Here is a 138,995-nt window from a genome sequence, read left to right on the forward strand (position 1 = left end):
AAACTTGAAAGTTTAAGAAGTTTAAAAAGTATCTGTACCTTTGAAGAGTAAAAGGTAAAGGTAAAGTTTCCCCCGCACATGTGTGCTAGTCATTTCCAACTCTAGGGGCTGGTGCTCATCTCTGTTTCAAAGCCGAAGAGCCAGCGCTTGTCCGAGCATGTCTCCGTGGTCATGTGGCTGGCATGACTAGACGCCAAAGGCGCACGGAACGCTGTTACCTTCCCACCTTAGTGGTCCCTATTTTTCTACTTGCATTTTTACGTGCTTTCGAACTGCTAGGTTGGCAGAAGCTGGGACGAGTAACAGGCGCTCACTCTGTTACGCGGCACTCGGGATTTGACCTGCCAAACTGCCGACCTTCTGATCGACAAGCTCAGCATCCTAACCCACTGAGCCACCGCATCCCTTTTTGAAGAGTAGAGAATGTTAAATGGTAAATAATTGTTTCAAGTAACCTGTGATGAAGAATATCTCAGCTTGAGAATGACTTTTAGATGAAGAGATTTTTAGTTGGTTAGTAAGTGCTTTCAAGCCAGTGTTGACTTCTGGCAATTATTTTCTGACAGTTAGAACAATTAGTCAGTGGAACCACCTGCCTCCAGAAGTTGTGAATGCTCCAACACTGGAAGTTTTTAAGAAGAGACTGGACAAACATTTGTCTGAAGTGGTATAGGGTTTCCTGTCTGAACAGGGGGGTTGAACTAGAAGACCTCCAAGGTCCCTTCCAAATTATTATTATTGTTGTTGTTATCTAGACCACTCCCTGCATTTTTCTTGGCAAGATTTCAGAAGTGGTTTACCATGCCCTCTCCTCAGGACTGAGAAAGTGACTGGCCCCAGGTCATCTACATCAGGGCTTTTCAATGCGTACCACCTGTGGTACTTTGCCACGTGACAGGTGGTATGCGACTGCTAGCCAAATGTAGCAGGGGAGAGGAATGGGCTGAAGCGAGCCAAGCCTGAGGGAGAGGGAGAGGGAGAGGGAGAGGGAGAGGCAGCTGCAGGACTGTCTGGGCTCGGCAGAAGCCCCAGGAGCCAGCAGGGCTCCAGCTAATTGGTGCTTCCAGAAGCAACGTAGAGCTGGAGCTGAACTGAAGAAAAAAAGGGGGGGAGCAGAGAAGAGGCTATAAAAGGAGAAGGTTTGGGCAGGAAAGGGGGGGGAAAGACAACAGGGAAAGAGAAGGAGAGGTCAGCCAGCATGGAGGAAACAGGGACAGAGAAGAAGCAGCAGCTGTTGATAGAAAAAAAGGTCCCCTGGTTTGTTTTCTACAGCCAGGAGAATGCAATCAGCGCTGATGAAATGAAAAACCGGCATGTCAGAAAGGAGGTGGGTTTATTTAGTTCTGGATCAGCTGGCAGCTTGATTGGGTTACCATAAGGATTTTTGTACAGTTTTTACACCGTTTTGTAATTCAGAGGCTCCTTTGTGTGCTTTGGTTATTGGAATATTTTAGTCTGTATTTTAGGCTAACAATGAGTCCAAAGTGTTGACTTCCGTAGGTTTAATCCCTTTAAATAAATGTAATTAGTTTTACCCCCTTATCTTGAGTCTGTCTATGGCTTTTAGAAAGTTTTCTTTGAAGGTAAACAGGTTTAATTTTAAAGCTAAAGCTTTTTGCAATTGCCAGAGCCTTTCAGTCTTGCATTGCAACATTGTGACACGTGACACCCATGAGGCAGCTTAAAGAAAGAAAAAAAAGGAGTTTATGTGTTTATTTTGTGAGCCTTTCTTGCTTTGCACTTGATTCATGTGTCTTTAAGGGTGCAGGGAAGGGATTTGGGGGTGCATTCTTATTACACTGTGGAAGGAGAGCTAAGAAGGGCCAACCAGCTAGCTCAGGGGTCTACAAACTTAGCAACTTTAAGACCTGTGGACTTCAACTCCCAGAATTCCTCATCCAGCCATGATGGCTGAGGAATTCTGGGAGTTGAAGTCCACAAGTCTTAAAAGGGCCAAGTTTGAAGACCCCTGAACTAGCTGGTAGTGATGCATATTAATAATGGATAAATTCATCATACATTTGTCAGTGCAAATGGAAAGTGATTCAGCAAAGGAACAGCCACCAAAGAAATTAAAACTGGTACTTTTTTTACTTTTTTCCTACAGTTTGTAATATTTTATTAGATTATAGAATAAAATACAAAAATGCAAAAGCAAATAGTAGGACACAGTGGGGAGGAAAAAGGGGGAGAAAGTAAGGGGTAGAAGAGAAAAGGAACAGACTTCCTCTGTTGCAGTAGAAGGAAGCATTAACACTGAACCTCAACTTTTTACTTTTCCATAATATTATAAACTAGCCATTTCTATAACAACAAATGAATCTAATCAGTAAAACCCAAAATCCCCCCCCCCTTTTTTTTTAGTCATCAAGTTTTTGGCACCTTGCTAAGAACTGGTGGTACTCAAATATTGTCATGTCCTAAAAGTGGTACAATCTGTGATAAGGTTGAAAATAGCTTTGTGCCTGAGGAAAGACTAGAACTCATGGCCTCCCAGTTTCTACCTTGATGTCTTAACCACTACACCAAACCGATTCTCTATACATGTAGATAAAACTATTACATTAATTCAACTAATGCTATTTTTATTTATTTATTTATTTATTTATTTATTTATTTATTTATTTATTTATTTATTTATTTATTTATTTATTTATTTATTTATTGGTTCTACACTGCCCATCTCGACTAAATGACTCTGGGTGGTTTAGAACAGCAACATTTTGTCTTTGATATGACTAGTGAGGGTAATTATCAGAACCAGGGAAGCTGTAGCCTTCTGCTCTTGGATTACAAAATCATCTGGTGTGATTTTGTGAATGCCCAGCATTTCTCACTATTGGGTAAATGGGCTGAAAGTAATAAAAGCTGAGGTTCTGGAAAGCCACAGCTCCCTCACCCCACATGTCTACTCTCCAGTCCCATCACCGATGATTTTGATCTTCATTTCCTACATTCATCATTTCTCATCTCTCACATATATGAGCACCAGTCTGCCTTCCATTTGTGTTAGCTCTGTGCCTGTGGCATAGTTTCTGAATTCCCATTTCAGGTTTTTCTTAGCTAACTCTTCCCAACTTCTAATTATTTATTCTCTCCTGTTTCTCTGGCCATCACTTAGCAGTAAGGTCTGTTCCTTGTCTATCATCATATAATTGCTTCAATTCTGCAAGCAGCTAGCCGTAAGCAAGGCACAAGGCGCTGCAAGCTAAATAAACTCTAGTTAACATTTGTGTTTTATTATCGGCTACTGAGGTTGGGGTAATTTTTCGACATCTTTAACCTTATTTCCATTCAGTCAGACTGTGCCAGAACTTATTTCCATCACATTCTACTTGGGAAGTCGCTCCTGCAGATTAGCGCTCTCTCCTCTTGTTTGAAATAAGGAAAGCAACTCCCTTCCCTCATTTGAAAAGTTCCAATAGACTTCTGCTTTTCTGAATGACCTTCTGTTTAAAAAGGTGCTAAACTTTGTGCGGTGTTAATTGGCCAGCCTTTGGCAGAGCAATCTCTATCAGGCTCCTGTAATTGGATTTTTGTAAGTTGGTAAGATCACCCCATTATTCAAACACGGAAATCTAAATGCAAAGTAATAGTGCAACTAGTATTAAATAGGCTGGAGACCTGTTAAATATTATCTCACTTGAGCAAATAATTAGATTTTTACTGCCACTGTGGCCAAGATGAAAGCTTGCCTGGGTTTTGTAGTGTTCACATGCCACTGGGAAGGCAGCCTGTTTTCTCCCTGTCTGTGACCATGATAGAGAATTAACCTGCAAGCCTTTTCACATGATTGGGTGTCTGCAATAATAGCCAGCCTTAAACTGAAGGATCCCGGTTTTGCAAACAGTGAGCATCTGAGAGTTGCCCTTCCATAGTCGGAATGGGGACAATAAATATTTGCTTGGAATTCTCTTCTAAGCTCAGCTTCTATTAAATCATTGTAGCAGCATCTGATTAGCCAGCTGAGCACTGGCTCATGCCACACACAGGGCATAACCAGGGGTTGTCAGGGCTGTACCACTGGAAGCCATCATTGAAACTGGCAATGGAATATTAACCCTCTCATGCATGGCAGAATCCATCCATCATCAGCTGCCTTAGCCAGGGAGGGGCAGGAATGTTGAGGTTATAGAAAGATCCAGGATTCAGTGCCCAAGACCTAGCATGTCTGAACTCTTCTGACTTTGTGTTATTTAGCTGCAGGTGTATTGTTTCCCATTCTGGTGCCCTTTAAATAGTTATAGCTTCCGTCAGCAAGAAAAATGATCAGATTTGTAACTTAGTATATCTGGAGGGGCCAGATGGCAAAGGAAAATTCTGACTGGCTCCGTTCAAATCAGGGAGACTTTTTAGTCAAAAGGAAGAAATCACTTTTCAGTCTGTAGTTTTATGTTCCTGTAATCCTTAGATTCTTTAGTGTATACAAGATGGTGATTCTGTGACCATCTAAACCATACTCCACTGAATACAGACTTGGAGAAGATCAATGTTTGAGGCCTATAGGCAAATATATTTCTTTTTAAAATATACAGTGAATTATTCAAGGAGAGCTAGTGTGGCCTAGTGTTTAAGGCACTAGGCTAGAAGCCAGGAGAGTGTAAGTTCTAGTCCCATAGGGGCACGCATGCGCGCTGTCACCCCAGTCCTAGGCCTTCAGCTGGGTTTTATAAAACCTTTTCACTTTAGGCCTCTGCTGCTATGTGCAAAAAAAAAGTTCAATCAATCAATCAATTTCAACTTCTCACAGGGGAAAAAAACATCTCGCAAAGTTGGAATTGATTGAACTTTTTAGTCCCACCAGGTCTGCTGTTACCACCGCAGCCACGCCCACCCAATGGGTCACACCCACCCAATGGGTCACACCCACCCGACACCCGACGACGCAGAAGTGGGTTTTGGGTTGCAGTTTGGGCATTCGGCATCTAAAAGGTTCACCATCATTGTTCTAGTCCCTTCTTAGACATGAAAGCTGACTGGGTGTCTTTGAGCGACTCATTCTCTCTCTCTCTGCCCACAACACTCAGCAACAAGCTGGTCTGTCAATTCTTTTTTCAACCAATGGATCATCACCCTGTTGATTCAGGGGTGAGAGGGAGGGAACAGATCTTGCACTTGTGGGAAAACATTGGTATGTGTATGTGAATCATTTATACCTAGCATGTCAAACTGCCAGCCCGCGGGCCAGATGCATCATACTGAAACCGCGCCCACCCCATTGTTGGCAATGGGGAAAAAGTCGCAATACGTTGCACGACGTCATGTGACATCGCGAGTTTGACACGCCTGATTTATACCTATTCCTTTGCTTTTACACCATACATTGTAATAAGTACCTGACTTGTGTTTACATTCACAACATCTGACATATTTTTAAATATTTTTGCTAATCTTGCTGGTGGCAAGTGCCATCTATAAAACACTTTATATAGGTTTTCTTTGTAAGAGGTTGACATTGTCAATTTATAATTTCTTTCTCACAAGTTTTGCCATTTTCCTAAATCTATATTATATCCAATTTTTTGCCCATATAATAATAATATTAATAATAATAATAACAATAACAATAATAATAATAATTGGAAGGGAACCTGGAGGTCATCTAGTCCAATCCCTTGCTCAGGCAGGAAACCCTATTTCGCACAAATGGCTGTCCAGTCTCTTGTTAACAACTTCCAGTGTTGGAGCATTCTGGAGACAGATTGTTCCACTGGTTAATTATTCTAACTGTCAGGAAGTTTCTCCTTAGTTCTAGGTTGCTTCTCTCCTTGATTAGTTTCCATCCGTTGCTTTGGAGAATAGCTTGACTCCCTCTTCTTTGTGGCAATTCCTGAGATATTGGAACACTACTATCATGTCCCCCCCGCTCGTCCTTCTCTTCATTAAACTAGACATACCCAATTCCAGCAACCGTTCCTTTTATGTTTTAACCTCCAGTACCCTAATCATCTTTGTTGCTCTTCTCTGTGCTCTTTCTAGAGTCTCAACAACTTATCATTGTATCTTTTACTTGTTCATTTTCCATTTTCAAATTCAGTAAAAAGTTATACATTTTCTTAATTAATTTCTCATAGAGATTAATAATATCTGATTAAACAAGGTCTGCTCTTTGTAAAATCTGTACAATTTAACATCTTTATCATATCTCACTTGCATTTGTAAATATGCCCACCGTGATAAATCAATACCCTGATCTTCTATCTCTTGTTTAGATTTTAAATTTCCTTCAGAATTTAGAATATCTTTATATGTCCATATTTTTTCAAAACTACCTAAATTTGGATGTACAAATGCTTCCATTGTTGAAAGCCATCCTGGAATTTTCAAGTATATTTTACATTTTATTTTTTCCCATGTTAGTAATACTGTAGTGCATTTCTAATATAGTGGTTTTGAAAATATTTATGAATTTTATTTTTCCCATACCATAAGAAAGTGTGCCAACTAAGTTATAAGTCATGTCCCTCCAGATACAACAACCTTTTATTTTTAAGAGTTATCCATTCTTTTACCCATGGTAATACTGATGCTTGATAATATAAAACTCACTCTGACAGGCTAAAACCTCAATTTTCCTTAGCTTCTTGTAACATTTTCAATTTAATTCTAGCTTTCTTTGCTTGCCAAGTAAATTTCAAAATTAAGGAATTTAAGTCTTCCAAAAAAAATTCTCCAGTTTTATAGGTATCGTTTGGAATAAAAACAATATTTTTGGTAATATATTCATTTTCACCATAGCAATTCTTCTTAGCATCGACAGTTGCAAGTTTTTCCATTTTTCCAAGTCAGGTTTTATTTGATTCAGTAATTTTATATAATTATCTTATTTTATCGTTGAACATCTTGCTGTCAGGTATATTCCCAAGTATTTAACCTTTTTGACTATTTGTAATTCTGTTTTCTGTGATTTTTGTTTTGTTTATCTGTAAAATTTTTGACTATCATTTTAGTTTGTTTCTCTGTTTATCTTCAGTCCTGCTATCTCTCCAAACTGTTTTATCTTTTCCAGTAATTTAGGAATCATCTCTAAAGGTTCCTCTAGGATGAATACCAGGTCATCTGCAAATGCTTGCAATGTATAAGTTTCACCTTTTATTTCTAGTCCTTTAATTTCTGTGTCTTGTCTAATATTTCTATTTAAAACTTCCAAAGTTAAAATAAATAATGGAGATAGTGGACATCCTTGTCTTGTGCCTTTTCTAATGTCAAAGTTCTCTGTATAATCCCCATTTACAATCATTTTTGCTGTTTGTTTGTTGTTTCAATCATATTTATAAAATTTTGTCCAAAGTCCATTGCTTTCAGTTGTTGAGTCATAAATTGCCAGGAAAAATTATCAAATGCCTTTTGAGCATTTAGAAATACTAGTGCCAATTGTTTCCCTGGATGCATTTCATAATATTCCAATATGTCCATTATAACTTTTAAATTATTTTTTATTTGTTTCTTTGGTAGAAATCCATTTTGATCTGGATGTATAAATTCAGTTAGGAATCTTTTCAGTCTTTCCACTATTATTGAAGTAAAGATTTTATAGTTCGCATTTAGTAATGATATCGGTCTGTAATTTTTTTATCTGTGTCAGATCTGAGTCCCCTTTGGGTATCAAAGTAATATTTGCTTCTGTTTATGTGTTTGGGAGTTTAGCCACCAAAAAAAGTTCATTACACAAATCTTTCAACGGTACACTTAATGTATCTTGTAAACATTTGTACAACTCTGCCGGGAGCTCATCTGGTCCTGGTGTTTTTTCATTTTTTTGTCTTCTTATAACCTATAACAATTCCATCACTGTTATTTTTTCCTTTAACATAGTTTTACAATTTTCTGAGATTTTTGGTAAATTATTTTTTTCCATATATTGAATCGTTTTCTTCCATGAAATTTCTTCTATATCATACAGTTTCTCATAATATTTTTAATTATCTTTTTTATTTCTTCATTTTTGAATTGTAAACAGCCTTTTTCATCTAGTAAATTGTTCATCTTTTTTTTCTCCTCCTGTTTTTTAAGTTTATAAGCTAGCCATTTTCCTGGTTTATTTGTGTTTTCAAAAAAGTTCTCTTTTTCTCTTTTAATTTGCTGTGCCAGTTTTTAATTTAATTTAATTTATGTTTTATTATTTCCATTTGTCTTTTCAGTATTTTCTTTTGTGAATTTATTTGTAATTCTAGTTGTAGTTTTTTAAATTTTTCCCTTAACAGTATATGTTGTTCTCTTTTTTCTTTATTTTTTTCGCCATGTATGTTATAACTACACCTCTAAAGTATGCTTTGGCTATATCCCATACATTTTATAATGTTGTATCTTTTTAAATTTTCTTTTTTAAAAAGCTCCATTTCTTTCATTGCTAAATTCTATAAATTCTTTCTCTTTTAGTATGGATTGGTTCAAAGTCCATCTTAGTTTTTTTTTAAATTCCTTTTGACGTCATTTTTAAAGGATTATGGTCTGCCCAAGTGCCTAATTCTATCTCAACCTCCTGCATGTTAGTTCTTAATTCAGGCACCATCCAAATCATGTCAATTCTAGACCAGGATTTATGGCTATTTGAGTAGAATGTAATTTATACTTTTTCTGGGCTGGTTTCTCTCCAAGTATTTTGTACACCAATTTTCTCTATCATGTTAAAAAAAGTCTTAGATAATCTTTTTCTTCCTCGTTTTCCTGTTTTACTACTTTTGTACTCTAGTGTCCCATCTACTATTGCATTTAAATCCCCTACTAAGCAAATATTTTAGTATTCCATTTATACTATTTTTCTATGAAGATTTTGATAAAATTCTTCTTGTTTATTGTTTGGTGCATATATTACTACCAAAAGTATCTGTTTTTGAGCATTTGCTCATTTACCTTATCAAAGTTGATTTTTCTGTATTGGTTCTTGGATTGTCTCTTTTTGAAAGCTGTTTGTTTTTTCTCATTGTAACAACAGATTATTTCAACAGATCCCTGACTTGCTGGACTATATATTCCAGAAGAGGATGCAGAAGAGGGTGTTTTTTTTTGTAATTTTAGTAAGATTTGGTGCACTCATTTTTCAATTGAGCAGGTTTTGTAAATCCACAAAGAGAAAAGGAAAGAGGGAAAAAAAGCCAACTGCTGTCAGCTCCAAGATCCCAAGGCTTCCCTTCTTCTTCATCACCTCTCCAAGGCAACCTTCTGACCCCTTATGGTCTTCAGACAGAGCAGAATCAGGCTAGGAAACCAGAGCTCCGATTTCTTTCGCTCGTCTTGTCATGACACCAAACCGGAAGACCATTTATACCTATTCCTAATATGTTTCCAAATATCTATTTTTTTTTTTGAATGATTGAAAATTTAGTCTGTTAAGTCAGAAATGAAGGTAAAATCTCTTGATTTCTATGATTACTTTTGTCTCTTAATTGATTAAAAATCCAGGTTGTGCAATTCTGCAACTCAACTGCAGGTTGGAGACATTTAATGGCAATATTATAGATTGTTTCTAACCATTAGATGTCTATCTATAGTGAAGGACGTCTTCTGATTTCTCTCTTGATTGCCCCAATCCAGCAACTTGTCCACAAGAATCTGAATTACCAAATGGGAAATCCAAAATTCAAAGATTTTGTCAGTCACCACACCAGGAATGTTTTTGAAGAGGTAGCTTCAAAACCTGTTTTATATTGAGTAGATATTTGAGGATTCCAAAGTAAGTCCCACTGTGGTCAATAGACTTGCCCTTAAATTTGAAGTACCCAACTCTCTTCAAATAACAGAATCCCCACTTATAATTTAAAAATGCTGCACAGGCTGCATAAAACCAGAATCACTGTTCAGAGGTGGAACATTTCATAAATGAAAGAGATTTCCCAAATGCTTGATTCATTTTTAACAATGGCTCAGGAAATATAACGTCTTTTATTCAATTGATTTTTCTTGAATGCTTTTTTGTTGTAGTTTTGTTGCTGGCACCTAGCAAATGAGCGCTTAGCACTGTTGCAAAAGAGTAGTGAAATTCCATATTAGGAACAAGAGTGAAAGGAGGTGGTATGTTCATACTACAATTTGTCTGACAGTCCTTTTCCAAGAGATATCTGATGTCACTGAAGCCTGAGCTCAGAATAATACGTAAATTAGCCCCCTTCTACTGGAGTCAGCAGATGTGGTGATTAACCAAGATCAGTTCCTGTTTGGAGCAAGGGGAGAAGATAGGTGCAAGTAAATGAAACTGGTCTCCACTTGCCTTGAGGGAGTTGGCAATTCTTCCAGAAAAAGCTCCTGATTTTTAAAGTTGAAATTTAATTCTTATAACAAGCGAATATTGCTTCTTGAAAATTAAAAGGAAGAGAGCTCTTCATAGTGCCATATAGCTATGAAAGAACCTAGGTTGGTGTTGTAACTAATAAGATATAGATGTGATTCCAGCTTTTATTTATTTGTATATTGATTAGTCTTCTATATCACCTATCTCACCTAGATTTGCAAATACAATGGGTAATAAAAATCATTTGCTAACCAATGCATGCATTTATGACTAAATTTTGTATGCCTAACAAAAATGCACTTGAGAATAAGAATAATGCTATCATAGCTGTAATGAAACAGCAGTTACCAGTGATTTTCATACTCTCACTCTCTCTCTCTCTCTCTCTCTCTCTCTCTCTCTCTTCTCTCTCTCTCTCTCTCTCTCTCTCTCTCTCTCTCTCTCTCTCTCTCTCTCTCTCTCTCTCTCTGTGTGTGTGTGTGTGTGTGTGTGTGTGTGTGTGAGAGAGAGAGAGAGAGAGAGAGAGAACATAACATCTAAGAACAAATTGCAAGTTTTCAAATCTTTCAAGGCTTCTTCCCATCAAGACAAAGAATGTTTATGTCAACTCTACAACGAACCTGGCTGAAGCCATCTTGATCGTTCTAGGTTGCCACAAGAAAGGGAGGGGGTGCAGAGTATTTTCGCTAGAATTGTTTAAATTCTAGGTCCTGTGGAAACCAAGGTCATTCTATCAATTAGCTTGGAGGGCGGGGCATTTTGTTAGAAAGGCCGCCTAATCATATTGGGGAATATAGCCAATTGCATAGCACGGGAGTGGGAAGTTTGACTTTGTAATAGTGTTAACTCTTTGGAGGGAATTTCAGAGTTTCACTTTTGACCATGCTAATATTTTGTAACCAATAAACATGTTCTTTGAGGAAACCTCTACTTCGGAGTTCTGATTTTGTTTCATCTTAGCTTGGAACCATGATGGCTTAAGTACCAGGCAAATTACATCAATCTGCCTGATATCCATGTGAAACTTTGATCACCTCCATGTTATTGGCTAGAATAGAACTCAATTGGCTAAATGAGGAGAGGGTGTAACAGTTACAAGCGTATTTCCCCCCCCCCACCCCCAAGTCAAAAGTAACTTGAGGGAAACAGAAAGAGGTGATCTTTGCTAAGGACAAAAAGAAGTTCCAAAATACAGGACAGAAACATCTTGTTTTCTTAGTTATCTGATGCACACAAATGCAAGGAAGGTATTATAAGAACTAAAGGAAGATTCAGTTGCCAGTGTGGATAGGAGGGATCTTAGACAAATATAGACTAATATAATTTCCTTCCTGTTTACCTATTGAACCAGACAGTGGTCAATAAGCTAAACAGAAATTTAGGTAGAGTGCCCCAGCCATGCTGAGGAGTCCCTTGCTCATATTTCAATATGAAAAATGCCATAAAGGGGAAAAAAAGATAGAGTCCAGTTCTCAAACAAAAAAGGAAGGAAACAGTCATCTTTTAAAATGACCCCATAAAAAAGGAGTATATGTCCAAAAATGTTGGGCAAGCTCAATAAAATGATAACCACTTTGAAAATCATTTTCTTGCTTTTAAATTACTGTCTAAGGGTGCAAGAATACTTGCTCACTAAGTTGGTTGATATCCCATTTCTGTTTTGTAACTGATTTTTTTTCTATTCTTTTTCCATCTAATATTCCTCATTTGGGGCTTAAAGTATACATTCATTTACAATCGTGCATGTACATCAGGCTTATCAGGGATAAGAAACCCTGAATACAGGTAAGCCCCAGAAATTGTTTGTGTCTTTATTGTACTAAATGCAGAAGTATTTGTTTCCCTTCGTCATTCTGGATGGAGAAGATGGTTCACTGTAGAATGCACATATAAAAATGATGCCAAATGAATTGAATTCAGTCTACTTTTGAATATAAATTTTAGTGAGCAAAAAAGGAACAAAGTGAAAAAAAATACCGTGCTTCCTATATTCAATCAACACGGTACACATGCCATTCTAAATGCAATTTTCTCCCTCCCTATTTTAATTTGAAAATGAGCTTCCTGGAAAGTTAATTTTTACCCGCCCCCATCTTTTCTGATGACTTCAAATCTATTTTGAAGAGAAATCCAATTGCAGCACTATAAAATGAGAAGCTCCAGCTAAACCTGGTAGTGGCTGGCATCTTCCTTGCATGCTAGCTTGCCAAAAAGTAAATACAAGGTTAAAAAAGGAGTGGTGGAGAGGAATGAATAAACTGGGCAGCATGCAGGCACTCAAGACAAATTAAGGATGCTAAAGTTTCATCAGGATATTCCGTGCCTACCCTCCTCAGGTTAGTGCTCTTGAAATGTGCTGGCAGAGAGACAGTGTGATGTAGTGGTTAGATAAGGTTAGATGTTAGATAAGGATCAGAGAGATCCAGGTTCAAATCCAGCTTCAGATACAAGAAGCCCATTGGGAGACTTTAGATTATGGTTGTAGGAAGAAATTGAAGGATGGAATACTAAATACACCAAATTTAGCTGCTGCAGGAAAAGCAGCTTAACCTCCACCATCATCCACATCACCATGATGTAAGATGTTGACCAATACATCTGGAAAGCACAAAACTGTCTGATGTCATTCTAGATCTAGTGAGCAATACTTATTAATTATGTGCAACAAGAATTTATTTGAAGCCCCTTTATTATATTTTTCCTCCAATCATCCATGGTTTTCTCATCTCATCTCATATATCCTGCTACACCACCACAATCATACACCCATACTATAGGTTGGGCATTTTAAGATAGTAAAAGATAGCCTCAGATACTGATCTGTTTTCTCACAGCATATTAAATCACAAACTGGTCAACTATTTTAACCAAGAGTGCTGTTTGAAATCAGACCCTGTACTTAATATTTGACTTGATGTATGTTGTGTAAACTCAGGAAATTGATTACTTGAGCAAACGTTGGTTCAGCAAGCTGTGACTAATCACAGCATGTGAACACAGCCTTGGTGAGCATCACAGGAAGTGGTGGAGCTGAATTTGAGTTCTGTTGTAATTTATAATCTGATTGTGGCTGAGACAGCTAACCTGGTGTGTATAACCAAGACCTAGTGGAACCAGAAGAGGATTTTCCCCTCCGTGAGATATGCCCACTAAAGCAGGGGTCTTCAAACTTGGCTCTTTTATGACTTGTGGACTTCACCTCCCAGAATTCCTCAGCCAGTGTGCCTGGCTGAGGAATTCTGGGAGTTGAAGTCCACAAATCATAAAAGGGCCAGGTTTGATTTGTGGGATGAAGGGATATCTATTTGTAACCTTACATGGGATGAAGTTACTAAATTTATTTATATTTCTTGTGGTGAAGGTTGGAAATTACTTTTTATATATTTTTCTTTTTCTTTATTATATCCTTTCCTTTCACTTTTTTTCCTGAACTTTTTATTCTTTCTTTCCATTCTATTTTCTTTAAGGCTAGGGTTAAAATTCTTAGCATTTGTTAACCAAGGTCAGCCATTATCAATGTGCTGATGATCCTCAGTTGGATATCTTGATTCTTGGTCAACCAAGGGATGTTGTCAAAGTCTTCTCCCAGTGTTTGGAAGCTGTGAAGTTCCAGACGGAGAAAAAGTGGCTCTAGGTTCATGGACTTCCCACTCCAGGGGTTACTCCATTTTTAGGTCTACTGGGTTGCACTTTTCCAGACAGAACTGATGCACACCAACTCCATAAAGTCTCTGGGTGGTATGTGCCATTAGAAACAATACAAACTATAAAACAAAGATTGACATCCAAAAGGAAAAAAACAGACTAACATATAAAAATCCTTAGCCTAAGGCCTAGATTGAGGAGCTTGCACTGTATTCTACATAGTGATGCCCAGGGCTTTTTTTCTCATAGAACTCCCAGAACAGAGTTCCGGGACCTTTTTTGGATGGTACCTTGTAGGGTAGGCAAGGTGGGTTGTATGACATGTGTGAGTTCCGGCACCTTTTTCTTTTACAAAAAAAGCACTGGTGATGCCCCTGAAGACCACTTGGAAGGTTCAAGTGGCAAAAGCAGTATTGGGCATGTCATGATATGCCCCCAGAATACCTCTGCTTTGTGAGCTACACTGGTTACTAACATACTTCCACAGTACAATTCAAATGCTGGTGTTACCTAAAGCTTTTCATAACATGCAGCCTTGTTACATGGGGGACCATCTTTCTCCTATAGTGTCTACCCATCCTGTAATATCTGAGAGAGTTGGCATACTTCAAGTGCTGTCTATTAAAGCAATTCATCTGATGGGGCCCAGGAGGTGGGCCTGAAATCCAAAGAGCATTGACTCTGCTCTCTGTTAAATAACCATTAAGGCCTGGACCTTTCTTTAGCCATTGGGCTAAGGTATGGTATAGACTAGAGCCATTGTGGGTTGATTTTGCTGTTTGTGGTTGTTGCTGTTTGATCATATCTGTTGTCTTTTTTCTATGAGCATCTTTTCCTTTTTGTGGTTTTAGTTTCTGTATTGATTATTTATGATTTTAATATGACTGTTGCCCAGAGTCATTCTGAGTAGTCTACAGATGTGATAGATTGATTTTAATTAGTCTGCTTTAAATCTAGCCAATTATACTCATATTCGCAGGACTATTTCCATCCTGCACGGCATCTTTTTATATATATATTTTACCACCTTTTCTAAAAGCAGCAATATAAACTCCCCCCTTGTCCCCTTTGCTTCTCATTGTTCCTTTTCTTAATTCCCAGCTCCTGATGCAAAAACAATTTAATGTAGAACTGTAATTAATTCTTTAATGGGAACTGAAATTATTTTGCCACTGTAACCCAAAATAAGATTTGGTACACCTATAGCCTACAGCTCATGACCAGGAAGCATCTATTTCCAGTTTGGTTCACTGAACATTTCCATGTAGGTTTATTCTTCACCATCTTCTTATGTCCCTCTTTCTACTTCCTCTGCCTTAACATCAGGATTGTTATCTCCTCTGCGCTAATTTGAGGATCCTTGACATCTTTCAGATGTCACTTAATACTAGATCCCCCCCCCCCACACACACAAATAAATACCATTGACAATTAAATATTTTTAGAGTCCCCTTTATCTCCAAGTTTACATGGGTGGAGTTCTTTTCATTCTCTTTGATGAATAGGTGATGCAGCTAGAGATGTACCAGATAAGGGAAGAATTTCTACATGTGGTGAACCTTCAATATTTTCCACAGTTCCTCCCTCTTTCCCAGCCACAGAGAAAAATTATTACAGGAATATTACTAGGACTGCCAGATCTGGGCTACTAAAATCCAGATCTGAAGAGATGAAAGTTCCTTTGCTATCCTGTGGTAGCCATTCAAACTTTTTCAACCTGCAGCAGATAGCCCTAATATTGAAAACAAAAAAGAAAGAAAAAAACACACCATATGATTAACTCAAAGACAGAAGCAAAGATGTTCTTGTCAGCCTTCTATGTGTTACTTAAAAGGTAAAGGTTCCCCCGCACATGCGTGCTAGTCGTTTCCAACTCTAGGGGCCAGTGCTCATCTCTGTTTCAAAGCCAAAGAGCCAGCGCTTGTCCGAGGACGTCTCCGTGGTCATGTGGCCGGCATGACTAGATGCCAAAGGTGCACGGAACGCTGTTACCTTCCCACCGTAGTGGTCCCTATTTTTCTACTTGCATTTTTACGTGCTTTCGAACTGCTAGGTTGGCAGAAGCTGGGACGAGTAACAGGCGCACACCCTGTTACGCGGCACTCAGGATTCGACCTGCCAAACTGCCAACTTTCTGATCGACAAGCTCAGCATCCTAACCCATACATGCTTGCTATAACCTTATTTGTATTTTGCAGATAATACAAACCTAATGTTGTTAGAAGAGTTGCAGCCTGACTCTGTCTTCCTTTGAAGTAGGTGTCACAATATTTCTAAGGATGTTAAGTGGTAGTAGCTCACTCATAATAGCAAATTGTGAGTGAGCTACTACTACTTAATGTCCTTAGAAATATTGTGAGTGAGTTCAGTATCCAGGGTCCTGAAAAAGTGAGTGTTTTTAGAGGAGACAGCTTAAGAACTGCAGAACTTATCAAAGAGAAGTTGCTGTTTGAGGTTTCTAACAATCCAAGTCAGATTAAGCTGCTTATTCTACACTTTCCATGTTTTATGCTATGCTTAGCGCTGTTGCTTCATTTAATCAACATTATTAATAACGAATCATATCAACTGCACTTTGTTTTCAGTATGCTGATTCCCTGATCAAATCCTGGAACCTGAATTACTATTGCTAGTAGAACACACAATAAAACAGAACCAAATGAAGTACTTGCTGTCTTTGCAGGATGTACCATCCAAGAGTATGCTTATAATTGTTGAATTATACTTAGTGCTTTCTTTCCTGTCAGAATATTAGCACCTTAGAACATATTAGACTATGCAAGCATTGAATGTTATTTCAAAAAAAAAAAATTAGACCTTGCCCAATTGTGGACATTGCACCTTTCCTACTACAGTAGCCTGTCATTTTCCCAGCTTTTGTGTGAAGCAGAAAAAAAATGTTTGCTTTAATGAAACAAATAATTAAAACAATGCTTCTTCAACACAACCCTTAGAATCATCATCTTCACCATCATCCCTTTTTTGGGCTCATATGGAAACTGAAAAAAAAGATGTAGGCATTTGAATAAATAGAAGATAGAATAGTTATTGTTTTCTAACAAGTAATTAGCACTATAACACCTACAGGAGGTAAAAAATATATCTTCTAAAACAGGAGTAAGAACCTCTCAATTGAATCCTTACAGGAGCTCTGATGATGTTACCTAGTTGGGTAATAAAAACGTCTGCAAGAAAACAGCCAAGCTCAGAGAGCACCAAGGACCCCATAGTTCAACCCTTTTCTTCTATAAATCCTTACTAATTTAATTTACTGTATAAAATTCAGCTCCTTTGCCCATATGTATACATTAAAGAAAGGGGAACTCTCTTTAACCTGACAATGTGTGCAAAATAAACTGAATAAATAGCGCTAAAGCAGGGTTGGTCCATTGGGTTTCCTCCAGAGGACTAAGTCAACCATGCTGGCTGCGGATTCTGGTACCTGTGCTACTACCACAGCTGGAAGGGGGCCTACCTAAGAGGCCTGGGTAGGCTCTCTAGGACACGCCCATGCGACCAAACAGCCTCCTGGGTGATCGCACAGCCTTCCTCTACCGATTCGCCATCAACTGCTTTGGCATCCCTGATTGGATCCCGGAGTTCTAAATCAACACGTTGGACAGCTCCCTCCACTGTCGAACGCCCCTATTGAATCCAGGCGCGATCCTCTCGTAATCCCCCATCCCTTCGCCAGTCCTAGCGAGACGATCGACCCTCTCCCTCCCTGCCTCTTTCCTCCCGACCCAACCTGCCCACAGTGAAGATGGCGGAGGGCTTTGCTTCACCCGTCTACGCTAAACGGGCGGGCGCTACCACGGCAGGGCGACAAGAAGGGGGGTAGGAGGGCGGAACGGACCATCGGGGCAGCCGGGAGCCATGTTGAGGCTGCGGGAGGAGGCGATGCTGTTGCCTCCGCCGTCGCCACCGAGCAGCGAGAGCCACGGAGAGAGCAGCGCCGCCGCGTCTAGATAGATGGTGGCGGCAGCCGAACCTGGGAAGGCGGCAGAGCCCGAGGCGAGGCGGGGCCGGGGGAGCAGCGCCAGGCCAGGGCAGCCGGGCAGGGGGGCGGGGAAAGGGCCGAGGGACCATGGCTGAACCGCCGCCTCCGCCTCCGGGACCGAACCAGCGCCGTCCTCGCCAGGACCGCCGCCTGGAGCTGCTGCTGCTGCTGCTGCTTCTCCCTTTGTTTCGCTTCAGCTTGGGAAAGCCAGCGGGCAGAGGGGGCTTGGGCTGCGTCCGCCGGGCGAAGCCGGAGAAGCCGAGCGGTGGTTGGCCGGGCTGCGCTCTCTTCGGGGAACTGAAGGAAAGCTCGCCGTCCGCCAGTGTCCAGGAGGAGGACGATCGGTGCTGCGCGGGCTCCCACTCGCAACCCCTGGCGGGGCAAGGGAAGAAGGACAGCTTTTCTCCTGGTGGATCCCTGACCCCACCTTGGGAAAGGAGGACGATCCGCTGCCCGGTTGGCGCCCTGGGAGATCCAGGAAGCGCTTCCTCTTGCTCGTGGGTTACCAACGCTTCCGCACTTCTGCCGGATCCCCCGAGTCCGGCCAGGCTCAGAGAAAGCCGTGCGCGGACTACCTGGGCATGTCTCGTGAGGCTGGCTGTGGCTGGGGTGGATGCCGCGCAGATGGGCGTCTACTCGAGCCCTTCCAATCAACGCCCTAGGAGGGGGGCGAGCCAGCCGGACAATGGGCTGCCCAGTGGGAGGAAGGCTCCCTCCCCAAATCGCCGGGACCCAGCCCCTTTGAACAGGACTGCGGTCTGTATCCAGCGGGTCCACCTGTGTACGAAGCCATTTCGCCGCCTGCAGAACTGCACCGACCGCTCCTTACTGAGGAGCTGCGAGCGCTCCGCCGCCAGAGCTAGGAGAAAAGGCGGCAGTCCCGCCATGCCTTCCTGGTTCCCGATTATGCGACTGGCTTCCTTTTCCCGCCCGGGAGCCCGTCCGCCTTTCTGCAGGTGGTTCACCTTGTTGACCTGCCTTCAGCTCTGCCTGGGGCAACCGGCGCCCCGTGGAATTTCCCTCAGCTGCTGCGCCGGCGAGTGCTGTGGGAGCAGCCCAGAGCAATGCTGCCTTTGTACCTGGACCAGAAAAGGCTGGGCGAGAGCTGCTTCGGCCGTTTCAGCAGCCCGGACAGCTCCCTGTGCTTTTCTGGGAGCCAATCCCAACGTAGATTGGAGAAGGCGCGATCTCCTCTTTTCTTTCCATCCCTTTGACTCTACCAAAGGCTGTTTACAAACTCTTTGTTTTGAGGTGAATTTTAGGAGTCCGTCAATCCCGGAATTCTTTCCCTCCCTGCCGTTAAAACCCACTCATCCAGCTATGCAGAGTGAGATAACCGATTCCAGGTGTGCCAAGAAAAGGAGACGAAGACAAGGGGCGCCTCTGCCCTTGCTGAGGGTTCGGAGGGCAGCCAATCGTCACCCCCTCTTCCCTCAGTATAACTACCAAGTCCAGGTGCCTGAAAACCAGCCTTCGGGCACGCCAGTGATAACGGTGGCAGCCCAAGACTCTGATTCCGGGGAAGCTGGGCGGCTGGCCTATTCCATGGATGCTCTGATGAACAGCAGATCTCTGGAACTGTTCAGCATTGATTCCCAAAATGGCCTCATCAGTACCACTGAAGTTTTAGACAGGGAAAATATGGACCTACACTACTTCCGAGTGACTGCTATGGATCATGGGATTCCCCGTCTTTCTGCCACCACCATGGTTGCAATCACAGTTGCAGACAGAAATGATCATAATCCAGTATTTGAGCAGAGTGAGTACAGAGAGACAATCCGGGAAAACGTAGAAGAAGGCTATCCCATTTTGCAGCTGAGGGCCACCGATGTGGACTCTCCACCCAATGCCCATATCAGATATCGATTTGTAAATGAACAAGCTGCTCACTCTGTCTTTGAGATAGATTCAAGGTCAGGGCTGATCACTACAAGTGGGCAAGTAGATAGGGAGAAAATGGAGAAGTATTCTTTGGTGGTGGAGTCAAATGATCAAGGTAAGGAGCCTGGCCCTCTATCCTCCACAGTTAGAGTGTATATAACAGTTCTTGATGAAAATGACAATGTCCCACAATTTAGTGAAAAGCGGTATATAGTCCAGGTAAGAGAAGATATAAGGCCCCATTCAGAAATTTTAAGAGTTACTGCCACTGATTTAGACAAAGACAACAATGCTTTAGTTCATTATAACATCATCAGCGGCAATAGTAGGGGGCAATTTTCAATTGATAGTGTGACTGGGGAAATACAGGTGGTAGCTCCTTTGGATTTTGAAGTTGAGCGAGAATATGCCTTGAGGATCCGTGCCCAGGATGCAGGACGTCCTCCTTTGTCCAATAACACAGGCATGGTTAGCATCCAAGTAGTGGACATTAACGATCATGCTCCTATCTTTGTCAGCACCCCCTTTCAAATATCTGTACTGGAAAATGCCCCTTTGGGCCATTCAGTAATACACATCCAGGCGGTGGATGCAGATTATGGAGAGAACTCGCGCATTGAGTACAAGCTCGCTGGCGTCTCTTCTGATACGCCCTTTGTAGTGAACAGTGCCACGGGCTGGATTACTGTGAGTGGCCCTTTGGATCGAGAGACTGTGCAGCACTACTTTTTTGGGGTGGAAGCCCGGGACCACGGCTCTCCCTCTTTATCTGCATCTGCTAGTGTCACCATCACTGTCATGGATGTAAATGATAACCGACCCGAATTTACCCAGAAAGAATATTTTATCCGCCTCAATGAAGATGCTGCTGTGGGGACTAGTGTTCTTAGTGTAACAGCTATTGACCGGGATGTGAATAGTGCCATCAGCTATCAGATAACAGGTGGGAATACACGGAACCGTTTTGCTATCAGTACTCAAGGAGGAATGGGATTAATCACCCTTTCTTTGCCCCTGGATTACAAACAAGAGAGGCGGTTTGTGTTAACAGTGACAGCCTCTGATAGGACCCTGCATGACAACTGCCACGTTCATATCAACATTACAGACGCCAACACTCACAGGCCAGTGTTTCAGAGTGCCCATTATTCAGTCAGTGTTAATGAGGACCGTCCAATTGGTAGCACAGTGGTAGTCATCAGTGCCACAGATGATGATGTTGGGGAAAATGCCAGGATTACCTACTACTTGGAAGACAATATCCCCCAGTTTCGGATTGATACAAACACCGGTGCCATCACCCTGCAGGCAGAGCTGGATTATGAGGACCAAGTTACCTACACACTGGCCATTACAGCAAAAGATAATGGGATCCCCCAGAAAGCAGACACCACCTATGTGGAAATCATGGTGAATGATGTCAATGATAATGCCCCTCAGTTTGTGAGTGGTCACTACCAAGGTGTCATCTCAGAGGACAGCCCTCCCTTCACAAGTGTACTTCAGATCTCTGCCACTGACAGGGATGCCCACGCCAATGGACGGGTGCAGTACACGTTCCAGAATGGAGAGGACGGGGATGGGGATTTCATTATCGAGCCCACCTCTGGGATTATTCGAACCATCCGCAGGTTGGACCGAGAAAGCATTCCTGTTTACGAACTTACTGCCTATGCTGTGGACAGGGGAATGCCCCCCCAAAGAACCCCTGTCCATATTCAAGTGTCGGTGCAAGATATTAATGACAACGCTCCGGTCTTTCCAGCCGAGGAGTTTGAAGTCTTTGTGAAGGAAAACAGCATTGTGGGTTCTGTCGTGGCCCAGATCACAGCCCTGGATCCAGATGAAGGACCCAATGCCCAGATTATGTACCAAATTGTGGAAGGCAATATCCCTGAAATCTTCCAGATGGACATATTTTCGGGTGAGCTCACTGCCCTCATTGATTTGGATTATGAGATGAAGCCCGAGTTTGTCATTGTGGTTCATGCCACTTCTGCCCCTCTTGTCAGCAGAGCTACAGTCCACATCAAACTCATTGACCAGAATGATAACAGTCCCATTCTGAAAAATTTCCAGATCCTCTTCAACAATTATATCTCCAACAAATCCAACACCTTTCCTTCCGGTGTAATAGGGAAGATCCCTGCCTATGACCCAGATGTGTCTGATAGACTGTTTTACACCTTTGAACGAGGAAATGAGCTGCACTTGTTAATTGTCAATCAGACTAGTGGGGAACTCAGACTGAACCGTAAACTGGACAACAATCGTCCCTTAGTGGCCTCCATGTTGGTGACTGTCACAGGTAAAGATGATTTTCATTTTTTCAATATATTGTATCCAAGTTGGATTACCTTGAATTATAAAAATTAAACAGCTTGTTTGCTTTTGCTAAATCTATGGAAGCCAGAGATAGGAGAAAGCAAGTAAAGTGACTTTGATAATTATGTTAGCAGATCTTTTATTTATTTTTCCCTAGTTTCCTTTAGGGTGTAATAATTCAGTGGGCACCAAAAAAGCAAGATTTGATTGCTTCCTGTTATCTCATGGCAGACTCATTTCATAATATATTAGACAGAGCCAAGTTCCTGCCCTGAAGAGTTTTCAGTCTAAATTAGATTAAAGTGCACACAAAGGAAGGGAGAAAGGCTGTAAATTGATAAGTTAAACCTGCCTGCTGCGAAGAGAATGGAGATGCTTCCTGCTTCATTTCTCTGTTTCTTTTCATGCAATAGCAATATAGTCAAACCAAATATGGACACTTGGAAAGTTATAATGATCCTCTGTGGCTTTTGAGCTAGAGAGGAAGCATAAGTTAGCAACAAGTGATGAAACTGAGCGTTTGACTGCAGCTTTCTCTGCCTACAAGATAATTGGAACTCGGGAAAAGGCAAAAAGAAATTACTCTGAGGGGGGAAAAAGTATTAACAAGTATTTTTAAGCTAAAAGTGCCATTTTGGATTATGTGTCCCTATTTTGCTACTGGACTAGCCAATAACATGAAGGTGATCAGAGTTTCATATGGATATCAGGCAGATAGATATCATTAAATATTCTTTGGATGGGAAGAAGCCTTGATATAGATTTGAAACCTTGCAATTTGTTCTTAGATGTTATGTTCTCTCTCTCTCTCTCTCTCTCTCTCTCTCTCTCTCTCTCTCTCTCTCTCTCTCTCTCTCTCTCTCTCTCTCTCTCTCTCTCTCTCTCTCTCTCTCTCTCTCTCTCTCTCTCACACACACACACACACACACACACACTTGAAGTATTTGGGTGGCATGAAAGGATTTATCAATTTAAAACCATTTATAACCTGCTTTTTCTCTTCAAGGCAATTAATGCAATGTATTCCCATGATCATATACTACACATTTATTGCCACTTATTCAATGTGTTTGGGAGTTTGGCTGAACAGTTCTGAGCTTAATGCATTGCATTAAATTCCTTAAATAGAAAGGCTGAGCCCCAAAACATAAATTCATAATGAAGATAATGTCTGAACAGTTTCTTCTCCCTAAGGAGCAAAGATTTTTGGAACATGGAACATAACTTCTAGGCACATTTATAGCTCCAGTGCATTTCCTTTTAAGAATGAAGTGCTGGATATATCTGCCAAATGTATCTAAAGCTTCTGTATCAGGTGCATTTTTCAAAAGCCATTGTCTTTCATTTTATCTTATCTTCCAAAAAAGCAAGATAATTTGATTACACCCCCCTCCAGATGACTGAATGGATTCAGCCAGTGAGCCAAATGCTTGAATTATCACTCCTCTTTACTGCAAGAAAGAAACAGTTTCCACCATTAGGTTTCTTAGCAGATTTAGCCCAGGCCTCAACTATCTCATAAGCAATGTTTGGCTTCTTGCTTAGATTTCATTGAACTAACCCTTTTTCATTAAATAATGTGATGAGTCTGATTACCATGGCACGTCAATATTTATGTCTTGACTATAATTTATTCTTTGTCCTCTGCTCACTCTCACTATTCATCTGATTCTATTTCATGTTACATGGAAAATAATCATTTGTTGGTTTGCCTTGTCCATTTTTTCTAAAATCTATTTAGAAAATAGATTTACATACCACTTCTTGTAAATACCAACAAATTATCGTGAGGGGGGGAGGAGAGGGAATGCTGTTAGAACTTTAGATTATCTTTACAAGATATTAGCACTGCATTTATGTAAATACATATATCTCTATAAAATTGGCTTACTTTGGAAATAGCTGTTACAACCACTTCTTACATTACGTCAGAAGGGTTTACACCAATAGCCAAATGCAGTCAGGGAAAATGTATGCAAGACCAAGAATAGGATTCTAATAGCCTGAGGACTTCCAGTTCTTTCCTATAAGGGCACCACTCCATTGTGGTTCCAAGATGTAGAGCAGGGGTGTCAAATTGCCGGCCCACGGGCCGGTTGCATCATATGGAGGCCATGCCCGCCCCAGCTCCAGCAATTCACAATACCTCGCAACACATCACATGACGTGGCGAGTTTGACACCCGTGTTGTAGAGAACTCATATCCTGTTTCCCTTCCAGAAAGCTATTAAGTCCTAGCTATTTCTTTAAGTGGTGGTTCAGTGGGTTAGGACGCTGAGCTTGTCGATCAGAAGGTCGGCAGTTTGGCGGGTCAAATCCCGAGTGCCACGTAACAGAGTGAGCGCCTGTTACTCGTCCCAGCTTCTGCCAACCTAGCAGTTCAAAAGCACATAAAAATGCAAGTAGAAAAATAGGGACCACTCCGGTGGGAAGGTAACAGCGCTCCGTGCGCCTTTGGCGTCTAGTCATGCCGGCCACATGACCACGGAGACGTCCTCGGACAAGCGCTGGCTCTTCGGCTTTGAAACGGAGATGAGCACCGGCCCCTAGAGTTGGAAACGACTAGCACGCATGTGCGAGGGAACCTTTACCTTTACCTTTATTTCTTTAAGCTTTGGGCTAGGATGGAGGATGAGACCAGCATTTGCATTCTTCAGGTAGTGACCGTGTTGCCTAATAGCATGTAAGAGTTTAAATGTTGTTGCATTTTTAATTTGCAGGCTCGGTTGTTAGCTGCTTTGAGATGTTGTATAGAATGTGAGGGGAAATGTCACTTTAGAAAAAAAAATAAGTGGCATGTTTTAAAACTTATCCCTAATGATGCTTAAAAAAAATAAAATAAAAATCCTAGGGTGACTTAAAGAAAGCAGGTGCAAGGAGGTCCTCTAGAAGGAGAAAGAGGAGAGAAGGTTGCATCTATATCTCCCAGCCTTAGTTACCCAGCTGTCTCTAGGGAGTCTTGCATTATTCATGGCTGTCTCCACATCCTAGTTAACTGCCTCCTTTTTCTTCCTGCCATGAGATTAATAAGGGGAAATGGTTGGGAAAAGGCAAGCCCCGGTTCCTTCCGAAGATAGGGGTAGGCCAGGCTGACATGTGCAGGGTAGCCAACTCAGGCTCAATGCTCGATTAAGGTTCCTCAGGGGTTAATTGTAACTGCAGGGTAGTGCAATATTATATTCGTTCCTCCCCCCAGGGAGGGGGGAGGAGGGATAGGCATGGAGGCTGATGATTGGGGAGCCACACTGACCTTTCCAGGAGTCTGCCAGGGTGCACTCAAGTAAACTCAACCTCTGAATGCACTTAAAGCCTTGCACAAAGGCGGGAAGAAATCACGTTTTCAGGCTTTGCATTAAATTCACTCAGAACAACACAGCTCTCGGAATGAGGATGTTATCATTTTTCCAGTGTGAAAATGAGGAAAGAAAAGCTTAAGCTCGGGAAGGCAAAAGGCATGTAGGAGAATTAGGCAAAGAAAGCACCCCTCAGGCTATGAATAGGTGGGGGGGGGGCAGCCCTGTGCCTCTGTTTGGATTTGATAGTTACTCGGGATGCTTTGGCCCTTCCGTTAGAGAACAACCAATTTCTTTGCAGATTTAAATATCTTATTATTGCTATGTTTTAATTCAGTGGGGGTTTATGGAACAGCTTCTGTTCTAATTTGATACAGTGGAAAGCAGGACCAACCTGATGGTTGAAATCAATGAACAATTAGTCAGGTTTAGAGAGAAAGGAAAGGGGGGTTAGTTTGTGAAATGGATCCTAACGGATGGAAATCCTAGCCTTACTGCATTACTCAATTATGCATGACAGTCTTAGATTGTAACAGAAATACATACATTTGCTTGCAAAACAGGATGCGTCAAATTTTTGTTTTCCTTTAAAAGGCAATACTGATATGAGAATGTAGGTGTTTTTTTTAATCCCTTCATTAATTCTAGCCTCTGGGCGTGCTTTGGACATATGGCATCAATTTCACCCCAGTAACCCAACTAGAATTACCATGGTTAGCAGCTAATATGTATATCGATCTATTTCAAAAGAGTGATACCAATTAAGCTCCACTCTGCTTTTGGTGTCATCTATCTAGCTGGGTCACGTAAAGCTGGAAGGCTGGTTCCGATTCTTGGGCCAAATCCAATTCCTGTTTAACTAATGCAGCTACTGTGTAAGATGTGAAGTAGCTCTTGTTTCATTTGCATCCACCTGGCTTTGGCAGATATCTCTAGTGATTAAGAAAATTGCTTGAGGAGCCTATGCCCTAAGGCTCACGCTTGTAGTCCCAGATAAATCTTCTCAGCAGAGATTTTTGATGTCTTAAAAACTATTGGATATTCTGCAATGCAAAATTTATATTTACATAAACACACAAATAAACTTCTATGTAGAAGAAAGATTCATGTAAGTGTTAAAAGTGTGGGAAATAACTATAATGGAGAAAACATAAGCAGGAACAATTAAAATAAAAGTAAATATATGTTTTAAATTACGGCAATCATTCATCATTAATACATTTCCAGGTACTGACAGTTAATATATGTGAGGGGATTAAAAATATTTTTATTTGATGCAAACGATGTATTGCAACTTGTTAGTAAGTATAAATTCAAGCAGGTTTTTGCTAGATTCAAAATTCCTTTGAAAGGGATAGCTGCTTTAAGTTCATTGATTGACTACCCTGAACGTTGCCATTTCTGATGTCAGAATTACGTACAATTATTGTTTTGCATTGAGAATGCTGTTTATTTCTCCTGTGTAGAATGATAAAGGGCACAAATAGCAATTCTGTAGTATAATAGTTAAGGAGTTGAACTGGTACATCATTAATACATTTCCAGGTACTGACAGTTAATATATGTGAGGGGATTAAAAATATTTTTATTTGATGCAAACGATGTATTGCAACTTGTTAGTAAGTATAAATTCAAGCAGGTTTTTGCTAGATTCAAAATTCCTTTGAAAGGGATAGCTGCTTTAAGTTCATTGATTGACTACCCTGAACGTTGCCATTTCTGATGTCAGAATTACGTACAATTATTGTTTTGCATTGAGAATGCTGTTTATTTCTCCTGTGTAGAATGATAAAGGGCACAAATAGCAATTCTGTAGTATAATAGTTAAGGAGTTGAACTGGTACTAGAGAGAGACCCAGGTTCAAATTTACTTTCAGCCAAGGAAGTCCAGGAGACTTTGAGGCAGTTTCTCTCTCTCAACCCAACTTACTCCAAGGGAAGAAAATGAAAGAGGGAATGTTGTGTGCTACCTTGAGCTCCTGAATGATAGACAAGGCATATATTTAAGAAATAAATAAATTGATGACATATAACTTATTGAAAGGTGAATGCTTGATATTGTGGCTGAGCTTTTTCAATCCTTTAATGGTTTAGGCTGAGGAGAGGCTGGGATAGAGTTGATTTCTGGGCCTGTTACAAAGTCCATGTCCTCTTTTGATAACTTCAGTGTCATCCCTCATTCTCAATTCTGAGCAGCATCTTCAGATTGGGGAGCTGTCTGAAAAATAAAACAGGCAGCCCAACCAAAGCTTGTGACAGGGAAGTGTTTATTTATTTATTTATTTATTTATTTATTTATTTATTTATTTATTTATTTATTTATTTATTTATTATTGGGACTTATATGCCGCCCTATCTCCCGAAGGACTCAGGGCGGCTAACAACAATAACATACAATAAATACAGAAGTTAAGATAAAATTAAAATTAAAGGCCTCTGTACAATAAATTAAAATTAAAATTAAAATAAATTAAGTAAGTAACTCTTACTAAGATCATCAATGACATGTAGGAATGTATTCTTTTCCCTGGGGATTTTAGATGACAAGAAGTAGTGTTTGTCCCTTTTTCCTATAACCATTCTGTAAAAGATTACTCATAGGTATTGATACATCTTGTTGATCCATCCTTGGACATCCTTAGACATTGTAAGCCTTGGATGTGAAATCCTTCATTTTTAGGTCTCTGATGAGTCAGAAGAGATGGAGTTGTATCACAGGCTCTGACTAAGCAGATGGTGATTATTATGGTCTATTCTGAAAAGAAACCAGAAGCAAATAGTTGTAGGTTTCTGATTACAGGTGGTACTTATACTCGTTCCTGATCGCACAGCAGTTACAATGCTTATCAGCTAGATAGTTGGTCTAAAGTTGAAATAAATGTATCAATAACACCTATAATCCAAAAATAAAAATACCTACGGTAATGATAAAGATGTCATTACTGTGTGCCAAATAGAGGATAAGCTTTCTTTGGAAGTCAGTATATGTTAAATGTGAATAAATATTTTCCTTGTTTAGATATTGCATCTAGCCATTTAGCAGGCAAATCATTCGTATAATTCTTCATGCAAAGGCTAGAAACTAGATGTTCATCTCCTAAGTGACTGTGGGCACTGAACAGTCCAGTGGATCACTTGAATAATTGCAAGCAATTCCAGCATGCAATCAGCATTCCTTTGCAGATAGAATTCTCCATTATAATAGGAAAATATCTCAGAGAGGGGTGATAATTTGCCATTTGAATTTCCATTTATTACAAAGCAGCTGACATTCTCTAAACATCATTAGGTATGTAGATGCATCAGAATGTGCTTGCTTTCATGCCATCAAAAAAAGCCATATGAATTATTTCACTGGAATCAATCAAGATACCTTAGGCCTGAATTCACCTTCTTTTTATAAAGAGGTCCCATCTTTCAGATTTGCCCCCTTACAGGATGATTATGTTCAGGTACACCTACAAATTACATTTATTTAGGTTAACTATTTATTTATTTATTTAATATCCTGCCTTCAATATTTTTACAAATAAGGCAGCAAACATATCCAACACGCCTTCCTCCTCCTATTTTCCCCACAACAACAACCCCTGTGAGTTGAGTTGGTCTTTGGTAGTGTTCCCAGATTGAATGTTTTAATCTCTGCTTTTAAGGTTTCAAGGGAAGCAGCACTTTAATTAATTAAATTAATATAACACATCCTGAAAGCATCTATCCTGTAGAGTGCTTCCCTTCTAGAAGGTCCATATTAGGAGTCAATTAGTTGTTTATGCTTGGCTAGAAATTCGTGGTAATAGTACTCCTTTATCAAAAACAGAATCTTCTTTGGGGGGAAGTCCAGTGGTCCTGGGTGAACTATAATTTACCAGATTCAGTATATGGAAATTTCGGTGACTCAAAACTAGAATTTCCCCAAATGACTGTTGCAAGAGCCCTGGTGGTATAGTGGTTAGAATGCAGTACTGTAGGCTAACTGTGCTGACTGCCCACTGCCAGCAGTTCGAGTCTCATCGGCTCAAGGTTGACTCAGCTTTTCCATCCTTCCGAGATCAGTAAAACGAGGACCCAGATTTTTGGGGGACAATAGGCTGACTCTGTAAAAACACTTGGAGAGGGCTGTAAAGGACTGTGAAGCAGCATATAAGTCTAAGTGCTATTGCTATTGCATGTGAACTACAGAGAAAGGAACTCATGAGTACAAGTATTTATACAGGATTAAATTTAGTCAACTTTTCTCTGCAATTATTTCTGAACACCTTAGGAAGGCTTGGTGTGTGACTGAACTTGTGCTGCATAAATACAATACAGGTGTAGATGTAGCCAGGGTTCATCAGTTGTCAAGGACGTGTTATTGGAGAGAGAAGTTATGGGAGAACATCAGCCTCCTTGTAGTAAGGCAACAGGTCCTGATTGTAAGTGCCAGTGGACCTAGGTCTGGCTAAGCTAAAAGGCTGCTGTACCTAAAAAGCAGGTGTGGGGGTTGGAGAAGAAAGTGGGTAAAGATGACAAATACCAGAGCATAATGACAAAGACAAACCTGCAGAGGAAACATTGGAAATTCCCTTAACATACCCTGTATAAACAGATTCCCCACTTGGCTATACTAGCTGGTTGGGACCTAGTTCATTTATCACACACTACTGTACAATATTGTAAAATAGAGCTGCTCCTGTCCTGGGATTTTTTGTGTGGGGAAAAGCGGGGCCAGAGTTTCAACAAGGAGGCATTCACTGTTTTGCTGAGGCTGGGGTGTCTGTTAAACATAGAATTTATAGGGCTGGAAGGAACCTCAGAGGTCTTCTAGTCCAACCCAATGCTTAAGGCAGGAGACCTTATACCATCCTGATAAAATCCCTATCTATTTTTGAAAACGTCCAGGGATGGAGCACAAATAATTCCAGGAGGCAAGCTATTCCATCGATCAATTGTTCTGCCAGAATTGAACTGAATTGAGTCTACTGGTGTGAAGTAGGATATCAAGCCTCAAATTATGCTGACTGTTCTATTTTAGGTTGTGGTTTTTTTAAAAAAAAAATTCTTATGTATTCATGGTTTGGATTACTGGCATTCCAAAGAGAGTGTTTTGTTGTTAACCTCTGACCTGGAATCTTAAGGATCTGGGAAGAATAAACTTTAGCTGGTTTTCTACATCTTAAGTGTCAGGTGTGTTTGTGTTACTCATGAGTTAGCTCCTCCCCTCTCTGACTACAAGGGATTGTGCCACAGAGGGGTGAGATCTGGCAATGCCACTGTACAATATTGTCATCTACCCAGAAGCCTGCATTATATGAGGCCCTGTTCCCCTCCTGACAGGTAACTACCTTTCTTATTTTTTATGTGTGTATATTTTGAGACAGAAACTGGAAGAGCCTGGATGCGCCTTCCAGGTCAATCAATAGATATGCATATCCCAAGTGCCTCTTCCCAAACAGTTTTGGTCAGGATGCTGAACGGCGATACATTTCCAACTTGCTTTGCTAAAGCAAAATGAAAAAAAGGCACCCAAAAGTCCTCTATGCTACTCCCTGCATTTGCATTAAAGAAGTATGTGCCAGGTGGCTCACCCTAATCAATGACCAGAGGTTCATCTTGATGATTGGATTGGATTTTTTTAAAAAATAGCTGCCGCAGACACATCGTGAAAATAGCTAAAAATGGTAGTTGGGTATACATCTGATCCTACCCAGTTAATGGAACCCTTTTTCAACTCGTGACGCAAGAGTTGACTGGAGATATCAGAGTGGAGAATAAGCTGGTTGTGTGGATCCTACACTATATGAACTATGTGATTAAAAATGTTATTTCTCCAAGAAGAGATTCCTTCCTGGCAGAAACGCCGTCAAAGAGCCACAAAATAGACTTTTTTGCCCAGCACTCTAAACTGGATAGCCCACAAGCCTCAGAATGTTTTGTCACGCTAATGTATTCATAGTGGAAAAGGGATAAGCTAGTTGCAAGCTGACCGTTATGTGCCAAACCAACTGCTGCTATCACTCGAAAGCTACATGTGAGGAAATCTCCAGGCTACCAGAGAGCGTGAATATTCACCAGCTCTACCTCTTCATCAATTGCCAGGCACTGCACTTATTCAGAGTAGCTGATTAAAATTACTCCTGGCGGGGCGGGGGGGGGCAGGGTCGGGCGGGTTGATGCTTCCAGACAACGTGGGGCCTTTTGAATGTAGGTTGAAAGGTGGGGAGGGGGAAGGGCCATTCTCTGAACCATCTGTTTCCCTTTTACAGAACAGATTGCGAGTTACTTGAAAGCTATTGCTATTGCTTGGATTGCATTGCAAGTATTTTAGATGATATCATAGATACTAAAAAACATTTTCAAGGAAAGGGTCTCTCCCTCCCTCCCTCCCCCCCTCTCTCTCATAGGTCTGGTATACAAATCAGTTATCTAGGTAGAGAAGTATAATTCTCACGGCACATTAGTTTTCAGATTTAAGGAGGACTTTCCAGTCCCTGAATTCCAAAGAAATGTGTTGAGGTATAAATACGTGGCAAATTTATCCCCATTTCATAAGAGTGTTTACAGCCAAGGTGATGCAGGTTGTTCCATATTAACCTTTTCCTCCTTATTGGAGGTCATTTGCTCACTTCATGAATTTGTCTGATTAGGGAAGAAACAATAAGGAAATTTTTATTAAAAGGCAGTATTCTACAGTAGGTGGAGAAAAGGTAACTCCGAATATAATGGCTAATGCTAAATGACAGAGAGGTTTTGCTGAACAAAACACTCCTAGGTAAAGATTAGCTTTTGGGTTATGATATCTTCTTTTAAGGGGTACAAGTTCTTAAAAATACACTAATAAAGTTATGCTAATTCAACATAAAATGTAACTTCACTAGGCTTCTTCCAACAGTGAATGCTTGTTTTCCCTGTTGGTGTAGGAAGGAATAATCCATTGGTGGGACAGTCTGAGACTTCTCTTGCTCTAACGTAGCCTTTCCTTTACCATTTTAATTCTTCACTCAGCTGGTGGCAGAAGAATGATAGCCATTTTAACAGACACTAATATAGAAAGAACCATAGTTTGCAAATCCAGCACACAATGACTCTTGAACACAACTAGTGCATTTCACTGGGAAAGCTTTCTGGTGGATTGTGCCCTATGAAACAAATCCTCTCATTTTGCTACCCCTAGTTGCAGCCAAATGTCACCGTTAGTCACTTGATATTTTTAACAGGATAGTTTATTTGGTATGATATTACAAATCTCTAAGGGAAAAATATGCCTTTTGCATTGTAATCAGCTTAAGAAATTGCAGCAGTAGCAGTACTCTTTTCTGTGGTTCATTAGCCAATGTTCTTCAGTCAGCAGTAACATCAAGGTGTTTGCTTCAACAACAAAAAAACCCTATGTAGATCTCAGCAAGCCCAATGCTGACTAGGAGACTTCCAGGAGACTTCTTAAAAAACCCAAAATATTCAGAACTGATAGCACTTTTTAATTAATGTTTAAAAACATTACCTCCAAATATCTCATTTCATCTGCTCTAGGTAAAGTTTCTCCATCTATTCTATACTGTCAATTCGTTTAATTTAAGAAAGAAAAGAGTAGCGAATGCAATGCCTTGGGTGGCTTTGTGTGAGCCATTTGCCCTCATCAGGACTAGAAAAGTATGGGATCTTTTTAATATCCAAATCACCTGAAATTAAGGAGAAACTTCCTAATGGTGAGGACAGTTAACCAGTGGAACAGCTTGCCTCCAGAAATCGTTAATTTTTTAGGGTCTAAGTGCCACCTATAAAACATTTTATAAAAATTCTCTCTTAAATTTTGGGCCTGTGTAAATTTTACATTTCTAACCCAAATCTTTTCCCAAGTGTCCATTGTTATAACTTCTTGAAAATTCTGGGCCCACTTTATCATACAATTTTTAACAAGTTCCATTTCTGAATCAATTTCTATCAGTGCATTATATATCCTTTTAATATGTGCTTGACCTTGATCTCTAAATTGTTTTACCAAATTTTCATCAATCATCGAGAAACCAACTTTCTGGTCCTCTTTCCATCTTGCCTGTAATTGCCCATATTGAAACCAAGTTTGTACAATCTTTTCTTCTTTTAAAATATTATATGGCTTTAATTGCCATACATTCCTTTCTAAACTTAAGATTTCCTTATATGTAGTCTCATCATGTTTAAATCCCACATTTATATTTTCTATTGCATGTTTAGGTATTGCCCAAATTGGTATCTTATAATTTAACTTATGTCTATACTTTTTCCAAACTCGCAACAGAGCATACCTTAAAATAACGTTCAATACAAACAGCCATGCCTTGAAGTGCAAGTAAGATGTCTGCCCTTATTTCTGTGTTCTTCTCCTCAATAAGTTCAGTTAATTGTTGAGATTGCTTTTTCAAAGCCTCTTGCAGAACATCCTGCAGATCTTTTATTGTCAAGGCTGGTGCGGGTGCAGGTGCCAGGGGGGGCATTAAAGCCTGTAATGAAGATTGCTGAACTAGCGAAGCCCCCGCGCTTCTAGGAACTTTAGATGATTTGGCAGCCATTTTCACCCTCTTAATTCTATTGCGCACTTTCACTTTTAAAAGTCTCCACAAAATCTACTGAGTTAAAGTTCATATACTTGCTCTGACAACATTCTCCTGTACAGCTCTGCCTGCATCCAAGTAATCCAAAGTTCACTCTCGCTGGCAGGGATGGTTGCTGCATCCTGCTCTGCTCCAAAGCCTTGGAGCAGAGGCGTCCCGAAGTCCGGAGCAAACTCAGCCTTCGGGGGGGCTCAATCCTTCAACCACCAGAGTTTCAACTCTGGCGGTCTGGGAGAGCTCTACCCCTGCCTGGGTGCACACCCCCTCCTCTTCTCCCAAGGAGCGGGCTTCCGAGCCGCCAAACAGCTGATCGTCGCTGTTTTTGGCGGCTCTACAGAAACAACGGGGCTGACAGCCGAAATGGCCTTGCCACCCGGAAGTCTGATATGCTCCTTTAACTCTTGAACCTGTAAAGTATTCTGGGTTCCTTGAACCCCATGGAAGGTGATCACAAGAGTTTCAGTCTTGGTTGTTTTATGGTTTATGTTTCTAAGAATTCCAGGAGTTTTTGGGACGCGGTGGCTCAGTGGGTTAGGACACTGAGCTTGTTGATCTGAAGGTCGGCAGTTTGGCGGGTTGAATCCCGAGTGCTGCGTAACAGAGTGAGCGCCTGTTACTTGTCCCAGCTTCTGCCAACCTAGCAGTTCTAAAGCACGTAAAAATGCAAGTAGAAAAATAGGGACCACTACGGTGGGAAGGTAACAGCGTTCCGTGCGCCTTTGGCGTCTAGTCATGCCGGCCACATGACCACGGAGACGTCCTCGGACAAGCGCTGGCTCTTCGGCTTTGAAACGGAGATGAGCACCGGCCCCTAGAGTCGGAAACGACTAGCACGCATGTGCGGGGGAACCTTTACCTTTACCTTTAATTAAAATAGCTCCTTGATCATCAGGCCCTAAATAAAAAAACAGTGACTATGGTGCTTCTCGGTATAATTGCAATTAGTATTTCAAATCAAATTCAATGCCTAATTTTTCATGGGCATATTTATATCTGCTTTTATATAAATTTTTTATAATCACAAATGCTTAATATTTTATCAGCAACATATTGTCTGGGTTTCCAACATTTAATTTACATGTTAAATTCCTTTCTCTCTACTTCGTTTTTCTAGCCATTGATAAAAGGTATCCCATGTTCTAAAATATACTGAATCATCTTTCTCTTTCATTTTCAATGTCAATCTATCCATTTCTGCACAATCTAAAAATTTTTTAATTAACTCTTCCTCCATTGGTAAACCTTCATTTTTTCAATATTGAGCGAATACAATTCTCACTGCAGTTAATACATGTAAAATTAGATATATACACGCTTTCTCATAGTTTCCTACAATTATGCCTAGCAAAAATAATTCTGGCTTAAAATCTATATGGTTTTTAGTAATTTTCTCTAACCATATGTGTATTCTTGACCAGAACCTTTTGGCTTTGGGGCATGTCCACCAAAGATGGTAATAAGTGCCTGGTTTTTGTCTACATTTCCAACAGTTGCTAGATATGTTTTAAACATTTTTGCTAACCTCACTGCTTTTTGATAATACTGAAGAGATTTGCAGCTGCTGTCTTTTATGGTGTTTTTTTTAAAACTGACTATCTAGCCTACAGCTCTGATATTTCCTGGCTGACACCTATCAAACTAAGACCAAACTCTGCTTAGCTTCACAGTCTGAGGCCAGTCAGATGCTACCTTTTGCTGAAAATGGTTAATTACTATTTTGCAGTGCTTAGTATGGGCAGAGAGTTTCCCAAATGTGCTATTTCATCTTCTCCATTTAAAGTTAACAAGAGCTTTTGTCTGTCAACCTGCTACCTAGTTAAGAATTTTGTTTAATAGCCACATTCTAATGACAGGTCAAAGAAAATGGCAAACCTTTTATTGTGCATTTACACAGTTCACTCAATGTGGAGAACAGGACAATTGGTATCTTTGATAGCTCGGTTCTTAACCATTTCTTTGAATAAAGTTATGAAACAAGAAAGCCAAGTTTAGAATTCAGACTGACCAAGTAATCATATAGTACAAAAAAGGAGTGTTGACAGCAGACTAAACTAAACTCTAAGCACATATTCCTTTCTTATCCAAAGAAAGCAGTAATAATTCAGGAATATATAACCCAGCTAGCATAACTAATCAAAAATAGATGAAACAACCAGAAATCAGGGGGAGAAGAACTGGGACTGTAACAGTAAAAACCAGGTGGCTTCAAACTTGGCCCTTTTATGACTTGTGGACTTCAACTCCCAGAATTCCTCAGCCAGCATAAAAGGGCCAAGTTTGAAGACCCCTGGTAAAAACTATAGCCTGCTTCCTTAGAGGGAGGAGAGCTAACAGTCATATCAGTTAGCCTTTCATTTTTTCACTGTTGCCACCATGTCTCGTTCTCTAGTCTCCCGCTCTCACACGCACACACCCTGGCCTCAGCCCCTTCAACATATAAACACTTCTAGAATACCAAAACTTTCAGCAAACTCTGCACTGAGTATGGAATGTAACGTTTAGGATTTATTGTTTCTTCTCTACCGTTTCTGTTTAATACAACATTCAGGCTGGCTCATACAATAATAAAAATGCAAATTGCAAACTAGAACAAATTTAATACAGGTTAAAATAAAACCAGAATTAAAGTATTGTTAAAATAATCATAAAAAAATAAACGTTTGGTGAAAGATATGTATTGTTACCATATCGGGAAACGTATTTCTTAGGGAGTGCATTTTAAAGCCTGGGAGTCACACGGCAGAAAACCATGTTCTGTAAAAAAGAGAGTTGAGCTTCTGGCAATAGAAGCATTGCTTCTATTGACAGGTGGGTAGCTAACAAGTTTACAGTAGAAAACATGATCATAGAGATAATCAAGCCAAAGCCATCTGAGGCTTTAAAGGTCAACAATACCTCAAATTGAGGCCAGAAGGCAACTGGTAGTCAATATAAATATCTGTGACACCATAATTTCCACAGTCAGCAGCCTGGCCACCATACTTAGTGACTACTTCTATTTCCAGGCATATTTCAAGCCCCATGCAATGTATTTTATAGTAGTCTGGAAGTCTTGTAACCAAAACATGGATAACCATTGCAATTCCTGCAGTAACTATAATTATGTAGCTTGTCATATCAGCCACATGCAAACCTAGTGACAGCTCAGGACCAAGAAACACTCCAGATCTGGACAACTGTTCTTTCTGAGAAAGTACAACTCATACACTATGAGCTTTACCACACTTCCAAAATTCCAGCTTTTCCTTTACCTCCATCTTGCCTGAATTTAATTTCATCGTGCTCATGTGCTCATCTAGCACATTATTAAGTTAGGCAATTTTTAAGAGTACTGATTGCTTCCTTAGTAAGTAAGTTAGTAAGTAGAGAGTAATAGAACCAGCTGTCATCAGCATACTGATAGTGCACCATTCACAAACTCCAAATAACTATACCCAGCAGGTTCATTTAGATCAGGGGTGTCAAACTGCCAGCCCACGGGCCGGAGGTGTCATCGGGAAGCCATGCCCACCCCATTGCCGGCAATGGCAAAAAAAGCTCCGATACATTGCACGACATCATGTGACGTCACGAGTTTGACATGTCTGATTTAGATGTTAAGCAACATAGAAGATGACAAGACAGTGTCCTGAGGGATACCATAGGTCACGGGTGTTCAAACGTGGCCCTTTTATGACTTGTGGACTTCAACTCCCAGAATTCCTCAGCCAGCATGCTGAGGAATTGAAGACCCCCGCCCTAGGTCAACCACCTAAATGTAAAACAGTGGATGCCTTGGACACCTTTTGAGCATGTCCCAACAGAAAGTAGCAGATTTATTTATTAATTTACTTATATGACTGCCCATCTCAATGTATTTTGGGTCAGGAGAAGGCCTTTTCAGTAGGTATCTTTTAGCTGCTAACTTTAGGTATGCAGGGCCACATCCTGCATTCAAGAAGATATCAATCACCTTCCTTAATAATGTACCAGAAATTAGCTCAGGTGGGTAAAGCCTGAGCAGGCAAATGATAGCCCTTCATTCTCTCCATGTACCCCATCTCCATCCATAAGATCTACAAGCTGAAAAGAATTAAGATGAACCTGACAAGCAGCTGCCAAGGTTATTTTCCTGTGACCTGACCCAACGCTGGAGTCTAGATTAAGCTGAATCTGATTGATTGATATAAATTGTTCACAGTGAGCTTCCAACTGTTCCGGCTCCCTCCTCCAGCATCTTGATGGAAGAGATACTGCACATAATAAAAAAAGTATTGGCAGCCTATTCTGTGCTGACACAGTGAAGGCAGAGAAGTATCCCTTTTCTCTACACCTACCACGACAGTGTAGGATGCTAAGAGGGGCCCATTCCACGTTCAATCCATCATAAGAGTTCCTCCCTTTCTATGCTAGCCTTTTACTTAATGTGCTTCATCTCTTGTAGCTCCTTGATACACCATTGTGCAACTGAGCTCTTTAAAGAGGAAAGGAGGCACTGAGGACCAATAATGTCAACTGCCCAGGCCTCCTCGGCAGATTGCCAAGGCTTTAGCAGTGTACTGTCAGCTGATAAGATAGAAAATTCCCCAAGTGCATTTAGAAAACTGGATTCATTACACACCATTGGATCATTGGGATGGATCATTTTAACCACTTCTTTACCCCTGCTGAGGTTTATAGCAGCTGTCAGATTACAACAGACTAGGGACAGCAGAGTTACAGAATTTCCTCCACTTTCAGCTCATGGGCAGCAGCTGAACAGGAAATTGTAATGCTTTGCTGCCAACAATGATCTACCAGATTTTTGCAGCTCAATTATAGTAGATCTAATATCAATTGAAACAACTCTCACTCTTTCAGTTCATTCTCTCATAGTGAGTAATTTCAATATCAGGGCCCAAAGTTCAAATCTGGATGGATCAAAATTTCTTCTGAATCTTGAGCTGCTTTTTTTCTTCTTTGACTTGGTGCTTTCCAAGTTTCATTTATTTACAGTATATCTACCAATTGTCTTACTTTTTAGCCAATTATAAGTATAAATTATGTTACTTTTTATACCTTAAATGCCAGGATCTCACAGCTTCTTTTCTCTAAAATGTTAGAAACCCTGGTTTGATTTTTTTTTGGAGCCTCCTAGTTTGAACAGACTCTAAAACCAAAAAAAAGCAATTCAGGTACAGCATTTACACTTAATAATATTTTTGGGAATTTTTTTTATCAACAAACAGCAATCAAATAGACTAGCAATAAAGAAACAGATTAATCAAAAGCACAGATGAAATAAGACAGTGAATTGTTGGCTTGTTGAAATGTCCTGACAGTGAAAATGTGTTTCCAACAACTCTTGCTATTGACTTGCTCTGAGGGATTGGACTTTGCACTTTTAAAGGATAGGAACTAGTCATGGATGGTTCAGAAAGAATCAGCAAGCAAGAGACATTGGCCCTGAATTCCCTACCACATCAGATGTTCTCTTTTAAAAGGCTTTGTTCGCCACAGATGGAGGGCAGCACTTATAACCCTGTCCCCATGCTTGTGGTGACCTAAGTCAAGTCATTTGGTTGCCTAAGAATGACAAGGCAATTCCCTTCCCTTTTAAGATACAGAAACCAAGCATTCTAGCAATTGAATCACTTCAATTCTGGTGAAGCATAATGGTATTGTGTTGAATTTATAGTTTGAAATTTTGAATTTAACCTAAAAGCTAACTAGACTTTAGGAGAGTTTCCATAAGGTTGATCCTAAATAAGAGCTGTCATGTTCTGAGTCATCTGAAAATTTTAGCAATAGTAATATCACTTAGACATATATACCCCTTCACAGTGCTTTACAACCCTCTCCAAGCAGTTTACAGAGTCAGGCTATTGCCCCCAACAATATGGGTCCTCATTTTACTGATCTCGGAAGGATGGAAGGCTGAGTCAACCTTGAGCTGGTGAGAATCAAACTTCTGGCAGTGGGCAGAATTATCCTGCAATATTGCATTCTAACCACAGCTCCTTCCATTTTGAAATATTGTTAAGGTCAAAGTCCCAAAAGTGCCTTCAGTGAAGCACATGTTATAAAATTCAAGTTGAGAAGTTCTCTTAGAGAACTTATTATAGAGCCCTTATTATGGTGGTGGTGAATCTTCTGGTACTGAACACTATCTTTTATCATGTACAAAAAAATATGTGGCCCTCCCTATACAATCAAAACCCATGTCCTAGCCTTTTTCTCTATTAGTTATGTTGGTGGAGGCTGTGAAATGTTATAATTCAGTAGCATTTAAAGGTCCAATGTCCTGCAATTCACACAAAAAAAATAATGCAACTGGCATGCCAAACACCTACCAAAGCATTTGCTTCAGACCTGGGAAACTCCCCACATTTCAAGCAATGTATAGGACTTTACTCCATAGCTGCAAAAAAGAAGAGGTAATAACGTAATAAACAGCAGTGATCTAAAATTTACAAAATGCTGATTTTTAATTAGAAAATCCTTCTCCCTCCGTGTATTTAAAGAGTATGCTCAAAAATTCTTCAATCTGTTTTTCAAATGTTCTACCATGGGACCAGTGGTGGGATTCAAATACGTGAACAACCGGTTCTCTGTGTGGATGCCACTTCCAGAAGTCCGTTCTGGGCCTGGGCAACAAAAAATTAGCTACCGGTTCTGGCGAACTGGTGCGAACTGGCTGAATCCCACCACTTCACGGGGCCTCTGGTTGAAAATTGGCGGTTTTGGAATCAAATTCAGGCAAATCCAGGCACAAATCAGGAGCGAATAATAGCTGATTCCATTTCTGGGTCCAAACATATGGACATTCCAGCTTTGTCCCTGAGCCAGAAAGATCACTCAATCCTTGGCATGAAACCAAGAGGAATATGGAAAAGAGCAAAGCACACCAGCCTATAGAAGAGAATATCTGTAGCTCAGGGTTGAAATGTGGAGTCCTTGATGCTCTGCGTTTCCGCACATTAGCCCAGCCTGCTACTAAAGGGATTAGCTCTTGTTTCATTACACTGGTCCTTACTTCTGTTTTCTCTCTGCTTCTCCTCCCTCCCCAGTCTTATCTCCTGAGTTCCAGCGTCCCTGGTGTCACCACCGGAGGATCCTTTTGGATATTTGCAGGGTTGAAATATTCGTCTTTAAAGGACAAACAAAAATCAAACAGAAACAACTGTAGCAACAGAGGGGGTGGGGGGGGAAACAGCAGCAATCATTAAATCCTTCTGTTCTGTAAACTACTGGAGAAATTCAAAGAGCTGGTGGTGTCTGGCCCAGCAGTTGCAAAGAGAAAAAGAGACAATCAGATCTAAGTCAGAAGCTGGCCTGGCCTGATGGGATGGGGTTGGGTTTTATTAATGTGTTTTAACTTATTTTAATGTGTTTTAACTTATTGTAAGAATTGTGGGCATTTTGTTTAATCTCTTTTAATTTTTGTATTTTGTCTTTTAACATATACTGCCCTGTTCACCACCCTGAGTCCTTCGGGAGAAGGGCGGTATACAAATAAAATTAATAAAATTAATAATAATAATAATAATAATAATAATAATAATAATAATAATAATAATAATAATAATAATAATAATAATAATAATATAAGGATGTTCCGCAGCAAGACTTGGTTGCTATGGGGTCAGTGTTTCTTTTCTTTCCTCTCCCTCTCTCTTTTAGAAGGAGCTTTTTCTAAAGAGACCATTTCCTGTCAGAACTTGAAAGGGGGGCAACCTTGCTTATTAGGCTTGCCTTGCCCCAAAGTAATCATTATATGCTGTTTCTGTCTGCACTAGATCCTTCAATATACTGTAGTAGAGAGCGGCTTACATCATGTCTTGGGCCAAATTTGTTACAGTAGTTCTCACAACTTCCATTGATTTGAAGGCCACCACAGACTACAACAGAATCACAGAATCTTAATCAGAAACCATCTTCTTTCACCTGACGTTCTTTGAAGAGTCTCTATTGCCAGCCGTAATCTTCAGATGGCTGACTGTCATGTTGTGAGAACCAATGTTAGCGCATCTCCAGTTTGGAGAGGGTGCTTTAAAAAGATTGTTCTGAAACCATGGGGACAGTGTGTGAGAGTTCTTTGGGCCCTTGCACACATTGCTGTGGGAAAAAGTATTTTGAATTTGTCCAGAGGAACCTCTCTTACAACTCCAGTCAGATCCAAAGGGAGCTGTCCAAGGTGACCAACAAAGCATTCATCCCAATGGACACAATTGCGTGTTTTGCCTCAAAGTTTAGGTTCTGTCAGCACATCAAGAGAAATTCTTTATCGTTCCTTGTCATTCTGCAGCTCCCGTATTTTAAGTAAAGACTCCTCCACATTTGGTCTTTTTCTTCTGGAGATTTTATGAATATGTCTGTGCGATTTTCTTAGAACCAGGGCAGAAGTATTTGCTTTAGTTTCCCCCTAGCTGTAGTGTTCCTTAGAGGTCATTTATCCATGTACTAACTAGGCTTAACCATGATTACAACCTGAGCTCAGACAAGGTCAGCCTGAGGACTAAAGGGATTGACCTGCTGTGCTGCCCTGAATATATTCCTTCTTCTGCTCTCATAACCCTAGGGTTTTTCCAGTCACAAATCTTTTGAGAAAACAAAGATAGGTGACAGAACCCAGGATGTCATCTTAAGCTATATTTCATTGCTAAGTTTTTAAGGTATATTTCATTGCTAGGTTTCATCTCTAAAACACAAGGAGAGCATAGCTAATACACATACACTGTTATGATTTCCTAAATTGTAGAGATGGGGGTCAAGGTTAAGGGGCCATGTGCAGCAAACTGCCATGCCTCAGTATCTTGTTTACCTCATGTCTATGAGCTCACTCCAGGTAGCACTACCAAGGACTGCCAGGAACCATCAAGATATGTGAGACTCTACCCTAGCTGGGATGTTCTTAAAGATTGACAAGGGAATATACCAATAACAATGCTGTTGCTGTGTGCTCTTTGCTGCTTGTTAAAACTGTATAAAAGTAATAAACTCTGCATAGGCAGACAGACATTTTGGACACCCTGTGATGACTGGTTTCTGAATCCCACACTAAATAAATATTACTTTCCAGTGTTTAGTTTGAACCTTTTCCAGACTTTCCTGTCCAACCTTCAGCGTGAAGCCAGCTGGGTGACTCTCTCTCTCAGCTTTAGGAAGAAAATATTCCGAAATGGTTGACAAAGAAAAGTGCATGGACTTGTCCATGAACTTGCCAAAAATGCCTTGAAGTCCCACTGGCCATCCTAGTATGTTAGAATCAAATGTACACAGAAGCATTGTTTTGTAAAAAAAAAAGAAAGAAAGAAAGTGTGGGCAATATCTACCATCCATTCTTTCCATTCCCATTTGATTATTAATCACAATCATTTATTTATTTGCTTGTTGGATTCATACCTTACTTTTTTCCCAGGAGTTCCAGATGGCATATCTAACATTCCCTCCTCCAATGTTTTCTTACCACAACTAGCCTGAAAGATAGGTTAGGCTGAGAGAGAGTGACTAGCCCAAAGTCGCCAATGAGCTTCTGTGTCTGAAGGGTTTTGAACCTGAATGCCCGGGCCCTAGACCAACATCTAAAGACTAGATCATACTGGCTCTGGTTAATGTTCTACACATTGAGCATGTTGATGTTGCATGTTGAAGCAAGGCATTAACATATTCATTTCATTCATGGTTGCTCATTTAGCCCTTAATGTATAACGTAGAATAAGATTGTAAATTCTTGCCTAAGATCTTATAAACTAAAATTTAGGACAGGAAGGTGACAGAAGAGAGGAGGCCGATAGAGGCAGAAGTAGATTGAAAACAATGTGCTTTAGAAGGTTTTAGGTGTAAAAAAACCCACCCCATTTTGATTACTCATTCTTAGATACACTAATTTCAACATAAATGTTTATTAAACTTGAAAAATTTCTTTGGGCCTTTTCCAGCTGTGCAGTGCAGAGAATGTTTTGCTTGATATTCAGAGACTGTTAGAATCAAGGCAAGAATACTGCACACCCAAACCCTTAGATTCTGGTCTTCCTATCCATTCATTCTCTCACATGATTTTCTCAGATGGCCATAAATTCTTCACCAAAATGGAGGAAATCCATTACTAAACAATGAAACAAATTTCCATGTGGATATGGATGCAAAGCAGAAAATAATTACAATACTACATGTTACATAATAAAATGTAGCATGCGACGAGCTAAAATAACAGCAAATCTCATCATAGGATGAAAGGTAGCTACTCAAATATCCACTATACTATACTCAAATATCCACTATACTCAAATATCAAATATGCCTGTCTATTTATATAGGCATGTCCATTCTGCCCCAGGCCTACAAAACTCTGCCTGCAAAGGATGCATTGTTAGTTATGCCTTGCTCAGAGTAAGAACTAGGCTAGTTGACTTGAGCTATTGCCGTTTTTTAGGAATTAATCAGAGAAATGCTTTAAAATTTCACACTGCTTTTTTGCAGTTTATCAATCACGGTTTAAGGAGATGCAAGTTTGTTTGTATGTTATTCTGATTCTTCATTTGTTACAATTATTGAGAACCTCATTTGCTTCAGAGTGTGTGCATAAAAATCACATTTGTCTTGTTGGTCATTTTCCCCTGCTGCCTGCCTTGAATTTATTTTCATTGTTGCCTTAATTCTTTACTTTTATGAAATTCTAATTATGTGCTTTATTTTCAGTCTACCCCTTACTGCAAGAGATTAGGATTTACAATTGTACAGGTTCGGTAAAATACTTGGCTTTATATCTTTCCTGAAATATATCACCATATGTTGAATTAAACGGGTTAAGTGTGTAGATGCAATTTCAGTAGAAATAACGTGATGATTGAAATTTTTGTTAAGCCTCTGGGGTAAGATGAATGTTATTAAAATGAATATTACAGCAAGATTAATATATATTTTAAGAGGGATTCCACTGTTAATCCCCGTTAGATATTTTACACAGATAGATATGTTAATGAGAATTTTTTTATGGCAGACTAACAGCCCTTAAATATCATTAGCCAAACTGAGATTACCTTACGCTGAAGGTGGCTTTAACCTACCCAGTTTACAACTACAGGTAGTGCTTGAGTTATGACTAGTCACTTAGCAACCATTCAAAGTTACAACAAATAAAAAAGGTACTTACAACCCAATTTTGAACTTTCAGTGGCTGCCCCTCATGGTCACATGATCCCAGTTCAGATGCTCCACAACCAGATTGCATTTATGGCTGTTTTCCAGGACCCTGTGGTCATGTGACATCAATTTGTACCATTTTTTTGTCAGAAACCAGCATTTACTTCCAGTTTCTGGCAAAAAATGCCCATTGTGAACAATGGGTTCAATTTAACAGCAATGATGTTCACTTAACAACCACCACATTTGCTTAACACACAACATGTTTGCTTAGCAACTGTTGCAGAAAAGATCATAAAATCGGGCACATTCATGTCATGACCCACTTAATGACCAACATGATTTATGATTGCAATTCCAGGCTCAGTTATAATCAGTCGAGGATACCTATACAGGTAGTCCTTGACTTATGGTCACAATTGAGCCCAATACTTCTGTTAGTAAGCAAGACAGTTGCTATGTGAGTTTTGCCCCATTTTATGACCTTTCTTGCCACAGTTGTTAAGTGAATCATGGCAGTTGTTAAGTTAGTGACACTTTTGTAAAGTGAATCCAATTTGCTTGTCAGAAGATCGCAGAGGATAATCAGGTGACCCTGGGCCACTGCAACAGTCATAAGTAGGAGCAAGTTGCCCAGGGTCTGAGTTTGGATCATGTGACCTTGGGGAGACTACAACAGTCGTAAGTGTGAAAAAATGGTTATAAGTCACTTTTTTCAGTGCTGTTGTAACTTCAAATGGTCACTAAATGAAAGGTTGTAAGTTGAGGGCTACCCATACATGTTGGACTTTAACATCTACCATGCATTATTTTGGAGCAAGGCTTTCTAATGAATATTCTCCTCTTTGGGTCTATTTAGCAGATTCTGTCCTCTCTCTTCAATCCCCCCCCCTTTCCCCCCTTTTCATTGTTAATCAAGATCTGATAGATCAGGTCTTCAGTGAATTTCTCTCCTCTCTGCTTTTCACACTTTCCTTCCTTCCTTCCTTCCTTCCTTCCTTCCTTCCTTCCTTCCTTCCTTCCTTCCTTCTCTGAATCCTATAGATGTCTCCCTCTTGTACACCATCATTTTAGCTACATAAAAACCACAACTTAAGAAATGTAAGTTTGCTGTTGGTATGTAGGATTGCAGAGCCCTGATAATGCAGCGTTTGTGCCAGTTGGGTATTCCAAAGTGCTGAAAGCAGTTTGATAATAAATACCTACAAGTCCATCTTTCCATTTCTCAGCTGGAGGAAAAAATAAAGGAATATATCTAAATAACAGTATAAAGAAGGTAAATATATATATGGTCTGAAGACTGGACATCTTCTCTTCCAAGACCTCTTCCCCAGAGAGGGACTGTTCCATCACAAACATGTCAATCCTGGAGCTGGATTTCCACCCCCATCCTATTTCCCACACACACACAGTGACTGATGTCAGGTATTGTTATGGCCATAGAGAGAAAATTTTGAGAGGGACCCAGCAAAGAAAGAGTCACAATGCATCTGTGCACATAGCCACTCAAAAGGAAGAACATCAGAAGTTGTTTCAGACCAAGTAAAACCAATGTTCCAGTTATACTACCAGCCTTCTCTCTGGTCCAAGGTTGCTCCAGGAACTAGCCTTATCTTTATACTTGCCCTATTTCAGCAGCAGATGCAGGTAGAGAGAAGCAAGGTATGGGTGACGCCAGCTGACAGTTCCATCTGACACAATTTGCACCGCCTACGTAGCCTATCATTTTTCAGAGGCAGTGAAAGCTGTGCTCCCATCACTAGCATTGAAAAAGTGACTCCATTGCCAAAAGCTAAGGGAGATGTCCAGCTTGTTTCTCCACCTCAAGCAATGACATGTTTGGGGCCAGCACTAAACTCTGCATAAGTTTTAGAAAAAGAGTTTTTTTCCAGCTCTACCCAGTGGTACCCCAGAGATAGTCCAAGGCTCATACCTTAGGAGGATTCCTAAATAATTGTGTTGATGAGCCCGGCTATATAAACTGTTGCATAGGCTAGTAGGCAGAGCCCACAACTCCATGGTCTTTCTTGAAGAAGGCAAGCTAGTAAAGGTCCCAAAAGAAATGGCATAGAAGCAATCTCCAATGCACACATTCACTGTGCAGCTGCAGTTTACTATTCTTATTCCCGTTCATTTGTTTACCTGCTAAGCAAACCCAATGTCGCCATGTGGAGCTTATGGGCAACAATATATTAATTTCAATATACCGGTAGATATCAATATGGATATGTGTGTGTACGTGCACCTGCACACACACACACACACACACCTGCATACATATACAAACAGGTGTGCTTTTATGGAAAAACTGCAAATGTTTTGAACACCTCTATTAAATATTTCTACCCAAAGTTAATCTGGCAGAAAACATGTTTAAATAAAACAATCTTTAATTAAATGTTTAAGCTCTTGCTGTTTTGTTTATTTTTTTTATCAAAGCAATTTTCCACATCTTTAAGCACTTTTGATTCAAAGAAAAATATACTTTAGTTTTTCCATTTTTTATTTTGACAACAGACCTGGTGGTTAACAACAGGAATCAGTTTACATCAATGTACATTCAGAAAAATAATAAAACTAGAGAAGGATTGCGAAAAATGGTTGGGTGAGGTTCCTGAATATTTCAAATCATACATCTCAAAGGAATAACTAATTGGGCATGGGTAATTATCTACCATGACTAATTACCAGAGATAACGTTATCTACCAGTTATTGAAAATGCATTCCTTTGATCCTAATCTAATACATTAGCTAGCTTTACTACTACTGTATATCACATAGTCTCTTAATTTGGAGATTGCCGAACTAAACCATCTAGCTGATTATTTGCATTTTACATTAGTTTGAAATGTAATCAATATATAACTTTTGAATTAATGTATCCAAAGTTCATATTAATTTATAAATCTAGGAATGCCTGTGTTGAAGTAAATAGTGTGACTTCTTATGCTCTTCCTCTCCTGGCACACTCTATGTCCCCTCCCCAAATATAATTTCCAACCAGCAATCCTTAGGCAGGAAAATACGATTAGGAGAAGAACCATTCTCTATATAAGACAAAATGACAAACTGCATACAAGTTACTATGTCTGAAGATGGAGCACTCAGTTCAGTGGTGAATGGCAAATTCCTGCAGGGTTGCTGTAAAACATTTATATAGTGCTGTAAATTTCCCCAGCCCTTTGCTGAGAATCAATAAAATATATCCCAGCCACGAAAAACGGTACAGATGAAAAATGTCTTAGGATTTAAATTACTCGAAGGATCACAAACTTTTGTAACTGAATTTTTGTAGAATTTGCCCTTAGCCGCTGACCAGCAAGCCAGGGTCAGTTTATTTTGGGTTGACAGTTTGGTCACTGTAAAATTAATTGCTAATAATTTACACTCTTTTCTCCTGTCCATCCTTCATTCCAATGCTCTTTGCTTATATAGGTGACAACAACCTTTAGTCTATGTCTGGGAATTCACTGTTTCTGTTCTATTCTCTTATATACTAGATTGTCATTGAGTTGTATTTTGGAAGGAAAGTAGACTCTTGGAACCAACAGTCCTGCCCGTGGGTGGGCAGAAAAAAAATCATTGAAAATAGCTTACCTTACATAAAGCGAACAATTTACTGATCTGGTAATTGTAGATTTTGATGGGGGGGGCATGTCCTAAGAAACAGCTCCCCATTTGATGATAGGGTTGTAATTTTAGCACCATAAAAGGGTTTTAACACCAACAATTTATAGTGGACATAATACTGGACTCAGAAATTTAGGAAAATCAATCCACACAAAATGTTATGTAGAAGAATGCATTCTGTTTCATGATTATTATTATTTTCCTTTGAGAGGATGAAGCATTTTCTGTGATATGTTTCCTCTCTGCGATCCTTCTAATCAGAAAAAGTGGTATTTTACACACACCAGAATTCTGAACTTTCCCTTTTTATGTATATTTTTATTTTTATTATTTGTTTTCTTCAACCAGTGTCTCTTTGACTAGTTTTTCTATACACAGGCAATTTCTCCATTAGACACAATCACATTTTTTTAGCACCACTCAACCATTATATTGAGGTGATATAAAACCTATCTTCATTATTGCTATATTAGCACAGTGGCTAATGACTTTAGAAGGTCATCAGTGAGGATCCCATTTTAAAGAAATTTCATATCACAGTTCCCGCTCAGTTTGATGTGGCCAATTCACCCTGAATATATATCTCTCCATAGTAAGCCAGTCTTCAAAACAGTCTTTTGTTCAAAGACCTTGAAATAGTGTAGTGTGATAACCTTAACCTTAGGTCAGATTGAAGTTATCCTAGGGCAGCAACTTTGCAACACTATAAAGCCTGACCATTTTGTCCATAAAGTCCATATCATTGCATGCGTTGGCTGAACTTGTCTATGCAAGCATATGCCAGAATTCTCCAACCTGGTAGCTGCCCTGATCAGTCATTTACAGTTCCAATAATCACCAATCAGAAAAGTACCAAAAATTTGAAATGGTTGAGTTTGAGTAATGTTCTACACCAGGGGTCTTCAAACTTGGCCCTTTTATGACTTGTGGACTTCAATTCCCAGAATTCCTCAGCCAGCAAAGCTGGCTGAGGAATTCTGGGAGTTGAAGTCCACAAGTCATAAAAGGGCCAAGTTTGAAGACCCCTGTTCTACACTCTGGAAGAGGCTAGCTTGGAGTTAGCGTAATATTTTTTCCCCCACCATATGATTGGTTTCAGCACATGAAAACTAACACAAAAGTTTCAGTTGGTTGCATGACAAATGATAGTTTCATGTTCTTGTATACTAAAATGTATTACAGGTACTCCTCAACCTACAACCACAACTGAGCCCCAAATTTGTTGCTGAGCGAGAAATTTGTTAAGTGAGTTTTGCCCCATTTTACAACTTTTCTTGCCACATTTGTTAAATGGATCACTGCAGTTGTTACATTAGCAATGTGGTTGTTGAGTGAATCTGGTTTCCCCATTGATTTGGCTTGTCAGAAGGTTGCAAAAGGTGATCACATGACCCCGGGACACTGCAACCGTCATAAATGTGAGTCAGTTGGCAAGCATTTGAATGTAAATCACATGAACGTGGGGATGCTGCAATGGTCCTAAATGTGAAAAATGGTCATATGTAACTTTTTAAAATGCCGTTGTAACTTCAAATGGTCACTAAGTGAACTGTTGTAAATTGAGGACTACCTGTATAGGAATATAAAAATATAACATTTTTGAGAACACTATTTTTATGATCCCTCCTCTCCATTTTGCAGATGGGATCCACAGCGTGACAGCCCAATGTGTCCTGCGGGTCATTATCATCACCGAAGACATGTTGGCCAACAGTATCACGGTGCGCCTAGAGAACATGTGGGAGGAGCGTTTCTTGTCACCTCTTCTCGCCAACTTTCTAGAGGGCGTGGCTACTGTGCTGGCCACGCCCAAGGAGGATGTCTTCATCTTCAACATCCAGAATGACACAGATGTTGGAGGACAAGTGCTGAATGTCAGTTTCTCGGCAATGTCGCCCCGGAGCGGCCACTTTTTTAGTTCAGAAGAGCTTCAGGAACAGCTGTACATGAAACGCATGACCCTGACCTCAGTCTCCATGCTGGAAGTATTGCCCTTTGATGACAATGTTTGCCTTCGGGAGCCCTGCCAAAACTATATGAAGTGCATCTCAGTGCTCAGGTTCGACAGCTCGTTTCCTTTCATCGCCTCCCTGTCCACCCTCTTCCGACCTATCCACCCTATCACAGGCTTGCGCTGCCGCTGCCCTCAAGGCTTCACTGGCGATTACTGTGAAATGGAGATTAACCTCTGCTATTCCAACCCCTGCCTCAATGGCGGAATCTGCACGCGCAAGGAAGGAGGTTACACCTGCATCTGTCGCCAGCACTTCACAGGTCAGGGCTTAATTCTGCTGTGATTGGAGGCGGGCTATGGGCTCCGTGTTTTCAAATGCTCCCATATGTCATGGCTCTATTTGGGTGTGAGAGACTTCACCCACTGTTAAGGGGAGGCTCCACTCGCTTTGAGTAGTGACCCCGACAATGCTAATTCTACAACCACTAATTTGGCAATTAGCTAATTCTGCCCCTCTTTGGTGGAAAGAGAGGGTCAGAAATGCATTAGCAAGGGAAGGATTTTGCTGTGCATCAGATACCTATAAGCAGAAGCTAATTAAATCATGTAGTAATGAAGATGAATGTGGAGTCATGGTAAGAAGCATAGTTGTCTACCACTTTCTTCATGTCAAGAAATTTTTCAGCACTCATGATAGATTTGTAACTTAACTAACCATTTGTTACACAATTTTTCAGGTCCTGGTTGTTGTAGGGAGGACTGTTTTCCTTTTGCTTTTCCATAATGGTTTGTTTTTGTGTATAGAAAGTCTTATTGGGTGTTTCTGCAATTGTCCATAGCTGCTTTTTACATCTTACTAGAAAAGCGCCACATTCACTAAATACTTTTTTTTTTAACTAGGGCAAACTTTTCGGATTGCTTTCTAGACTAGTTTTCTCTTCTTGTCCAATAGTTCAAGAATGTCCCCTCGGGAAATTTAAAGGCACCTGGGATGAACTCAGCGCAGCCATGTCAGAAGCAGTTAGATGGCTGGCTTCTTTAAATATTGAATTATAACATCTATGCCATTGCAATTGTATGGCTCCATAGTGTGGTGTTTTTATTATGATTTTATCTTAATTTAATATATTATCTCCTATGTTGTATTATCTCTATATCTCTATCTCTGTCTATATCTATCTATCTACCTATCTATCAATCATCTATCTATCTATCTATCTATCTATCTATCTATCTATCTATCTATCTATCTATCTATCTGCTAACGCTATATTTAAACTAAATTTATATATCAGTGATTGCATGACCTCTGTAGATGCTATCTGTTAAAATAAAATAAAAATTCCTGTCCAAGATAGCATGGCAAGAGAAATTGGGGTAAAGGATGAGATCAATGCCACGCTGGGTGAAAGCTGCATCCATTTCATGCGGCTTCTAACTGTCTGGCTATAGGGGAACACAGTTATATCAAATCTTGACAGATAACATTGTTCTCATTTTAAAATCAGCAGATATGATGATCATTTGAGATTTTTGCTATTTTTTATTTGAAAACATTCAAATAAATGGGGCTGTTATAATTGATTCAAACAATAAGATCTGCCTCAATAAGTTAATTTCATCTCGTATCATTATAGTGGGTAGAACAGGGCTGGCTGGTAGTTAAATTACACAAGGACTTAACAGTGATCTGGAAAAGTAACTAGCCTTACACAGTGCTTTTTTTGTAAAAGAAAAAGGTGCCGGAACTCACACAGGTTATACAACCCGCCTTGCCTACCCTACAAGGTTCCATCCAAAAAAGGTGCCGGAACTCCGTTCTGAGCGTTCTATGAGAAAAAAAGCCCTGGCCTTACACTTGAAAAGAAAAGACAAAGTTGTCCTTACTCAAAATCTTAGCAACTGTGTTTTTCTTGAGTACTTCATTATTATAAGGGTGAAAATAAAGTACCAGAGGAATAGAAACACTCAGGTTATCGTTAGCAGGATAAGATTCATACTTCTAAGTCTCCCTTGAAAGCATGTTCAGCAGTTTGCAACCTGTCTCATCTTTCACAGTAAAAATACCTGCCAGTTGCCAATATAAATTCCAACTGCTACTCATAATTAGTTTCTGTTTGCTGAGTTAATCCTTTACATGGTTTTGCCTGGGGGGAGAAAAATATTCAGTTGAGTGATATTTTCTCAGGAATACAACTAGAAATAAGGAAGGAAAATAATGAGTAGTGGCCGTATAGAGCAAAGCTGAAGCGAGGCAGTACTATCAATGGGTAGTTGATATAAGGTCATTCAACAGACCTTATATACCAGCTGCTGGGAAGAAATATAGCCTCCTTCCTCTCTATGCCTGGAACTTCCCAGATGGACCAGGCTACCCACTACAGCCATGGTGGCAAACCTATGGCACGGGTGCCACAGGTGGCACGCAGAGCCCTCTCTGTGGGCACGCGCGCCATCACCACAGTCCTACGCCTTCAGCTGGGTTTATAAAACCTTTTTGCTTTAGCCCTCCGCCACCGTGTGCAAAAAAAAAATTCAATCAATTTCAACTTCTCACAGGAAAAAAAAATCTCACAAAGTTGGAATTGATTGATTGAACTTTTCAGTCCCACCTAGTCTGCCGTTACCACCGCAGCCACGCCCACTCAATGGACCATGCCCACCCAATAGGCCACAACCACCCAATGGACCACACCAACACAATGGGCCATGCCCACCTGGCACCCGACGATACATAAGTAGGTTTTGGGTTGCAGTTTGGGCACTCGGTCTCTAAAAGGTTCGCCATCACTGCACTACAGTATGAGGTCAATGAACATTGGATTACAGATAGTCCTTGACTTACAACCATTCATTTAATGAATATTCCAATTTATGATGGTGCTAAAAAAGTGACTTATGGCCAGTTCTAATACTTATGACCATTGCACCATTCCTGCAGGGACATGAATGCCATTTGCAGCCTCCTCAGTGGGCTTCCAACAAGCACAGTCAGTGCGGGAAGCCAGAGTCACTTAATAATAATCAGGGCAATTCATTTCATGACTATGGCAAAAAAAAAGTTGTAAAATTGGACTGCAATTTACTTAGTGACTGCATTGCTTAGCAACAGAAGTTCTCACCCCTGTTATGGTCGTACATCGAGGACTATCTTTAGTTGAATCTTTTGGCCAAAACAGCCTAGCTCTTAGTATAGTCTTTTGTTGTTGTTGTTAGTTGCGAAGTCGTGTCCGACCATGGACAACGTTCCTCCAGGCCTTTGCCTTTTGGTACTGTTCATGGGGTTTTCGTGGCAAATTACTGGAGTGGGTTGCCATTTCCTTCTCCAGTGGATCACCTTTCATCAGAACTCTCTGCTATGACCTGTCTGTCTTGGGTGGCCCTGCATGGCGTAGCTCATAGCTTCATTGAGTTACGCAAGCCTCTTCGCTGCAACAAGGCAGTAATCCATAAAAGGGTATAGACTTTAGCTATACAGTTTTTTAAGTTCTGGCATAAACTTGTTTTTTTTTTACCAACTTGTTCACTGTATGCTTATTCCTAATGAAACGGGAAAAATGCCATTATTGGCATTCATAATGAACTTACACTGAATTTGACTTTTGAATAGTAGCCTATTCTAACTAATATTATCCCTGCACAGAGGGAGGAGAGAAATCTTGGCCATCTTTCCATTTTACGTATCGTCCCATCTTCTTCTACCAGTGCAAGAGGAACAAAAACAGGGCCAAACATGCTGTTTGACAAAAAAGGGAGGAAAGGGAGTCTGCTTAAAATGTGACAACCTTCCTGTAGACTTGCCCACTTGTTGAATTGCCACTGCTGGTAGAAGAGCAAAAGGGCAGCAGGGCCCAAATTTTAAGAAAGCGAAAAGGTAAGCTGTGATGGGAAGGAAGTAGGACCTATAAACAATAATGGCCTGCCTAATCACCCTGAGGAGGTTACTGTGCTTCAGGTTTTTCAAAGGGTAGATGCCTCTTTCTTGACCTTTGTTTGTAGGGGACGCAACAACTCATGCAGCAGCAGAGGAAGCACAAGATTTATTTATTTATTTATTTAATTCCATTTATATCCTGCCCTTCTCCGAAGACTCAGGGTGGCTTACAAGCTTAGCAGTAGCCTTCATTCTATGTATTTGCCTGCTTATTAGGGCTTTCACACACACCCCAAGCGGCATTATTACAAAGTCAGCTTAATTGCCCCCAACAATCTGGGTCCTCATTTTACCTACCTCGGAAGGATGGAAGGCTGAGTCAACCTTGAAGATATATTTTTAATCTACCTGTTTGCCTATCAAAACAAACATCTGATGGTTCTGAAGAGCAGTCTCCAAGTGCCATTTTCTCTCCCTAGTTGTTGTCTGCAATTAATTAGTAAACACCTTATATATAGCAAAATTTACCTCTCATCCTGTGGGGTTATTTTTCTGAGGGCGGGTGGGTGAGGGAATTACTATTCGTGACATTTGGCACAGAAACTGGGCATTGTCCAGTGGTGGGATTCAAATATGTGAACAACCAGTTCTCTGTGTGGATTCTGCTTCCGGAAGTCCATTCTGGGCCTGGGCAACAAAAATTTAGCTACCGGTTCTGCCACCACTGGTAGTGTCTGACCTATGTATTTTCCTATGGCAATGTATTCTGCAATTCAAAGAGGCCCAAACAGAACTGGACAACCTGCTTTGTTTGTAGAATACGGTACAGCTGTTCTGGGTTCAGTAAACTGGCTCCCATAACCATCTGCAAACTAACCTCTTTGCAGTTGATTTAAAATAAATCTAATTTCCAGCTGGAGGGAGAGGCTCTAGGCTGGGGGCAATTTTTCTCTCAACCTTTGCAAACCTAATAAGAAAAAAACCCCAAGGCTCTAATTATGAACTTCAATCTTTGCATTCATTTATTTAAAATATTTATATAGCTGCCTGTTGTAAGCCAAGGAGAAAACAAACAACATACAGGTATATAATAGGTTGCATAGCCCAGGCAAATAAAGAACTAAACAACATTAAGCTATTATTGAATTCATTGACAGTCTTACCAAACTGAGAAACCAACAGCCTTTTCCCTCCCCCACACGTGTCCACCCCCACCCCCCAGTAGACTGAGCAGTCTCTTTAAAGGGGCAGTCATCTGGCTGCTACATCTGTCATTTCATTGATTGACAGACTTGATTCAGCTGAGCAGGCTGGCTAGGCCAATGTCCCTTTCCCCCCCCCATTGCTCCATAAACTGTGCACTTAATGGAAGAGGATGACCATCCTAGGCATGAGAAGAGCAATATTAGTCCACGGTGTCAATCCCATGTGAGTAAGTCTGGTAATACCTTGTCCAACGTTTTATGAGAAGGCATTGGCTGTCACGAGCTGCATTTCATGCCATCATCTGCCTGGAGTGGCTGCACCGAGGAGATATGGGAAAAATGGAGGCGGGACTAGGAAGCAGAAATAAGTTGGCCATGCGGATTACATGTGAGGCAGACCGCTAGTATCTTATCAATTAACAATTGATAAAGTCCTCCGTATTTGAGACCTTCTCAGATTGCCTGAAAACCTTTTAATGTATGTCAGTTCAGCAATTTCTCTCTCCGTGGTGCTTTCGAAAGTCCTATTTTTCCAAAACGGCCACTTTGAAGTCTGCCACAGAGTGTCATGGGAGGGGGTTGAAATGCTCTTCAGTAACAAAATAAGACAATGGCTGTGCTCCCTTGTTAGAACCTTCAAGGCTCAAAAGGCAGAATACAGATATAAACCAATTAATTCTCCTGCCCAGCCCATCAGTAGTGTAAACATATCTTGCAGCAGTGTTTTAAGGGATCTTTCCTTCTGGATTCAGACTCCTTTACTCTGGTCCGTCTCATCCAGTCAAGCATCAGTCTTCCCCCAATCAATTTACTGGGCAATTTCCTCACAGGTGAAAACCTGCTAGCCCCTGTTTCTCACTCCATTGGCTAAGCAATATACCTGAGTTCTTTTGTAGCCCCCCAGTTTTCCTGCAGCAGCATTTACCCGTGTAGAAGGTGGGGAGGAGCTGGCAAGAAGATGGATGAAGCATCATGATACAAGCCCAAACCTTGGGTGATTTATATCACAACACACTGTTCCTCAAGCGGTTCATTCTGACACTCCCAACCTCTACAGACATAGTTGAAGCCTTGGTTGGGCAGAAGGCTCCAGGCAGGGAGAGCCTTTTATAACTTCTGCATACTCGTAAGTAGACTTTTTTCCCCCTCCCATTTTTATGAGAGAGAAAAGGCTATCTCAACTTCGACTCTTTTACTTGGTCTTTATAGACTGTCCTTTCTAAGGAAACCTTTTTCTCTTTTTCCCAATCGTGGCCACAGGCTAAATATCTTTTGTTCCATTCTGCCCCTTCCCCTCACCCAGGCATGTGTCTCTTGCATTCAACTCCACATCTTATTTTTATGTCTTTATTAATTCCTGGAATTTGTTTTTGCCTCCCTGCTCCTTAGGAGAAACCTCATTTGAACAGAGGTCTATGATTTTAATTTCCCTACAAGCTCTAAACTGCCCTACAGCTATCGCTAACTCTTAATTTCTTTGCAAATTCTTTCCTTAATGGAACTGCATCTACATGGAGAGAAGTATGCAGTGGGATACCCTAAGACTCAGGCCTAGTACTCTTCAATATCTTCATCAATGATTTAGATGAGGGGATACATGGGGAACTTATCAAATTTGCAGACAACACCAAGCTGGCAGGAATAGCCAATATTCCAGAAGATAGGGCCAAGATACAGAGGTATCTTGACCAGGGGTGTCAAATTGCTGGCCTGTAGGCCAGTTGCATTATGCAAAGGCCGTGCCCACCCCAGCTCCGGCAATGCAAAAAAATTGTGATACGTCACAACACATCACATGAAACAGCGAGTTTGGCACCCGTGATCTTGACAGACTTGAACACTGGGCCTTACCACTGAATTTTATTTTGTTAGATGAGAAAAGTAAAGTTCTACATTTAGATAAGAGAAACCAAATGCATAGATATAAAATAGGGGATACTGGAGTCAATAGTAGTAACTGTGAGAGGGATCTTGAAGTCCTAGTGGATAACCACTTCAGTATGTATCAGCAGTGCTGCAGCTGCCAAAAAAGCCAACACAGTGCTAGGCTGCATTAACAGAGGGATAGAATCAAGATCATGTGAAGTGTTAATACCATTTTATAATGCCTTGGTAAGGCCACACTTGGAATATTGCATCCAGTTTTGGTTGTCATTATATAAAAAAGACGTTGAGTTTCTAGAAAGTATGCAGAGAAGAGCAACAATTTGATTAGAGCATCTTTATGTTGGCATTTTATGTTATAATTTGTATAGAAGCAAAATATGTCTTTCTTTGAGCTCCTCAAATCAATTGACTTATATACTGCTAATATGGCTACTTGTTTTTTCAGCAAGAAAGGAAAATTTATTTGGTTTGCATGTTAAAACACACATACAATTTTTACTTTTTGAACTAGTATATATTATACAATACAGTTATTCATCCATTTTCACCCTTCTGTAAATTGTATTTTATAATGCAGTTCCCCATCAAATATATATTTATATACATACACAAGAGAAAATTGCATAGTAAAAGACATATATTAGGGAAAATTATTTGCAAACAGGCATGTATCAGGGGAAAATTACAAATTTTACAAAATTTGTAATTTGCAAAATTACAAATTTTCAAGTATATGATAAGAAAATACATACAGTTTTTTTTATGAAGGCATTCTTTTAAAAAAGACAATGCAAGAACAAATCCAAGAAAAACTTTACAAAAATGCATATTCTAATAAAAAAATCTAAAATCAAATACTGTAGTATATGTAAATGTATTTTAAAAAGACAATTCAGTTTTCACATAAATGTGAAAGACTGTGAAATATTATATATATATAAATAAATTTTAAGGAAGTAACCTAATATAAAAAAATGATATAGTAAGGAAAAAAGAACAAAAAATCCTGTACTAACGAATCTGTGGAAATTAAATATTTTTCAAAAGAAAGATAGAACTTGTTTTCAAAAAATCTTTAAAAACCAAAGTAGATTAGAATAGAATAGAATAGAATAGAATAGAATAGAATAGAATAGAATAGAATAATAACTTTATTATCACTTTGAATGTACATTAATCAGCATACATTAAAATGAAATTTCATTGCATTTAAATAAAAAATGCAAAAAACCCACTTACCGTACATTCTAAATTATATTCTATTTAATTCTAAATGTATATTTTTAAAATGCTTAAGGTATACAATAATAACATAATAGGGTATTAAAAAGATAGAATTTCTTCCATTTTAGCATTCTGAAAAAATGCTAGATTTGTTGAAAATTAGAGAAAGTGAAGCAAGCACATTTCAATGATGTAAGTTGCAGAGAAACCTACTGAGATATCACTGAACAGACTAAGCATCATTTGGGAGTTTATTTCCCATATTTACTGTGCAAACAAGGAAAAATTATACACTTTGTAGAAAGGAACAGCAAACAAGAGACCACTTTCTGAAACTGTACCTCCCCTTGTCAAGAAGACTTTTGAGATTGCCACTGACAGGAGGAAAAGGCTTGCCTCTGTACTGGTCTTTTGAAACGATAACCAAACCAGCAATAATGAACCCTTAAGAGGTTTTCAGGGCATAGAGGAGGGCTCATATATTTCCTTCCTGTCACTTCCTGACAGTCCCCTGTGGACCTGACTTAAGACATCAAGAACAAAATGGAGGAAACTGAGTTCCTAAGCCTCAATTCAGACTGAAAGAAATCTGCTTTTTTCCATGATCATCTCTTCACTTATTTCCTTTCCCGGAATTCCTTGATAAACCCAGTTTGCACCTCAGGATCAGTCACCCAAGAGAGAAGCAATCACATCCAATGCCCTAGTCATCTTCTTATTCCAGATGCAGAGTGGGACTGTTTACCAGGCTGCTGAGAAAATCTCCAAGCACTTTCAAAAAAAGCCATCTGGATTTATCAAGCAGCTGGGGCTGACTGTTCAAATAGGGTCATCATCCTTGCAGAGATCAGAATTTGCAGTAATGTGCATCATAATCAGCAAATGATCTGAATGCAGATAGGAACTAGTGATGATGCCTCCCATTTTAGATCTTGTGCCATCTGCTCTAAAGTAAACATTAGTTCTAACAAGTGGCTGCAGTAGACACAGCTGAGATAATCTGAGACAAATTCAGGATTGCCACAGCCATGCAATCCTGAGCTCTTCCGAACACCATCCCAAGATCGTCAAGCTATTCTCCAAAGCACTTGAAGGCAGGAGAAAAAGCAACGGATGGAAATTAATCAAGGAGAGAAGCAACCTAGAAATAAGGAGAAATTTTCTGACACTTAGAACAATTAATCAGTGGAATGACTTATCTCCAGAGGTTGTGAATGCTCCAACACTGGAAGTTTTTAAGAGACTGAACAGCCATTTGTCTGAAATGATACAGGGTTTCCTGCCTGTGCAAGAAGTTGGACTAGAACAGGGCATCAAACTGCCGGCCCGGAAGCCGCGCCCACCCCATTGCCGGCAATATCAAAACCGTCCTGATACATTGCACGATGTCACGTGACGTTGCGGATTCGACATGTCTGGACTAGAAGATCTCCGAGGTCCCTTCCAACTCTGTTATTTTGATTCTGTACCATAATAGCTGAAACCCTGCAGCTCTGTAAGCCTGGGAGAATCCGCCAGTAGCCCGGCAATAAGATCTAGCAGTTCAGGAAGGATTGCTGTAGGGCAGCAGTTGCCAGGATGCAAACTGGAAACGTTACTACATCTTTAATGTGCTAAGCGGTAGGAGACAATAAAATCATGGCATATAAATTCCTATTCCTTTCTGGATCATATCACCTGCTCCTTTTCTATTATCCTCAGTGGGATCATGCTGAGTAAGGCAAGCTACTGTAGATGAGAAAAGCACAAAACAGGAATGAAAGCTATTACGCTCATTGTTCCACCTTTCTTAAAGAGCTGTGTTTTATGACCCAGCAGCCCCAGGAGCCTGTGTATCTGGGTTGCTTTATATGGTGCTAGAGTTGGGCAGGTTGCTTAGAAATGATCTAACGTAAGGGCATGAGAAAGATAGTCGGCATTATTTGATCAAAGGCCCATCTAGTCCATCACAGTTTCTCAGCTAAGTGCTTCTGAAAAGCTAATCAACAAGACATTAACTGGTCCCATTACCATTGCTGCTTTTCTTTGCAAATTGATACCAACCTAATTACTCTTAGGCACAGCCTTGCCAAAGTTGATTCTGCCTGTTCTATCTGAATATCTCAAGGAGAATTTTCTGAGAATATCCTATCAGTTGGAAATACATGAGCCTTTTCTGTTGTGGCCTCTGTGCTCTGGAAGACTCTTTAAAATCTCACGTCATCGTGAGTAGTCACTTCCATATTCTAATATTCCATTAAGTCAAGCTTAATTTTACTACTCAGTGGACATGTCTATGTGGTTTCCTTCTCAGGAATATGAAAGTGATTTGCAGCTGCCTTCTTACAATTCCTATCTCTGCCATCTTAAGTATTTGCCAGAACTGATTTGCTTAGGATATTTTTAAGGTCTAGTAAATACATTAACCAACCAAGAGATTGTGGTTAGGCTTACAGGTAGCCTTCGACTTGCAACAGTTCATTTAGTGATCGTTTGAAGTTACAAAGATACTGGAAAAATTGACTTATGATTGTTTTTCACTCTTCCAACTGTTGCAGCATCCCCTTGGTCACGTGGTCAAAATTCAGCTGCTTGGCAACTGACTCATATTTACCATGGTTGCTATGTCCTGGGGTCATGTGATCCCCTTTTCAATTTTCTGACAAGCAGCGTCAATGGGGAAGCCAGATTCACTAAACAACTGTATTGCTAACTTAACCCTGGTCAGTATCTCTTTACTCTCCTACCATCGGGTAGGAGATATAGGAGTATAGCCAGCCATACCAACAGGCTGAAGAACAGCTTTTATCCATGGGCTGTTAGGCTCTTGAATGGGAAATAATTTTATAATTTTATGTATGACTGACTTGCGAGACCGGTGTGTTGTGCAATTAGCTCACATGGTGTAACAAGATGGTGGGTTTGTTGTCACTGTGAGTGGGGGGGGCATGAAGGGAGGCTCAGCCAATCTCAATGTATACATGGTTGTGCTTTGACAGTAAAGGTTCATTCATATCTAACAACTGCAGTGATTCACGTAACAACTGTGGCAAGAAAGGTTGTAAAATGGGGCAAAATCCATCTGCTTCAGGGAAGGTGAAGAGGAAGAGTTTTTGCATTTACTCTCTGATTATCTTCCTAGGATAAAATCTGGCAGGCAGGCATTCTTCCCTCTCCCTGTTGGATTTAGATCTGTGTTGAATTTCCATATAGGTTCTGAGACAAGGAATCTGAGGTGTTTGCTATCTTGTGTAGATTATTTTTAATCATGAGTTTGAGTCAGTTAAATGTAAGTTTAATTAAAGAAAACTAAACTCTCAGTTTTAGCAATTCAAACAGTTTTCTGACCTCACCTATACTATGCTGAATGAAGCTTCCTGGCACATGGTTTGAAAGAATGAAATCTCAGTTGTGTAAAAGAGACTTAGTCTCTTGTGTTCCTCCTCCTCCTCCTCCTCCTCCTCCTCCTACTCCTTTTCCCTTTCCTTCTCCTTCTCCTTCTCCTTCTGTCTAGATCAAACTTTAGACTGCCAAAATGAAGCCACCTTCTTGACTTTGTCTGTTGGCCAAAAAATAAGTCATTGTCAGTACACTGTAATTAATTCATCACTTGCAAAGAGAAAATTCCTTTCTATCACTCTGGTTCCTATTGAAAGGAAACATAGCAAGGTAACCTGACATCTTATACTGGTGAAGATAGTAAAGAGTTTGGCTTGTCAGAAGGACCATGCATGTGAATGCTGAAGGTTTGGTTGCAAATTCCACATATACTGAATGGTAAATAGTGCCATCACATGGCTGTTTAGGCAAATGACAATATAGCCAGGGCTAAATGATCCAAAAGGGACGCGGTGGCTCAGTGGGTTAGGACGCTGAGCTTGTCGATCGGAAGGTCGGCAGTTTGGCGGGTCGAATCCCGAGTGCCGCGTAGCAGAGTGAGCGCCTGTTACTCATCCCAGCTTCTGCCAACCTAGCAGTTCGAAAGCATGTAAAAATGCAAGTAGAAAAATAGGGACCACTGCGGTGGGAAGGTAACAGCGTTCCGTGCGCCTTTGGCGTCTAGTCATGCCGGCCACATGACCACGGAGACGTCCTCGGACAAGCGCTGGCTCTTCGGCTTTGAAACGGAGATGAGCACCGGCCCCTAGAGTCGGAAACGACTAGCACGCATGTGCGGGGGAACCTTTACCTTTACCTTAAATGATCCAAGCACAGTCTTCCCCAATTTGACATCCTCCAGATATATTGGAGTTTCCTTTAGCCACCATGACTAGGAATTTTGGAGTTCTAGCTCCACCACATACAGCTCCACTTCATACGGTAAAGTTGCCCTAGAAGCTATATATTTAGAGTAAGTCTGTAGATTGCAGTTACAGTTGAGCTTTTAATGAGTGTATCACTGTTAATGGCCAATGCCAGAAACAAATCATACCATTTATACAGTCGGCAAGTATGATTGTCATTGAAAAGGATACCTTATAGGGCTACCCAACAACTCAAAACTCCCTCGTTGTTTTATCCATCTTTTTTTTTCACAAATACATTTATAGAAGATGGTAGTGGTGATGACAAAATCATAGGTAGATTTTAGTATCATTAGCATGCTACACCTTTCAATATCACATCACCCAGCTTCCTCAGCCATTTCATGTGACTATTGAAAAACACTGAAGGATCCTATAAAATAGCTTCTGTTTTAAGGGAAACCTGTTTTAAGTCACACCATTTGGAATCTACCACAGAGAGATAAATGGTACCAAAGCAAAGTCGTATCTTCAATTCCTGATCTCTGAGAGGATTTAGAAGGATGCCACAGTATCAAAAAGCACTAATTCAAGAAAGACTGAAAGAGATACATTTTCTCCATTAGTACAAGCCTGAAACTGGTGAAATAGGAATTGATGATTCTCTAAACAGAAAAGATGTTTTTGTAAACGAGGGACTGATGACCCAAATGTGTTAGAACAGTCACAAGTAGGCATATAGTTTTTGAGTTGAAATAGCAGAAGGAAGAGGCCCAGGATTTAAATCTCAAGATTAACTTATACAGAAATAATGATTACATTTTCCGGTGCTGTTAACTGGAGAATTTTTTCACATATATGAGTATCTAATTTTTTACACTAAATATATTACTGTAAATATTACTTTTTTACAGTATATGTACTTTAAAATGCAAAGCTGGGAGAAATATTTGATTGCCATATCTGGTGTCAAGCTCTGGCATCAAACAAAAATATTCATGACATCAACGGATGGAAACTAATCAAGGAGAGAAGCAACCTGGAATTAAGGAGAAACTTCCTAACAGTTAGGACAATTAACCAGTGGGAAAACTGTCATCAGAAGTAGTGGATGCTCCATCACTGGAGGCTTTTAAGAAGAGTCTGGATAGTCACTTGTCTGAAATGGTATAGGATCTCCTGCTTGAGCAGGTGGCTGGACTAGAAGACCTCTAAGGTCCTTTCCAGCTTGATTCTGATTGATTGATGAGAGTAGCCAACTCTAAAAACTTGGCCCTTCAATCAGGTGAAATCCACTCAAATTGCAATGTTTCCTCCATGATTACTATCACTTTTTCAATCATTTTACCCAACTGTGGATGTTTGAATATTGACCTCTAATTACTTTTTTTTTAAAAAAAAGATCCACTGCAGGCTTTTTCAAAGTACAAACTCCCTTGATCCCAGCATCCCTGCTAGTAATCCCATGGGTACATGCCTGTAACATCCATGTTGCCACATGGGCAATAATATGGACATAATTTGTCACTGATTTTTTTTCCCTATATTTTTTCCTGTACTGTCTAGACTGCCATTCTGGAACGTCTCTGTGGTTCTCTATCCAGTCCTAACCGTGGCTGACCCTATTTAGCTTTCATCACAAGCCAAAGTCAACTTGGTGCTGCAAGTTGTTGTGGCACAGGGTTTTTTAGAAGTCTAATCTGATTTTTTTTCTTTTAATAAAGAGACATCATGCTTTTGCTCAGAGTGGTCTTTTTGATGTTCACAAAGGTATTTTCTAACAACTTGTGTTGAGAAGTTACAAGCTACATCGTGCAATGATGTTAGAACATACCCTCCAAACAACTTGACCGTGTACTTGGGTGTCAAAAACTCAAATTGATCCAGCGTAACTAAGTAAAAGAAGTTACCAGACAGTCCCATAATTCACTTTTCTTCTCTAGCAGCAACCAAGATGATCTGACTAGAACAGATTTCACGCCAGCAAACACACTTACACAAAAATAAATCACAACTAACCTATTAGAGTTTTAGGATCAAATTCTGGAAGGAAGTGGTTAGTAATGCGAATCAGCTCTCTCCCAACTTGAAAAAATTCAACAGGCTGCAAACAGACGGACAGAAAAATAGTTCTTTTTTGCTGCAGATCTTGGCAAAATTTATTATTTCAAATTGGCTTCACACTGCCTTATCAAATTTGAATCACATTGTCATCCACTTACACTCTGTCTTATCACTTCAATTTCCTCAAGTCCTCTAAAGCAGACTGGAGAGGACCCTGGGAGTGATTGTGTCAATTACTTCAGCAAATACCTTATTCCATGGATCAACTAGGGCATTGACAACTAGGAATCCTTGGTAGGATTACTCATAAAACTTCCTAGGCCATCTGGAATCCTTGTAGATCTAATAGCCTTTTCAGAAAACTAACTTAGAAGGCCCAGTGGCTTTACAGAGATTAGATGTAGCCATTTAACCAAATGATGGGTCATTTATGACAGTGGGGAGAGCCTTGAGATCCCACCAGAAATACAAATATAGCCTAACACAACACAGCAGAACAGAATGTAGTATCTGCCTGATGTTCATGTGTTCTTATATGAAAGGAATCCCAGTTCTTTCTTTTACTGTAGTTTTTGCCTTATTCTGTCTCAGAGGCCATTTGATCATTTCATTTCTTCTGCTCTTCTTTCCCAACAGGTGATAACTGTGAAGTGGATAGTCGGGCAGGGCGTTGTGTTCCTGGAGTGTGTAGGAACGGAGGTACTTGCACCAACTCGGCAGATGGTGGCTTCCAATGTCAGTGTCCACCTGGGGGCTTTGAAAAACCATTCTGTGAAGTATCTGTACGCTCTTTTCCTCCCAAATCTTTTGTCATGTTTCGAGGTTTGCGCCAGAGGTTCCACCTGAGCCTTTCTCTTTCGTAAGTTCGGCTAAAAAAGCAGTTTTGTAAGAACTGCCTTTATCTGCCATTGATGGTGTTGAATTTTGTCTTGCTGAATTCCATTATACATTTGCCCCGGCTTTCAAGTTAGATTCCTCTTTCATATTGGAGGGGGCGGGGGGAATTCCTAAGATATTCAATCAAAGTATCTCCATATGTGTGAGGGTTTTTTAAAAATTTTACTAGGGGAATGATTATAATTGTTGCCAACTCCCACTTTCCTTGAACAAATACTCAAATGTAAATCAAGCAGAAATTCAACAAGTGCAGGTTTCCTGAAAATGTGGTAGAATGATTAGTTGGGCTCTAGCTTGTCAATCCTGGGGGGGGGGAATGACAAATCTACTCTTTATTGATGATTTGATAGGAATATAATTCTTTCTGCAGTCCTAATACCAAATGGCAATTGCACCAGGTGACTTGAGTACAGTACCAGGAAAAATTGTATGAAAAATTCAGGAGTTGTAGACTCCTAACTTTGTGGAAATTTATCTAGTTTGCTTAAGTACGTGTGAAAATTCTAACTCTTTATATTACATCGCTAGATTTGCTACTGTAGAGCGTGGTGGTCTCTTAATGTACAATGGACGTCTGAATGAGAAGCATGACTTTCTGGCTGTAGAGATTGTTGACGGGCAGGTCCAGCTGAAGTACTCTACAGGTGGGTGGGGCCCATGGGTCCATGCTGTCCTCACTGCTGTCCTCAAGAAGTTGCCATTGTATTATCGAAAGAATGGTACTTGCTATAAAAAAACTTTTTACGTTGAGAATCTTATAGAAGCTGTACTTTTTCAAAATTAGTAACTCCTGACGAATTCTCTGAAAACTCTTCTAGTGCAACAAATGAAGACACATGAAACCCTTTAAAGTCCCTTGCCAAACAGAATAGTCCTTTATTACAAAGTGGTAGTCATATTTCCAGTCATAGGAAAATTTAAATACTCGTAGCCAGGCAAACATGAAAAGTGAAATACTGTATTTTGTATTAGACACTCTTTCAACATTCCTGCTTCCTTAAGATAGCAGTCGGTGTTCTAATTTTGAAGCTTCAGAGGTTGGTGAACCTTCAGGTATTTCATTTAAAAAAAAAAGCACTTCAGCCTGCAACTTCTAATGTGGCCCATAATTCAACTTCAGAACACTTCTATATGCAAATTTGTAGTTGGCAGATGTAGCTATAAATGTTTGCTTTAATCAATTGCAAGGGTCACAGAGAATTAGTCTGTAGGCTAATATACCAGATTCTGTATTCGCACCCATTACATTTGCATGGCTGATCTGTACAAAAATGTCAGTTTGTACTTTAGTTGGGTCATGTGACTGATTCTGGGATGATAGCCCAGAAAAATTGTGGACTATATTTATATCAACGTAAAGATATATGTCTGAATGACATGATAAGGGGGGAACATGGAAGGTGGCAAGATAGTATATCTATACATGCAGCTCTTTATTCACCTGCTTATATACATAAGGTAAGTATCCACATATCATATCAAGTCTACAGGTTACAAAGATTCAAGTGCTGTCAGAATGAATGCTAATGCTGGAAGCCATGTTCTGTTTTAAGCTGCAGTTTAAAAGCTTTACTTTCATGCAACATAGCAATATTCCAAATCACATCCTTTATTCACAAGGTTCCGTCTGATTAAGCATAAAAATATTATGGGCTATTCAACTTCACAGACAAGGTTCAAAACGGAAACATCCTAAATATAGTTACTGTATTACAGAAAATGGCTTTCATTCCAGGGAGTTTAAAATGTCAATAAGGCAAACTCCAGTCTTATTATTAAAGTATTCTTCCTTGCTTAGGTGCAAAAAATAAATATCAGATTTGTTGTGTTTTCACCTGGTCTAACAAGAAAAAGAATAGGTAAAAAAGTGGACATCTACAGTTATCCTTATGAATGTTTAGCTAGTGAAAAAATATAAATCCTTCCATTCCCCACCATCCGGTCAAAGGTGAAGAAGCTTCTTGTATGAAAAGTGAAACATCTTCAAAGAAAAACAAGAAAGTCCAGTTGCTTTGTAACAAAGCACCTCTGGGAATTTGGTGGACAGGGATAATATAACCAACACTGATAAGGAAGGCATTTTTGCTACTTTCCCTAATGAATCCAGATGGAGTAATGCTCATAAATATTGATACTAGTGTAAAATCAATATACTTTCTTTCACAACATTCTAGGGTTTTTTTAATGCAAAAAACATTAAAGGAGTATTATGTATCCAAGCAACCTATTTTTTCCCTTGTGTATTTGTGTGTGTGTACAGAGTATTCCTATAATGTTGGCTTAACGCTAATATTGGTGATGAACATTTGTATAACTCACCTTTGATGGATGATGTTCCTGCCAAACATTAATGTAGCTCACTTAGATTAATCAAAAAGCCAAATGAATAGGATTTATACAAAACCCATTTCATGGTTTTAGGGCCTTATTTTTTTTAAAAAAATCCTACTTTAAAAAATTCCTTTGGATCGCCTTCAGGGCCAGGATTATAGGAAAGAGTGTTACTTTTTTAACTCCTTAGTGGGCTGCAGTTCTGATCCTGGCTGTTTCCCCATGGGGTGGAGAATGAAGAACTCACAAATGTCATCCCAATCTACTTGCTGTGGGTCTAACATCCCTCTGCCTTGCAGGGGAATCAAGCACTGTTGTTTCTCCATCTGTACCAGGAGGGGTTAGTGACGGTCAGTGGCATACCGTGCAACTTCATTATTATAACAAGGTAGGCACAAACATTTTTGTGTTGTGGTGGTTTTCCTCTTCACTCTGGTTGCATTTATAGCACAAGTTGTCTTCCATGTGCTCAGTCCTCTTTGTCCCCAGGAAACCTCCCAAATTCTTTTATCACACAGAAAATGACTAGCCTTCAATGTTGTACTAACCTATGTTTTGTTAGACAAACCACTGACACACAATGAGAACTCCTCATTTGACTACATTTTCATTTGGGTACAAATGAAAATGGCTGGGTCCACACAACACACAAAAGCAAAATGATGACTTAGCAGATGTGTGAACCCAAGCCAGGTCTACCTTCTCAAGCAGAGCCTGAAGTATTCTGTGTAAAAACATTGATAAAAATAAGTCAGATTGGTTTGGGCCAATGCTAGCATGGAAAATTACTTGTATGTCTTTTTGGCACTATGAATTCCACAGGAGACAGTGAGATGTAAACGAGATAAGTAAATATAGTAAATAGTTGGTAAATGTACAAATTACAAATGGGCACAATGCTACAAAGAAAACCATAGCACTCTGTCAAATTCTTCCCCACTGGCACTTTCTGCATTTATTCCAGGCCAATGATGGTGAATCTTTTGGGCTTAATGTGTCTAAAAATCAGAAAATGCCTAACTTAATTCTGCAAGCTTGTCTCTCATGTATATGCACATACACAGACACACACATCCCCGAACAAAGGGACGAAAGGTGATCAAAATTTAATGATTTATTTTTTATTATTATTTATGACTTATTAAGAGCCATGGTGACCAAGTGGTTAGAAAGCAGTATTGCAGGCTAATTCACTGCTCACAGCCAAGAGTTCGATCCTGACCGGCTTAAGGTTGACTCAGCCCTCTATCCTTCCAAGGTTGGTAAAATGAGGACCCCGATTGTTGAAGTCAATATGCTTGCTCTGTAAACCATTTAAAGAGGGTTGTAAAACACTAACAAGTGGTATATAAGTCTATTGCGATTTTAAAAGACGCTGAATTACTTCCTGAATGTTTTTATTGTTTCTGTTTTCTTTTTCTTTTTTTGTATTTTTTTTCTTTTTTGTGTATTAAAGCAAGAAAGAGAGAATAGAGATTTTTCATTCCCATGAGAATGGAAACCATTCTACTTTTTTTTTGAAACTTGACACCACACTGAATGATTAAACAAATATGACAACATCTCTTTCTATGGAATATGAAGAAACACCAAGTGTAGGGTTATTAATTAATTTTTTTAAAGTAGAAATGTATAATCTAGCTCAGGGGTCTTCAAAGTTGGCCCTTTTATGACTTGTGGACTTCAACTCCCAGAATTCCTCAGCCAGGCATGCTGGCTGAGGAATTCTGGGAGTTGAAGTCCACAAGTCATAAAAGGGCCAACTTTGAAGACCCCTGATCTAGCTGAATTCTCAGTTAGAATAGTATTATGGAGTGCACCTTAATCCAGATGAAATGTAATGTTGGTATTAAGGCAATACCTATTCAGCCTTGCTTTATCATTTCAGCCCAAAATAAACTCTCTGGGTTCGGTGCAAGGGCCTTCCACAGACAAAGTGGCCATTCTAACAGTGGACAAATGTGATACATCTCTGGCACTACAGTTTGGCAATGAGATTGGGAACTATTCCTGCGCAGCAGAGGGAGTACAGTCCAGTTCCAAAAAGTGAGTCTTTTGTATTTTCAGCTAAAGTAAAAAGGTGCTGAGTCCATTTCCCTGTCCTGTGCTGTCCTCTTTTTTCCTTTACATCTTTTTTTTCACAGCTTCACTGTAGTTCATGCTCAAGTGGGCCCTGGAAAAGGGAAAAGAGGAAGCTCCATATAATGGTTTATAATATGCTGTAATTTCTGCAGGATGAGACATGTTTTCACCGTTTCTCATATGATGCCTGTTCTCTGCAAGCAGTTATTCTGCCCTTGCTTAACTAAAGAAGCTTGCAAAGCAGCTGCAACTAAGTTTTGGTAACCTTGTCTTGTACTGCTTTTCCACACCTGCCAAGGGGAAAAAAACATTGCTATTCTGCCAGGCAGATGATCTTGAAACTTCCTGTTTGATGACGCAATGGACTTGCTTGGCCTTGAACACTTAAGCTGGTTGAGAAAAAGGGCTAAGGGATGTCCAGTGAGGGTTTTTGACAGAAAACGTCAGTTCTTCACACACTGCTTAACTAACTTATGGAATTTATCACAAGACATTATGGTAGCCACTAATGTGGATGATTTGACAATGGGAATCAGATAAAAGAAGTGGTCTGTCAAGGGTTATCTATCCTGAGGATTTCAGCATCATCACAGTGACAAAATTTGCATGCCGCAAATGGAAGCTGGAAATTGGAATTTATTTATCAAATTTTTAGGCCACCCAATTGTTAACAATTGTTAGTGGCAGGAGAGGAATATATCTCCATCTCCATCTTATAAGCACTCCAGAAGCAGCTGGCTGGTTGCTGTATACTCAATAAAGATGGGCAGTAGCCTCTTCATATAGTTTAGTTTTTTGCTATGTGGATTCCATCTTTCAGTAAGCATTAGCAGACAAAACAAAACTGCTGATTGACCACATTTTTCCATTTTGGTCTTAAATGTAACATTGCAGAAACAGATTTACTGTATGATGTCTTTGTAGCATTATAGTGTGTGTGTGTGTGTGTGTGTGTGTGTGTGTGTGTGTGTGTGTAACAACTGTTACAAATACTACTCTCAGAGTTGTTGTTTTTTCCTCCAGATCTCTGGACCTTACAGGACCTTTGCTGCTTGGTGGGGTCCCCAATCTGCCTGAAAATTTCCCAGTGGAGCACAGAGAGTTTGTGGGCTGTATGAGAGACTTGTACATTGATAGTAAACACATTGACCTGGCTTCCTATATCGCAAACAATGGGACCTCCATAGGTAAGGTCAACTGTTTAAACATCCTTGATACATGATCTTTCCTCTTCCACATCTTCTCTTTTTTTCCATTCTAGTATCACAAATATTTGGATTAAAAATTTTTGGAATAAAGAAACAACGTGATTTGCCAAGTCATCATCTTAGACCACAGCAGTGTTAGCTGACTTCTCTCACTGAGAATTCTGGCACAAGAAAAGTTGATCAAATGGCAAAAAACACTGAATCTTATCCGGACATCTAGTGTGAATTGCACCTTTTCCATTATGAATGTCTTGGAAATCACATACTTCAGGAATGTATTGCCAGCTCAGTCCTTAGGTTTCTACCTTAGAGGTCTCTGCTGCTTGATTGCAGTATGTCTACCCTAAATACAATTAAGTCTAGATCCTTCCCACTGGAAAAAGATACTATTTCACACCAGGGATTTTTGATAACAGGAGTTATTTCTGCCTATGTATCATCAAGCTGAAAATTTCCAAAGCATGTTTTCATAGTCTAGAAAAGTTGGGAATGAAGGCTGAAAGAGAAATTATTCCATGTTAATTGTTTAGTCCTTTGTATCCACCTGTGCTGTTCCTCTCTCATATCTGCAGGTTGTCATGCTAAGCACTCCTTCTGTGATTCAAATCCTTGCAAGAACAGTGGCACCTGTATTGTGGGTTGGTCTTCTTTTATCTGTGAGTGTCCCATAGGCTTTGGAGGCAAGGACTGCAGGCATGGTGAGTATAATGCAGAGAAGCTGAATGGACAACTGAGCATAGGAGAAGATATTTTGAGCTTTAATGGGAATATAAACCAGTAGATAGGGCCCCAAGAAAGGAAGGAGATGACAGGGTGACCAACCGCTGAGTTTTCAGAGAAAGATAGCTAATAGTGTTCTTGAAATCAGCCAAAACATAATTGGAAATGGCTTTGTTGAATATTTTCAACAAAGTTGAAAGTTGAAGTTCCAAGGGAATGTTTCATGATCACAGTTAGTCTTCTATAAATTGCTACATGTTTCATCAATAGAGTCTATACAGAAAACCTTATCTATTGAATTCCCAGTTAGTTTTGTGAAAGTTGGAATTCCTACTCTATCTGGACTCATTCTTTGAACTCCTAGTGAGAACTTTGGATAGAAAAGACTTCTACCTTCCCATCACCTCAGTTCATCAATGAAAGCTTACAAGTGGCCATTGGCAGCCTTCTATAGCATTAGACCAGGGGTGTCAAACTCAGTTTCATTGAGGGCAGCATCAGCATTATGGTTGCCCTCAAAGGGCCAGGTGGGCATGGCTGGGTGGGCATGGCCAGTTTGACATGGCCAGCTCGTCGCTCACATGGATGTGCACCTGTGAGGGGGGGGGCAGGCAAGGCTGGGAGGGGAGATCCGGAAGTCTCCAGTGGAGGAAGGTGAGACCAAGGTGAGCACCAAAGCCTCGTCCACCAGAGGAGCCTCACCATCCCCCAGATGTGAGGCTGAAAGGGGGGGCCCTGGCCTGCCGGGCAGCAGACAGGACCTGGCCCATGGGACGAAAGGTGGGCAGATGGGAGTGCAGGGTGGCACAAGCTGAGCATTGGTGGGGACCGGCTCCAGGTCACCCTCTCTGCCATATGGCATGGCTGGAGAGGGGGAAAATGGGACTCCCAGTGAACAGGGAGACAGCGAGACAGGAGCATGGGGAGGCATGAGCTGAGTGTCAGCAGGGGCAATCTCCCAGCCACGCTTACCTCTTCCTCGAGGCTGCTGCTGCTGCCAGTGCCATTCATGGGATGAGGCAAGGCAAGACCAGAAGAGGAGAGGCCGGGCAAGGAGAGGCCAAGGGTGGCAAGTTGAGGTGAGGCAAGGCTGGACAAGGAGAAGAGAGGTTGGATGTGACAAAGAGAGGCCGGCCAAGCAGAGGAGAGGCCAGGCATGATATGGCCAGGCTGGGCAAAGCAGGGCTGGGTGAGGAGAGGCCAGGAGTGACAAGGTGAGGTGAGATGAGGCAAGGCTGGGTGTGATGAGGAGAAACCGGGTGTGGCGAGCTGAGGCTGGGTGTGACGAGGCAAAGTGAGGCCATGTAAAGGAAAGGAGAGGCAGGATGTGACAAGGTGAAGCCGGGTGAGGTGAGAAGAGGCTGGGTGTGACGTGAGGCTGGGCGAGGAGAGGAAAGACCAGAAGTGACGAGGAGAGGCCAGGTGTGACGATGCGAGGCCAGGAGGGGTAGGGCAAGGCCAGGTGGGGTTGGGTGAGATGAGCTGGGCAAGGCAAACGAACTGCAGCTGCTTCCGTGCACTGCCTCCTATGAGCGCCCATGGGGAGCGCCCAGCAAGACTGGGGTGGGCCAGGGCTGAGGCAGCAGAAGCCGGCCCCTTGCCATTTCCAGGACAGCCCTGTGAGCCAGGTCTAACCACGTCGCAGGCCAGATCTGGCCTGTGGGCTTGAGTTTGACATGTGTTCTGTACCAGCCTGCTACCGGCCCTGCAACAAAAGCAGGGACGACCCCTTTACAAACGGCAAGAGGCTGGAATAACGTCTGCCACATTTATTACTACAAAAACAAACAAGACACGAACCAAGATACAGGAGCTTTGAAACACTATCCAAGCGGTTGCTTTCAGCAAACCAGCCCTCCCCACACATTCCCTTTATAAAGAGTTCAGGGCGTGGCTTCTCTCTCCCTCCTTCCGAGAAGCCCCAATGCCTTCCTCTGTTTACTCCTACTTGACTGCCTCCTGCGTCGGGCGTCCTTGAACAGGGCCAGCTGTGGGTCATCTTCATCCACACTGTCAGGCTCACACAGCTGGGTCTCCATAGTGACCAAGTGGGAGGGGCCTGCCTGAGGGCAATCATCAGCAAGATCTTCAACCCCCTCAGCAAGGTCTTCAACACCCCCGTCCTCCTCTGAGTCGTCCGACCCAACTGCCGAACCCACAGGCTGACCCTGAATCACAACAACATGTTTGCATTAGACACTCATAAAGGATTTCATTTTGAAACTGGAAGAAAGCACAATTCAACCTATGTGCTCTTTCCTATAGGCCAAATAGGCACGTGGTAGTTTACTTAGGTATTCATAAGCATGCTCAAAATATAAAATAAAAAGAATCTCAGTCATTTGAAACTGTGCAATCTAAAGTTCTAAAAGCATTTTTGTAGGTTTTCAAATACATTCCCCATGACTTTGCCTTTCTACAAATAGCGGACAGATCAGTTTATTTCTTACTTGTTTCATACATCTATTTTTTATTTATTTAAACATTCCTATCCTGCCTATCATATATATATATATATATATATATATAATTCTAAGCAATTATATAATTCTATCATTTTTACAGTAATTTGCCATTTGAATAAATTTAAACACATATGTTTTTTAAAAAAAGTATTTTCTCCCAAAACACATAGTCTGAATGTATTTTCTCTCAAGATTTCTGAACATATTTCATCTTAAAATATGCATTTTATATGCAATTTGGTATGTATTTTGAGCTAAGAACTACATTTCAAAACGCAAAGGTGTGAAATCTGAGAGGTTAACAGTGTTCCAATCTGTTTGCATGTTAATTGGAAATGTGCCAATCTGTTGGTTGTTTTAAAATGCAAATTGAACAAAACCTTGGGCATCTGCATTTCATACTCCTCAGTTCCTGCTACAGGCGCTTGGGCATTTTACGTAAGATTATATTTCCAGCCTCATGTAGATAATTATGATATAAATGTCTCTGAAATGAAGGTAAAGAAATTGTAACAGTAAAAGTAGGGACTTCAAGCTTCCCCCCATCTTCAGCTTCTTTCTGCTTCACTGAATTTCAGCATCTTCTATCATCTTTTTCTCTAGCTATGCATCATCCTCACCATTTCCATGGCAACAGCATCCTTTTCTGGGACTTCAGGAATGAAGTTAAGATTTCTACACCTTGGTATATGGGCCTAGCATTCCGGACACGCCAGGCAAATGGAGTGTTACTTCAGGCAAATGCTGGGCAGTACACCACCATACTCTGTCAGGTATCTACAATCTAGCTGCTCTGGATCTGTGTTGCTATAAAACCTTGCATCAGATGTTCTGCAAGGCAATCATACCTGGTTTTTTAAAAAAAATAAAACTGAGTTCTTTTGATGTATCAGATTTGGAACAAGTATAGCAGCAATAGTTCTCTTATGTAATAGAACACTGGGACCCCACAGATTTGTAATATCCTGTTTGATGGCACTGTTCTATTTAGTGTCAGAGTAGAAAGACTTATTCTTAACTAGAAGAACTCACCATCAGCTTGTAGAGCATTTTGTGAAGAATTATGTGGAGTGCCTGAACTGTCGTAGCCTTACTCAACAGAATTTGCTCTGTGCTGACTATACCATATCTTTAGCTGGATTCCGGCCTGCTCTCCTTCATGGTGAACAGGGGACCTGGACGCACTGCCAAGATCCTTCTGGATCAAATGCAATTGAATGATGGAGTATGGCACGACCTCCAATTTCATCTACAAGATGCTCGAAGTAGCCATGAGGCACGTTACATTATCACTCTCAGTCTGGATTTTGGATTCTACCAGGTAAGCTTTGAGGCTGAAGGGCAAAGTATCCATGCTGGGAGAAAAACTATCTAGATCAGGACTGGCATTCTTCCCTGTAGTTCTATATTTTCACTCCTCCAACAGTGTTTTTGACAAATTCAGGACCCTCGGTTTGACAATTAATTCTCTTTCTGTCTAACTATTTTGGATTGAAGCTGATATCCTTGTTTTAGTCCACACTTTTCTTGGTGGCATTGGAGGAAATTTTGTTACCATAGTTTCACAGGGTATAGATGATAAGGAACTAAAAGATTAACTCATAGATGCAAATAAACAGTGGTGATCATGTAACGTTCCTATTCTTGTATTTCTTTTCTAAAGGATACTGTGGCCATTGGCAATGAGCTTCAAGGCCTGAAGGTGAAACATCTCCATGTTGGGGGAATCCTAGTGTCTGGTAAAGTGCATCATGGTTTCAAAGGCTGCATCCAGGTGAGTTCCAGCACATTTCCAAATGTCAAGTTTTCTCCATTTTTTAATCTTTTAATTCAGAGATGAGCAGCATTCACTTAAAGAAACTAAAACCCCTTCAACAGCCAAAGATAACAATTACCGTAAGTCATAGATTCTTCTTTCTTTCTTTCTTTCTTTCTTTCTTTCTTTCTTTCTTTCTTTCTTTCTTTCTTTCTTTCTTTCTTTCTTTCCTTCCTTCCTTCCTTTCTTTCTTTCTTTTCTTTCTTTCTTTCTTTTAAAATGGCCATGAGTCTCAGTAGACTTTTCTGCTTCACAATAATTAAGATCTCTGCATAATCAGAAGACCCTGAGAACATTTTGTAAAAATTACTCGGTAGTTTTTCCACCCACTTGCCCCCACTTGGAAATGTTGACTAAATCATCCATTACAATGGAGAGCAAAAAGTCAGAAGAAAGTGTTCTTGGTAGGCTATGCTAGCCTAAATAATCCAAAAAAAATCTGAAGTTCTTTCCATTAAAATCCAAACCTTTTGGTGCAAACCTGAGCTTTATTTTCCTTTTTTCATTTCGGTTTCAGGGAATTCACCTAGGTGACACAGCCATGGGAAATGCACTGCCCAAGCCCAGTAGCACTGTGAACGTAGAGGCAGGATGTTCTGTGCCCAATTCTTGTGAATCCAACCCTTGTCCTGTGAACAGTATATGCCAGGATCAGTGGCAAAGCTACTCTTGTGAATGCAAACCAGGTAGGAAAGGGATAAGCAGCCTAGACTGCAAATCTTGTTTTAGTCTTTTATTTCCCCTTTTTCCCCTTGTTCCATTCTGTTTGGTTTTATGGTCCTTTTCTGTACTGTATATTCTGTATTGTGTATTTTTGTATCCTCCTCTTTCCTTTCATTGCTGTTCCCTAAAATTCTCCTTGTGCCCAGATGAAAGCCACCCATCTCTACCCAAAAGAGTAGGCAAAAAGAGCTTATTCCACAGTGGAATTTTCTTCTAAATGTGGACATACAATAGTTTCAGAATGTTGGCTTTTGACAAAAATTTACCAGTAATTACAGAGAATCAAGGACGAGGATTGGGGTAGGTAGCATTAAGGAAATATCTGCTTAGTTTTGAATGTGTGATCATGCCCCTCCTTTTGGTCATCTCCCAATAATTTCATTTCCCCATGATTTTTACATGACACCTAGCCATCCTGAAATTAGAATGAATATTCAGTTCAGTGATCAAATCAGCCAAAATATGCAAATTAAACAAGTTTAGATAATATTCCTATTGTGCCTTTGGCTTTTCTTGTGTGTAATTAAAGGCTGGGAAAAGAATGGGAAAAGAGAATTGAGGTTGCAACACCCTGTTGTGACCCACTTTAATAAAATTCAGGCTTTGTTCATGTTGTCCTCTTTAAAAACCTTTTATTGTGGGGCTGTGAGGCATTAACGTTGTGACGTGGGTGTCGGTATTTTATTCTAGGATATTATGGTGGGAGTTGTCTGGATGCCTGTCAGCTGAACCCCTGCAAGAACAAGTCAGTGTGTAAGCGAAAGCCAGGTGCTCCCCATGGTTATATCTGTGAGTGTGGAGAAAATCACTTTGGGCAGTATTGTGAGCACAGGTGAGATCAAGGACAGTTTGTGGGTTTTAGCCTCTTATGGATCTAAGAAATGTTATTCTCATGTTTAGATAGAATTTTCCTGCTCTGGGGACTCTGTGTCACTAGCAGTTAAGAGCAGAATGATGGGGAAATTAGCCTCTGATCATAACATTTTCTGTCTGGGTGTCTTTTTGCTTCTCATCTAACACCTGACTCAGATAACATTTAACACAATCAATTTGCACATTGAAAGCTTTGTTGCAGCTGTGTCCTGAAATTTGCAAAATCAGAAGAGTCTCAAGCTATTCATAGTTAGGGGTCTGTGCTCAGCTTAATGGGTCCTGCGGTAAACACTGGATATTATGACATGATGTAGAAGTTAAATACAAGTGAGGTGGACTGCTATAAAAATCAAACAAATAGATAAATGAAGGAAGACGATAATAGTTTTCGTGTAAAATAGAAATCCTTAAACTTCTATAAACCTTTGGTTAAAAAAAAAGGTTTCCTGCATTTGATAGTGTACCACCTAGCCAGTATTTTCAGTGTGGTTAATTAGTAAAAAAAAAAAAAAGACACGATGACAGGCTGTAAGGAAGGCAAACCTGTCTGCATTTTATCATCCTTCATTGCCTTCTTGCCCAGTTGTCACAAGCAAAATTAAGTGATTGTTTTGAGAATAGTTGTCTTTCTTGGGTGATTTTTTAGTTTAATGGAAGGATGGGGAGAAAGTTGGGAATACTAATGAAAAATAATAAAAACCGATGACATATGTCTTTATTCATGCTGAATATACTCAGTTATCTGAAAAAGAAATTTTGCGTTCTGGGAGCCATCCCTTGGGGTTGCCTTTCATGCCATTTCCAGTCACTGAATAGACCATATCCCCAATTTCCATTGACCCAGAGACAGAGCAAGGAGTACATGGTTGCTGTTATTTGCTGCTTTGTCAAATGTCTGCATTTTGTGTTGGGAACAAAAACAATGCTTTGAGCGAGACTGAAGCATTTTCCCTAAGAATGCTTGCTTAGTGCTATTATTTGTCCAGTGTTCTGTTGCTTCTGCACCATTCTAATAATAATAATAATAATAATAATAATAATAATAATAATAATAATAATAATAATAATAATAATAATAATAATAAAAATTAATAATAATAAATTAATAATAATAATAATAATAAATTAATAATAAAATAATAATAATAATAATAATAATAATAATAATAATAATAATAATAATAATAATAATAATAATATCAAGAACAGTTGCATTATATTGTGGGTTCCACAGTGATCCTATCAGTAGTGAGACACATGCAACTAATGGGAATTAATGTCATTATGACATTATGACATCACAAAGATAATTCTGGATTGGACAGATATTTTTGTTCTGTTAACATACACTCATAAAAATGCCTAAGGCAGGGGTTCTCAATTTAGGTTGCAACGCATAAAGGTCATGAGTAAATGTGAGAAGAAGTTGCAGATATTTTTGTGCTTGCACATGCAGTGCTGCATCATTTTCAGAAGTCGCTCCCAATTTTCCTAGAGAAGCCCACAGTAAAATCACGATTTTTTTTACAGTTGCTTCTATAAAAAGCAAATATCAGTCCAAAATAAATATGGATGGGTACAGGAGTGTCTCAAAAATCCAGATTTTAGGAACTATGAGAAGCTAAGCAAGCTCTCTCTTCAAATATGTTTTGAATTTTAATTGCTTTTAAAAATTTTAATGAAAAATATTTTATAAAAGTGTAAAGTTCTGTCCTTGGTTCATCTGAGACATCAGATTCAGTTATTAGAAAAGTATAGAGGTAATCCTTGTTTAGCTGGGATTTGTTTAGTGACCTTTCACAGGTTTACAATGCTGTTGAAAAATTAAAAGTATGTGACCAATCCTCACATTTATAACCTTCACAGGTCTGTAAAAGCAAATAAAAGCTGAAGTAAGACCATAAACACAGTTGCAGTTTCACTTTGCAACTCCTTCGTTTAACAACCAAGTTGCTGGTCCCAACTATAGTTGCTAAATGAGGACTACCTGCATTCTTTTCTTGTCCAATCCTAGTTCACCCCCATCACTAGGTTTATTCACGTGATCAGAAGTGTCACACAAAGACACTTATTTTACACGATCATAGAACCACATTGTTTGAGGACTCCTGGCCTAAACAGAGCATTTTTGTGATTGCTTCCCTCCCCCTCAAACAAATGCATAAAGGGAGGGTTTTTCCACAAACCCTGGCATTCCAGAAGCTTGCCAAAGTACAATGCCCATAGCAATTAAAAATTTAAATTTATAAAATATGCCATCGCAAACATATCATGATATGGTATATTTCCACTTGCTGCAAGACCAACAATGAACTAGTGCCCTGGATGCAAATATCCATCCACCTGACTTTTTTCCCTGCAGGATGGATCAACAGTGTCCCAAGGGCTGGTGGGGGAATCCAACATGTGGGCCCTGCAACTGCGATGCGGCCAAGGGATTTGACCCGGACTGTAATAAAACCAACGGGCAATGTCATTGTAAGGTGAGGGGAGAGATATGCCTGTTCTGGGACTCTCTGCCATCGATAGATTCTGATGCAATATATGATTCACTCGCCTGTCCCCTGCAGTATTGCCTTTCATCTCCATTCTTGGCTCTTCATTCTCCTTTCCTTCATACCTGGCTTTGGGGTCTACATCTTTCCCTGATGTCTACTTTCCGTTTCTTCTCTGCTCTCCTTTCAGAACCCATCTGGGCTCTGCTCACTGGGTTCTTGTCCATCTTCCTTTCTTCCTTCTTCTCCCAGCCTGTCTTTCTGCCACGTCAGCACACTACTCCTTGTCCTCAGTCCAAAGTTGCAGGACTCAGAAAAGAGGTCTAAACGGGTTGAGTTCCTGTGGGAATTAATCCTTAGGGAAATGGATTTTCATTCTGATGCCTCAAAATAGGGATGGAGGGGGAAGAGCCATAGCAGAAGATAAAAGCACTGTAGGAGCTCCAAAGGGACCGACTTTTTTTTTTTTTGGTAATGTAAGAAGAATCTGTCTGTGCTGCTTTTTATCTTCCTAATCTTACTGGTTGGATTAGCTCTCATGACCTTTCTAATAATGGCCCTCTTTTTATCCCACCAGGCCTCCCCATTTCTCCTGCTGTTTCACTAGGCTCCTTGTTTTGGCCCTTTCCCCCCTGCCTGCAGTCTTGTCAGTCCTTCTCCCCTACTGCTCCTCCTCCTATGACCCAGCTCTCTAACCACCTACCCTGCCCCTCTCCCTTCTTCCAATAGGAATTCCATTACCACCCTAAAGGGACTGACACCTGCCTGCCTTGTGACTGCTATCCCGTTGGCTCTTCCTCACGGTCCTGTGATCAGGAAATGGGCCAGTGTCACTGTCGGCCAGGTGTGATTGGCCGACAATGCAACAGTTGTGATAATCCTTTTGCAGAGGTGACTCCCAGTGGCTGCCGGGGTGAGTGTGCGCTGAAGATGGATAGATAGATAGATAGATAGATAGATAGATAGATAGATAGATAGATAGATAGATAGATAGATAGATAGATAGATAGATAGATAGATAGATAGATGATAGAACAGACAGACAGACAGACAGACAGACAGACAGACAGAATATTGCAGTGAGGTCATGGGTAGAAGCCTTCTTTCTGCCTATCAAACAGGACAATTTACCAAATCAGTAGTTTGCCTCTGCATTGCTATACTTTTTATGGAACAAGAAATTGAACATCTAACATTATGACCTAAAGGACAGAAATCCACATCAGTGGAAAGAGGACTGAGACCTAGTAGTTGGTAGAGGTCTCTAGAAGGAACAATGTGTAGTTCCTTTCTTCTTATGCGCCAATGGCTCTGGCACATATAAATAGTAGATTCACACAAACTATCTTAGAACAGTTCTTCACAAGGACAGCTTTAGTCATTCTGCTTAAAATTAAATCCTAGAATGAAAGGGTTAGAAGCAATCTTAGAGATCAGCTATTCCCTTTTAGGTCTAAAATATCTGATGTATTGTCTTTAGTTTTTCTGGAAACCAGACCTCATAATTAATATATGTGAAGACAATTTTCACATTGTCAGAAAAAAAAGAAACACATTACAAAAAAGAAGAATTGTCATTCGCCCAGAATTGCTGCAGAGTCAGGTGGCCTCAAATTTGGAAAAAAAACACAAATAAAAATACATTTATGGACATACATATAACCTAACTGATACAACTGACATTAAAATACAAGGTATTTTATTTTAATGGGAAAAAATGTAATAAGATGTGTGAGTACTGGGTGTGTATTAATGAAGGGCTTTGAGACCCCTTCCTACTCTCCATTCTTTGGGAATCTTTAAAATACAGAATAACAGAATTGAAAGGGACCTTGGAGTTCTTCTATCTAATCCCTTGCTCAAGCAGTAAACCTTATACCATTTCAGACAAATCACTGTCCAATCTCTTTTTTAAAAAAAAAACCTCCAAGGATGGAGCACCCACAACTTCTGGAGGCAAGCCATTCCACTAATTATTTGTTCTCACTCCCAGGACATTTCTCTTTAATTTTAGGTTGGATGTCTCTTTGCTAAGCTTCCATACATTACTTCTTGTCTTGCCCTCAGATGCTTTGGAGAATAGGTTGACTCCTCTCTGAGGACAGCTCCTCAAATATTGGAAGATTGCTAACATGTCACACACACACACACACACACACACACACAGAGTCTTTCTCTTCATTAGACTAGTAAATAGACTAATAATGTGCACTGGCCAGCTCTTCAGCTGGGGCAAAGGTTAGAAACGGATCACTCTCTACATGTAGCTCAATTATAACTTCAAATAGTCTCAGCATAGTCAAGATAATGGATGCTGGAGATGGAGTTCGGCCCTATTTAGAGGCTACAAGTTCCATGCTTCTAAAATGGGAATGATTTCAAATAGAAGACTGGTTTTTCTAAAACATAGACAGGTATTCTAGCTATGTATTTTCAATAAAGATAACACAGAACACTGTAGCGAATCAGTAGATTTGTTGTCTGAGGCCAAATTACAGAAAAATCAGCTTTTGTTATATGTCTCTCTTTAAAAATAACTATTTTTAACCATTTCCCCAACCATTTCCTCAAATTTGTTTGTATTAGAGGTTGTTTTCATCCTTCAGTTCACTTACTATATATGTTCTAGCTGCAAGAAATACATACATACAAAATTTATGTTTCTATACATTGTGCCAAAGTAGAACACATTAGCTTTTTTTGCATCCTTATCCATATTCAATTTATTCTAAAACTTTCCCAACAAATTTGGATTTAATCATAAGTTCTCCATACAGGCCTAAAACCTGGGTTCTTAATATTTTTACTGTCTAAGTTCCAATACTTGCTTTACCATTATGCATTGCTAAAAACACCTGAAATGTTGCACATTCCTCTTTTTTCTCTCTCAATATAACATAAGTTGGTTTTGAAGAGGCTTTCCTGTTGTCTGCCTGTCCCTGCCTTGTGAGAGACCTTTCATGGAATACTATTCTATGGATCACAACTTATTTGCTTTCCATGTTTCATTCCACAGTAATGTATGATGCTTGTCCTAAGTCTCTGAAAGCTGGAGTATGGTGGCCTCAAACCAAGTTCGGCCTGGCGGCTATACTGCCTTGCCCAAAAGGTTCACTAGGTAAGTGTTCTCCTGTTGTAATAAAGTTTATGGACAGAAGAGCTCTATCCCATTGGATTTCAGCTTTGTCAAGGAACTACACATTCCTTTTTCACTAAGGCATTCCATGTCTTTCTTCTTTCCACTCTTCTTTCAGCAGTGGCCGGATTGTCAGCAATTAATATTCTTAATATAGGTTTGAAGACCTTGGAGTTTGTGAAGTAAAGCCGAAGGTGTTTTCCTGGCAATCCACAGCAGGAAACCAAGAACTCTATTATTCAGGCAGCAAATAGCTTAGAGTTAGTCCATCTAGAATACTAACTTCTCCTTTATTTATTTATTTGATTGATTGTTATAATCAATGGTACCATACTGTTGATTATGAACCCATCCTAAATCTCTCAGGGATTCAAGTTAACTAATAGTTTAATAATCTCTCAATAGTAGAGGTTCTTCTACTGGAACTACCTTTCTTCTCTTACCTTACTGGTGATGGTGATAGCAGTACAAAGGGAGCCAACTAGGGCTACTGCAACCTTCAAGCTCTAGTCTAGTACACGGTAGGCAAGGAAGCTTCTAAAAAACTTTGTTCTGAGAAGCAGAGAGTGAGATGGCAATAGCCATCCAAGCCCTTATTAAAGCCACTGCACCAGTCAAGGTTGCCATTAGCAAGGAAGAATGGTGGTAAAAGGATTTATTCGTGGGAGGCCTCTAGGTTTTTTTTATGTCCCTGCTCTTACTATTGGCAACCTGATGCCATCTTGACCTCTGAATGAGTCCAAATTTTTACACGAGTTAATTTGGGGCTTGGGCCTGTGCTTGGAAGTGATCCTTTACCAATTGTCTTCCTTTTGTTCTTAGCCATAATGTGCGGGAATAGGAATAGCACTTAAAACTTATGTACTGCTTCGTAGTGCTTTACAGCACTCTCTAACAGGTTTACAGAGTCAGCATATTGTCCTAAACAATCTGGGTCCTCAGATTATTGACCTCAGAAGGATGGAAGGCTGAGTCAACCTTCAGCCCATCACAATCGAACTACTGGCAGTGAGCTGAGTTAGCCTACAATACTGCATTCTAACCACTTCACCATCACAGCTCCTGGGCTGCAATTAATTGGGAAATTGGACAACACACTGTATGCATTCTCACATCTGGGTGTGCTGGTACTGCCTTAGGATAGCTTGGTCTGTTAATCCCAAGGACATGATATTCTGCCTCCTACTCCCGAAACACACATTCTTCAGAATGTATACCAAGAGAACAGGTAGTATATAATCACCTCGTTTAACCCCTTACTTGCTTGAATCAAAAAAAATATTTGGGAGCTGGAACCCCATGCTGGTTCACGCTACGCAATGTCACACAGAAGTCAGAATTTCCTACAGTATAGAAACCCATTCCAGGGCAGGTCATTCTTCATCAAATATATTGCTTAAAAACTTTTAATGTTGTCCCTTTTCTCCACATTTTTCTTTTGTGCAGGTTTGCGAGGTACAGGTAAGGCCTGTGACTCTCCCCTTTCCCCCCCCCCTTGCTTTGTCAGCACCGCTCTGTGTGGCTTTTCCATTCCCCGCTCCTGCCTAAGGCACCATCATATCCACATTTCCCTCAGATGCTCCACGGGCTGCTGGCTCTGTTTTGATTGCCTTCCCTGGCTCTGGTTTCCTTGTAATCCTGCCTGACCTTCAGCTTCTTTACCTTGTCACATAACACTAATCTGCAGAAAATCCCTTGTAGTCATCCGCAACCTGCTCACGCTTATTTGTAGTGCCTTGACGCTTTTTATGGACTTAGAGAAATTTTAATTGGCTGGGGAAGTCTGGAGTTCTAACTGATGGGTGTCATATTTTGGTGGTGGATGCATTTGCCCCCCCCTGCTTGCGTATGGGCTCTGGTTAAAAGAAGAGTGACATTTGGCGCTCGTTCGTTTTTTAAAAAAACGTGACGAAGAAACTAAGTAAGGCTTTCATGAGGAAGTGAACAGCTCCTATAGTATTCGCTGTCTTGATTTCAACTGGTGATCTCCTCAAGTATCTGGAATCCAGTACTTTCTTCCAGTAGCATGGTGGCTGAGGATGATCAGCTTTTTAGACTTCCACATCAATTTAGAAACCAGACTAGAGAAATCTGGTTCTTAATACTGACTTATTTCATTCAGTGCTACATGTTAGGATTTTCAGCTCTTAAGGGAGAAAGATATGTTCTATTTCTTTGAAAAGAGGGCTTTCTGAGTTTACCTGAGATCCTTTAATGACTGAACCTAAGATCCTGACCATGCAAAATAAGCTTGCTGCCACATGAAAACTTTAAGGACTCCTGAAGATAAATCAATGCAATAGTGGCGATAAATTAATGTGCCTGATTTGTTTTGTAAATAGTCTACTGAATAGTCCACTGAACAGAGTTTAAATGTGAGAGCAGAAATTCATCACTTTAAGAATATGTTTGGATCCATCATGTTTGACCCTAGCAGAACATACACATTTCAGTTTGTAAAGCAGCAAAGTGACCTGCCACATTTGGAATTAAAAAGGATTCAACTGTTCTGGTATAAATATCTTTCCCATCCACATCATTGCTGAACACACTTCTAGCACCCCTGATGGGATGGCAGATGGTGCAGATCATGCACAAAATGTTGCTGTTTCTGATACTGATTTTAGCATTAAGAATGCCAAAATGCTCCAATTAGGCACCTACGCTACTTTTGTGTAGTTATAGATAGATATAGAAGGGGTGCATGTTCTATCTTTGTGATCCTGGTGGTGTTTAAATATTCTAGAAAGCTGCATGGCCTATACCACAGATATGGAGACTTGCACCCTGCCAACAAAGAAAAAGAAGAATTCAGGCACTCTTTTGGCTAAATTCTTCATAAATATCCCACACTATTTTCATAGTTGTAATGTTGTTGTGTAAAAAGCAACTTCTAGAGATAATGATGTGGCAAGAGTAACTGGAAAAAATCATGGTAAACCTTTCTGTGCTTAACATCTTATCCTTCATATTGTCCAGTTCTATTAAGTCATTTATACTTATGGATGGAAATGTGAGGCTGCACTCACAGTATTGATATTAACATGTCATGTGCACCTGTCCTACCTGTTCAAACATTGGACTTGCTACATTCGATGGCAAAGTCTAGAATCTGGGATCGTTTTCTCCAGAACTCTGGTGATGTTGGTACTTGCAGCAGGCATTCTATTCCTGTTAAAGTGAATACAACCATTTTCAGATCTTGCCACCTGGTACAACGTGCCATGGCAGCAATAGTGGGGGAGGGGGATACAAGCACATGTAGGAAGAGATGTTGTGAGTTTGTCTAGAATGCACAAAAACACTTCCTTCTTTAAAAATCTAGACAGATTTCTAGAATTCTCTTGTTTATTTCCTGCTGAATATACTACATAATTTCTACCCTGATTTACTCATTCTTACGTTTCAGTCAAGAGAGTGTTGACCATATCTATCCCATACAATGAGCTACATCAGCAATGAAATATTGCTAACACTATTTTAACAAAACATTCCAGTCAAAGATTTGACAAATGTTCACATTTGCTATCAGTGAATGGTGTGTTTTTGAATTTCAGTAGCACTTGACATAGATCTAAATGTAAGAAAAACAGGTTTTCCTTTGGCAAGTCCAATTTCAGGAGCATACAGTTCATTCTCAAGGATACACAAATTAGAAAAAGAAAAGTAGCATTCAAAGACTGATGAAAAAAATAGCAAATAAATAATAAATGTTTATTCAGTAAACCTTCCAGAGTTTTGAAAGAAATTTTTGGAAATAGCAGGTTCACGTAACTTGATACTTTATTATTTTATTTTATTTTATTTTATTTTATTTATTTTATTTATTTTATTTATTTTATTTATTTTATTATTTTATTTTATTTTATTTTATTTTATTTTATTTTATTATTTTATTTTATTTTATTTTATTTTATTTTATTATTTTATTTTATTTATTATTTTATTTTATTTTATTTATTTTATTTTATTTTATTTTATTTATTTTATTATTTTATTATTTTATTTATTATTTTATTTTATTTTATATTTTATTTTATTTTATTATTTTATTGCCACCAAATACTTAGAAGGCATTGTGCCATATCATCTTAGACATATTATTGGTAACATGATGAATAAGTTCATTTCTCAGTACTGTAATTCTCCCAGCTTGATAATAATTAAACTCAGCATTTGGGAGAACCTCATAAAGCCTAAATTAGTGGAAATGAAATCAAAACTGCCATCATAGCGAACAACATACAGCTGGTGATGAAGTGTGTGATCTGTCAATCCTTCTCTGGATCTGTTCCCTCATTGGTTGTTCTTTAGAATTAGTGAAGTTGCCAAAATGCTATTGCCAAAACCATGCTGTTGGTCTACTGCTGTTACTTGAGCCCTGACAATCTTTTCCTGGGCAGCAACCACAGGAAAAGAGTCTTTCCAGTTACCACTTTTAAGTTGACGTTTTGTCTTGATTTAGGTGCAGCAGTTCGGTATTGTGACCAAGAGAGAGGCTGGCTGGAACCGGATCTGTTCAATTGCACTTCACCTGCTTTCAAGGAACTTTCAACATTGGTATATCTCTATCTCTTCTCCCACACACACACTTTTCTCCCCTCTCTTTCCTTATCTCCATTCACCTGTTTTCCCACACACCATGCTTTTCCAGAAATGTGGTAGTTATGTGAGATGGGCTTCTGAAAATTCAATATAAAAACAAATTAATTTAAGTAGGAAACATGAAAATCTTCCTGTAGAATCAGGGCAAAACTGGGCAAATTGGTTCTATTAGCTGTACAAGCAGTGGTTGTTAGTACAAAGAGAGCATTCAAAGTACAAAGCTTGCTTTTGAGGTTAAAAGGAATGAGGCTATAAACTGTGCCTTCTTGGGAAAACAAATTCACCGCTCAATGGAGTCCCAAAAGGCAGTTAATCTGAAATTAGGGAAGGGAAAACTGTCTCCTTGCAGAGAGGCTCTTCTATTTTTTTTTAAATAGCCAGATACTGTATTTATGTTAGATGAGGATGTTTGAGTAATAAGGGAGAATTTAGCTCCCACAATAAAATGATTGTCTATGGATACCCTTGAAAGTCTAGTATTTATATTAAGAACATACGTATCACTTGTCAGCTTAATAATACTTACTGTATTAGTGAAAGGAAAGGAAAGGGAAGCAAGAATTAATGTATTTAATAGCAATAGAGGTAGTCCTCAACTTATGACCACAATTGAGTCCAAAATTTCTGTTGTTATGTGAGACATTTGTTAAGTGAGTTTTGCCCCATTTTATGACCTTTCTTCCCACAGTTGTTAAGTGAATCACTGCTGTTTCTAGGTTAGTAACACAGTTGTTAAGTGAACCTGACTTCCTCATTGACTTTGCTTGTTAGATGGTCGCAAAAGGTGACCACATGATCCCGGGACATTGCGACTGTCATAAATAAGAGTCAGTTGCCAAGCATCTGCAACTCCTCCTAAATCCCTTTCTGAAGAATTATTTTTTATGGTTTTCAAAAAAAGGTAGTAGGAAGGCGTGGCCCATCTATCTAAAATTAGATGGTTCCAACAGGGCTATTACCAAGAAGATTCAACCACAGAGTCCTTGTTGGTTGGATTCCTTGACAGTGGAACCATCATCAAACCATCTCTCCCAAATCTTACTGGACAGAAAAGTTCAACTCTGATAATGTGGTCTCAAAGACATTCAGGCCCTGAATGATAGAAGGCTTGAAAAGTGATGACCAGCATCTCAGAAGCCAACTGATAATAAGCGCCAATGATGTATATCAGAGTCCAGATTTCAAATGCTATTCTCCTAGCTATTCCATCCATACTCTCTTCTTATTTTCTGTTCTGATAGCTGGAAAGCCTAGAGAAGAACGAAACAGAACTGAACACCATAGAAGCAAAAAAGCTGGCCCATCAACTACGAGCAGTGACAGAACAGATGGAGTCCTACTTTGGGAATGATGTTCATATTACCTACCGGCTGCTTTCCCACTTGATGGCCTTTGAGAGCAGACAGCATGGCTTTGGGCTGACTGCTACTCAGGATGCTCACTTCAATGAGGTAGGAACCCCTTTTCAGTTGTGATATTGTAAAAGTGGCACAGAATCCTATTAAGTAGGCTTTTTCCTTGAAGACCAATGTAGATATTTATGTAGAACTTTAGGAAATTGACTCCAAGAAATGCTACTGATATAGGACCTCTAGGAATGCAGAATAATGTGTCCTATCAGTTGTGCTATGTGGTTATTTCTAATGCTTTAAGAATCTTTGAGAAAGAATAGTACTTTTTTGCTTTGTATTGAAATGCGTGTGATAACATACATACATAAATAAATACTGTACATACATAAATAAATACTGTACATACATATACATATACATATACATACATATATATACACATATACATATACATATACATATACATATACATATACATATATATATATATATACACACACACACACATATATATATATATACATATATATATACATACATACATACATACATACATACTGTGTGTATATATATGCCTCCTTTGGAATGAAACCCAAAAACAATATTGATTTAGACTAGGCACCCTGACCCCAAGTTTAAATCCTTTTAAGAATAGTTTGATTTTTCATTACTTATTTGCTTTCATCTAGCAGTGGCTAGCTGGCTTTTTGCAGACTAGATCTGGTAGCTTTAGGTTTCCATCATTTCTAAAGCCTCAAGACAAATATCTATAGATGTGGATAAGGATGGCTAGGCAATTAGAAACAATTATTTAAAAACACTGTAACCTGATAGCTTGGGTTGTTGGCTTGCTTATCTGTGGGGTCTTTTTTTTAAAAGCAATTAGCCTCTTCTATCCAGTTTAAGATTATTTCAACCAATAGATATGCTATTTTTCTTTTTCCTACAAAATGATTATGTGCTAAGACCAAAAGGGATCCATTTTTCTTTTGCTTGGACAAAATGTTTTGTGCCATAAAACATTTTAAGGCTGTTTTTTTTGGTTTTTTTAACTTAACAAAATATCCAGAGGTTTATAGTGAAATGCATAGGAATGCATAGAAAGCAATGCTAGCCCCCCCTGATAAAAAAGCTGTGCTATCCTGAAAAGAACAAGCATGCCTGATCTAGATTCCTATAGAACAGGGGTAGGCAACCTTGGTTCTTTTATGACTCGTGGACTTCAGCTCCCAGAAAGATGAAGTCCACGAGTCATAAAAGAACCAAGGTTGCCTACCCCTGCTACAGAAACTCAAAGCAGTATGATTAAAGCTTCATTTTAAAAAGCTCACCAGTTGTTATTCTTCCAAGAAAGTAACTTCTAGGGACCCCATTTTACAAATTAACTGAAGAGAGAAATGGGAAATGCATACATGCAAACTTATGATATTCAACCAGATGTAAGTTCCAGAAGCCGAACTGAATTTATTTCAGTTACGTGCTCCTGGAGAGCAATGGAATGTTTTGTGTTATTGGCCTATGTGCCATTAATGTTTGAAATTTAGAAGCTTCTCAGACTTCCGGTGGCTGCGCGGCGCCGGAGACAGCCTTCCCGGGCTGCCCGCGGCTCAGCTGAGTAATTTTCACCCGAAACAGCGTCGATCAGCTGTTCGGGTGAATTTGAAGCCCCCTCCTCGGGAGAAGAGGAGGGGGTGAGGCCCCAGGTAGGGGTTGAGTTCTCCGGGGCCGCCTGAGCTTGTAGCTTGGGCGGCTGAAGGATCGAACTCCCCCGTAGCCTGGGTTGCTCCCAGCTGGTCAGCGTCTCTGCTCCGGATTTCTTGGAGCAGAGCCAGGCGTTTGCGACCACCCCTGCCTGAAGGAAGGACTATGGAATAAAAGGAGCAGGCAGAGCGGTACAAGAGGAAAAGATGAAGAGGATTATTATATTTTACTCTCGAGCTTGATGGACTTTTTTAAACTTAAAGTGAAAGTGCGTCACAAGTGAAACTAAAAGATGGCGGCTAAACCTCCCTCAAAAACTCTTCGGAGTGCTGGAACTTCTCCGACGCAACAATCATCATTGCAGGCGTTGCATCCTCCTGATGTATTGACACCGAAGGATCTACAAGATGCTCTTGAAAAACATGCCCAGGTAATTCTGGAATCAATGGGAGATAAATTTCCACGGATGGAGGAGAAATTGGAGAAATTGGAGGAGAGAATGGAAGAGAGGATGGAACAGAAGTTTAGTGTGATGAAGGTAGACATTTTGTCTTCAGTGTATAAAGTGGCTGAATGTGTGGAAGATCTGGAGGAAAAAGTGGAAGATTTGACTCAAAAGAATGCCATATTAGAAGCAAAAGTATTGGAGAATGAAGATTTAAGAGATAAAATGGACCGAGAATTGAGTCTTGCTCAATATTATCAGATGCAGTTTGCTGTTAGAATCAGAGGCTTAAAAGAGAATATTAAGGAAGATCTAAAGCAGCTGATTTCGGAGGCTCTGGAAGTGGTATTGAATCAGCCAGCATCTGAAATAAAGGGAGGCATGGATAAAGTGTTTCGTGTGAATTCATGGATTGCTAGACAGAGAAAGCTGCCTAGAGATGTGGTGGTTTATTTTGTAAAGAGGGAAATTAGAGATGAAGTTATACAAGCTGCCTATGATTCTAAAGTTGTGATTGCTGATCAAGAAGTTTTGGTTCTAAAAGAAATTCCTCCAAAGATTTTAAGGAGAAGGAAGGATTTTACATTTCTTGTGCAAGAGTTCAAACAACGAGATATAAGATTCAGATGGGAGATCCCAGTTGGGTTGATGGTGATGCATGAAGGTAAAAGGTACCATCTGGCTACTGTGATGCAGGCGCGTGATTTTTACAATAACGTTTTAAAAGCAACCCCATTATTACTTTTGGAAGCTGCAAAGAGATTTGGAGAAGGAGAACACCAAGAGGCTGAAGATGGACAGACAGAGGAGAACGGTGCTGGAGGAGATCAAGCTACAACTTCTTTGGATGATCCTAGAGAGAAGAGGGTGACGCGTGCTGCTTTAAAACGATTAAAAAAAAATAAAAGAAAAAGATCAGCAGAAGTCTATGGAATTTCCACAACGTACTTATAGCCAAGCAGTGGGAGGAGCATGGCCTAAAAAAGATAGTCCTATCAAAGCAGCGCTTCAAGAGCTTTGGGATGATATGCATGACAACTAAATTTTCAACTTGGAACGTTAATGGACTAAATTCACCACAGAAGAGGAAGAAAGTTTTTCAATATTTAAAATAATTCAAGATAGATGTTATATGTTTGCAAGAAAGGTATATTAGGGTTGTGGATCAAAAGTATTTACTGAACTCAAGGTTGGGTACGCGATTTGTTGCTTCTGTAATGAATAAGGAAAATGGAGTGGTTGTTTATGTTAAAAGTGCTTTAACAGCAGACTTAATTGAAGCAGATAAGCATGGAAGATACGTTATGATAGAGCTGCTGCTAGAAGGCAAAAAGACGCTTTTAGTTGGATTATATGCTCATAATCAACAACAAGCTGACTTTTTTAGTTTACTTTATACAAAGCTTACCCAGTTGGATTATAAATCTGTTATTTTTATGGGGGATTGGAATGGTGTTTTGGATGTACAGATGGACAAGGCTGGAGCTTCTAAGCGCGTCCCAAGTCATGCTAGACTGCCTAAATCCTTTTTTTTGAAATGAAGATTTTATATTAATAGTGTTTGTAGTTATTCTATATGAGCTAGAGAGTGATAGATTTTAGAGTTTACGGTTGTTAGCATGTGGTTGTTTATGATTCTTTTTTTGTTTTTTATACCTTGTACTTAGCTCTGGGAAGTCGGGGGGGGGAGGGGGGGAGGGGTAAGGAGGGAGGGATAGGGGAGGGGTAGGGGGGTTTGTTAAAGATAAAATGTATGATAAAACTTTTTAATAAAAAAAAAAAGAAAGAAATTTAGAAGCTTCTCATAGCAGAGTCTGGTTGTGGGACTAGGTCAAAAGACATATTGAATCTGGTCAGGGCCTGTGAAACCTTCCTGTGAATATTCACTGAACACTCGCATAAAAGAAAGACATCATAATTTTTTTAAAAAAAAGAAAAAAGAAAAAGGTGATCTGCCTATATCAGTGTTTTAAGATGTGTGGACTTCTTAAAACTGGTTGGGGAATTCTGGGAGTTGAGGTTCACACATCTTAATGTTGCCAAGATTGAGAAACTCTGGTATTGTATTGTCTCTGTGTTTTTATGTGTGATGAAAGGTGATGGAGAGGATGGTTATATTGATTTAAATCTACCTAAACATTAATCTTCTCTTTAGAACCTCCTCCAAGCTGGCAGCTCAGTGCTGGCATTGGAAAACCAGGAGCACTGGGACACGTTGATGCAAAATGATCAGGGAACTCCAGCTCTGATGGAACAACTGAAAGACTATTCAGGCACTTTGGCCAGCAACATGAAGCTCACCTACCTCAATCCTGTTGGTGTGGTGACCCCCAACATTGGTAAGTAGAAGCCAGGTCAGGGGAGGAAATCTTCACCTTGTAACTTTGAAAGAATAACTCATGGCTCACTCTTGAAGTCAGTATGAACCGACCTTGTTCCTCTAGCAATCCATGACTCTGGAACTCTTGGCTGCCAGGCAGCTATGGATTTGCTGGACAGTTCGATGCTAGGATACGGCAGGAAGGTTTTTTTTAGCATTATTAAGAATTCTCCGCTGTCTTATCGCATTTTTATCAAAAGTGAGCAGACAGAGTTATTATTTGGAGGGAACTGGAAACAAGAAGCATCTCAACCTGTTTCTAGCACATGGGATGAAGAGGCAGATATTCAGGAGAAAGGAGGGCTTGGAAGGAAAGGAAAATTGACAGCCACTCTTTCTATACAATAACAAGCAATGTGATGATGGTTCCAGCTAGCTGGCACGGATCAGAGATACTCGCTTACAATTTGCATCTATGCTGATCCACATGAGACTTCCAGCCTGATTATTTCCAACATGATGTAGTATAAATAGCTTCCATAGGGCATTGCTTGCCCTTTACTTTAGGGAATTGCTCCCCACGCTTGCACAAGAGTGCTTGATTTCCGAAGCTCATTTAGAACAGATGGATGATGCATTCCTCGATTCATGGCAAGATCCTAAAGAATCAGCTGTGGAGGAGGGAAGGAAGGCAAATGGCAAATGCAGCACTGTACCATTGTAATGCAAACCCCACTCCTTTTGCATGTGCACTGCGGTATTGCACACATGTAGGAAAGGGCAGAGATTGCACTACAGTGATGCAACATTTTGATGAATGCTTCCAATCCTATAGATGCTTCTGTCTTTGCATATAAAGTTCAGTCAATGGAAATCAGACTTACACATGTCTTTTAGGCTTCACAAGAACATATTTCTTATTAGTGTTGTGGACAAGCTTCTGCAAAATGAGTCACTTCCAGAGTTATTTTTAAATATAGATGTGTACATATTCTTGCCCCACAGGGGTAACTTTACTAGTCATATGTAGAGTATTCCTAAGCAAACTGCAGTCTCACACATTTCTCACATCTTATGCAAAAATGTTATCCCCTGTCCCTGACTCTACCCAACCTCATGCAAATGTGCAATCCGAATACCTCCACTGTACTCTGCAGTCTGAGCAGTAAAGCTTTCTTCAGGGTCAGGCAATCAAATACTGTTATTCATTAGACTGGTGGTTGAACATATGGAGATCAAGAATATTAGAAGGCTTTGTGTGTGGCCCTGCTCTCTCACCATACCCTTGGACAAATGCCTAAAGAGAATTAAACAGATTGGAAATTCTTTCATTTCCATTTTTACTGAAATAAATATTTGACTACAGGACTTCTGTTTGACCTATTTAAAAACATCAGCATAAATATTCATACACATGCTTATGTCAATTTCTCAAATATAAATATTTTTGCGCACTTTTTCAAGTCTGCACACTTCTTACAAGTTCTCGTTATTTCTAGGCACTTTTTTTTAAAAAAATGACATTTTTCTCCTATTTTTGGATCTGCGACCTAAATAGCTTAAGCTTTAAAATGAACATCTTCATCTTCGGTTCAGTGTTTCCATGTACATTTTAGGTATGTTATTTTGTATAACAAACCTGATGCAGTGAATGTTCTTTTGTGTGGCTCTCTATGATTAAAAAAGCACTCTGGAAAGTAGCCCAAGAAGGTGAAATATATAAGTAATCCTCACTTAGCACTCAGCAACTCTGTCGATAACTCTGAGACTGGCAACTCTGTTGATGAGTCGCTGCATTTGCTAAAAAAAAAAAAAAAGCATCACGCGATTGTGACAGGCTTATGATCTCGCTTCCCCTTTGGTTGCTCAGCGAAGCCTCAAGCGCCCAACACTTAAATTTTACTTCCGCCTTCTCTGTTAACTCTGCTTGTGGCAAGCCAGTTGCAAAACACACAAATGGTGATCATGTGACTATGGGATGCTGCAATGGTTGTAAATGCATACCAGTTGCAAAGCGCCTGAATGGGAATCACGTGACTGCTGGAGGCTGTGATGGTTATAAATGTGAGAGTTAGTTGCAAAGCTATTCTTTTACTCCGTCATAACTTTGAACATTAAACGAAGTAGTCTGTAGAGAAGGACTACTTGTACTTCATAAGGCAAAGAAGCCAGCCGTTTCTACCTCCAGGTTTAGATACAATTAAGCTCTGTTTTAATCAGAAGATGGCACTCTCTCTGAGACCTAATGCCTGAGGCCTCTCTTTTCTCCCCCCTCCCCCTTCCCCCCCCCCCAGTGCTCAGCATTGATCGCATGGAGAATCACACCCATCTCAGAAGACGCTATCCGCGTTATCACAGTACCCTCTTCCGTGGCCAGACCATGTGGGATCCACACACACACATAGTTCTCCCCCACTCCATCCTTACCCCCCACAAAATAGAAGGTAAGTGGCAATTTCTTCTGAACACTCCCAGGCCTGGTTGGAAGAACATGAAAGAAATAGCCTCCTTGTCCCCATCCTTTACAAAAGTTGATTTAGAAACTCTGTTTTCTTTCTTTTCTTTCTCTTTTTTTTGCTATTCTTTTAGCAATGCCATTGAGGGGAGAAAAAATGAAAAGTTGAGGGTTTTCATGTCTCTTTTGGACACTAAGAATGAGCTGTGACTTAACATCTTGCAAAGGTTGCATAGGTGGTTAATAGTTCACGAGCCAGAGGGTTTGTCTGCCATTAGAGAAGGTCCTAATTGAACTGCTGGTCCCTGATTGGGAAGTGCCACTTACTCAGCCTTATAGCATTTATTTGAGAAGGTGGCTTTTGGAAAAAAAATCATTTTACTTCAAAATGTGTGGCCTATTATGCTCCCAGGATACAGCTAAGATTTGAATAAATCTTATCCCATCTGGAACTACCTTCCAGATATGTTAGACTAAATCACATCAGGAGCAGGCAGATTGGGAAGGTTGATTTAAGATTCTTGGGAAGTAACACACTGACAGTCTCAGGTCTTTCCTTCCTTGGCCTTGGCCTTTCTTCAAAGGCAACTCTGGTATTGATTCCTTCTTGTTTTGCTGTCTGAATTTCAGCTCCTACCATGACAATCGCTGCACTGATTAATACTAAGACCAATGACACAATGGAAAGTCCTCCCCCAAAGCATTCTGTGCAAGAACCTGAGCCTGCTGTAACCATCCTCATTCTCATCATTTATCGCACCCTTGGTGGGCTTTTGCCTGCCCGCTACCAGGTGGATCGGCGCAACCTTAGGTACTGGTTTTCCTTCTGTACCGAGCTCTTTGCAGCCTGGCATGTTCCACCAACTTTAAATGCCAGTGATTTGTTTTATGAATAAAGGCAACTTGTTTGTGATCAATAATATCACCACTGGATTGTTGTGACACTGGATATCAGTATCACTGTCGGAAACAATCCGGCCTTGATGGTGTTTGTTGCCAAGTAACAAGGCTTCTTGGTTCCATACAGGTTGCCCAAAAACCCTGTGATGAACTCCCCCATTGTGACTGTGTCTCTGTTCAGCAACCACACTTTTCTGCAGAACAATTTGGAAGAGCCACTCATGCTAGAATTCCGCCTGCTTGAGACGGCCAACCGCAGCAAGCCCCTCTGCGTTCAGTGGAACCACTCTAGCCAGTAAGTTGACTGTGGCTCAAGTTCCTCTTCAGTGGAATCATATATCCAGGTATCTTCAGGCTTCTGGAAAGACTTATGGAGCCTGTGCTGCAGATTGTTGCCCTTCAAGATAGAAAGCGTAGGTTCTGCTCTGTTATTCCACCTGCTAGCCTTTTCCAGTTTTGTTGGACTGCAAATGCCATTGGTCACAGCTAACTCATTGATTGCTATATCGAATGGATATTGCTGCATTGAATGGGTATGCTATAGCAAGTCTGTGGAAAATCCCTGTCACTGAGTCCTCCTCCCCTGCAGTGACCCCAGGTAATTCATAATGTCTGAGCCAGAAAAAACATAAAATTTGAATAATCTCCAAAGAATGAGAACTGCTGTGTATTGGCATTCACAGCAGTGCAAACAGTGTCGTTTCTGATTTCCAGAGTCTGTACAGAGTACTAATAAGGAGCTGGAAATCCCAACATGGAGTAACAATTTTGGTCCATATAGATATCATAAAAACTTAATGGTAATTATGTTACTACTTGGAATTGTAACTAATAGAGAATATTATCTGTTCAAAAGAAGTAGACCCAAGATGAGGTGGGAGGGCATGGTAGATCAAGATACTATATATATATAAAGGTAAAGGTAAAGGTTCCCCCGCACATGCGTGCTAGTCGTTTCCAACTCTAGGGGCCGGTGCTCATCTCCGTTTCAAAGCCGAAGAGCCAGCGCTTGTCCGAGGACGTCTCCGTGGTCATGTGGCCGGCATGACTAGACGCCAAAGGCGCACGGAACGCTGTTACCTTCCCACCGTAGTGGTCCCTATTTTTCTACTTGCATTTTTACATGCTTTCGAACTGCTAGGTGGGCAGAAGCTGGGACGAGTAACAGGCGCTCACTCTGCTACGCGGCACTCGGGATTCGACCTGCCAAACTGCCGACCTTCCGATCGACAAGTTCAGCGTCCTAACCCACTGAGCCACCACGTCCCTTCATATATATATATATATATATATATATATATATATATATATATATATATATATATATATATATATATATATATATATATATATATATATATATATATATATATATATATATATATATATATATATATATATGTTTGTGTGTGTGTGTGTGTGTGTGTGTGTGTGTGTGTGAAAAATTACTGGTCAATACTGAATATTGAAATCTTGTTGAACACCCTTGGATAAGAACAAAAGGAGATAAAATAAAATACCAGTGAGGTAATTTACTACACAAGTTTGCTACAGGCAGAAGATGAGGCAATTCCACGAGGAACAGTTGAAATATTTTCCAAAGGTACTACACAGCAATAGTGGGTATCTGGCAAGAAAACTATTAGCAGTTGAAGAAACAAAAACAATGGGAAATATTTCTGGAATTCAGGCTAGTGTGATGTACTGATTCAACATTTATTAAGCACCAGCTTTTTTATTTTCATACTTAATTATATAAAGACTTAAGACTTCTGCTACCAAACAACAATTTGAAAACTGTTGGGAAGATACTGAAATGGAAAAGATTTTCAAGAATATAAAAGCATTTTGATAGAATCTCTGTCTCATAAAAGGGAGTTTTATTGTCTCTAAAAGGAGTCAGAAACACAAGTGATACCACTGTCCATGATTAGTGCAAGAAAAAACAAAGGGATCACCTGTCCTGGACCTGTTTCTCCCCCAGCAGGAATTGGACAGTGAATTCAAGATGTCATAAGGCACCTTGGGGGAAAGTGAATGCGTGATTCTAGATGACATGGGGAGAAAAGGCTGAGAGAAATCAACTTGGATCTTGGACTTCAAGAAGGGAGATTTTAATAGGTAAAAGCTAGTCAGTATATAAAAGCTTGAAATCCTTAAAGACGGACAAACTGAAGAGGGATAGGACATCCTAAAAAACACAGTACTAAAAACACAGGCATAGATGATGCCCAGAAGTTAAAAAGGGGGAAACTATTTTTTTTTTGAAGAACAAGCTCCTCAACAAGACAAGAAGCTAAAAATGAGATGTACAGTATATAAAATAGAAATAGAGACTGATAATTAAGGAATACAAATTACCAGGTCAAATATATAGGGACAAAATTATAGAAGGCCTAAGCTCATAATGAGAAATTATAATCACTTTATGTATTTCATCTATTTCCAGACTGATGTAGAACTTTGATCTAATTTGAGCTTCTAAAACAATTTGTATTGCACTGAAATTGGAAACAATATTGGGAAAAGGAAGGGAATTCTAACAAGTTATTGGCTTCTAGATTTAAACAAGTGAAGTAATGCAACGTTATACCACTGATTTGGAATGCAGATGAAAATATCTATACAGATTTCAGACTCATTAATTAACATAATGAATTACGTTGAAAATTGAGTTTTATTTCAATCAGCGTAATAACAATTACTTATCAACAGAAAGGGAGATAGATTTGTTTTCTTTTGTCTTTTTCAAGGTGTGTTTTGGAATTTTGTCTCCTGTGGACTACAGGTTTGGAGTGAATTAAGATAAGATAGTGGCAAGATTATTGGTTCTCTTTGGTCTCACCTGTGAAATCCACTCTGTGGAGAACGAAATTAATCAAATTCAGGCACCTGCTGCCAGAGGCTTCAACTCAGCTCCCAGCATTCCCCAGCCAACTGAGGTCTGCCTGGTTGCTAAGGCTGAGAAACACTGACTTAACCTGTGATAATGAGAACCACGACTGGCATAAATACAGTCACTGTCTTACATTCATCACAGTCTCTGTACTGTGGTGTATGCTTGTCTCTTAAGAAAAAAAAATAAAATATTAACAATCTTTCCTTTGAAGCCTATATTTTTATGGATTTCTTTGTAACTGCAGGATTGAGCCCACTGGCTTCTGGACAGCACGGGATTGTGAACTTGTGTACCGAAATACCACTCATGTCCGCTGCCATTGCTCCCAATTTGGTACTTTTGGGGTGCTGATGGATAGCTCCCACCGAGAGGTAACTAGGTTTCTTCAGCAACGAGCATCTGCTCTTTAGCAGCAAGTGAAAAAAGTATTTTATAGGGGTGAAAAAGTCAGTGAAGAAAATGCCACGGCAGAGTACAAGTACACCTCGATTTACAACCATTCATTTAGCAACCATTCAAAGTTACAATGGTGCTGAAAAAAGTGACTACAATAGGTCCTCAAACTTACAACTGTTGCAACACCCCCACCTGCCACTTGATCAAAATGCAGGCATTTTGCATGTATTTATGACAGCTGCAGCATCCAGAGTCCTATGATTACAATTTGTGACCTTTCCAACTGGCTCACAACAAGCAACCAAAGGAAGAAGCCTGATTCTCTTAATGACCTCATGATTCATTTAACATTGCAATGATTCACTTAACAATCATGGCAAAAGATAATAAAATTGAGCACAACCTACTTAACAACTGTCTTGCTTAACAACAATAATTCTGGTCTCGGTTGTGGTTGTATGTCGAGGTCTGCCTGTATTCATAGAATATATTTGGTCCCTCGTGCGCTTGCTGATTGAACTAAATTTACTGTGAAGGATGAGAGGATGTGTAACTTCTTCCTCTTACCATGTAATATCGAACCATTTTTTCACCCCAACCTGTTTACATCTTATATTATTACAGGATTGGGAGAAAAGACCCTTTAACAGCATTTACTGTTTAAGATCATTACTATCTGTTCACAATTTTCACTTTTGGTTATAACATCAGAATTTTGTGTGTCCACTTTATATATAAATGTCATGCTGTATCTTACATGGTCCTAAAAGAACAGGGCTATAAAAGGACATAGATAGGTGACAGCTTCAAAAATAATTTTAAGGAAGATGTACGTAAGTGTGAAAACAAACCCCATGCTAGCAACTTTCCTTTATCATTATGAGGAGAAATAAGAGAACTGTTAGCACACTTGCCCAAATTATTTTATCAATATTTAAATCTGGAATTATACTTTCTCCTGGTTTTCTTCTTTTGAAATGTCTGTGTGTGTGTATGTGAGTGTGTTCTGATCTGTCTTGACTATATATTTTGTTTGTCATTCATAAATATGACATACATCTGAGTATGCAATGCATACTCTGTCATGTCTAGTTCATTTCTTAGAAAGATCATAACTGAGACTTTTGTTCTGCTTGCTGCATCCACCACCATTTATCATTCTATGTGATACATGTGTATTTTTTCATTTGAAGAGTTGTTATGAGTTTGCAGAAATTAGGGACAGAAATACTTTAAACAAAATATATATGGATTTATGCCTCGGTGGGTGGCAGCATCTGTCTGGCCTTTTCTAGAGCCTTTCCCTGAACTGGTTAAACCTAGTTAGTCTGGGGGTGGGAAGCTTCCAGGGAACAACAAGATTAAAAGCTAGACTGAGAAGTTGAAAAGACACCCCTGTGAGAAGACAGTGACAAACCACTGGTATATCATTGCCAAGAAAACAACCTAGAGGTGTCCACAAACTTACCATAGTCAAACTTGACTTGAAAGAAGCTTTATATTTTAATACAAAGCTCCATTTTCAGTGGGTTTGATGGAATGTTTTCTTCATTGTGATGGAATAATGATTTTAAGATGTTGGTGTAGTGGCCATCTATGATGCCAACAAGCTACCTGACTTATTCTCTTGTGTTTGGTTTTTTCCTTACAGCAACTGGAAGGTGACTTGGAGACACTGGCCATTGTGACTTATTCCTTGACATCTCTTTCTCTTCTGTGTCTGCTTCTGACCTTCTTCTTTCTGATATGCCTGAAAGGTCTCAAGTCTAATACCCGGGGCATCCATTGCAATATTTCTGTCACTCTCTTCTTCTCTGAGTTGCTGTTCCTCTTCGGTATCAATCTTACTGAAAATCAGGTGAGATAGAACAAAGAAGAGAAACAAGAGCCCTGGGGGCAACATATTAGGAAGCAAATGGGAGCTTCTATGAATGGAAAAGAGTAGGTTTAAGAAGAAGGAAAGGCGTTACAAAATTAGTGAGTTAGGGACTGGACTGACACTTGTGCTAGTTAACCAAATGGCTCATATATTGAAATATCTACCTAAATCTGTCAACACAATTCCAGATTGTGGATATCATCTTATTAGATATTCAATTTATCTGCTATTTTGAAGTCCTCATTCAGGATCCAGCAGTCTCTGCCACTATGATGATGCCAAAAAAATGATGTTCATGGTGACATCATACATAATGTTGTGATTATGTACTTGCAGTTTGATGTTTGACACAAAGATATAACTCATGATACACATCTGATCATTTAACTTGTTTATTATTTTATCAAATTTATATACTTGCCCACTCACCAGAAATGACTCTTGCTCCTGATTCTCCTCTGTAGATGTCAGTACCAAACATCACACTCTGTGCACCAGTGGGTAATCACGTTAATGAAACAATTTAGATCAGAGGGAATATGGCACTGCAATCTGACAGACTCCCTGAACTCAAAGGAGAATTTAAGAAAAGTGTTTTGCAATATTAATTCCAGAACAAACTAGTCATCTAGAATGGGTCCCCAACCCCCAGTCCATGGACCAGTACCGGGCCACAGCATGCCAGCAACCGGTCTGCACAAACAAGCAAAGCCCCATCTGTGGGATGCAGGCAGCATAACAAAACCACGTACTTTCTGGTCTCTAGAAAAACCTTTCTCCACAGAACCGGTCCCTGGTGCCCAAAAGGTGGGGACCTCTGATCTAGAAGCATAATGTTTAAAGGACTTATTTGTATAATGTTGATTTTACTTTTCCAGTTCCTCTGCACTGTGATCGCTATCCTGTTGCACTACTTCTTTCTCTCTACTTTTGCTTGGCTCTTTGTGCAAGGCCTTCATATTTACCGCATGCAGACTGAAGCTCGCAACATTAACTATGGAGCTATGAGGTTCTATTATGCCATTGGCTGGGGGGTCCCTGCCATAATCACTGGTAAGTACAGATGTGCTTAAAACAAAACAGTTTTCTCTAGCACACTCCATAGATCTATATGCTACTAAAGCTCTTGTGTCTGTAACCTTTACCTTGGTGATAAGGAGCACCGCAGGGCAAATCTTTTTTAACCAAGATACCTCAAAAGGATTAACATACAGAATGTATGCAAAATCCAGGACCCATGACTCCTGTGGAATTGAAATGTGGCATATTTTATAAAATATTTTATGACATATTATGGTAAAGCATTTTATGACTTAATACAAAATGTCATAAAATATTTCCTATGGTCAATGACTGTGCTATACAATGACTGTGCTATATACGGGCTTACTTTCAACTGAATTTTTAAGAACTTTTCAAGTGCATTAGAAGCTCTGCCATTGTTGAGGGTTTTGAGAAATCTGGTAAGGAAATATTTCTGAAACAGTGAACCATGGGCCACAGGTCATCCAGTAATCCTCAAAATTCTATTCTGGAAAATTGGTAGCTACAGTCCCAACACTGGATTGGAAAAGGTTGATTCAGAAAGGCAGTATAGGCCCTGAAGTCGATAAGTTAAACTTGTGTAGTGTGTAAAGCTATGGTCTCCCACCCCACTTCTGCTGTCAAGATATATTGGGCTACCCTCCTAAGCAATGGATGGAAACTAACCAAAGAGAGAAGCAACCCAGAACTAAGGAGAAATTTCCTGACAGTTAGAACAATTAATCAGTGGAACAACTTGCCTCCAGAAGCTGTGAATTCTCCAACACTGGAGGTCTTTAAGAAAAAATTGGACAACCATTTGTCTGAAATGGTATAGGGTTTCCTGCCTGGGCAGGGGCTTAGACTAGATGACCTCCAAGGTCCCTTCCACCATCATCATCATCATCATTATTAATAATAATAATAATAATTGTCCTCCTAGCCAGTATAGTCGGTTGAAGATGACATCAGTTGTAGTGTGTATGTGTGTTTGTGTGTGTGTGTGTGTGTGCGTGTGTGTGTGTGTGTGAGAGAGAGAGAGAGAGAGAGAGTTGTTGCAGCTGGAAAGCCATCCAAATTTGGGGAAAACTTCATATAATCCTTAATTCCCAAATTACATTGTATTGATTGCCAGTCCTTAAAATATTCCAAGACTCTTTATTGTATGCTCAACTTCCAAAAAGATCCAGTTTACTTTTATGAGGTGATTAGGAACAAATTCACAGATAAAGATTCTCAGTATCTATGCAGATAAATGAAATCTTAAGTAAGACTTGTGGATAGTTCTGCTTGCAACATTCCAGCTTCTTCTTCATCAGAACCAAGAAAACCCAAGGATGAAAAAAAGAGCAGCATTCCCATAGGGATATGCAACATACCTCAATCAGGGGCATGGAAATTGTGCTATAGAATTCATCTTTTCTTTTTTGTCAGGATTATCAGTTGGTTTGGATCCAGAAGGCTATGGGAACCCAGATTTCTGCTGGATTTCCATCCACGACAAACTGATCTGGAGTTTTGCAGGGCCCATGGCTCTTGTCATTCTGGTAAGCACTTCTCATGATTGATCTATAGTAATCTGTTCTGCAAAACTCCTGAATAGTTAGAGCCATGCAGGTGTCGAGTTGCTTAGCCAGGATGCTAGATTGAAGCCCTTTCTTTTCCTTTCTCAGCATATCTACTCCCAAATTTGTCATCCCCATACTTCCTTTTACTGCCATGACTATCTGGACTTTTACACCATGCTCTCTTTTCTACTTCCTACCACTGTGTCTTTATTTTCCTTTTAGCAACTCTCTCATCCTTCTCCTGAAGGTTAGCATTAATGAATCTTTTGGAGGGGCTGGGGGACTCATCTGTTGTGGTTTTTGCACTTTTTGGAATCTATCCCAATTCTAGAAAGGAGTTAGTGCACACAGAAGGCTTGTATTCAGGGCCTGGTCGTGTTCGCTGTACCAAAATAGTTATCCTTCCAAGGCAGGTGTGTGTGGAGGAGAATGGAATAGGGAGGCTAAAGTTGTGAGCAATCTGTTTTGCTTAGTGCCAAAGCTACTGTTTTTAACCACTGAGTTTGTTTCCAGATGAATGGAGTTATGTTTCTTCTGGTGGCAAAGTTGCTGTGCTCACCAGGACAAAAGGAAGCCAAGAAGAAAGCTGTGCTGTGAGTATTAACTAATTGCGATGAACTGCTGAGGCAAAAACTTGCTCTGCGGCTTACCTTTCCTTCGTTGCCAGCCTTTGTTCATCAATGTTCACCTTCTCCATAAGTGTTTTTTTCTCTTCTAATTAAAAATAAAAACTCTTTGCCTACTGTCCGTCTTGAGATATTCTCCTTTCCAGTCTTCCCGATGTCCTCTGCCTCTTCAAAAATGGTGTTGTTGAAGGCAGGAACTGTAAGTCTTATCATTGCTCGCTTATTGCTTGAGCCATGTATGTTGGGGCCATTTCCTGGAGTGCTTTCTGGGTCCGTGTCTGAACTATGACCAGTAATCTAACGCTACTGATCTTTCTGCAACAAGGTCTCGACGTGTAGTTTAACCACATATTCTAACTTCCATGTCTGCCTCTCTGGGTGGTTCTTTCTCTCTATCTGCCTCCAGCATGACGATGCGAAGCTCCTTCGTTCTACTTCTAGTTATTAGCACTGCTTGGCTCTTTGGTCTCTTGGCTATCAACAACAGTGTCCTGGCTTTCCACTACCTCTACACTATCCTCTGCAGTCTTCAGGTAACTCTCTGAACTAGGTTGATAGTTAAGGGAAAACTATGCAGCAGTCAGAGGGGAAGGTGTCTGCTGGCTGCTATCCTGCAGAGCTAGCTGATCCTCAGCAATTCTCCAGACAAACCTTGAAGCTGCCCTCTGGGAAATAGGTCTCCTTCACTTATGATAAAGATATTGAAATATTTCTGGATCCAAGGAACTGTGTCTGCAAATCTTCCGGCATGTTTTCATGGATAGTCTTCTGTGCTGAGCTAGGTTGATTGCTCCATTTTTATGTGCTAATGATGTACAGATATAACCAATTTGCAAACTGAGCTGAATTTTTGCAGAAGATAGCAAGGAGTGCAACACACACACACACACACACACACACACACACACACACACATAGCAAATGGAGTGATGAAGGATGATAGTCTATCAACTGGAAACAAAATTGCTGGATATACAATATTTAATTATCATTAGAAAGAGCAATTAAGGATCAAGTGAAGAGGAAGGAAAGGAAAGAATAAAATCTATATATCTTTTTTAAAAAATTAAGAGTCATAATGGAGAATCTCTAAGAGATGAGATGGCAGAAGCCAGTGGGGGGAGAAATGAAGAGTGAATTTGACTGAATGTGGGCATGAATTCATGCTTGAAGCTGCACTGCGGCAATAGGAAAGGAAAAATGCAGCCACCTCTCCATTTTTATGGCATCAGTGGATTGCATCCAGTGGCCTTGTTTAAGGTTGCCCATTCCCTATTACGGAAGGATGGCTGGAAAAAGCTGCAGCCAAGTCACTGTGACTGTACTCTGCTGATAAAATTGCTCAATTCCCTTAATGTCGACTCTTCATTGGCAGAATCTGGTGTGATACCTGGATACAAATGTCTCACTTAACAATAGAAATTTTAGGCTCAATTGTGCTCATAAGTCGAGGATTACCTGTACTGTACTGTAGAGTCACTGCATTAGTTGCCAGTATATTTCTGGTGAAGCTCAAAGTGCTGAGTTTAATCTATAAAACCCTATATGGTTTGGCACCTGGCTACTTGCAGGACCCCTCTCTCCTCATAGAAGTGACTTATATAACCCTAACCCAGGCACGTCAAACTCGCGACGTCACATGACGTCACGCGACGTATTGGAACTTTTTCCCATTGCCGAAAATGGGATGGGCGCAGTTTCTCTGTGATGCTCCGGCCCGTGGGCCGGCAGTTTGACACCCCTGTCCTAACCTCTTACATGAACCCCAGAAAAATCTTCCAGTTTCCTGAGGTAAATGAGACAATGTTTTGTAGGTGCAGTCCCCATATGCTGAATACATTCCCTCTTGAAACTAGATTAGCACCCTCTTTATTGACATTCCAGAAATTAGTCAAAACCAAAATATTTCAGAGGACATTTGGGGATCAAGGCATGCCATCATTTGCACCTATCTGCATTTCTATTGCGCTTTTATTGGTTGTATTTGTTTTTTGTATTTACTTTATTGTTTTAGCATGCATTTTATGCTTTTATTAGGGTAAACACTTAATTGACATTAAGTTACTTGATGGTAATCAGCTTCCTATTTTTTTCAGTACTGTTCACTTGCTAATTCACTAGGGCTTTCTTTGGCTCTACTGAGTGCTAGGGACACAGATAAGGATGCTTCTGATTTTTTTTTCCTGGTCTATTGTTCATAAATAAGCCAATTTCTCCCTCTGGTGGAAAATAAATTATTACATTTCTTTTGGCTACACAATTTAAGAATAACACAGCTTAAACACGGGAATGGGAAGACGCCCTATAGAAATTGCCTAATGACAAATTTCAGGATTTCTCACCAGTGGCCAGGCTCACCTTTGGCTGCTGAGCATTGAGTTCAACAACCCTTGGAGGGTTACACTTTTCTTATTTCTCTATGTGGGCTATATACAGGGAGGAAGCATTCTGAGTGTCACATCCATATACTAGGTTGCTACAGTAGATGATCAGTTCTGTTAGCACACCTAAGTATCTCGTGAATGTATTGGCTGGAAGGCTGGGCTAAGTTTTAATTCTGGTCTGAGACTCTGGAGAAGGATTGCCATGAGTATACATGGCCCTGCCCCTGGTGATATAGGCAATTTGACCTGGAGGCTTTAAGTTAGTAGTTTAGGGTGATTGGTATCTAACTTACAAAAAAAAACCCATGTCTTTTTCTCTCATGTATTTCCTGAATCTTTTCCAACCCAAAGAAATATATTTAGAGGTGGGGAGAAGCATGCTTGTTTACAGACCCGGAGGAGGCTACTGCCTGGAAGTATCTCCCGTGTTCCAGAGTGGTCGTCTCTTTTTCTCCGCAGGGTTTGGCAACACTGATTCTATTCTGCGCACTGAACAAGGAGTTCCTGGAAGCCTGGAAAGGGGCCTGCCTGGCCAAGAAAGGTGAAGAAGCCCCCAGAAGTGGCCAGGTATGGACTGGGAGGAGATAAAAAGAGGATTCATTCGTTCTAATTGTCCCCATTCAAACAGACCTTTCCCCTTAAGAGTCCTGAAGTAGTGCTTTATTTATTCACTTGATTATTCTTTGTTCTATTTATTTACTTGATGGCTATAGGCCAGTGCTTTGATATTCTTGAGTGACTCGGGCCTTCTTCCTACTGCTGAGGCTGGTCCTCAAGACGGTTTGTCATCTTGATGTACAGACAGTCAGATAGATTCCCTCTTGTTGCCCTTTTTTTTCCATGCCAGGGCCATAATGCTTACAACAACACAGCACTATTTGAGGAGAGTGGTCTCATTCGTATCACCCTGGGAGCCTCCACAATCTCGTCTGTTAGCAGTGTGCGCTCAGGCCGTACTCATTCTAGCCAGCGGGGCTACCTCAGGTAGGAAGCTTCTCCATGGCATATCTGAATACATGCTCTGGCGTGTTTTGTTTTGTTTTCATATGGAAAGGTGGGGTACGTTTTAATAAGTAAATAAATAAATTGATCTAAGGAAAATTGTCTGTGGCTTAGTAAGGGTCCAATAGGGACGCGGTGGCTCAGTGGGTTAGGAAGCTGAGCTTGTTGATCAGAAGGTCGGCAGTTTGGTGGGTCGAATCCCGACTGCCACGTAGCAGAGTGAGTACTGTTACTCATCCCAGCTTCTGCCAACCTAGCAGTTCAAAAGCACGTACAAATGCAACTAGAAAAATAGGGACCACTACGGTGGGAAGGTAACAGCGTTCCGTGCGCCTTTGGCATCTAGTCACGCCGGCCACATGACCACGGAGACGTCCTCGGACAAGCGCTGGCTCTTCGGCTTTGAAACGGAGATGAGCACCGGCCCCTAGAGTCAGAAACGACTAGCACGCATGTGCGGGGGAACCTTTACCTTTACCTTTACTAGTAAGAGTCCATAGCAGAGTCCTGGACCTTACATGTTGCGTTCTGCATGTGAGCAGGGGCTTGAAAGCCAATTAGGTAATAGTGTACCAATCTCAACATTATGAGCCCCATTGATTGTTCTTCCCTCCGTTCCCCAATATATGCTCAGCTAGAGTTTCACTGAGGCCTAGTGGGTATAGAGAATGTATATTGACAGAAGGAGACGAATTGTACAACGAAGTAAACCTTCTGATTCTAACCCAATAGCTTTAAAAAAAGTTCACCACCACTCCATTCACATATATTTTCACTCTTTAAAATATAATAAACATGAGCTTATCTGAATCATCTCATTTCCCACACTAACCAGCCAGATGGCTTTGGAAACTAATAAGCACTGTGGCAGCCTTTTCCTGCTGTTTTTTCTCATCAATTTATACAAAAGGTCAGGTAGCCCCTGAAGGTAACATGCCAATTTACTCTTATGTAACCATAGGTAGCTTTGTGGCCATGATTATGTCAAATCCCCTTTTAAATCAATCACCACATCTATAATCCATTTTTACAAATATGTCAGGTTTGCATATTTGATATTTACCTATGAGTCCCTAAACAATTTAGGATTGGAATGCAGGAGAATGCCTTACCATCCCCTATATAGATCTTTCTAACCACTAATTTGGAGAATTTGGCTCTGCAAATTATTTGTTTTATTTATTTATTTATTTATTTATTTATTTATTTATTTATTTTATTTATTTGTTTTTATAAACCGCCCTTCTCCCGAGGGACTCGGGGCGGTGTACAGAGTAAGGTAGGTATACAGATTGAACAATAGTGAAAAACAATAGTAAAAAACAAACTGGGACCCCAATTAGAGCTATCAGGCCAGGCCGGACTGCTGGAACAGGTAAGTTTTTAAGTCGCGCCGGAAGGTGCGGAGGTCAGGGGCCATCCGGATTTCGGTTGGCAAGCAGTTCCAGAGGGCTGACGCACCCACTGAGAATGCCCTCCCCCTGGGGGCCACCAGCCGACATTCCTTGAGCGGTGGCACCCTGAGGAGGCCCTCTCTGTGGGAGCGCACAGGACGGTGGGGTGCTGACATTGGCAGAAGGTGCTCCCGTAGGTAGTCCGGACCCATGCCATGTAGGGCTTTGTATGTCATTGTTAGCACCTTGAACTTCACACGGAAGGCAGCCGGAAGCCAGTGCAGCGCACGGAGGAGAGGTGTGATATGGGAGTATCGGGAGGCTCCCAAGAGTGTCCGTGCCGCTGCACTTTGCACCAGTTGAAGCTTCCGAGTGGATCTCAAGGGCAGCCCCATGTAGAGAGCGTTACAGTAGTCTAGGCGAGAGGTCACAAGGGCATGGGTGACTGTACGTAAGGCATCCAGGTCCAGATAAGGCCGTAGTTGGCGAACTAGTCGAACCCGGGAGAAGGCCCCCTTGGTCACAGCTCCTATGTGATCTTCCAGGGAGAGCTGCGAGTCTAGGAGGACACCCAGGTTGCGGGCCCTATCAACAGGGGGTAGTAACTTGTCCCCGATGTTAAGGGATGGGATGTTCTGAGTATCCTGGCTTGCCGGTACGTACAGCCATTCTTTGCCTTTTACTTGACATCATTCAGGGAAAGAACCCTTTCTTTGGAAAGCCCTCTCTCCCGAAAGAAAACACATGAGTATTATTAAAATTGAATCAGGTGCTGAAAATCTTTTTACTCACGGTTATTTTGAAATTGACGAGGATACCATTGTTCTACTAATCGGATTTGTATGTGTCGTATCATGATATGCCCAGTGTTTTTATAACATACATTGAAACATGATACATATATACTTAAAGTATGGCTTATTTGTCTGCCTACTGCCACCCTACCCAGGAGGGGCAGGATGAGAGTTCAGGAGGAAGAAGGGAGCAAGTCACCAACAGGTGATGCATTGCAGTGCCAATCCATAAAGAACAACAGAGTCATTGGTGGTGTGCTACATATCATCCTCCTTTGCTGTTATGCAGCAGAGGTAAGGTTATCGTTACTTACTCACACCAGCCTTCCCTGTTCTGATGGATTGGTAGTTGCTGGCTTTCAACAACATTTATCTAACATACAGCAGTTTTCTGTGGTTTAGAACAGATACAGGCTCTGAAACTACTCAAAAGTGCCTGAGAGTTTGGGTTTTGCCAGCTCTCAGTGGATCTACATATGTTCTGTGTTCTGAGTTTCAGAGACAACATGATAGCACATCAAGGCTCGGCTCTGGATCACAATTTGCTCAACCATGCTGGCCCCACTGACCTTGACGTAGCCATGTTCCATCGTGATGCGGGTCCAGGTAAGGGTAGCTTCTAATGGGTATAAAAGAGAGGTTTCTGCTCCTGGATCTAAAGCAGAGGTCCCAGTTTGAGATGAAATATCTCTGATGCCATCTATCAAATATTTCTGATACAAAAACTGTGAGTATCCAAAGGTTTCCCTAAGGAAGGACAGCTTTATGCCTTACCGGGTCTTTCTTGTTGGCACACTGACTTGGCAGGAGACTGGTCATTGTGACTGATGACATGCTTTGTGATTTTGAATGTGGATTATAATGTAGATTGTAAGATCAACCCACCCTTTCAGTTTTGCAAGCTATTTAACTTTTGGGTGATTCATATCCTGGGAAGCTGTTCTTCCTTACTCTTCTTCCTCCTCTTCAAATATTCCCTATCTTATCCAGACCAAGACTCCGATTCAGACAGTGACCTCTCCCTAGATGAAGAACGCAGCCTCTCAATTCCCTCTTCAGAGAGTGAGGAAAATGTGCATCTCCGGGGCAGATTCCAGCGGCCGTTCAAAAGGGCAGCCCACAGTGAGAGGCTCCTCACCAATCCTAGCAACAATGCACACAAAGGCAAGTCCCAGGACTCTGAGAAAATGCTGAGTCATGAGGAATTGGGGGTGGGAGGGAGTAGGGCTCAGGATGGTCAGGGGCTGGGTTGACACAACATGCTAGCTTAGCTAACGTCAGAGTAGGAAGGTCAAGGTTCAAAAATAATTTTATTTTTCACAAATGGATCTTTTTGAAATGAGGACGATTCCATTTTATTGTAAAGTAAAATATAATTATGTATTCAAATAAACTTGATTCATGTATGGCTCCTCTGCATATAGAAGGTCCCTTCCAATTCATAAAGACTTTATAGAAGTTTTCAGAAAATTTGTGATCATCTCAAGATGTCCAGTATATTATTTGTAGTATAAGCGTGAAATATACAGTTGGGCAACTGGTAATTCTGAAGCATAATATGCTAGTATGCCATGGTCCTAGTCACTTCACTCCTCCCATTGGAAACAAATTGATCAGCTAACCGTCAAGAATGAGAGTATACTGTGGCAAAATGTTATATTAATTTATGAGATATCCTGTGCTCTCCCTCTGTACATCTGCAATGTTCTTCCCTAGATGTTGATGGTAATGATCTGATGTCCTATTGGCCAGCACTGGGAGAATGTGAGGTACACCCCTGTTCTCTCCAGAAATGGGGCTCAGAGAGGAAGCTTGGATTTGATGTTAATAAGGATACAGCCAACAATAACCAGCCAGACTTGGCTTTAACCAGTGGGGATGAGAACTCTTTCACTCAGACCCAACGGCAGAGAAAAGGTGAGATGACTTAAAGCACAATCAGCCTAGAATTAATTTGGGGTTATTCTCTCTTAGACTAACCTATTTTACATGGCTGTTTGCAGGATTATTTTAGGGAATAAAATAGGAGGGAGTAGTAGGGAAAATCTTGGAGCATCTGCAGCAACAAATGACAGTCCCTCACAGGTAAAAAGGAGTGGCCATTCAGTCACCTGACCATGCCTGTCATTTTGAAGCCAGTAACCCTCACTGCAGGTGTGCTGGCTGCAAATGTGTGAATAAGGAACCTGTCTACACAATTACAGCTCGATAATAACTATCTGTCATTCATAAACAGAGTAACAAGTTACTATTCTTGGAATACAGAACCCCCAGTCAATTTCTCCAGGCAATGCATGATATCCCATGAGCCATTTGATCAGATAGACACTGACAAGGTTTCATGACATCAGCAGCCTTTCCCCCATTCATGGGGCAGGCAGCAATGAGGAGGGAGGGAGGAAAGGGAGGAAATGATAAATGGCCAGGACTCCAAGTCATGATTCACATCAAAATTTACAAGCTTCCCTCTTGAGGTGCTTGTCCCTGATGTTTCCCTCTCTTCCAACAATCATCTGTTTCCCACAAGTTGTATACTCATCAGCTTCATTGACGCCCACCCTAGTCCTACTATCTGTTTCAGCCTGGCTATCCCTTCAAGCTAATAGCCTCTAACCAATCTCCCTGCCAAGAAGGTCGGTGAGAAGAAAGTATCCTGCAAAACCAAACAAAGGAAGAAAAGCAACAGGAGAGAAGACACATGCCCCTGTCACAGCAAATACCATAAGTGGCATAAGACCACTCAGGTGGAAGTTGAAAAGAACATAACTCCAGGCTCTTCCCTGGCACCCAGGAAACACAGCCAGACCTAGGAAAACAAGACAGCAAACCCAGGATCCCACCCATCCCGGCATGGAAGTGGTGCTTCCCAAAACAATTGTTTTGGAACACCATTGTTTATTTACATTTGGTAGCATATAACAATGTGCAGGTGAATATGTTCAGAACTCTGGCACAAGAGACTCCACAGAGTTTTGTTTCTCCGTATTTGGAGTGATTGCTTCACTTGGAGCGTACGTATGCAGAAGGAGTGACTGAAAACAGCATTCATATAACAGAAAGATTTCCGTGTTATAGGAGGTAATCCTCATTTAGTGACCACAGTTGGAATCGACAATTCAGTCATTAACCAAAATTGTTGCTAAGTAAAACCATGACTATACTTATAATCTTATTTCAGCTTTCCTTTAAAGAACTGTGAAGGTCATAAATGTGAGGATTGGTTGGAAAGTTACTTTTTCATCACTGTCATAAATAAACAGTGGCCAATAAACAAAGCAGTCACTAAATAAGGACTATCTGTAATGCCTTGGGGTCTTGCCGAATAATGCTCAGATATCCCCCTTCTCAGAGGCCCGTAGACGGAGAACAGTTGGCACTCCACCAGTCCTTCAGATCCAATGGCACATCAGTTTACTTATATGGAAGGGAAAGTACATGCAACGGTAGAAATCGATAAGGTCACCAGTTGCTATATGAGCTTTAATTCTGAAATGCATCATTGTGAAAAGCATGCTTTCTTATAGATTGGACCTCCAGAGCAACATTTTCTCAGATATGGAAATAGGCACCAAGATTTTTTTCCTTTGTCTTGCTTCCTTAAATTTCTTATGTCAAGTTGCTAGAATGTAGAATCTGAAACATCATGCTCCTTCCTTCCTTCCTTCCTTCCTTCCTTCCTTCCTTCCTTCCTTCCTTCCTTCCTTCCTTCCTTCCTTCCTTCCTTCTCTAATAAATGTTTTGCTCTGATTTTAAAAAAACATGTTTTTGCATGTAAAATGGCCGAATGAATGGTTTTGTGCTTATTGAGATATTAAAGCCAAACAGTAATAGTCCTTTATTGATCAGGTAGCAGAAAGAAATCAGGGTGGATTTATCATTTTTCCCCTTTCACCTGCAATCAGAGATGAGCGCCACCCCCTATAGTCAGCAACGACTAGCAGAGTAAAATGCTCAAGGAATCCTTTCCTTTCCTTTCCCTTCCTCCTTCCTCACCTTTGTTTTTTTTTAAGGAAGAGAAGCAAAGGAATAGACACCGGGTTGAATCATTTTGGAAAAAATGCTGTTAAAGCAGGAGGTATTAAAGAAAGGTTTGAATAGACGAAAGAACCAGACTGCTTGGTAGAAGGCAACTATTCCAAACAAGGATGAGCCTGACATCAAGAGTCAGAAAAAGTGATTGGGACTGACAGTGGTGTCAACGATTGGGCAAAGCAGAGAGAGGAGGAGGAAGAGGAGGGGGGGAGGTGGTATAAATCAGTGAAAAACATATAAGCATTTCAGTCTAAAGTTGAATAAGGAGAAAAAGAAGAAAAAAAGAGTGCTGTTACAGAAATGGGAGAGAAAGAGTTGTTGCAGGGATGTGTATCACATCATTACAAAAACAAAAAACAAAACTGGAGATAATTCCAAGAGGAGAGGGCCTTAGACTTCTCACTTGTTTCTACTCTGTTATGTAGGCATCCTGAAGAATCGCCTCCAGTACCCTCCAGCTTTGCAAGGCCTGTCATCTGTGGGCAGAATGACCAATGATCTTTCCTGGTACAAAACCTCCACCTTGGGTCACAGGGCGGTCCCAGCTGCTTCTTATGGCAGAATCTATTCAGGAACAGGCAGCCTCTCACAACCAGCAAGTCGTTACTCGTCCCGGGAGCAGCTTGACCTGCTGATGAGAAGGCAGATGTCCAGAGATCAACTGAGCCGAAACATCTCTGGAGAATGCCTAGAAAATATGGCAAGCAGGCACAGGTCTCGGGAGCAATTGGATGCCATTATGAACAGGCCTGGGTCAAGGGATCACCTGGACACAATCCTCGATCAACATGGATCTAGAGAACACCTTGCAAGCATACCCAGCAGGCATGGGTCTAGAGAAAAAGTAGGTGAAATAGCTACTGAACGTGATCCAAGAGATCACAGGAACACTTTACCCAGAAGGCAGACATCTAGAGACCATCTGGATTCTTTAACCTGTAGATTTGGGTCACGAGAACAGTTAGACTGCGGTGGGGCAGTAAGAGAAATCTCTAGAGAATGGCTTAATACAATGCCTCTTAGGCAGGCCTCTAGAGATCAAATGGACACCTTGCCAGCCCGAGAAACTTCTCAAGAACGGTTGGATCTGCTTTTTAGAGGGCAACCTTTAAAGGACCAACTAATACCAGGTAGGCACACTTCAAGAGAGCATCTCGACATAGTGCCTGGCAGGCAGACTCCTTGGGAAAACATCGAGCCTCTTTCTAGGCAGCAGCCATCTAGAGAAAATCTTGAACTTCTCTCCAGAAGACCGTCTTCTAGAGAAAATCTAGAAGCAATCCCTAGCCGTCACCCTTCCACAGAACAATTAGACATCCTTTCTTCCATCTTAGCCTCTTTTAACTCTTCAGCTTTGTCGTCAGTGCAGTCATCCAGTACTCCCTCAGGCCCACAGACTACCCCCACCCCTTCTGTGGCACAGGGATCTTCTACACCTTCCATGCCATGCGCTTCGCCACCTCGGTCTGCAACCTCCCACAGTATTTCCGAGCTGTCGCCAGATTCTGAGTAAGTGTTTCCCCTCTACTGACTACCCACACAAAAGGAGTATGTTTAGAAATTTAAAACTTTCTGATTGAAGGGGGGAAAAAACACACTGAGGAAGCTTAATTTCAGGTTGAAGGACTTGCAAAAGTAATTGCATTTCAAGGAGTCTTTGGTTTATCATAGTTCTCACTTTGTCCTGAGTACAGTATGCCAATCATAATTGGGGATGTTCATCACCTGAACTGGCCTGAGGCCTAACACATACCAGGATCGACCGAAAGTTCTTGCAGTAAAAGCTTTCAGCTCAAGATTTAATAAATTTGTTTATGTATTTATTAAATTTATATGCTGCCCATCTCCTTGATAAGGCAACTCTGAGCAGCTTACACATCATAAAAAATAAATAAATAAAAGCAATTTAGATTTTTGAAACCAAGAGATGGATAGTACAGGCATGAGGTCTTCTTAGCCCGAAAATCCCCTTCAGTAGCAAGCACTGCCTTTGGGGCCCCAAGCCAACCAGCAAAATCAAGTTTTAATTGATTTTAATATTTTAGAAGGTCAAAAGAGTGGGAGCAATTCTCACCTCTGGTGATAGAGTATTCCACAAGGTCGGGATCACAGCAGAAAAGGCTCTTCTCATTGACCCTGTCCAATGGAACTCCTCAGTCCATGGGGTCCATAGCAGGCCTCTTTCACTGGTGTGAGGTGGACGAGTCCCATTGGGGAGTGAGATGGTTCCTCAGATGCTTGCTGCAAAATTATGCAAAGGAGTGCATAGCAGCACTGCTTTTTTGTTGTTTGTTTGTTTGCTGCCATTACTTCTTTAGTGTTCTACTTGATGGATGCAATCTAATTACTCCCTCCAGAACGTACTAGAATAATGCTACATCATAATATAATATCGTTTAAAGATCATCCTGGGGAGAGATAAGAAGAGAAGTGTGCATGGTACTCCCAAGTTTCCCTTTGAGGTTCCTTCAGAAAATGATAATTTGGCCAATGTTTATCAAAAGACATAAACAGAATGTGAGAAAACAAAAGCAAAGAAACCAAGAAATGACTCATCTTACCTGCCGGTGGGAAATTTCGATCTGCCGTCACCACCAAACAACAATATAAATGTCAACTGTTTATTTGTCACTATATCTGTCATAGCTTCTTCCGAAGTATATTGGAAATTATAATTAGTGAAATGCTAAACTCCAGCACCACTAACTACAATTCCTAGAGACCCCTTCAGGGGATACATAGTTGGGACATTGCTAAATGTTCCTTCATCTCCACGTGGATCCCTAAATCCCAATCTGTCTATCTTGCTGCTGAGCACTTTCTATCATGTCAGCTCCTGGTTTCTTCTTGCTTTGACTGCAAGGCTTTGTGACCTGACACAATGGCAGATGCTCAATAATGCCACTGGGTGATCCATAAAGCCTCAATTCACTTCCTGTGTAGATCTGTAGCCACGTTTTTAAATGCCCTCAGACTAGTGGAGCTGTAGCACAGCTAGGCCAAAAGAAGTTGGCAACAAATATTAGAAATATGCTTGCATGCTTATCTTACACAATAATAGTAAATCTCACTGGTACATTAAAATGGATTATTCATCCTTAGAATCTTAAAATGCCCTGGGAGAATTCTCAGACTTACCTCTTTATGGGTCTTTTTGGTTTTAAATTAATTAAAAGCAGCTCAAATACTTGCTCATTTATTTATTCATTCATTCAGTTTGCAGGTAGTCCTCTACTTACAACCATTCATTCAGCAACTAGGTTGTGACAGTCCTGAATAAAGGGAATTACAACTTGTGCCCAAAGTTAAGCCATTGTAGTGCCCATATGTCCAATCAAAATGTGGGTACTTGGCAACCTGCCTATTCGTATGTCCACAGGGGGGCCACAACTCCCCCCAACCTACCTCCCCTCCCATCTATGCCCTTTTGACCCACTGCCACTGTGTCCCACTGCCCCAGCTCAGCTTTGCCATCTTGTTGTCCCGGACAAAGCATATGCAAACTGGCAGGGGTCCATGACCATTTGCCGCAGCCAGCTCACCGCAGCCAACTTGCCACAGACAACTCACCAAGGTCAACTTGCCATGGGACAATTGGCTGCAGGACAAGAGTTACAGTAATATCAAAGAAATGGTAGAATAGATTCATTAAAGAAAGGATGCAAAAGGAGGGACAGAATGAAATATGAATGACAAAAAATTATATATATGTATGTATGCATTTAACAATCACAGTTCTGATCCCAATTATGGTACGATAGCTGCCCGTCTCCAATATACGGCTCTGGAGAGTTCAGAAAGAATTAAAAAAACAATACAAAACACCAAAATAATGTAAAACTAATGATTGAAACACAATAGAAACCATGCAGCAAAATTCATAGCTGAGTTATTCTAATATCTATGCATAACCAATAATACAACCAAATTTATCTCTCTTACTCTCAGATCTCCATGCCTGATGGCAAAACCAATTTTCAGAGCTTGTGGAAAGTCAGCAAGGCTGGGGCCAATTGGATGTTTTGGGGGATGATTTTCTGGAGGGGGGGGGAGGAAATGCCATAGTAGAAAAGTCCTTCTTCCTTGATCCTGCTAGGCAACAGTCCTTGGCAGAAAGGACCCAGAACCTGCCTCTTCCTCCTGATGGAAAAGTACATGTGATTGAAGAGAGGCTGTCCTTCCATTTGACCAAAAGATAAGAAAACTCTCTGGCCATTCCTGGGTGTTCAGCTTATGTTCCACACTGTATGAGGCTATTGTGCATTTCAGCCCATCCGACTGTAGTTCACGCCACATTGACAATGCACAAAATGTAATTCTTTTATCTTATTTTGAGATGTGGTTTGGAGAAGAATTAGTGGCATAGGGTTATGTTCACAAAAGCATGCTTATTTAATTCTTCTTTAGTTCTGTTGATTTATCTTCCCACCGTGTTTGTCACCAGGTTGGATTTGGGGGCGAGGAGGGGTATTTCTGCATCCTTATTAATCAGTACAGCCAATTCTGGGATGCAGTGTTGTTGGTTTTTTGTTTTGCTTTTTTACTTCCTCAAGAGATGTGGCTATCTCAGTTATGCCTTTTGTTTTTCCCCCTGAGAAGATTAACAAGAAGTGAAGGTCATTCCTGAGGGGCCCAGCTGCTGTGAGAAGAACCGAGAGGCACTACAGGACCAGGCACTTCCAGCAGAGGACCAGGATCCCTCAGAAGGCCTACAAGAAAGAAAGAAGGAGGCTTTGTGGAAGCCAAGACCAACTATGCTCTCCTCCAGCATTCGGTGGTAGAGAATTTGGTGGGATGGGAATCAGCATGATGCATTCACCTGACTGCGGAAGAAAGGTGTCTGGGTGCCACAGCACCCCTCTCCCCATTCAAAGGGACACCCTAATGGGAAAAAGGGAAGCTACCACACCATGGGCAAAACTCACCATTAATAGCATCTCCAAACTGGACCAACTGAAATCTTCCTTTCCAAAACCATTTTTCTGTACTCTGTGCAAACATGACAGGGTGGGGGTGGCTGCAAGATCTGGGTGCGGGAAGGGTTTTATACATTTTTGTATCTTTGTAATCAGAGAGAAGAGAAATTTCTATGGTTATTTTTACGGTTCTTCTGTTCCCATTGCTGTGATGCTGATCTTATTTTCTAGCTGTCCATGATGCATTTGGATTGTGGCATGAGGCGATGTTATGCAGCCTTTCCTGGTAAGGCTCAAGGCAGAAAAATAGAGGGACCTTTTCTTGCAGACTTTTTTCAGGTTGTGTGTTAGGTTGGTCTTGTTGAATGTCTATTTCTTATCTCCTCATGAGCCAACAGTAAGTGGCAAGTATTGTGCTGGGACAAGCGTATTCTCACCCCTAAATTAAGTCAGCGCATTTGTAATTGGGCTCTAGGATCTGATTTGCTTTGTCCTATATCCCCAGTCTAACAAGCCTGGGACCTGAAATAGCTTTGTATACTTTCTAATGCTAGAACAATTACACATTTTGGGAACCTTGTGTATTTATATATTCTAACAGTTGTATTGATACTTCTCTTGGAGTATCCGTTGTATTAGCAGGGTGGAATCTGATATATTTCTGAACTTGGCCTTAGTTGAAATTTGTTTTGGCACTGAATGCTGTCTGTGAAACACAGATGAAATTAAGTTTTTTTTTCTCTGAGTCTATTTCCTTCTTCCTCTCTAGCAAACTTTTCCCCCAAAAACAAACACTTGCATCTGGTAACCGTGTTTGTGTGTGTGAGTGTGTGTGTGTGTGTGTGTGTGTGTGTGTGTGTGTAGAACTCATCTTTGAAGCTACAGTCATTCATTTTTCCCCCTTGCTGGTGCATTTTTATAGCACTATATAACCAGCAAGAAGCTGTAAGATTGAGATTTTTCTCTCAATTTATAAGCAAAATGGCCTCCAGTAAATCTATGCCAGTTGGCTGCTTTAAATGGGGATCCTCCTGAAGTAACAATCAAGCTGTCAAAATTCCATACAGGTATTCATCAACTTATGATCACAATTCGGATCAGAATTTCTGTTGCTAAGCAAAGCCATCATTCAATGAGTTTTGCCTGATTTTTCCAATCTTTTTTGCCATGGATATCAAGCAAATCACTGCAGTTACATGAATCACGAAGCTGATAAGTGAATTGGGTCCCCCCCCCCAATTTGGCTTTGCCTGTCAGAAGCTGACTGGAAAGGAAACAAATTGCTGGGATGTTGCAACCATCATAAAAGTACATACCAATTGCCAAGTGCCTGAATTTTGATCATGTGACCATGGGGATGTTGTGGCAGTCACACGTGTGAGGACTGGTCATCAGTCACTTTTTTCAGTGCCATTGTAACTTAGAACAGTCACTAAATTAATGGTTGTATGTTGAGGAGTACCTGTACAAAGAACCTCAGTTCATCTAACTCTTCCAGGATACTTGGATGACCCATCTCACCAATGAAAAACGAAGAAATTTCTAGGAAATGTCTAAAAGCTCCCTTTTAAAGGAGTCCTTAAATGATGTACCATTTTTTGCCCAGTGACACATTGCCGTGGTATATATTGTGGATATATAATCCACATCTACTGAGATGCTTACTATTTAAATAGGGATCATTAGCAAATTTATTTCAGAAAGATGCCTTGGGGATAAATTTCTATTTGCTTTTTCACAATTTATTTTTGTTGATTCTTTGGACTGAAAGAATTTCCCATCTGAAACAAGTTAAATATTTAAATCATTTAAACTATTATATCCATAACCATTACAGAAGGATAAGTACATTCCTGCTCTAAACCAAATGCATTTCCAGGTGTTTTAGCAAATTATATTTCTCTCAAGAACCTGTTTCGATTTGGCTCTAGAATTATTAAAAAAAAAACAAGGAGAAAATAAGATTGGTAGCCAAAGTCAACTTGATTTGATGGTTATCTCCTTGTATTACTGTAACAGATGAAATATTGCACTCCTAGTATAGTACAGCTAAAATCAAAAGGACAAGAGGTACAAAAAAGAAAGAAAGGAATTGAAACTGACATTCTGCATTTTATTTCTCACCACTGCTACTTTCGATGGCCATGAATTTATTTCTTTTTCATGAAGAGAGTACTAAAAGTCTTAACCACCTCTGAATGGGCCAAGCTAATGATGTTTACTTACTGTTGGGAGAGTGAATACATCCAAGTCACAAAGGTGAATACAGTAATGAAAGCTACTGTGCAGTATGAAAGAGCATACTTGTGTTGTGGAGAATGAAGGTGTTACACTATAGGCAATAAAAGCTTAATGCTATGTACCCATTCAGATACTCCTGAATTATTATCTTCTTCAGTTCTTCAGACTCTTCTATTGGAGAGCAGCCAGAACCACAAATGCAGATTATCATAACAACATGCCACTAAGGTAAATTTATCACATCTAATTAGTTACTCTGGTTTCTATCATGGACACATAATTTGACCAGAAAGTCACAATACTTTTATTCTTTTCCATTACACAAATTATATAATATGGAATATGTGACCTTTGCTTGAGAAGAATTGTAGTTTGATTCTGATATTATTTCCTGTTTCCCTCTTTCACATCATAGAGTAGATACCAATATTCATACAAAGAGGGCCTTTCATGGCTATATATAACTGTGAAATAATCAGTCATAATTGTTTGATTAAAAGATTTTTTGGGAGGGTGAGGGTGGGAATGGCAGCCTTCTCCCTGGTGTGTGTTTATCAACCTCAGTGACTTTTAGGATGTATTGACTTTGACTTTCAGAATTCTCCAGTCAGCATGCTGACTAGAGAATTCTGGGAGTTGTAGTTCATACATCTTAAAAGTTGCCAAGGTTCAGAACCACAGCTTTAAAGTATTCTATTTCCAAATACACAAGAGTATTTAGCTTCTTTCAATTTAGTCGCTTGAGGAAGTCCAGCCCTGCACAGAAGCTGTGTCAACATGTCTCTCTGAATGGTTGTCTAGAATACTAGCTCTGAGAGAACCCCACTTACAGAAGAGCTATAACTATAATTATAATTTATGATTTGGCTGTAAGGTTCCTCAGGTTTCAGACTTCCTTGGTTGTGTTCTCTTGTTCATTTGCAGCAGTGATAATACTTTATTTACTGTCGCATTGCAACCCTAGAATTCTGTAGTTTAATTGTTAAACAAAGTGGACTTAATGTTTATACAGGGAACTATCAATGTTTACACTTTGTGATTATCTGAGGTGTGTGACATCTATTCTTTCCACCACTCCTCACAGAATCCTTTCAATTGGTTTAATTGCCATGATTAAAAAAAGGAGAAAAGGGAAAGATTTTAATTATTCTCCAATGCATTCCACACTCTGTAGTTTTGGGAGGGAAAGGGCTTCATTTCAGTCTTCCATCCAATCTCTGAGTAAAGGTGGGTCACTGTAGCCTTTGATCAGAGTCGTCTTTGTTCTGTACACCCCGTTCCAGAATGGAGAAAAACAATCATTATGCACCAAGCCCTTAAAAAGGTGGGTGTCTCATTTTTATGGCCATTGTATTGATGTCCCTCATGGGAGAGGGTAGGAATCTGGGTCAAGCAATATGCAAGACAGTTAAACCCCTTTCTTTTGTCAAAGTGCATGTGTGCTGAATGTAAAAGTCCTATTGTGTGTCCATCAAGCCTTGCTGTAGCAACTGTATACCTAGAAAAAGCTGCTTGACATTATTTTTTCCAATCTATATGTGCGTATATAGTTAAATCAGAGTCCATATTTTTATTTATTACACAGAGTTCAAGAAAGATTGTCTACAATTCTTTTTTTTGGGGGGGGGACACTTTATATTTTCCATTCCTCGGTGATTCAGTATGTCTTTGATCTTAATTATTAAAGCTGTGAGCACTTGAAATTCAAAGGGAAAAGGGCATTTTGGAGCCCTTTGTTGGCAACTCCTTAAACCAAGCACTCCTCTTCCTCAGATTGTGCTGCAATTGCAAAAAAACTACTACATAATCGTGGAAAAGACATGGCTGCTTTAAGAGTTGTTCACAAGGGTCAAATGAATTTCCAAAAGGGCACTTTATCCTTTCAATCCAAAATCTGCACTTCAGGTTATATTAATAAACAGTCTGGATGGTTCATGGAGCTCTGTTTTTTCTGTTATTTTCTAAATTGATTTATGTTGGGATTAGTCAATGTTTTCTCCCCCTTCTGGAAGAGCTTGATAGGAGGTGTGATTACACAAATTTTATTTCAGTTTAAAACAGAATGTGTCACAAATGAAAAGCTTCTATCTTGCAAATGTACTTGTATCAGAATTGCTGATGACTGGAAATTTCTTAGGACACAGCTTCCACAATTGGCTCCTTACAGTAACATTACACTTCCCATATAATTGAACACATATATTCATGTACCCTACTGTGTGCAGATTTAATTCTATCGATCTGAGCAATTTTTGAAACTTACATAGTCAGTTTCTAAGATTGAGAAAGAAGGCTGGATCATAACCAGAAGCACTGCTTTCTGTCTCAATGAAAATGGAGTGAATTCATTGAATTCCCAAATGTTTAGCCGGCAACATGTGCCAAAAAAGGAGCAAGACACTGATCAGCAAGCATTATCTCCTGCCTTCCTTGCTTTGCAGAGTTGTTCCTGACAACCGGTACTCTTACTATTGCCTTGAAACTTAGAGTATTCCTGGGGGGAAAAAAATCTTTCTTCCTTGTAATTTGTAAATCTCCAGGGGCTCATTGATAGTACCTGTGGTGACCTAGGCTCTGGAAGACATTTTATTTTATTTTTATTTTTTTAATCCCATTTATATCCCGCCCTTCTCCGAAGGCTCAGGGCGGCTTACAATCTAAAGCACAATGTGCTTAGCAATAGCCTTCATTCTATGTATATACCTGCTTATTAGGGCTTTCCCCCCCCCAAGCGGCATTTTTACAAAGTCAGCTTATTGCCCCCAACTATCTGGGTCCTCATTTTACCTACCTCAGAAGGATGGAAGGCTGAGTCAACCTTGACCCTGGTGGGATGCGAACCTGCACTAATTGCAGGCAGCTGGTGTTACTTAAGGAGGCATTAGCCCACTGCTCCACCAAGACTCTTTTTTTTTCAGTCAGTCCGTTGTTGTTTTTTCTCCCCTCCCCTTCTCCCTTTCTTCCAGTTTATTGGCAAGTGGCAAAGACATATACCGGTGATGGCGAACCTTTTAGAGACCAAGTGCCCCCAAACTGCCTCATCCCTGCTCCGCCCCTGCCCCCGCCCTGCCTGCAGGGCCACCAACTGCCTCCACGGCCCACTGCAGCAGATCGCCCAGGCGGCCCAGCAGCACCATGGTGGCCACGCCCTCTGCCTGCTCCCTGCAGCATCATCTGCTTGCGACAGGGCGCAGGGGCAGAGTCTTGTCCCAGCTGCCTGGCTGCCATGTGCTTGGCTGCACTGCTCTAGGGGGGCTGTTGGTGAGGAGGAGGCCATGGGGGGAGGCGGGGCTGGGGTGATGGCACGCATGCCCACAGAGAGGACTCTGAGTGCCGCCTCTGGCACACATGCCATAGGTTCGCCACCACTGACATATACTTTCTCCCTGGCCATTTAAACTTGTACCAAGAAAGTGACAGATTTGGAAATAAAATATTTATTATTTATTTATTTATTTAATTAGTTTTCTATACCGCCCTTTCCCGAAGGACTCAGGGTGGTTTACAGGGCAATATTTAAAAGAATATAAATTAAGATAAAAATAGAATTAAAAAGAATTAAATTAATAATAGCCCAACAATAAAACAATGTTGAAACTTAAAACTAAAAACCCCCTCAGTCTAGGCCAGATAGATCGAAAAGCCAGGTTTTCAGGTCCTGGCGAAATGAGCACAGGTCGGGGGCAGTCCGGAGTTCCACAGGTAAATCATTCCAAAGGGCAGGCGCACCCACAGAGAATGCCCTCCCTCTGGGGATCACCCGCCGGCATTCCCTGACCGGCGGCACCCTAAGGAGGCCCTCCCTATAGGAGTGCACAGGACGATGGGAAGTTGATGCCAGCAGCAGGTGTTCCCTTAGATAGTTCGGACCCAAGCCATTTAGGGCTTTATAGGTCAACACCAGCACCTTGAATCTCACCCGGAGGGCAACTGGAAGCCAATGCAGCTCGTGGAGAAGTGTTACACGGGAGTATCGGGAGACTCCCATCACAACTCGCACGGCCGCATTCTGCACCAGCTGAAGCCTCCGAGTGGTCCTCAAGGGCAGCCCCATGTAGAGAGCATTGCAGTAGTCTAACTGGGAGGTCACGAGCGCATGAGTGACTGTGCGTAGGGCATCTCGGTCCAAATAGAGGCGCAACTGGCACACCAGGCGAACCTGGGCAAAAGCCCCCCTGGTCACGGCTCCTATATGATCTTCCAAACTGAGCCATGAATCCAGGAGAACGCCCAAGTTGCGAGCCCTATCAACAGGGGGTAACACCTCACCCCCCATAGTTAACAATGGACAAAACTGGTTCTCCCGAGATGCTGGTATACACAGCCACTCAGTCTTGGCGGGATTGAGTCGAAGTCTGTTTCTCCCCATCCAAACCCGGACCACCTCCAGGCAACGGGACATCACATTGAGGGCATCACTGGGTTGGTTCGGGGTGGAAAGAAAAAGCTGGGTATCAGCAGAGATCATTCACCAGTGCGACCAATGCCGTCTCCGTGCTGTACCCGGGCCTGAAGCCCGATTGGTACGGGTCTAGATAATCAGTTTCCTCCAGGAACAAAGGAAGCTGATGCGCCACCACGCTCTCAACAAATATAAATCATACTAGGACCTCTGTGTGCATTCTCTGCCTATATCTGTATTACATTTCCTCCTTTTTAATTGTTCTGTTAATACAATAAAGTTCGATAGAAATTACTATAAGATGAACCACATTCTTAGAAAGAAAAAGCTGTGTGATGGAGATAGGGAAATCCAATTTCTCTCCCTCTCTCTCTCTCTGCCTCTCCCCCATCCCTCTGCAAAACGGTATCCCATCAGCATTTATGATGCAGATGTTGTGGCTTGTGTTATAATTCAATTCTTCACACTGAGATAGTGTCTTGATCCAACCAACCAACACAACAGATTATGCAGTTGAGTGAAATGAAGGATCCATATGTTATACACCATGAAATGTCATTAGGAATAAACCTTAAACTAAAAGGACATACCTTGTGAAAACAGTCTATAACTTCATGGCAATCATTCAGAAACTTAAAGCTGATGATTGACAGAGCATATTCATATATATATACATATGTATACATACACACACACAGAGAGAGAGAGATACATATACATACACACACACACACACACACACACACACACACATGTTATTAGTTGCGAAGTCATGTCCGACCCATCGCAACCCCATGGACAGCATTCCTCCAGGCCTTCCTGTCCTCTACCATCTTCTGGAGTCCATTTAGGCTCACGCCTACTGTTCTGAACCAGCCCTCGTCTCGCAACCCCTAATTAAGAGAAGAGTCTGGAAAGCGTCCAAGGCTAAAAGGCTTCTGCCAAGATTTAATTACGCAGTTAACAAAAACACAAGAGCTTGTCTTCTCAAGCGGAAAAGTTGCTTTCAGCAACCAGCCCCTCCCCAAACACTTCTTTTATAGAGAGCTCAGGGCGTGGTCTCCCTGTGCCTCCTCCCGAGGAGTCCCATAGTCTTTCTTTGTTTGTCCCTGCTCGTCTGCCTCCTGCGTCGGGCGTCCTTGAACAGGGCCAGCTGTGGGTCATCATCCTCCGCACTCTCGGGCTCACACAGCTGAGAAGAGGTCCCCGGCTGAGGACTCTGCAAAGCCTCCAAATCATCATCAGCCGGTTCGTTTCCCTCCTCCCCCACATCTGAGTCCTCCGATACATCGGACCCGGCTGTCGGACCCACAGGCTGGCCCTGAGTCACAACACTATCCCGCACCGCAGGGCCCTTCCCTCGGGTCTGCCGATCCGGATGCGGTCGGGATGGGAACTGTTCGTGAAAAGCAGTCACCAACGCAGGGGCATGAACGGCGGTCGCGTCTTCCCATGTGAAGTCCTCCGGCCCGTACCCTTTCCACTCGATCAGGTACTGGAAGCGACCTTTCAGCCAGCGGGAATCCCTGATGCTGGCGACCTCATACTCGGGGGTGCTGCCTCCATCACGAGTTCCTGATGGGGGAGGTTCCGCTTGGCGAAGTGGACAGGCCGGTTGTTCGGGGACCAACAAGGACCGATGGAAGACGGGGTGCACGCGCAGGGAACGTGGCAGAGTTAAACGATAGGCGACCGGGTTGATGACGGCCTCGACTGGGAACGGTCCAAGGTAACGGTGGTCCAGCTTCCTCGCCGGCCGAGTGGATGGTAGGTTCCTGGTGGACAGCCAGACCCGATCCCCCACCGATAGTGGAGGCGTATCCCTTCTCGACCGATCGGCGAACCTCTTGTAGTCGGCCTTGGCCTTCTCCAGCTGCCGTCGCACCAACCGATGGATCGCCTGTAACTCCGCCATGAATTCGTTCGCTGCCGGCTCCGGTGAGTCCACGGGAGAAAGAGGGAAGAACCTGGGGTGATAACCCACGTTGGCCAAGAACGGTGTCATCTGCGTGGAGGTGTGTTGCGAGTTATTAAAGGCAAACTCGGCTATGGCCAAATAGTCCACCCAGTTGTCCTGCTGCAGGTTAACATAGCAGCGCAGATACTGCTCTAAGATGCCGATGACCTTCTCGGTACCCCCGTCGGTCTGAGGATGATGCGCGGACGAGAGGCAAACCTTAATGTCCAACGCCCGCATCAACTCCTGCCAGAAGCGGGCTGTAAACTGGGCCCCCCTATCGGAGACGACCCTGTCGGGAAGGCCGTGCAGCCGGAACACCTGTTGGATGAACATGCGACTAGTGGCGCGAGCTGACGGTAAGCCGCGACAGGGGATGAAGTGCGCCATCTTGGTCAACATGTCCACCACCACAAACACTGTCGTGAAGCCGGAGGATGGGGGTAGATCCGTCAGAAAGTCCATGGACACAGCCCCCCAGGGTCTCTTGGGCGTTGGCAAAGGCTGCAGTAAACCAGGCGGGGCCCCTGTCGCTGACTTGGCCTGCCTGCATGGGACGCAGGAGGTGACATAAGACTGGACATCGTGTCGGACTCGGGGCCACCAGAAAGTACGGGAGACCAGGTTCAGAGTCTTGAACAGGCCAAAATGCCCCGCAGCCGGGTTATCATGACATTGGCTGAGGACGAGTCCCCTGAGTGGCCCTCCTGGAACATAGAGCCGGTCACGATAATACAGGAGTCCATCCGTGACCGACCAAGGCGAATCTGGCCCCACCTCTTCCTTCCGCTGAGCCACCCACGCCTCCTGCTGCTGCGCCTCCCGGATCCGAGCCCGTATATCCACCGGCTCCCGCACCGCAGCAAAAGACTCGACGGGGATCACTGTCCTGGGCGGAAGCTTGTCTTCCACTCGGGTGTACTCGGGCTTCCTGGACAGAGCATCCGCTCTCTGGTTGTGCCCGCTTGGTATGTACCGCACCCGGAGGTCAAACCTCGCAAAGAAGAGGGACCACCGGATCTGGCGTTGGTTCAAATTCCGAGCGGTCTGCAGGCTTTCCAGATTCTTGTGGTCCGTCCGGACCTCGATTTGATGCCGCGCCCCCTCCAGATGATGCCTCCAAGCCTCGAACGCCGCCTTGATGGCCAGCAGCTCCTTCTCCCAGATGGTATAGTTGCGCTCCGAGGGATTCAATTTCCGAGAGTGATACGCGCAAGGGAAAAGGGTACCGTTGGGCGTCGCTGCCTGGAGTAACACGGCCCCAATGGCAATGTCGGAGACGTCCGCCTCCACGACAAACGGCCGTTGCGGGTCAGGATGCTTCAAGATGGGCTCCTTCATGAAGGCGTCCTTCAAAGCTTGGAACGCCTGTTGTTCGGGGGCGTTCCACTGGAACCGAGTCTTCTTCTGCAGGAGCCGGGTGAGGGGGGCTGTCAAGGCAGCAAAGCCAGGGATGAATGTCCGATAGTAGTTGGCAAATCCAAGAAGTCGCTGAACATCCTTCACGCGACGCGGGGGTTGCCAACTCTGCAACGACTCAACTTTACTTGGATCCATGGCGATGCCCTCGGGAGAAATGCGGTGGCCCAAGAAATCAATGGTCACCTGGTAGAACTGGCACTTCTCCAACTTGGCAAACAGCCGATGTTTCCGGAGGCGCTGCAGGACCTGACGGAGATGCCGATGATGCGCTTCACGCGACGGGGAGTAAATCAGGATGTCGTCCAGGTAAATCACAACAAACTGGTCCAACAGATCCCGAAAGATGTCGTTCATAAAATGCTGAAACACAGCGGGGGCGTTGGTCAGGCCAAACGGCATCACCGTGTACTCGAAATGTCCATAGCGAGTACCAAACGCTGTCTTCCACTCATCACCCGGCCGAACCCTGACGAGGTTGTAAGCTCCACGCAGGTCCAGTTTCGTGAAGATCTTAGCCTCCCGGAGTCGGTCCAAGAGCTCGGGGATGAGGGGCAGCGGGTAGCGGTTACGCACCGTGATAGCGTTGAGTTTCCGGTAGTCACAGCAAAGCCGTAACTCGCCCGACTTCTTTTTGACGAAGAGCACGGGCGCAGACACTGGCGAGGACGAGGGCCGGATGAATCCACGAGCCAAGTTCTTTGTCAGGAAGTCCCGCAATGCGGCCAACTCGGGCTCCGACATGGAGTACAAACGCCCCACTGGGAGAGGCGCATCAGGGACTAGGTCAATGGAGCAGTCGTAGGGCCTGTGCGGGGGTAATTGGTCCGCCTCTGACTCGCTGAACACGTCAGCAAAGTCGGACAGTACGGGAGGCAAGGAAACCCCTGAGGAACCCTCCACCTGGCCGGCACAGATATGGCGGGTGTGGTCCACGCACTGCAAACTTGGGAAGGTGACCAAGTTCTGAGACCAATAGATCTGTGGATCATGCGCCCGGAGCCACGCCAGTCCCAAGACCACGGGGAAGTGCAGATCCGAAGTGACGTAAAACTGAATGGCCTCCACATGGGTACTGATGGCCATACACACGGGTTGCGTGGTGGCCGTGATAGGCCCGGACAGGAGCACTCGACCATCGATGGTCTCCACAAGCATGGGCGGATCCACCGGACACTGGGGAACAGCCCATTTGGCCACAAAGGCCGAATCCATAAAGTTAGTGGTAGCCCCAGAGTCAATTAAGGCATGGACCGGAATCCCCTCTGGCTTGCCAGGAAGGATCAGTCGTGCCTCCAAAATCAAATGCCGTGGAGGTTCACAGGCACCGTCGGAACGGCGTCGCTCGGCGTGATCGTTGTGGGTCGCCCGATCTTTCACACCGTCTAGATCGGGCTCGGGCCGTTTCCCGATAGCAAAGCAGGGGACTTTCTCGGAGCAGGCTTGGTCACTGACGCCCGCTGACGCTTCTTTGGGCAAGAAGCAGCCAAATGTCCAGGGTCCCCACAGTAAAAACACAACCCCTCCGATCGTCGTCTGTCCATTTCCGTCACCGATAGACGGGACCTGGCGGCACCCAGCTCCATTGGCTCCTCCCTCTGGACTGGGGGCTCACGCACAACAGGGGCGGCAGGGGTCTGTGGGGTGGCACGGCGACTCTTACGCTGCTGCAGCCGGGCATCGATCCGCAGACAAAGATGGATCAGCCCATTCAGATCTGAGGGAATGTCCACGCGGGCCAGCTCATCCAACATCTCCTCTGACAAGCCATCCTGAAAGGCATCCACGAGCGCAGCCTCATTCCAGGCGGAATCCTGGCTAAGCAGCCGGAAATCGCTGATATAGGCCTGTAGGGGGCGCTGACCCTGCCTCAAAGCTTTCAGACGTCGGGTGGCGGTCTGCGCCTTAATCGGGTCCTCGTACATGAGGCGCATATGGTCACAAAACCCCCCAAAGTTATCCAACAAAGGGCTAGGCTGTGCCAACAGAGGCGTGCCCCAACGAGCTGCATCTCCCGACAGAAGGCTCAACACGAATCCCACCTTATCTCGGTCAGTGGGGAAATCAGCTGCTCTCACGCTGATATAAAGCTGGCATTGTCCCAGGAAGGCAGGAAACAGTTCTGGTTTACCAGCAAATTTATCCGGCATAGCTAACTGACATTTCCTCCTGGGTGGGGGGGCAGCATGTACCTGAGCCTGCAGTTGTGCCACCTGAGTGGCCAGCAAGGTGAGTTGCTGGTTGAGCTGGGCATTCTCGGCAAGAAGCTGCTCCATCGTAGTATTAAGGGGTGGGTGCTGAAAGCAAACTGTTCTGAACCAGCCCTCGTCTCGCAACCCCTAATTAAGAGAAGAGTCTGGAAAGCGTCCAAGGCTAAAAGGCTTCTGCCAAGATTTAATTACGCAGTTAACAAAAACACAAGAGCTTGTCTTCTCAAGCGGAAAAGTTGCTTTCAGCAACCAGCCCCTCCCCAAACACTTCTTTTATAGAGAGCTCAGGGCGTGGTCTCCCTGTGCCTCCTCCCGAGGAGTCCCATAGTCTTTCTTTGTTTGTCCCTGCTCGTCTGCCTCCTGCGTCGGGCGTCCTTGAACAGGGCCAGCTGTGGGTCATCATCCTCCGCACTCTCGGGCTCACACAGCTGAGAAGAGGTCCCCGGCTGAGGACTCTGCAAAGCCTCCAAATCATCATCAGCCGGTTCGTTTCCCTCCTCCCCCACATCTGAGTCCTCCGATACATCGGACCCGGCTGTCGGACCCACAGGCTGGCCCTGAGTCACAACACCTACTGCTTCAGTGACTCCATTGAGCCACCTCATTCTCTGTCATCCCCTTCTTCTATTGCCCTCAACCTTTCCCAGCATTAGGCTCTTCTCCAGTGAGTCCTTCCTTCTCATTAGGTGGCCAAAGTATTTGAGTTTCAACTTCAGGATCTGGCCTTCTAAAGAGCAGTCAGGGTTGATCTCCTCTAGGACTGACCGATTTGAACGCCTTGCAGTCCAAGGGACTTGTAGGAGTCTTCTCCAGCACCATAGTTCAAAGGCCTCAATTCTTTGGTGTTAACCTTTCTTATGGTCCAACTTTCACAGCCATACATTGCAACTGGGAAAACCATGGCCTTGACTATATGCACTTTTGTTGAGAGGGTGATGTCTCTGCTTTTTAGTATGCTGTCTAGATTTGCCATAGCTTTCCTCCCCAGGAGCAAGCGTCTTTTAATTTCTTGGCTGCAGTCCCTGTCTGCGGTGATCTTGGAGCCCAGGAAAATAAAATCTGTCACTACCTCCATTTCTTCACCATCTGTTTGCCAGGAATTGAGAGGGCCGGATGCCATGATCTTGGTTTTCTTAATGTTAAGTTTCAACCCAAGTTTTGCACTCTCCTTCTTCACCCGCAACAAGAGGCTCTTTAGTTCCTCTTCACTTTCTGCCATTAGAGTGGTATCATCTGCATATCTTAGGTTGTTGATATTTCTTCCGGCAATCTTAATTCCAACTTTTGATTCATCTAGCCCTGCCTTTCTCATGATGTGCTCTGCATATAAGTTAAACAGGCAGGGCGACAGTATACAGCCTTGCCGGACTCCTTTCCCAATTTGGAACCAATCAGTGGTTCCGTGTCCAGTTCTCACTTTTGCTTCTTGATCTGCATATAGATTTCTCAAGAGACAAATAAGAAGGTCTGGTACTCCAATCTCTTTAAGAACTTGCCACAGTTTGTTGTGATCCACACAATCAAAGGCTTTAGCATAGTCAATGAAGCAGAAGTAGATGTTTTTCTGGAACTCCCTAGCTTTCTCCATGATCCAGCGTATGTTGGCAATTTGATTTCTAGTTCCTCTGCCTCTTCGAAATCCTGCCTGTACTTCTGGTAGTTCTCGATTCACATACTGCTGGAGTCTAGCCTGTAGGATTTTAAGCATAACTTTACTAGCATGTGAAATGAGTGCAATACCTTTCTTTGGAATTCGAATGTAAACTGATCTTTTCCAATCCTGTGGCCACTGTTGAGTTTTCCAAATTTGCTGGCAAATTGAGTGTAGCACTTTTATTGCATCGTCTTTTAAGATTTTGAATAGCTCAGCTGGAATACTGTCACCTCCACTAGCTTTGTTGTTGCTCAGCTTTCCTAAGGCCCATTTCACATTCTAGGATGTCTGGCTCAAGGTCAGTGACCACCTCATCATGGTTATCAGGGATATTAAGCTCATTCTTGTACAGTTCTTCTGTGTAATTTTTCCACCTCTTCTTAATCTCTTCTGCCTCTGTTAGGTCCCTGCCATTTTGGTCCTTTATCATGCCCATTTTTGCATGAAACGTTCCCTTCATCTCTCCAATTTTCTTGAAGAGATCTCTGGTCCTCCCTATACTATTGTTTTCTTCTATTTCTTTGCACTGTTCATTTAAGAAGGCATTCTTATCTCTTCTAGCTATTCTCTGGAATTCTGCATTCAATTGGGTGTATCTTTCTTTTTTTCCTTTGCCTTTCCCTTTCCTCCTTTCCTCAGCTATTTGCAAAGCTTCCTCAGACAGCCATTTTGATTTCTTCCATTTCTTTTTCTTTGGGATGGTTTTGGTTGCTACCTCTTGTACAATGTTGCGAACCTCCGTCCATAGTTCTTCAGGCACTCTGTCTATGAGATCTAATTCCTTAAATCTATTTGTCACTTCTGTATATTTGTCAGGGATATGATTTAGTTCATACCTGAGTGGCCTAGTGCTTTTCCCTACTTTCTTCAGTTTAAGCCTAAATTTTGCAACAAGAAGCTCATGGTCTGAGCCACAGTCAACTCCTGGCCTTGTTTTTACTGACTGTATAGAGCTTCTCCATCTTTGGCTGCAGAGCACATAGTCAATCTGATTTCTGTGTTGACCATCTGGTGATGTCCATGTGTCGAGCCGTCTCTTGGGTTGTTGGAAAAGAGTGTTTGCTATGACCATCGTATTCTCTTGACAAAATTCTGTCAGCCTGTGCCTTGCTTCATTTTGTACTCCAAGGCCAAACTTGCCTGTTATTCCAGTTATCTTTTAGCTTCCTACTTTAGCATTCCAATCCCCCATGATGATAAGTGTTGTGTAGTGAGTTCTTTGGAGGCAGTAAGCGAAATGAGAGGTTGCAAACAGGAACATTGCTTTTTAGAGGCAAAGAACAGAACTGAAACAGGCTTCTGCGCAGCTACTTATATGGTTGGCCACTAGATGGCAACCAATAGGTTTAAAGGAACCAATTCCCGCCCCAAATCCTCCAATGATCTTCTTGGAGACAGGTTGTCTGACAAGTCAGTGACTGTTACACAGACACCCCAATTGAGCAACCTTAAGCAACATTCAAAAGACACGTGAAAGCAGTTCAAGTTACAATAAGGACATCATTTTTTGGTGTTAGTTCTATAAGGTGCTATAGGGCTTCATAGAACCGGTCAATTTCATCCTCTTCAGCACTAGTAGTTGGGGCAAGGACTTGGACTACTGTGATATTGAATGGTTTGCCTTGGATTTGAACTGAGATCATTCTGTCATTTTGGGGATTGTATCCCAGTATTGCTTTTCCTACTCTTTTATTGACTATGAAGGCTACTCCATTTCTTCTGAGGGATTCTTGCCCGCAGTAGTATACCTGATGGTCATCTGAATTAAATTCACCCATTCCTGTCCATTTTAGTTCGCTGATTCCTAAGATGTCGATGTTCAGTCTTGTCATCTCTTGTTTGACCACATCCAGCTTTCCTTGATTCATGGATCTTACATTCCAGGTTCCTATGGAGAAAAAATCTTTACAGCATCGGACTTTCCTTTCACCACCAGATACATCCACAGCTAAGCGTCCTTTCGGCTTTGGCCCAGTCGCTTCATTCTTTCTGGCGCTACTAGTACTAGCCCTCTGCTCTTCCCCAGTAGCATATTGGATGCCTTCTGACCTGAGGGGCTTGTTTTCCAGCGTCATATCTTTGTGCCTTTTGGTACTGTCCATGGGGTTTCATGGCAAAGATACTGGAGTGGGTTCCCATTTCCTTCTCCAGTGGATCACGTTTTGTCAGAACTCTCTGCTATGACTTGTCTGTCTTGGGTGGCCCTGCACGGCATAGCTCATAGCTTCATTTGTATGCATCCAGAGATGTAACAAATTATTTTAGTATTATGAATCCAATACGAAGAATATGTACTCCTATTTGCTTGAAATATTGAATAGAAAGCTATGCATCAGGAATACTATAAAGGCATTCCACATTGCAGATCCTCCATTGGTCAGAGGGGCTAGATGATCTCTAGGATCCCTCACAGTTACTCAGAGGCAACCAGATTCATTCATTCCATTTGTTCCAGTACAATTTTCTCTTTTAACAATTAGAAACGCAACTTTAAATGTGAATAAAAACAACTGATTGCTAATATTTTATCAGTGTAAAGTTTGTTATGTGTATAAACTCTGTAACCCTTTCAAAACAATAATTCAAACAATAACAGCTGTAAAACTGTGAAAAAAAGTATTTAGGGTTCAATTACCAGCCTGGGTTTTTGCTTCCCTGTGATAGCCAAAAAGAATAAATATTTACCACAGGCCAGCAATCCACTCTCCATTATCCTGTAAATCATTCTTAACTATCTCTTCCTCATCTACTATCTTGTGAATTTATTCCAGATTGAACAGATTACAAGAAGCTCAGGCAGGAACCTCTACACCATTTCTGTCTAGTCTCTTCTTAAAAACTTCCAGTGTTGGAGCATTCACAGCTTCTGGAGGCAGGTTGTTCCACTGATTAATTGTTCTAACTGTCAGGAAATTTCTCCTTACTTCTAGGTTGCTTCTCTTTTTGATCTGTTTCCATCCATTGCTTCTTGTCCAGGTAATAACCATCTAGATATTACAACTGATCAAACTGAGTTTTTCAATGTAGTACTAGCGATTTTGCTCAGAAGATCAATTTCTTAAAATTATTAATTATATGAAAACCAACTGAATAGCAAAACTGAATAGCAAAAAGGAAATGCTGCTATGTAGCAGCAACAGCTGAGAAAGTAAATAATAGTCAAAACTTGAGCAGAATCTGCAATTTACATTAACTAGAGAAGATGTCTGAAGGTGAGGTATAGATATATGGATAAATGAGATGACATAAAAGTGAAGAATATTGACAGCTTGAAAGAGTATGAAAAGAGATAAGATTAAATGTTGAGTTTCACTCTGAGTTTGTGACATTTATCTATATAGCTCAGTTGAGAGTTGTTTCCATGTTGCTTAAGTGGCAGAGGCAGCCTTTAATCTACAAAATAAGTAGATAAAGAATAGCAATCAGAAGCCAATAGGCAATTCAGGATAACTAAATAAGATAGTTTATATCTGCTCCGTCTTCTGTGTTGGAACCTGGGGTGGAATAGGAAAAGAGGAAATCATAAAATAATCTAATTTTCCTTCTTTATCTGCTAGAAAGTCAAGGTGGGTAAATTTTATTATGCTTCAACCTGCCTGCCTTTACCTCATAGATGAAATGTAATGTAGCCTTCCACGTATCAGTATAGCATGGCCAGAATCACTTGGATAGCGAGATAGGTGGCGTATAAATTTAATAAATAAATAACTCTTGCTGAAATAGTACACTATCATTCCTAGCAAATGTATTGTATTGCCCTGATTGATAGTACATGGGAATATTTCAGGATGCTGATTATTAGCTGAAGTAAGGAATCCTCCCAGAAACCTGCCAAAGACTGATCAATACCGGAATATCTCATAAATATTTGAAGCCAATCCCCCTTCCCCAAGTGCAGTCTGCCCCTTGCTGCCACCATCTCTCCTTCTGCCTGTTGCCACACTGATTAACGAGAACTGCTCTAAATCCTCCTCCTCTCACTATTGTGTAGTGGGTCTGACGCAAGGAAGAGACGCCAGCCGGTGTGTGAGTTCAGCTCTTTATTGGAAGGGGGGTAGTGAACTGGGGAATGAGGGCTACCTGGCCTCCTTAAATACCTAGCCAGGTAAGCAGACAGACAATGGGGTTGGCCCTAGGTTTCCCGCCGAAACTGGGTTTCCTGCCGAAACCATCCAGGCCAACGCCCCCTGGTGGCTGTTGCTATGCAGGTGCCTGCATACATAACACCCCTCCCCCCTTAGAGAAGAACCACATAACAATGAAACAACTTGCAACTAACTACAACTATGTACACTGATTCAACACTAGTATAAAAAAACACAACGACGCCACTGTGTGGGGGTCACTTGCACACATAGACTGATAGGTAGGCAGGTGTCCTGTGTGGCCGGGTGGACCGTCTGGGTGTGGTTTGGCCCTGGCAGGAGCAACACTGACTCCGAACTGCAGCCTGTTCACCTGGAACGCCCCCCTGTGTGTTACTATGGTTTGAATGTCAGCTGTTTCCCTAGTAACCGTGAGTTGCTGGTACGCCTGCGCAAGATCGAGCCTTGCAAAGATGGCGCCGC

At 41.1% G+C, this 138,995-nt stretch overlaps 1 protein-coding gene across 1 annotated transcript; it reads left to right on the forward strand.

The window, feature by feature from the left end:
- Positions 1 to 17,960: 17,960 nt before the first annotated feature.
- On the forward strand, positions 17,961 to 121,289 carry CELSR3 (cadherin EGF LAG seven-pass G-type receptor 3; the record flags this gene model as incomplete). The annotated part of the gene is made up of 36 exons (XM_081319071.1): positions 17,961 to 22,065; positions 50,318 to 50,950; positions 65,744 to 65,966; positions 66,533 to 66,648; positions 68,635 to 68,723; positions 70,224 to 70,381; positions 71,441 to 71,604; positions 72,198 to 72,323; positions 75,414 to 75,583; positions 75,946 to 76,131; positions 76,474 to 76,584; positions 77,144 to 77,312; positions 78,040 to 78,181; positions 80,585 to 80,705; positions 81,447 to 81,630; positions 83,734 to 83,835; positions 85,300 to 85,314; positions 88,319 to 88,413; positions 89,700 to 89,909; positions 94,112 to 94,295; positions 96,571 to 96,720; positions 97,362 to 97,542; positions 97,759 to 97,926; positions 100,775 to 100,901; positions 102,578 to 102,784; positions 103,684 to 103,858; positions 105,263 to 105,375; positions 105,910 to 105,989; positions 106,429 to 106,555; positions 108,866 to 108,973; positions 109,254 to 109,390; positions 112,096 to 112,202; positions 112,587 to 112,760; positions 113,313 to 113,513; positions 116,054 to 117,137; positions 120,225 to 121,289. 36 exons carry the CDS (start codon positions 17,961 to 17,963, stop codon positions 120,253 to 120,255), a joined length of 10,473 nt encoding a protein of 3,490 aa, XP_081175197.1. The 3' UTR covers positions 120,256 to 121,289.
- Between the last annotated feature and the right edge of the window lie 17,706 nt (positions 121,290 to 138,995).

This window comes from Vipera berus, assembly GCF_964194415.1.
Source record: "Vipera berus genome assembly, chromosome: 2".
Taxonomy (NCBI): domain Eukaryota; kingdom Metazoa; phylum Chordata; class Lepidosauria; order Squamata; family Viperidae; genus Vipera; species Vipera berus.